Source organism: Ceratotherium simum, chromosome 17, assembly GCF_057802395.1.
Source record: "Ceratotherium simum simum isolate JZ-2026a chromosome 17, ASM5780239v1, whole genome shotgun sequence".
In the NCBI taxonomy this organism is placed as follows: Eukaryota; Metazoa; Chordata; class Mammalia; order Perissodactyla; family Rhinocerotidae; genus Ceratotherium; species Ceratotherium simum.
The window spans coordinates 20914312-21058490 of NC_141916.1; the positions used below are offsets into that span (position 1 = coordinate 20914312).

The following is a 144179-nucleotide window of genomic DNA, read 5'->3' on the forward strand; positions in this document are numbered from 1 at the left end:
TTACCTCTCCCAGAGTATCAGTCCAATTTGGAGGAAATTATGTCCAAGTATCTGGGCAGGGTATGGACTGTGGTATGTCTGCCACAGATTTCCCTTCCATTTAAAGAAGTGTTCCTCAATACTGACTTATGCAAACTTTCAGGCCCCTTCTCACCTGTCATATCTTGAGGAAGTCTGTGGTATTCTATTGTAAACAATTCATACAAAATTTTGTAGGTCTCACTCTTACTAATACCTCTAGTTATGCCCTCTTCATACCTCTCAAAGGCCCTAAAAATACTATCAAAAGTGGTTTCTACCACTTCTGTTTTGCTACAAGGTGGTATCCCAAGGGCCATCAAGGCTCTGTCAGCAGCAGTTTAGCAGCCACTGTGAGGGTGCACTATAGTTCTATTCAACACACACAAATGGGGACTACACTAGTATTCATGATGGTATCATGGACAGGGTCCCCAAAATGTAACCCACATCTTCAAAGTACCGCAACGGTGCTGGATCTTAGGCAAAAGTGAAGAGAAGGGCCCTTCCTCCAACTTTTTCACCCAGACCCTGAAGCCCCTGTTTTAAGAGGTCTTGTGTGAAAACAGCTCCATTTTCTATGGTCAACCACATATTTACAGTTTATAGTCACAATACCTGCTTGTTTGTTTTAAGGCACAAGGATCCCCTTCGCTCTGGAACTCTCTAGTCCCTTTACTTTGCTTTATTCTTATCCACAGCAGTTAATGTCTGTCATACTATATTTTTACTTGTTTGCTTATTTGTTTATTTGTTGTCTTTCACCTCCACCTAGGGTGTCAGATCCATTAGGGCAGAAGTTTGATTTTGCTCACTGTGATATCTCCAGCACCTAGACTAGTGCCTGGCACATAGTAGGTGCTTAATAGATATTTGTTGAGTAAATGAATCAAGCCTGAATCCACACCTAGAAAAAGAAACCTCTGCCTTAAAGACATGCAGCCTGCAGAGCTCCAACTCTGCCTCACCTTAGAGAGCAGGTTAGCTTCTTTGGTTTCAGCCACCTCCTTTGGTGATCTATGGCTTATGTTCACACAATTAAATGGCCCTTTTAGTGGCTTTTCTTGGACACAGGAATACTTACTATAAGACATATGGGAGTCTCCACTTCTTGCAAAACAGAAAAGTGCTTTCAGCTTTGAAATGAGTTATCACCTACCGCACCACATGAACCCCCAGCAGCGTATTCTACCACTATCCCCATCAAAGTTTCAAAGATATTGGGGCCAAGTTTTAGTCAGAACTCAAAGTCAGAGGACTGCATGCTCTCCCCTCCCCTCAATGTTGTTTGGGAATGGGATGATGCCACGCCTATATCCCCATTCTGTCTGTCAAGGAGGAGAACTCCTGATTTATACTCTGTTCTACTAGAGACAGGCTCAAAAAAGTCCCCTGCTACTGGTTATGAGATTGGTAGCTAACCGGGAAGGGATATTTTGAATAGAAAGGTTACTATGCTTTAATGCTAGTATTTCTCTTCCCTTTGGATTTCTGAACTGGTAGACTAGTAATTTAGGGTAATGTTAGCCCAGAGTACATTTTACTGTAATAAAATTGAGGCTTTTTTGTCCCTTGCTTGTGCCTTCCCTACTTCTGTTCTAAAACCAACCCAAACAAAAACTCTCCACATTGATCAAATATATAACAAAGGAAATATAAAGATCAGTCTTTCCAGGAGAGTAAAACCAAACATCAAACATGAATCAAAAAACAATACTCTAGGAATTGAGATTAGTCTTTAAATAATCTTAGTAGGACAATTTCAATAAGACCTGATTTCTCAATAATGTTGTCTGGGTCTCTAAGAAGCCCGACGGCAATTTCATGTGAAGTTCACTGATGATTGCCCAGATCAAATGCATTAAACTGGGACTCAGTTCCCCTCAGAGGGTGATCCTGACTCACATACCCAATCTCCTGTTCGTCTCAGCTCATCCATCACCATATCACACATCTGCTTCCAGTTGCTTCTTATATTATTAAAAATCAATTCCCTCTTATTAATGGCGTTAGTGGCTTTTGCCACTCAGCAAAACAATGAGTACCATCCAAGATACCTCCAGGTGTGACTGATATTAAACTGCCCACAACTTTACATTATTAAAACATTGAAATCTCCAGCGTTTAAATTGTAATAAGGTCTGTGGGACATAAGGCCTCTCTGCTTCATGCCTATGGACTTTTATTTGTGTTTCAGGGGATATTCTTTTCATAGAAAAGATTGATTATGGAGAAAGATTCTAAGGAGATGGAGATGACGCCAGGACTGTAGTTTGAGTCTAAGGTCTAATGGAAGACAGGAAATAATCAACAGAGATGTAAGAGAGAAGGAAAAGCTAGAAGCAAATAAGAACTTCTCAGTAGATTTTTAACTCTCGGACGAACTAGCACAGAGGACAGAGAGCAGCATTGTTCCCTGATTCCATTGTGAGGGCAAGAGGCAGAATGAGGCATTTAAGTAAGATTTCTTAAAGGACTTCTTGAGGGTGATGTATATGTGAGAAGAAGGAGCCTGATCTCCTTCCCAGGAGGACTTGAAAACTGGGAAAGCCTTACTTGTCTGAGATTAGCTTGGAAAGAAATAGATTTATTTACCCTTGAGACCAGCTCTGTGATCTTTTGGCAACTGACTGCCCACGTTTTAACCACCAACCCAAAATTGGAAAAGTCCTGAAGTGACTGTATGTTTTTTAAAACTGTCTCCTCCCTGTGTTCCATCTCCTCACAGCAGTTAGAAGAATCTACCTAAAATTCAGATTTGAGCCTTTTCATAATCCAGCTTCAAATGTTCCCAAGGCTTCCCATAGCTTCCCGGCTCATATTTTTCCACACTTTCTGCCTCACTGTTTACCTTTAGATGCACCAGTCTACTTGTTCCCATACACCCAGCACACTTTCATGCCTCTATGCCTTTATTCATGCTGTTCTCTTTGTTTAAAATGCCTTTATCACCTTTCTTTTTTTCTTTCCTTTTCTTTTGGACTTTTATTAATTGTGAAATATAACACAAATACATAGAAGCAAATAAACATACATGTACAATTTAATGAATAAAGGCAATGGATGTATAATCAGTGCCTAGAAACAGTGTTGCAGTCATCTTCCCTCCTCTCCCCAGAGTCCCCCACTGCTACACTGGAGTCAAAATTCTCTCCCTCCTATGAGTAACCACTATCTTGATCGTCATGATAATAATTTTCTTGCTTATTTTTATAGTTTATCACATATTTATACAACACTAACCAATATAGTGTAATTTTGCCTGTTTTTGAACATTATATGGAAGGAATCACAAAGAATTTATACTTTTGAACTTTAAATGAATGGAATCACACAATTTGTCATTTTGTGCTTGCTTCTTTTTCACATTATCTTTGTAAAAGTCATCAATGTGTTGGGGGTACCTCTGCTTTGTTCATTTTCATTCTTGTACTCTATTCCATTGTGTGAATATGCTGCAATGTATTTATCTATATTCTACCATTGCACTGTACTGTTGATGGACATTTCAGTTGTTTTCAAATTTAGGCTATTATTAACAATGCTGCCATGAATATTCTAGTACACGTCTCTTGGTGCACATAACAGAAGTTTTTCTAAAGTTTATACATACAATGGACTTGCTGAATCATAGGGTATGCTTATCTTCAGCTCTACTAGGAAATATCAAATTGTTTTCAAAAGCAGTTGTAATGATTTACACTCCACCAGCAGGGTAAAAGCTCTCATTGCTCTACATTCTCTCCAACAGGTGGTATTGTCAGACTTTTAATTATTAATCTCTATGATATAATCCCAAGTGCCTAGAACAGTACCTGGCTCATAGTAAGCAAGCATTAAATATTTGTTCAATAAATTAATATTTCTTACTTCCAAACATAAGAATTTTCTGGTTGTCTTTTTTTTATTGATTAATAGCTTAAATCCATTGTAGTTGAAGAACGCTTCCTGTTCCATATCAACCTTTCAAAATTTGTTGAAATTTGCCTAATAGACAAGGCTTTGTTTATAATTGTTATGTATGTGCATTGTGAAAGAATATGTGTTTTGCATTTTTTTAATGCAAGGTTTAAATATATCCAATAGTACAAATTTATAAACTGTTTATAAAAATTTTCTACATCCTAAGTGATTTTGTCTACTTATATTACAAATCACTAAGAAGGGGTTATTATAATCTTCCACTATGTTTGTGAATTTATCCTTCTGATAAATTTATTGTAGTTCTGATAAGTTTTGCTTTATATATTCTGGTGCTATGTTGTAAGTGTAATTTAAAATTTTAAATTGTCATATTTTCCTGGTGAATTGAACTGTTTCCATTATTTCATGTTCACTAATAATGCTTTTTGTCTTAAAGTCAGTTTTGACTTATATTTATATAGATGCCCCAGCTTTCTTTTGTATGGGGTGCATGATGTATCCTTTTTCATTCCTCTATTTTCAACTTCTGTTTCCTTAAGGTTTACGTATGTTTCTGGTAGATAGCATATAGTCAGATTTTGTTTTGTTTTGCCATTTATCCATTTTGGCAGCCTTTATCTTTTATCTAGAGCACTTAGTCCAATTATATTTGATATTAATAAAATTAGTATTTAGATTTAAACTATATTTGTGGATTTATCTATTCCTCATTTCTATTAGGTTTTGCTTCTTATTTTGTGAAGCTTTCTTATTAGATGTTTAACAATTTAGGATTGTTATGTCCTTTTGTTGAACTGACCACTTTATCATTATGAAATGGCCTTTCTTTATTCCTGGTAATAGTCATTGCTCTAATATTTACTTAGTCTAATATTAATGGAGTCATTTCAGCTTTTTTTACATTAATGTTTTCATGGTATATCTTTTCCATTTTTTCCTTTCGTCATATCTGTGCCTTTATATTTAAAGTGGATTTCCTATAGACAGAATATAGTTGGATCTTACTTTTATCCAACCTGACCATCTCTACTCTTTTATTGGGACGTTTAAACCATTTACATTTATTACAATTATTGATAAGATTGGGCTTCAGTCTATCATCTTACTGTTTGTTTTCTGGTCGTCCCATCTGTTCTTTGTTTCATTTTTCTTATTTCTGTTCCAATGTTTAGATTAATTGAATTTTAAAATGATTTCTTTTTACCTCCACTATTGGCTTGTTAGTTCTTCCTCTTCTTTTCTTTTTCTTTTCTGTCTTTTGTTTTGTTGTTATTACTGCTTTAAAACAGTTCTTTCCAATAGAATTTTCTGTGATGATGGAAGTGTTCTATATCGGCACTGTCCAGTATGGTAACCACTAGCCACATACGGATATTGAATACTTGAAGCATGGCTAGTATGACTAAGGAAATAAATTTTTAATTTTCTCTAATTTTAATTTTAGTAGCCACATGTGGCAAGTAGCTATTGTATTGGACAGTGCAGCTGAAGAATTTATATTATACATGTTCAACTTATCACAATCTACCTTCAAATAGTGTAAGAACCTTACAACAACATATTTTCATTTCCTCTCTTAGGTCCTTTGTGTTTTTATTGTCATACATATTACTTCTACATATGCTAAAATCCCAAGTGCATTTTTATTATTTTTACTCTGGTTATTTATCTTTTGAAGAGATTAAAGTGTGAGAAAAATTTTTTATATTTTTCCTGCATATTTATCATTGCTCATACTCTCTATTCCTTTCTGTTGATCTGAATTTTTATGTGTTATTTTATAAAGGAAGCCTGAAGAACTTCCTTTAATATTTCATCTTTTGTTTGTTTAAAATAGTTCTTATTTTACCTTTCTTTTTGAGAGATATTTTTGCTAGGTAAAAACTTCTGGGTTGACCTTGTCCTCTGCTTTCCATAGCTTTTATAAGAAATCTGCTGGCATTATTTTCTTTGTTCCTCTATAGCAGAATGGCAGTCTTTTCTGCAAAGGGCCAGATAGTAAATTTTTCAGGCTTTGCAAGCCATACAAGCCTTTTAGGCTGTTGCAACTACTCAACTCTGCCATTGTAGCACAGAAGCAGCCATGGCAAATACACAAATGAATGTGTGGAGCTGTGTTCCAACTAAATTTTATTTACAGAAATAAGAGATAAGCTAGATTTGATCCACGGGCTGTAGTGTGCCAATCCCTGCTCTATATATAATATGTCTTTTTTGTCTGCCTGCTTTTAGAATTTTTTCTCTAGCCTTGGTTTTTAGCAGTTTGATGATCATGTGCCTTGGCATGTTTTTCTTTAAGTTTATTCTGCCTGGATTTCATTGAGCTTTCAAATTTGGAAATTTTTCAGCCATCATTTATTTAAATAATTTTTTAGCCCCTGACTCTTCTGAAACTTCTGTTACATGTATGTTAAACATCTTGATATGTGTCCCAGATCATTTTTGCTCTGATCCTTTCTTTTTCAATCTTTTTTCTCTCTGTACTTCATTTTGAATAGTTTCTATTTCTATGTCTTCAAGTTCTCTAATCTTTTCTGCTGTAGTCTATATAATTTACTATATTTCCTCCTGTGAAAATTTTAAATTTTGATAATCCTGATTTTATTCAATATTAAACTTTAAAATTTGTGCCATATTATCAAGGCATTACTTTACACAATAATATTTTACATTTTTTAACTCAACACAATTACAAAATAAAACTAATTACTTAAACAATACAATTTTCCTCTAATAAAAATAGCTTTATATAGAGGCTGCACCAGTTTGCATTCTCACCAGCTGTGTATGAGGGTTCCTGTTTCTCCACATCCTCTCCAACACTTGTTGTTTTTTGTCTTGGTGATTATAGCCATTCTAACGGGCGTGAGGTGGTATCTTAGTGTTGTTTTGATTTGCATTTCCCTGATGATTAGTGATGTTGAACATCTTTTCAGGTGCCTATTGGCCATCTGTATGTCTTCTTTGGAGAAGTGTCTGTTCATTTCCTCTGCCCATTTTTTGATTGGGTTGTTTGTTTTTGTTGTTGTTTAGTTGTGTGAGTTCTTTATATATTAGAGATCAACCCCTTGTCAGATGTATGTTTTACAAATATTCTCTCCCAGCTGGTTTGTTGTCTGTTCATCTTGATTCTGGTTTCATTTGTCTTATAGAAGCTCTTTAATCTGATAAAGTCCCACTTGTTTATTTTTTCTTTAGTTTCCCTAGTCTGGGTAGGCATGTCATCCGAAAAGATTCCTTTATAACCAATGTCAAATAGTGTGTTGCCTATATTTTCTTCTATGAGTTTTATAGTTTCAGGTCTCACCTTCAGGTCTTTGATCCATTTTGAGGGAAACGGTATGGAGATTCCTCAAAGAATTAAAAATAGAAATACTCTATGATCCAGCTATCCCACTACTGGGAATCTATCCAACGAACCTGAAATCAACAATCCAAAGTGGCTTATGCACCCCTTTGTTCATTGCAGCATTATTCACCATAGCCAAGAAGTGGAAGCAACCTAAGTGTCCCTCGACTGACGATTGGATTAAGAAAATGTGGTATATATATACAATGGAATACTACTCAGCCATAAAAAAAGACAAAATCGTCCCATTTGCAACAACATGGATGGGCCTGGAGCGTATTATGTTAAGTGAAATAAGCCAGAAAGAGAAAGACAAACACTGTATGATCTCACTCATATGTGGAATATAACCAACACATGGACAGAGAAAACTGTACTGTGGTTACCAGGGGCAGTGGGGGTGGGGGGTGGGCACAAGGGGTGAAGGGAGTCATATATATGGTGATGGACAAACAAAAATGCACAACCCAAAATTTCACAATGTTAAAAACCATTAAAACATCAATAAAAAAAAAGTTAAAAAAAATAGCTTTATATAACAGGTTTGACTTCAAACTGTCATTACAGTTCCACTCTTTGGCCCCCATTGTCCGGAGACAGGCACATTTTAACTCATGTCTTTAATGAATATTTTGCAACAAGTTCCTGAAGTTTTCCATTTCTTTCACACTGTAGAAATTCTTCCAAATGCCTTCAACAATGATACTCTTTCTTGTCTGGTTAGATGGAATTCATAAGTGGGCCCACTTTCTGGCATGTTTGCTGTTAATTTCTCTGAAAACAAGACCTTCAAAGCAGTGCCCAAACCTGACTCTGAATATTTTCCCACAGTCGACATTTAAACCAACCAACACAATCTGTAATTTTTGAAACATTTCTATAGTACAGCCTAAAGTCCGCCTTTAGTTAGCTTGCTCCTTTTTCTATCCCAAGCAAGAAAAAAAAAAAAAAGAATTCCACAAAAATGCAAAAGAAATTATTTGACTTCATGAAATATTTCCAGAGTAACTTAGTCTTCTGAATCTTAAACTTCATTTCTAGTGAATAGTTGAAATTCTGGGTGCTCAGAGAATGGCAGCACTTTAGACAAAGGCTTTAACTCTTTTTAAGTAGAGAAAATACAAGTTCTTGAGCCTTCTGGGACCTTCCCCTTCAGTCAAAATTCCATCAAACCCACTGGGAAAATTCTGTAATGTGTTTCCCCATTTCTTTTCCAACAGATATAGTAAAGGCTGTCTTGCACTCAAATGCACATTAACGCTTGCATATAGTCCAGATATAAGTCTGTAGAATACCATCTGCCCCCCTTTTTTTTTGGCATGGAGACCTTCTAGCCATCCGTGAAAAATATTCTCTTCACATTTCCCTTGACCAGAAGCCAAAATATTTAAAGGTCTTTTCATTGTCTGTGACTTGAAACAGTTTTCTTCATAGATGATGATATTCCCTATCTTCCAAGCATCTGGTCCCTTATAACTATGTAATGCTCAGGATTAAGAACAATTTACATATGCGGTATCAGGGTACTATACATCATCAGCTTCACAGAAGTTCTCTGAGGACTCGTCATGCTTGGCCCACTGCAGAACAGTCTTCCGTGTTTCCTCAGAGATTCATCCACAGCTCCAAATTGTTCAGCTTGTTCATATTCTTCAGTGAAATTATTGCCTTCTTCAGAATACCTGTAGCTTGCAGATTTAATTTAAACACTCGAGTTTTAAGTTTATTGATTTTACATTATATTACTTCTTACACTGAACTTATTCACTTTATCCTATGATATACATAAAACAGTTTCATGATACCAATATTAGTACTAGCAACAAAACTACAAAATGAAATTTAAGCGTTCTTTGCAGTTTGCTCTGTTCTTAGCATATATCCCACTTAGGAAGGAGAAAGTCCTGTGTTCAAAAGTCATTTGAAATAAGTCCTTCTTCTTGGTTATGTTACCAATCTCATACACACTTAAATTTATTTCACTTGCTTCCAATTTTAAGCATTGCTTTTGTTTCCTTTTTTTGGTTTAACTTACTTTTTGAATATGTAAAATAATTACCTGATTCTAAAGTCAAAACTACATAAAAAGGTATACTCAGAGGAGTCTCCCTTCCATTCTATCACCTGATCCCAGTTTCCCCTTTCCACCTCCTATAAATAACCATTTTTATTAGTTTCTGGATTATCCTTCAATGTTTCATTTTGTACAAAAAGTAGCTATCATATACACTGTTCTGCACCTTGCCTCACATAATATATCATGACGGTCATTCTCTAGCAACACATAGAAATATTCCTCATTCTGTTTATAGCTTCTTAGTACTCCACCATGTACCATAGGTTATTTAACAATTCAGCTCTTCCATGTTAATGGTATTTGGGTTATTTCTAGTCTTTTGCTGTTAAAAATAATGCCACAGTGAATAACCTTGTGCATATATCATTTCAGATTTGTACAGATGCACTTTTAGTATAGATTCCTAAAAATGTGGTTGCTGAGTTGAAGAGTGAATGCATCTATTTGTAATTTTGTTAGAGAGTACCAAATTCCCTCCTTAGGGGCTGTATCATTCTACATTTCCACCAGTAGCATATCAGTGTGTCTCTTTCCAGAGCCTTGGCAACAAAATGTGCTCTCAGACTTTTGGATTTTTGCCAACACAGTAAGAAATGCTATTTCAATGTAATGTAATTTGCTTTTCTTTTTTGAGTGAGTTGAGTATACATTTTAGCATTTTAAGGGCCACTTGCATGAATTTTTTAAAACTATCTGTTCGTGTCTTGTGCTCATTTTTCCACTGGATTTATGTCTTTTTATTTCTAGGAACTCTTTATATATTAGGGAGATTAACTTTTTCCTGTGATATAAGTTGCAAATATTTTGTCCAGTGAATCATTTGTCTTTGGCCTTATTTATGGTATTTGGGCCATGAAATTTTTAAAAAATATCTTATGTAATAGGATTTATGTCTTTTATTGATTCTAGATTTTGAGTCATAGAAATGCTTTCTCCACTACACCCATGAGTGATTATATAGAAATCTACCCATGTTTTCTTCTATAATTATAGGATTTCCATTTCGTAATGTTTAGTTAGCTGACACATGTGGAGTTTATCTTGTTGTGCAGTATAAGCTATGGATCCAATCTTACCTTTTACCAAATAGTACCCGCTTGTCTCAACAGCAATTATTAAAAAGTCCATTTTTGCCATTGTTTTGCTATGTATTATCATATATTAAATTTCTTTATGTACTGGATTACTGCTCAAACTTTCTATTATGTTCCATTAGTGTGTCTGTCTATTCAGGCACCAATTCTACACCATTTTAATTGTGAAGGCTTTATGGTATTTTAAATGTCTGGTAAGATTGGCCACTCCTCATTGCTCTTCTTTTCAGAGTTTTCCTGGATATTCTTGCTTATTTTTTTCCATGTGAACTTAAGAATCAACTTGTCTAACTAAAAAAAATTAAAAATTAAATTAAAAACAGAATTTTTATTGGAATTATGTTAAATTTACAAGTTCTCTTAGGCTATGTCTTTCATTTGCTTGAGTCTACTTTTGTGTCTTTGGGGGGTATTATAAGGTTTTCCTCATAGAGTTTTGCGTATTTCTTGTTAACTTTATTCCTAGGCGTTTTGTAATTATGGTTGCTATTACAAATGGGATCTTGATGTTCTCTTCTATGTTGGCTTCTAACTGGTTCTTCCTTGTATTTTCAAGGCACATTGACTTCTGTAAATTGCTTTTATATCCTGCTAGCTTACTGAATCATCTTTTTGTTTGCAATAGTGTTTCCACTGATTTGCTTTCATATTCTAGACACATCATCATATTATCTACAATTCCCATACGTCTAATTGCTTTCCTTGTAACAATGCTGTGTCAAATGTCTCCAACCCCATATTAGATGTTGTAGTAATAGTGGGTATCCTTGTTTTGTTTCAGACATTAGCAGGAATGCCTCCAGTGTTTTCCCAAGAAACTAGGAAGTAAATAAGATGCTCGTAAGCAAGATGCTTTATAATGTTAATAAAATACTCTTTTATTCCTTTTTGGAAGTTACTTTTTCTTAGGAATACATCTTGAATTTTCTCAAATGTTTTTCCAGCATCTATGGAGATAATTGTAAGATTTTTCTCCTTATATGTAATAATATTATTAAATATATTAATGTATTTCCTAACATTGAATCATCTTTGCATTTCTGAAACAGTTTCCATTTGGTCATGACATAATGTACTGTTTGATTCCGTTTGCTAATATTCTGTTTAGGATTTTTGCATTGATATGCATTTATGCATATCATGCAATATGCAATATGCATTTATGCAATCTCATAAATGAGAGTGGTCTGTAGTTTTCTTTTTTGTACAATCTTTATCAGATTTTGGTTTCAATGCTAAATTATCTCATTAAAATTTTCTTTTTTTAAAGATTTTATTTATTTATTTTTTCCCCCAAAGCCCCAGCAGATAGTTGTATGTCACAGCTGCACATCCTTCCAGTTGCTGTATGTGGGACGCGGCCCCAGCATGGCCGGAGAAGTGGTGCGTCGGTGCACGCCCGGAATCCGAACCCGGGCCACCAGCAGCGGAGCGTGTGCACTTAACCGCTAAGCCACCGGGCCGGCCCATCATTAAAATTTTTTGAAGTTGTCCTTTTTCTGTGCTTTAGAATAGAATTTGGATTATACGTCTTTAAAGAATCCCATTTGAAACCATCTTGGATACTGTTAGGGAGAATTTTTTTTAATATTCTATCCAGTATTTTAATTGTTTTCAGCAGAATGGATAGTCTAAATAAACTATTCCTTCTTTTGTCCTGGGGGAAAATACTCCCACCTTTCTTTACCTTATTTACTCCTTCTAATCCTTCAAGACATTGTTCACTTATAATCTGCTCTAAAAGTCTTCTCTCAACCCACCAGGTTGTGCTAAGGTGCCTCTTTTCTGGGCTGCTACTGGACATTATTCATTCTTGCATAGCTGTATTATACTGAAATAATCCATTAATGGTATTATTATCCTCCATTAGCCAAAAGTTTCTTGGACCAGGATCCTGTATTGCCTCCACTTTTTAACTTCCAGAGTCTAGTGACAAACACAGTGCCTGACATATAGTAGGAGCCTCAATAAATATTTGATGAACTGTTCTTTGATCAGATCCATGCCCTCCTCCCTACACACACCTGTTTCTTCTCCAGTTCTTATCTTTGTAAATGGCTGTTCAATTCATCCAGGAGCACACAGCAAAAATCTAGGAGTCATTCTTGGCAAACTGTACCCCCTCATCTTCAGCTTGTAATCAATCACCAAGTCCTATCAATTCTGCACTTAAAATATTTCAAATTCACCCACTTCTCTCCCTTTATATGGCCACCACCCTAGTCCAAGCCCCCATCACTTTTTGCCTTGATCACTTAACTGCTGTTTTCCCTATTTTAATCCTTGCTCTGCCCCTTCTGTAATTCGTTTTTCATCAGAAGGCCAAAGTGATCCTTTAAAAACACAGATATGATTATGTCACTTGCATAAAACCTATCAATTGCTTCCTATTCTTTTGGGATAAAGTTTAGAATCCTTAACATATCCCCCAAGAGCCTGCCTGATGTGGAGCATCCCTACCTTTCCAGCCTCACCTTGTGCCCTTTACCTCCTTATCATTCTGGCCTCCTTCTCCTCTTCCAACTTCCTAAGCTGTTTCCCTCTAGGAATCTTTGAATACTCTTGTCCACTTACTGGAAGGCCCACTCCCTGCACCTCTTCCACACTTTTGATCTGGTTGTACCCATTCATCTCCCAGGTCTGTGCTCAAGGAAGTTTTCCTTGACCTCCCAGTCTTATTGTGGTCCTCTAACGATTAGTCATATTACCCTCTACACTTTTCCTTTATAAAACTTACCACTATTGTGATTATTTAGGCATTCAGATGATTCTTTAACTAATGTTTATTTCTCACACTAAACTATAATTTCCCTGGAGACAGGGACCCTGTTGATCAACAGCATCTATCAAAATGAACAGCACAGTGATAGGATTTAATAATTATTTGCTGAATGAATGGAAGAATGAATGAATGAACAAAAGAACTAATCATTGAACTCTGCGCAAGAAGCTTGAAGGAACAAATTCCCTATTTCCCCTCCGGGGGGAGACATACTCCTACTAGAAATGGCATAGGCCTCAAGAGAGACAAAATTCTGAGATCAACCATGACTTGCTGCTCAAGCCCCTGAAATTGATTCAGAGAATCCAATCATTTTCTCACTAGTGGGACCCTCCAGATCCGTCTGGACCACCCAATGGTACCACGCAAGTGGGCATTTCTTCTGTTAATTTCTAGTCCTTGAACAATCTTAAAATTTCTTCTGCCAGAGTTTATCCAGTCTAATCTTGGTTTGCTAGGTAATTTAGCTATTACTGCCCACATTCTTGGAAAAATAGTATCATGTATATGTAATTTAAATATGATTAACATTGTTATTTGTTATTATCATTATCATCGTTATTTGTATTTTACTATATTTTTTTTTTTCAAAATCCCTCAGGCAGTCTTTCTCTATGAAGTCTCAAAATGTTTTAAAATTTTTCTGATAGTGGAAAATATTGGTAACTCGTAGGGCCAAAAAAATAGTAAAACATTGATGAAAATCTAACTTAAAAAACGCAATGATTCATAAGTTTCCCTGAGACTTGGGAAAAGTTAAAAGGAAAAAGAAAAAGAGTAGAGTTTGAGTATTGAGGGCATGTCTGCCTCTGAGCAGTTTCTGAAAGGAGTCCTTGTTTAATCCTGATGCCACATCTTGCGAGATTACCCCTGCTGCACATTAATACTGTTCTTTTCTTCGCTGAATTACTTTCTCTAGGACAATTTTTAAGTGTATAAAAAGTTTCATGAGGCTTACATTATATTTCTCTGAACTTTTTTTTAAATTTTCCTTTGCTTTATTTCCAAAGCTTCCTTTCAATTTTCCTTTTAAACGTGCCTCTGACTTCTTTCTCAGGCATCCCACTATTCCTGTCTTTGGGAGGTCAGTTTGCTTCAGTTCAATCCAGTCTGCATTTATCTAATACCTACCGTGTGTTTGGGACTGTGGCTCTGGGGGGAGGTGAGTGCACGAAATCCGAGCCCTGCCTTAGGGGTGCTTAGCCATGTAACTGGGAGGACTAGACATTTGGTATTCTCCTGGAACAAATACAAAATACAAAGATGACATAGATAAGAACCTACATTTATGTAGTTTACAAAACAACTTTTCACAAATATGATCTAAGTTTTGTGAAATTTACCATTGTGTAGGTGTTGTTACTCTCATCCTGTTGCACAGATCAGTGGACTGAGACTTCAATAATATAACTTGCTTAGACAGGTAAAGTGACTAGAGCTACTATCAGAACTGGAACCTTGGTCCTTATGGTGTTTGCATGATTTTACATTGTTTCTAAAACAAGGAATACGCTGTAAGCCATAACCCTAAAAATTGAAGAAATTCAAAGTAAAGAGAAAATACACTATTATATTAATGAAGGAAAGCTATTTTTTTGCAACCAGCCTGACATGGATCTTATTTTCTCACCCTACTTTGTTAACTTTGACCTATCCCCTCTCTCTCCTTCACTCTTAGGGTACCTTAAACTTCCTTTTGGTTCTTTTCTTTTTCTTTGGTGATGGGAGAAGAGCTTATCTGGAAGGAATCACTTATTACTCTAGGAAGGGTGTCAGGAAAACTGCTATAAACATCAGCCATGTGGCCCCTGAAGACAGATGAGACCTTTTTAGATGGATTAGTAATTGATGAGTTCTAGCCAGAAGCCAGAAAACTATTGTGAAAGGCATCATGGTACCACTTGAGAGGTTGCAAGGCAGAATTCCTCTCCTCCAGCACACTGTCACTCTAGAGGATCACACTCAACATCAGGAAAGGGTTTGGAGCCAGCAGGTGAAGAAAAGAGTTTTCCACTCCAAAAAGGAATTGCACAAAAGCCTGTGACCATGAGGTAGCTAAAATGCTCAAAAGAGCAAGACACCCAGATCTGTAACTTAGGACAGCTCAATGGCATCTACCCACAGAGACTGGCTACTAATATGTGCTGAACAGTGATAGCAGCAATCATTACAAGCAAAACATCACTATCAAATTTCTAGTTCAAGTTCGTGCCAAGGTCTGAAAATAGGAACACTAGTTGTACTGTCAATCAACACCATCTAATGAACGCTTCTTGAGAGCAGAACTAGAATTAGCAGGGGAGAGAAGAAAAATAAAAGTCTTATGAGAGACACAACACATTTTAAAAACCAAAAACAACTCAGGGAATCACTTGTAATCAAAACATGAAGATCAGTAATAACACACTGAAATGTATAGAGATGGAGTTGGGATATTGAATGCAAGATTCATGGGATGTGCTCAAAATACCACTTTATTTTTTGGCTTTTTCCATCTTTTAAAAATATTTACTGGGAGGAGATAATCTTCCCCTTTCCCTGAACAGAAAATTGGGCAGATTCCCTAACTCTTTGGTTCATTCTTCAATAACTAACAATCTTTTAAGTAACAGTCACTTTAAGCCAAAAAAGAGAGTCTTGATTTTGTAGTTAGAATGTTTCCCGTTCAAGATGATAATCAAATACTTCAGTCTTCATTCTAAGGTATTAGTCTAAGACTTCTCCTTCTCCCCCTTTCCCACATAAGGCCTCCTGTGGCTGGTGGCTGCTTTCCTTCAGCTTTCCCCTCAAAGTACCAGGTAACTGCTATTTGATCTGCTGTGTAAAAGTGGGAGGAGGCAGGACGGCTAAGGGAATAGGGCACTTCTGTTTTGATACAATGAGTTTGTACTACCTGGGTCTAGCAGATGGTTAAAGTTGACTCTTTTTCTTGTAAGGTGCTTTTAAAGGTTCTTTGGAGATTCCCATCATTAGATACCTCTCACTTGAGTCCCTTTGGCCTAGACAGATGCAGGTGGTTGCCTGCAACAACTTTTGTGGGTTCTGGGATTCCTGTGTTCATCTCTAGCTTCTGGTCACTGGGTCCCTCCACACCTCTGGACAGCCCTTTTGAATAGAGCAAAGGTAACCCCATGCTGACTGTCATTTACATGGCCCATATCTGTCCAGGGAAACATTTACGCATTCATCATCCCTACCGAATCTAGGAGTGCTGGCGGATCCCAGCGCAGCCACCCCTGCCTTGTAGCTACCGCCCTCTTTAATTTACAGGCAAGAGTCAGTGCAGTTCTCTGTCTTTTACAACTATGGGAAACAGCGTCCAAGTTCTCTGGTCCCACAGAAGCCCCTCTTTAGGCTTGAGAAGAGGGATGCAGCACCAGCACTACCTCTCGCTCTGAGTGGAAAAAGGGTGGGAACTTAACAGCACAAACAAATTTCTCTGCAAGAAACCTCTTCACAGACTGTTTCTTTCTACACTCTCTTGATCTCACTGTAAAATACAACTGTTCTTCAACATTGACTTACTACATAAAAACTTTATTGAAATAATGATCATTAATTGAAATCAACTATTTACAAATCTGTCTCCTAACCCTTGACAATAAGGGAATGTGTCTCTCCATCTCTATCTTCCCTGTACTGCTAAGCACAGAGCCTGGAGCAAAGCAGGCCCAGTAAATGTTTGATGGATGTGTGAATGAAAGAATCTGAAACCTCCTTTGGTTGTGCAGTGGCTTCTCAGAGACACTATAAAAGAATCTTTATGGATGGCCTATTTTATCACTCACTGCAAGGCTAATCATTCTTATATTCATAAGATGCTGGGAGTTTCCCAGAATTTATACACCTTAGCATTTACCAACCAAGAAATTTTAAGAGATGAGACAACACAGGGAAAAAAATTCATCTTTTTTCAAGGAAGAAATGGATAAATAAACATGAGATAGTTCAGGTTTTTAGAAAACTTATGGGATGTCAAATCAAACTTTCTTGGAAAAAATTTCCCCAAAAGCTGCAAGAACTGTGAATATTGTCTGAGTAGTTTATTTCCAAACCCTAAAGCTGGACAAAACAGCAAAGAAACAAAAAATTAGATGTAAAATAATTGGCAAAATGCTAATGTGTTAAATATAGGTGATGGGTATAAGGAGTTCAACACACTATTCTGTCTAGTTTTTTGGTATACTTGAACATTTTTATAATACAAATAACATTAAAAAATTGAAGCTGGGAACAAGTGCTGTCTTTACCCTGCTTTAGAAAAGAAGTGCCAGAAGCAAAAAAGGAACAGAAACTATGTAGACTTTGCCATTTTATAATTAATTGAATTATAATGGGGCCTTCACAGGTCCCATTAACATAGCAGTATTATGATAGCCAAAAAGCTGTTTTTATTTGGATTAGGGAGTAAAAATTGTAGAAGCAGAAATTTTTGCTTAGGAATTAGGTAGATTCAGAATTTATAGAAATAGAAGGATATTTGGAGATTATTTCAGCCAATGCTCTTACTTTACAAGTGAGAAAACTGATGCCCAAAGAAATTGAATGAAATAACTATCAATCTCAGAGCCAGAACAAAAACCTAGGTCTTCGGTACTCTGGTTTCTCTTTCTACCACCCTGGTTGGCACATGACATTGAACAAGAGCTGCCAAGTTGTGGAACATCAGAGAAGGGATGGATACCACTCTTAATGTCTAGTACTTTCATTTGCTGGGTCCTTTGACTTTATCATTCCTGCTGATATGATCAGTGGTGGGGACTGCCTTCTTTTCTGCAGTGGATTCTCTGAGACACAGTGGTGGGCCCAGAGAGCTAGACTTAGTAAGATGAAAGCCAAAGAAGCAGTCGCCAACCCCTCAACAGGTCAGTTGTGTGAAGCTTATGCTCCACTTGGAGAAAGCCATGGGTGGTGCCAAGTGGAGCATCTCCTTCCTTGATCCAGAGAGAGGGAGGCTTAGCAGGCCCGGGCCCAGGGCATCATGGAATGGAATTTATTACATTTCTGCCTCTCCTCTCCTTAATTCCCCAGCCAAGTAGGATCCACAAGGGTCTGGGGAGAATATACCATTGGACTACTAATGTGAGTCACACAGTCCTAGACACAGGCATGGGAGTTTGAGAGGTACTGACTGAAATGAGGTTAGGTCTGGATGAGGCATGTGGGTGGCTTGACTTTTCCTATGATCTTCCCTGCTGGTGACCGGGAAGGACTTAGGTTCACAGAACGAACTCCCCCATTTTGGATCAGCACGAACACAAGTATCTCTTGCCTCTGTGTTTGGAGGTTTAATGTCCTTTAGAGCCCTGATACAGATTTTTGGTTTAGAAGCAATGGGCGCAGAATCAAACTGTTTCCATTCACTGAATTTGGTCAAATGCCTTAGAGTAGTTCGAGTAGTTGGGGATGGGGAACTCTAGCCTCCATACAATCTCATGCAGGTTCCTTCAAGCTTTCCCAAGTAAATCTATGAATTAAAAACAATGTAGTTAATATGTAGCTACAGCTTCAAGTCAACTCCCAGGACCCTCTCCCAGTTAGCCCGCTGCCGCTAAGCCCCTCTTCCACAGAGCTGCCAATGACCAAAGCAGCCTTTAATCCAGAGTCTGGAATTGATGGTTTGCAGTCTGAATGTTGCCTGCTTTTAAAAATGATTCTTAAAAAAAAAATGTTGCCAACATTTGCAATTTGGGAGAATTCACTTTTTTAAAATATCTGGTTTTTAGCTTCTTTTGAAAAATTGGACAACCTCCCCAACAGCAGAGTGGTGGGAGGTGGGAGGACATGTTCCTGCATGGCAAAAATCCTTTGCCCTTGGAGCTCAGAGGAGGCTCACTCCACAGACAGAGCATGAGCCATCTCCTCACTGATGTACGTGAACTACCTGGGCCCTGCTTTACTCTCAAACTGGTTAGATTTTGTTGCTTAGAGCAAGCCTTGGGGAGTGGTCGCTGGCGCACTCAGCGGTTAAACAGGCTGCCGGGTAAAGCACCACACTTACAGTCTGCCTTTGTGGGCTGCTTCACTCTTTGCATGCACCACTACGTGCTGCTGGCTTCGAAATGTTTTTGCTTGGAATGGAAAGCACATCTCTCAGAGGTGTCAGCATCTCTCTGGGTGGGAAGGGATATTGTTAGCATGTGCATCTTTTTCAGGCCTCAACATTTGTGTCTGTACACCTCTTGGGTGGTTATCTTTGGTATAGTTCCCTTTGAGGAAGGGCGGACAATATCCAGAAGTGTTCCAAGAAGCATAGATGCGTTCCAATATTATGAATAACGCTGGAAGTCTGCGTTATTTGCCAAAGGCACATCTAACAGTTTAGTCTCCTAAGCAACTGAACCTGTGTAGCGAATTTGGGAATAATCTGAGAATAAGGTGCCCAGGCCAGATCTCATATGCACACAGCGGGAAGCAGCGGAGGGCAGGGACGGCCCCACTGCAGGCCTGGTGCACGCAGGCGCAGCCCCACAGACTCGGTCCAACAGGCCGGCCGGTGAGCTTTTTGCCCATTGTAGCTCACTGTGGAGCTCCACAGCGGCCGAGAGCACCACATTGCGCCTGCGCTCAAAGCCTCCGGACGAGACGAGAAAGTACCCGGTTAATTGGTAGGACGGAGGCTGCTTCACGAGTCTGCGCAGGCGCGTCCCGCCTAGGGACACTGGTCAGTGCGCAGGCGCCCTTTCTAGTCGCGCTTCGCAGCCTGTAAACAGGAGGGGGCCAGCTGGAGACAACTTCTGCTTCCGGGTCACGAATTGACAGCGGCTTTCAAGAGCCAGCTCGGCCCCGCGCGTCGGTGAGTGCGGCCTCGCTGCGGGAATACCTGCAGCTAGGTTCCCTAACCCGGGGCACTACGCTCAGTAACGCATCCTCCACTCCTCTCTCGGGTCCGCGAGCCCTCGAGGCAGAGACATCGTTCCCGGCCTTGGGAGATCGGGGCGGGGGTTGGTCCGCCTCTGGGGCTCCCCCGGCGCAGACTGTGCGACCCCTTTTCAGTACCGGCCCCAAGAGACCTGCCGGGATTGCTGCGATCTTTGGGGAGCACTCGTGGAAAGTGACACCACACGTCCTCGCATTTCTTGCCCTTGCCCTCCGCCCCTTAGCCTCGGCGAGACAAAGCTGCTGCGAGCCCTCCCCCAGCAGGTGCGGTGGGGCTGGGGGCGCCTCTGGCTGCCCGAGAGTCTCCTCGCCCGGGCGGGAACCGGGGCCTCGCTAGCACCGGAGCGGTTGAATGTCGCCTCTTTCCCGTTTGCTTTTAGCTTCGCGATAAAAATCCCTTGGTGTTTTCTCTGGATCGAAGTGAAAGAAAACGGGGGAGAGAGGGCTTTCAGCTCCAGCAGACGAAAGGGGCCACTTGGGGTCAAACCGTGCACGGGCTACCGTCCAGAGATAGGTCGAGTTTAGATTTCCTTGACCCTTCCTGACAGTGTTGACCCTTCCAGAGTGTTGTCATTGTGCCTCGAAGTTTCACTCTTCACCAGGAGCTTCGAGGCAGCAGCAGAGGACCACTGGTCATATTCTGAGTTAGGAGTTCCTAGCCGGGAGTCCAAGAGTGCCCCGAACATGATTGCAGGGTTTCGTTTCTTCTGATTACCATGGCCCAGAAACGGTTTACAGCACCACTTTGGTCTAAGCCTTCCACTTGAGAGGCTCTGTCTGCTGCCCCCATTCTTGGAATCGCTGACTCAAATGCAGTTCTGCCTTTTTTCCCTTTTTCCTTGCAACAAAGAAGTATAAGATGCAGACCCTTGTCTCTGAGGAGTTTAGTGGCTGCTGGAGAGATTAAAACATATGCCAAGTCTAAACTATCTAGAAAATTTCAAAGAGACATATAAACAAATGTATAAGCTTATTCATTCATAATAATGTAGGGGCTGGGCCGGCCCCGTGGCTTGGTGGTTGAGTGAGCGCGCTCCACTGCTGGCGGCCCGGGTTCGGATCCCGGGCTCCCACCGACGCGCTGCTTCTCCGGCCATGCTGAGGCCGCGTCCCACATACAGCAACTAGAAGGATGTGCAGCTATGACACACAACTATCTACTGGGGCTGTGGGGGGAAAAATAAATAAATAAAATCTTTAAAAAAAAAATAAATAAATAAAGTAGGGGAAAAGGATACCCAATCTGAATCATTGATACCTATGAATTGAATATTTTTAACTTGCTTTCTATTAATTAGTACTGTATACATTTTAAACAGATAAATGTCTACTGATTAGCAAAATAGAAACTATTAGAGTTTATGGTATATTACATAATGTATAAGGAGACACTCCATCACAAAAAGCAAAAATTGCATAGTATGAAATGACCAAAATAATTTTAGGATTTTTCTCTTAGTAATCATCATATGCGTAACATGTTTAATTGCGACAAGTCTTGAATTTTTTAGGATCCAAAGTAATAAGCTTTACATTGGTTCAACAGATATTTATTGAGAACCTGCCATGTGCCAGGCACTATTGAAAATGACACTATATTTGCGCCCAAGGAGCTTATAGTTTAGTACGAACAGGAATTCCTAAACAGTTACACCTAGAGAGCTGATACTGCATGCTACATTTTCTCTAAAGTTTTTGATATATGATTTTTCATAGAAATGCTCTGCCTTGTTTGCTGTAATTTTAAATGTTCTCCAACTAGTATATTGCTCTTATACAGTCAAAAGTTTTATCATAGTTGAATTAAATATACTGCATTATTTTCTTCTTCCATCCTAGAACTCTCTTGTTGTAGTTTCAACATATATTTGCCGAAATCTATTTCTCAGTTGTCACAAACAGCCAGTTATTGAAATTTTTAATTCATTTTGCACTCTTAAATCTGCTTGTTTTCCTACAATTGCAAGCATATGTCATTGGCGTGAACTTTTAATTTTTTTTCTAATTTTATATAGATGGCTCCAGAGTAATTATACTTGTGCGTTCCTTCCTCATTTTAGAATATTACCTCAAATAGTTCCCATTCTTTCTTTGCTGAAGACATTTAAAACTATTTCACAGATGTCTTGTGATTATTAACATAGATGTATTTGTTCCATAGCCTTTTCCCTCTCTTCTCACAGGTAACAATCACTTCCATACCCTTTAGTCAATCAACCAATATTTATTAAATACCTACTTTTTGTGAGACTCTGTGGCTGTCCTTACATGGGCAAAAAAGTAGAAGACAAGGGCCTTGCCTTCCAAATGATTACAATTTAAACGGAGAAACAATATGAACATAACTATAGTGCAAGGCCAAATGTAACAAGTAACCTAAAGGTGGTGCTGATAATAAAGACCACAAAATTGAGAGGAGGAAAAGAGTGTTTCATGGCACCTTCAGCCTTAAAAACTCCCCTTCCTTGCCTAGTTTTGTTCTGAAACCACAGAGTTCCTTGGGGGGTCTTTGGGCCTCTTGGGGAAATCTTGTGCTAGACCAGGTCAGAGAGTAGAATTGAGGTTCCGAGGGTCAGAGCATTTGTGTCCAGGTTTACCCAGCTCCCTAAGCAACTATTATAATCTATTTCCTTATGATTAAGAAAAAATGATGTTCATTAATCACTGATCTCTTTGAAATCTGCTTTTAGTATTGGGAAGGCCTCAGAGAACTCCTAACTCTAAGGACATGTATGCCCAGTGATCTTGTGTATGCCTAAAACTTCTTCGTTTCAGGCAGTTTGGAGCATGTGAACATACTCTGAGCCTTGATGAGTTCCAGTATGTGGTATATTATGCAGAGCATTCAGAGCAAATACTCTCTCTCAGAGCGCTTAATCCGAACAATCGCTGCCATTCGGTCCTTCCCACATGATAATGTAGAGGACCTCATCAGAGGGGTGAGTGTGCTGTTATTGACACAAGAGTCCTTTGGGAGGTTAAGTGGGAAGGTTCCTGGGGAATCCTAATAGATTACAGATTTGCGGCTTTGACTCAGCACAAGATCACAAAGAGTTTTTACAGTCTTCTTAAATGTATTAACTTGACCATTACAATATATTTTCCCTGTGTTTTGCTTCTCTTCCCCTCTCCCTTTCGCTTTGTGCATCTGATATTTTCTTCAGGAAATATGTTCTAGATAACCCTGGTCTCATGTTCTTTGTAAAATCTCTGTTTGGATATGGTACATATGGGATCCAGCAAGCTCAAAGTCTTCTACATATGTGGTACAGAGGGAGGAGGGAGGCGAGCAAAGCAGAAGTGGTTTTCAAATCCTTGTGGTTTATGATAATTACCTAGAGAGCTATCACTTGCCTTCTGTCTTAACAACAGTTGCCACTTCTAGTTCTGGAGAGATTATCAACCCCTAAAATGCATGGTAACTTCTGACTTAAGAAAACACCTTAACTATCTGCTACCTAATCACTGCTATTCAGTAATTCTGTTACATGACTAGTATCCTAGAAGGTCTTTGATACCTTTTTCTGTATATTATTCCTGTTGAAGAGAAGTTACAGGGTAATTTTTTGATCACTGCAAAATGCATCCAGATGGTTACTTCTGTGCATTCTTTTTAACAACTTATAGAATCCTTATTTACAGCCTGGAGCTCTGTAGCTGCTTCAGAGTTGTATGGAACAGGTGTGAGAAGAAAGTCATACAGCATTAGCTTGTTCTCAGCAGAAGTGGTATCAGAAGACTCAGCAGTAGAAACTTTGTCACGTTCTAATTCTAGCTCTGCTGCTGAGTCATCCAGTGACTTTGGTCTGACTGTGGTATCTCCATCTCCTTTATCATATTAGAGACAGAAGTACCAGCAGGGGCTACGTGGCAGGGAATGCTGATACCATGAGGCTACTTTGAAGATGTTTGTAAACAAAAAGATAGTGTTAAGATGACCTTACTATTAGTGACAGTCATCTGTTGAATGGCAGAAAGAACATGCCAGTCTCCTGGCTTCAGTCTGACAGACTCACTTTCCTGACTTTTTCAGAGCATGGTGGCCATAGAAAGTGGCTTGCTTTTCCAGCTTTCCTGCCTGATGATAAGGTTCCCACTGCTTTTACACATAAGGTTATATCCCCAGTGATGTCCAAATGACAATCTTGAAGGCTACCTTGTGGAGAAACTTAATAACTTGATCTAAGGAATTGACAATTCCTTTCATTCATCTTCAGCGTATTCTCTTGATTTGGATATTAGCATTATAATATTATTTAATTACAGTCATGCATTGCTTAATGATGGGGATATGTTCTGAGAAACGTGTTGTTAGGCAATTTTGTCGTTGTGCAAACATCATAGGTGTACTTACACAAACCTATTGCTATACCCTGCTACACACCTAGACTATATGGTACTGATCTTATGGGACCACCATCGTGAATGCGGTCCATTGTTGACCAAAACGTCATTATGCAGCACATGACTGTAATAGGGATAGAAACTGGGACCAGTAGTATGTTTACAGTATGGTCAGAGTTAGACCCTCTTCCCCCCCGGACTCAGTTCTGAGTCTCATCCTGCTCGGTGAGCACACTGATTGAAGTTTCCTCTGCCCATAGGGAGCAGATGTGAACTGTACCCACGGCACACTGAAGCCCCTGCACTGTGCCTGCATGGTGTCGGATGCCGACTGTGTGGAGTTACTCCTGGAAAAAGGAGCTGAGGTAATGTTTTTAACACTGTCACATTAATGATTTACTAAAACTTGAGCTTCACATTTTCTTAAAATTTCTTGTCTCTTCTCCCATCTCTTCCCACTTTCTGGCTCATGGTAGCATTGGCATAGCCAATATTAAAGCAAAATGTAATCATAAATATATAAAATGATCCTAAGGATTTCATTCCTTTGCTTTCTTTCTTAAGCTGTCCATGGCTCCAGGAAGAGGGAATTTTATCTCCCCTTTCTCTCCCAGCCTTCCTTCTTGGGTTGTTTTTATTTCCATTTAATCCTCTCATTGCCTGTTGACTGTCCAGGAGCTGTAAGTGCAGAGGCTCCTCAACTCTGATTAAATCTAAACCATTTGAGACCTGCTGTGAGACGTGCACTTTTAATACCACTGTCACTGGGAGATAAATATCATTAGACAATCCCTTCCTCAGGAATCGGTTACTTGTGCTATTTCTGCCCACTAATTATTTTCTGTTTTAGAATATGTTGTTCCTGTCTTCTTTCTAATGTGAGTATCTTAACATAAAAAGCATAGATTAATTTATGTTGGCATTAGCAAGAAGCAGGAGAATATAATGAATCTTTAAAAGAATAGACTCTGGAGTCAGACTTCATGGATTTAAATTTCAGCTCTGTTACTTCCAGCTATGTGGCCTTGAACAAGTTACTTAACCTTTCTTTGCCTCAGTTTCCCCATCTGTAAAGTGGTGATGATAATAGTATCTTCTTCATCAGGTTGTAAAGTGTTTAGAACACTGGCATGTAATAATTGCTAAGTAAGTGCTTGTTAAATAAATTAGCAGTTTTGACTATTTGTGAGCAATCTTGAAGGTGCATATGCTGAGGTGCTATTTGAATCAGACATGCCATGAAGATGGCGTGCAGGTCCCAGACACACTGGTCAGTAAGCCTAAGGGGCCAGCCCCAGCATCCTCATCTCCGCAGAGCCATGTTATTCTCTACTTGTCATTATCTATTTCATAACTTTTGTGAGTGACCCTGAAATGAAAGCCAGTGATTAATGCCAGTGATGAAAGTGAAAATATCCTGGAAAAAAAAAAGTTTTTAGCTAAATAGAAGGTTAAACTCAGTTAAATCAGTTTTTCTTTATTGCATTTTATGGGGGAAGATAATGCTATTTATAAATTTGGGTTTGAAGTCTTTGTAGCCTTCAAAACCTATGGGTGATGCTGATTTTTAGCAAGCTGCTGCTTTTCCAGCACTGGCAGATTTGTGCTCTTTCCTCTACATGCTTTCATCCAGGTTCTCTTGTGACCCCATAGCATATTTTTGCAAGGGGCTGACTTGGATTAACAATTTGAGCTTCTCTACATGGATAAAGAACACAGCAAAGCTACATGGGCACAGTCTGGCCTGACTATTTTTCAGTCTGGTTGTCATTAGCCACAGGATAGAGTGAGTCGGAGTAAGTAACATATTCCAAAACCTTTACTCCAGCTAGTAAATTCAAGCTGCTTTCCAATAAATGTCTTTCAGACTAGTTACAAGGACTTAGTCTTCATCTTCTCTTTCTTTACCCCTTACTCCATGGTAGAGATTCTAGTGAATAGTAAATAAGAACATAGCAGCAAAAATCAAAATAAGGCAGGCCAGCTAATCAACGCACATAATAGAGTGTTCATTGTTTGGGGGACAATTCTTTTCCTATTTGCTAAGCTCCTGTCATGTCTCCCTCTTGACCACCAAGACTCCCTGGGAAGTGCATGTTGACCCTCTTGTTCAGAACATTACATAGCAAAGGTAGTAGATAAACACATGCAAGCTTCTTTGCCCACCTGTCTTCCTCCGAATACTCTGTCTACTATAATATAGTTCCTCTCTCTTTACAGGTGAATGCCCTGGATGGTTACAACCGAACGGCCCTCCACTATGCAGCTGAGAAAGATGAGGCTTGTGTGGAGGTCCTGTTGGAGTATGGTGCAAACCCCAATGCACTGGATGGCAACCGAGACACCCCACTTCACTGGGCAGCCTTTAAGAACAATGCTGAGTGTGTGCGGGCCCTCCTAGAAAGTGGGGCCTCTGTCAATGCCCTGGATTACAACAATGATACCCCACTCAGTTGGGCTGCCATGAAGGGAAATCTTGAGAGTGTGAGCATCCTTCTTGATTATGGTGCAGAGGTCAGAGTCATCAACCTAAAAGGCCAGACACCCATCTCCCGCCTGGTGGCTCTGCTAGTCAGGGGACTTGGAACTGAGAAAGAGGACTCTTGCTTTGAGCTTCTCCACAGAGCTGTTGGACACTTTGAATTAAGGAAAAATGGTACCATGCCACGAGAAGTGGCCAAAGACCAGCAGCTATGTGAAAAACTGACTGTTCTGTGCTCAGCCCCAGGAACTCTAAAAACTCTCTCTCGCTATGCTGTGCGCCGTAGCCTGGGACTCCAGTATCTGCCAGATGCAGTGAAGGGCCTTCCACTGCCAGCTTCTCTGAAGGAATACCTGTTACTTGTAGAATAGCCTGGAGGAGACATTTGCACCATCACGCAGAGAACTCTGGGTGAGATTTTTCCCTGCAACACTGTCTTTGTCTTAGAAAACAGGAAAAGCTGTTGTTCCTGTTGTGTGGTTTATATTTCGAGGCAATGTCTCACAACAGTAACTTCTACATCACCTCCCCTCCCCAAACCAAGCAACCAAACAAAAGAAAAATCCCTCACTTGTGTTTTCTGTTTATTGCTTTCATGGCTTTTTATATTGTACCCTGCAAAAGAAGAGGTCTCCCCCACCCTCCCCTTTAGGGAAAAAGTCAACAGTGCAACTAAATTTCTCTAGGAAGATGAAGAGTATTTAAAGAGTGTGTGTTTGGTTTTCCTTTGGGGACATGATTAATGTTTCAGAAGAATCCTTCTAGAAGCATTTTAGTTGATCTGTGAAGAAGTTTAAGAAAATTCCAGCTAACAATTGTGGCCCAAAGATGAAGATACTACAACATCAAATGGTGTGCAGATTCAGAATTGGGGCTGCAAGATAGCCCTAGAGGGCCACATCATGGGGTGTTCAGAAGGGACTGGCCCCCCTTTTCATCATCAAAGAAAACAGCAGCCTTTGCCTCTTTTCCATGGGTGTGCCCAAGGGTTACAGTAGTGCAGCAATGTCATTTCAGAAAGGTTGTCTTGCTGTTTTCCACACAGTAGACGAGATAGCAGGTTCTAAGCAGTCCTTAGAACTCTTCTTCTAGTGCAGTTCTCTCTCTTCCAGAAAGCCAGTTTGCTCTAATGGCTTCGCAGGCATTTCCGGAACCGTAGGCGGAGGTGTCTGCTCTAGGAGAGATGGGCTGGGCTGCCTTTTCCCGTGGGTCTTCTTCATTCCCTATAACAAGCTCACTCTGCTAAGAGTTTGGAGTTATTTTTCTTTCCATTGTTTTGGAACCTTTGCTTTTGACTGATCTATACAAGACATTGGTGGAGTTGGGGAGTAGGGAAAGAGCGTCGTAAGAGCTTTTTAGATGGCTCACCTACTCCAAAAGGATCTGTTTTAGTGAACAATAGTCAACAATACCCTTCCTTTTCATGTTCCTAAACTAGATCAAATTATTATTGATCTTAGATGACCTGTATGCAAATTTGAAAAACTTTTTTTTAAACTGATTGGGAACTACACATAAAAATGAACGGAATCTGCTGACACAGCTAATTTGAAAAAGTATGTCTGCTTTTGTCCTTTTGCTGTTGGTGTTTTTTGCTCACTTAAGAAAAAAAGAAATAAACAGTTCTAAAAGTAAGTCTGGCAGTTTCTACTGTTCCTACTTTCTCCACATTATTTAATCACCCTGAGCCCCAGTGTCCTCAACTCTGAAATGGGGTTTGCACCACCCCCATCATAGGTTGTGTTGAGGATTCAGTGATAACAGTGCTTGACATTATTATTATTAATTTCCCTTCCTCTTAAAGAACTGTACAAAGAGCATTTGGCTGCTTTAATTCCAGACTCTGACAAGCCTTCTCAGTCACTATTTAGAACTTGTCGGGGTACAGCAGGAATACTTTGGAGAGCCAGCACAAGTGCTGTACTAGAGATAATCCCCCCCCACACCTCGTAAACCTTGAACCTCTGCTGCTTCATCAAGCAAGTGGGGAAACTGGGTGGGAAGGAATACGTATGCCTGTGCTGGGAGCCAGGATCTGGTTATTGGAAGCTAATCTTAAACCTGGCATTCACAGGGCACCATCCTGTCAATTTGGGGTATAATCTGTAGTCCCAGTCCTGAAAACCAACTGCCTTACATGGGCACTTGGCTAATGAGGAGGAAGGAGCTATTGTTATGGAATAGAAAACAAATTGAGCTGAATAAGAACTAAGAACTTCCCAAAGCAGTAGTTCAACCAACCCACCAAACCAAGTCCAAGAGTGAGTGTCTCTATTTCCCAGGCTTTCAAAATGTACATGTCTCCCCACAAATGGAGTCTGGCTTTCATCCAGGAAGGAATACAGGGGGAAAGTTGAGAAGGAAGAACTCTGGGTTGTCAGAGGAGGAGTAGAGATCATGGGATGACTGGAAAAAAGCAACCCTGGGTAATGGGTATATGATCAAGAGGTAAAATACAACTTTATGCCAAAGGGAGAGTGGAGCGTCCTATTGGTGGCAGAGGATGAGGTGACAGAGGAGAGAGTCGTGTGAGAGGAGGGTAAAAGGACCAGCGTACTGTGTTCTAGGACCCTGTGTACGGGGTCAAGTGATGCTGCAGAAAAATAATCCATGAGGTAGAGGGAAGTACACGGGGTGGTCACATGGGCTGCATTTTCCCAGGTGTGTGTTGGGGCAGAGTCTGGTGCTTGGGTATTACATTCCACTTGTGAAGATGATAACAGGATGACCAAAGGCACAGTGACCAGTTGGCATTTATTAGTGTAGTTACTGTTTGTCACTGTAGTAAAAGTAGTGGAGGAACCAAGACTTTGTTATCACAAAGAAATAAATAAAGCTTATTTTTAGGAAAATTCTAACCGAGTAACTGAAATCTAGCAGTAGCACTAGAGGACCCCAGCCTTGTGTGAGGAAGCTGGGGTAGAAGTCATGATAAATTCTACCTAAAAGGAGCTTCCACTCACTACCCCCTGCCCCAGCTCCCTGGCCAGAGCTGATCGTGGCTGCAGTTACAGAATAAAAGGAAACCTAATGAAAAATGTGCTAAAACACTTGAGAGTACATGGACTCGGATCTATCAGGGGGTTAGCTGACCATGATCAGACAATCTGTTCCCCCCACTCCAAAGAGGTTTAAGCGGGAGCTTCTCCAGACCGCTTCCGACTAATGTGCTCCAGGTGTGCATGCTCTGACGTATCCAAGTCAATCTCATACTTGGCTAGGATCTTGAGGATGGGCCTCAGCTTCAGCCACCACTGTTCCTTGGGGATGCGGTGCCTACAGAGGAATGAGGCAGAAATGATTTAATCTTTCAGCATCCCAATCATAGGCTTATGGGAAGAAGTTGAGCAGAAGAGGCTAGATTTAGGGCATGGGCATCAGATCTGAAGTAGGTATGACTACAGGTGTTACTCCTAAGAGAAGACAGTGAACAGGATGGGAAGAGTAGGTCTTGAAATGACCAGGGAGGAAACCACTCCAGGAAGAAGATGTACTCACTCGAAATCTGTCTGTTCCTTCAGCTCAGTCACTGGCTGAAAGACCAGGGCCCTCTTACGCATCCCCAGAACACAGCCTGAGTCTGGGGAATTGGCAAAGATCCGCCCTGCAATAAGGAATGGTCAATCAGCTTCTATACTGGGGAACCGGCCTCTATGGAAGGGCTCACCCTCTTACCCCACCTACCATTACGGTAACTCTCTTTGATTTTCCCAGACATCCAGTTCATAGCCTTGGCGCCCATCTTAGTGGCAAAATTCCTGTCAAATGGAGTTGGGCTCCCACCCTGGGAAAAGAATCATAAAAATTACAGAGGGAAGGGGCTGGCCTAGTGGTGTAGTGGTTTAAGTTCGTGCACTCTGCTTTGACGGCCTGGGGTTTGGCTCCCAGATGCAGACCTATACACTGCTCATGAAGCCATGCTGTGGCAGCGTCCCACATACAAAATAGAGGAAGATTGGCACAGATGTTAGCTCAGGGTCAATCTTCCTCATCAAAAAAAAAAAAACATTACAGAGGGAAGGACTCTAATGAAGTAGCAGAGATATCTGAATACACAGAACAAAAGGAAAGAATGGGCCCCTGGTTTACAGCCAGAAACAGGAATCCAGAAGTCTAACTATTAAGGGAAATCCTGAAACAGGGCCAGGAACCATGGTGAGCTGGCCCAGCATATTTGGCCATTTATCAGGTACAAGAGTAACTAATTAGTTAAAGGGGATGATTGGTCTCACAAGTGCCTCTTCTAGCTCCATAGTTGCCAGATCCTGTTCATTTACTTCTAGTCTTACTGGCCACTCAGTCAGTGGCCCCTCTTCAGCCTAGCAGCTTTTGTCAGTCACCATCACTGATGACATGGAAATGTTCCTTGTGACCCAGTCTGGAAGCCCCTGGTAGCACCTCAGAATAATATAAAATGTCATGCAGATTTTCTCTGAACTAAGCGAAAGTAAGTGGGAAAGTGGGAAGTAAGGACAAACAGGAAATAGGTCTTCATACTTGATCCAGTAGTACCCCATTCCTGCAGGGGCTGATAAGCTCATTCAGACTGAGATATTGGAAATTCATTTGTGGGGAGAGAAAGGTCAAAGGCTGTCAATGCCTAAGAAGCATCAGCTGGAGACATCTGGAATACAAGAGGCCTCAGACCACTAGTACCATCTGTGAGTGAGGCCTAACTTGGGTGAGGATTGAATGCGGGTGGTAGAAAGGAATTCCTTTCCCCTGGAAACCCCAGTTAGTGGAGATGGAGCCCAACACGAGCAAGGAGGCTGTACTCATTCCACAGGTTCCTCATGAAAGGCAGCATGCATGGTGTGGTGGGAAGAGCATTGGACAAGCTCATTCTACCTGTCACCCAAGCTCGATGAGTGTCCCTGAAAAAATTATTTCTCTCTGGGCCTCATTTTCTCCATCTGAATCAGTAGTTCTCAACTAGTGACGATTTTGCCCCCCAGGGGATATTTGGCAATATCTGGAGATACTTTTTACTTGTATAATTCAGGAGGGAAGTGCTACTGGTATCTAGTGGGTAGAGTCCAGGGATGCTGCTAAACCATCCCACAGTGCACAGAACAGCCACCCACAACAACGAATTATCCAGCCGAAAATGGCAATAGTGCTGAGGTTGAGAAACCTTGCCCTAAATGAAGAGGATGGACCACATCAACTCTAAGGCCACTTCCAGGGTAAAGATGTGATTCTATGACTAGAAGATTGCAGGCCCATGCTCTGTGGCGGCACTGAGAGCCCCCAGCAGACTGGAGGCCAGTGGGAGCCTCAATGGCTGTTGGGGGTCACGGCCGCCTGGTGAAGGCCAGGACCGGGGTGTCATCCCTACCTGCTGCATGTGGCCAAGCACATTCTTCCTGCTGTCGAAGATGCCCTTGCCCTCCTCAGAGTACAGGTTGAAAATGAAGTCAGTGGTATAGTTGTCATTGCACTTCTCATTCCTGCCAGGTAGAGACCAAAAGCCTGTGACTTCGGCTGTCTGCCTATCCCTCCACCCCCTTTCTGCCTTTGTGGATTTTGTTCTTCCCTTTTCTGTCTCCTCCCGTGGTTCTGGTTCTCTCCCTCTGTATCCACAGATTCCTCAGGGTGTCCCAACCATGGGCCCATTCTGTGGCCTAGGGCCAACCCTGACTACTTTCTCTCTTTACTTAGGAACAAACCGTGCATGAGGTACCTTAACACCAAGCCCCTTTTCACAGTTGTTTTCATCTTTTGCACCAGATGTTCAACATTCACCTGAAAATGAAACAGTAAATCCTAAGCCTAGCTGGGAGCGGATAAGGTCGGGCAAGTGCATAGATCTCTTCTTGCCCCTAGGCCTCTCCAGGAGGGGAGAGCCACATGGAGGGGGGTTGTTTACAGTCAAGGGCCTGAACTGTGCCGAATCCCTTTATGAAGTTCAGAACAGACTGAAATTTAAATGAAGGCTCCAAATGAGGCAGGCAGAACTGGAAGAGGGAAAGTTCGAGACATCTGTGGTAACTGTCATTGTTCAGCCCCTTTCTACCTGCTCTCGATTTCCCTTTCCAGGGGTTTCTGGTTCCTCCTCCCTCAGAGGGCTGACTCTGTTTTCAGTGTCGATCTTTAAATGGGTGGCTTGTATGTAGAGCAGTGAATCACCTGGGAGGAACCAGCCCCTTCATTTGGGCTTTGAGCTGGGGATGAGGGAGGAAGACACCCACCCTCCACTCTTGGCAGGGGTTGGCCGGGTTCTTGGATTAGGGAGTCCCCTCAACCTGCCTCACTTTGTGGCTCTTTTTCCTCCAGTTAACTGGGATCTTAGAAAACAAGGATCAGATGGTCCCCCTGTGAAACAGGAGTCAGAGCCCCACCCGGAGGTGAAAGGGTATCCCCCTCAAAAATGGAATGAGAAGGGTCTGCTTTGCTAGCAGGGAAATCTGGAGGGCAGCGTGATACAGTAGAAAGATCACCAACCTTCTCAGTCAGTTAAACCACCTACGCACTTAGGAGTTTAGAAAAGTTTTTTAACCTCTCCAAACCTTTCTCATCTGTAATTTGGAAATAATATCTCCCCTGCATGTCTGTTGTGAAGATAAAATGCAAAAGCGCATGGAAAGGGCTTAGCAGCATGCTGTCCCTCTGAGTGAACACTCCAACAGAGGAGCTGCGGTCATGCATGCGAGGTCACGTGAGGGATGCCTGCTCCGTGCTCTGTCTAGTCTCCTCGCAGGACTCCACAGACCAACTGGCTCTGTCCTCATCTTGAGCTGAGGTCACTGTGGGGACAGTGGGGACAGACAAGGGCAGGGAAGAGCTACCTAGCAGGCTCTGGGTAGCCATCTACCTGCAGGTCTCGAATGGTGAAGGGCTCCTCAAAAATGTAGGCCGCATCAGCCCCAGCTGCCAGTCCTGCCATGGTGGCCAGGTAGCCACAGTAGCCACCCATAGTTTCAATGATAAACACTCGACGTTTGGTACCTGCTGCTGACTGCTTGATACGGTCACAGGTCTGCAAAGACAACAGGTCATAGTCAGAAAGACAGTCAGAGATCTGATTCTTGTCACTTCTCTGGCCCTTGCCACAACCCACCTCTGGAGCTACCTCCTCCCCAGGCCAGCAAGGCCCTGCACCTCATCAAGTTCTTGCCTTCAGGGACGGCAGGCAGATGTGCCAACCACACTGTGAACTCCTCTCCTGGGGAGGAAGCTGCACCTACCCTTTCTGTTGCTCAGAGTAGGGAAATTAGGTTGCATGACCTCAGAAAGAAAGAACATTTGGTATGGAGAGTACAGATGCATTTCTAGGTGAGAGGACACACAAGATGAGGAGAATGAACACCCCATGTGGTTAAATAACGTCTGTATAAATGCCTGGGCCCAAAGAAGTGCTTTTCAAACACTGCTACTTGGTTGAGACAAAACAAGTGGCTCACTTTCCAGGACCAGACTCAGTCCAGGGAGTATGCTCCTGGCAGAAGGCCCAGGAAGCAGAGGGGGCTCTCACCATGCAGATAGTATTGAGGGCGGTGTCAGCCCCCACACTGAAGTCTGAGCCAGGGACGTTGTTGGAGACCGTGGCAGGGATGACCACAAACGGGATGCAGAGCTCGTCATACTGCTTCCTGCCCTCCATCAGCTCCAGGCCCCCTGTGTAAGCCTGAGGAGAAGAGGGCAGTAAGGGGAGAGGGACAGGCGGGAGGGAGAGCAGGAGAAACGGGAGAGGCACTCACCTCGAAGCCCCCAATGATGACAAGGCCTTGAATGTTAAACTTAGTGATGTTGGCACTGATCTGCTCGAAGCTCTTCTTGGGTAGAGTCCTAGTTGATTAGGGGGTGGGAGCAGTGGGAGGTAACGGAATTTGGGGAAGAGACAGCAAAATTAGCAAAATTGAGGGAGAGAAAAGCTAGAAAGCTGGAAGGCGCTTTATTTATAATTTCCTGACTCGTGCCCACTCCCCTACCCCACCCCTCATCCCTGTCCAACAACACACACTGGGCTCTGAATCCCAGAGCTGCTATAAGACGTCTGGATGAGCGTGTGTGCCCTCATGGAAGCGACGGTGAACTTGTGGGCTGAGGACCCAGACAAGAGTGGTGGTCAAAGCAGACCATGACCTAATGAACTGACACCCACATTCCAAGGGACACCTTTAAGGGGTGGTTAGGAGGAGGCGCTCCTGTAATGCCACTTACCTTTTAGTCCCAAGTTTAGAACCCCCTTGGCCAGTCCAGCCCCCAACATAGCTCCAGCCAGCTTCCTCGATCTGCAGGGAAAGGTCACACAGGTCTGCATCGTGGCCTGACATCACTTCTTGAGTTCAGACCCCACCCGACACCCCCCTGGTTGGAAGAGGAAGACCAGGCATTGGCTTTTCCCCAGCTCACTGAACATCTTCCACCCTCGCTGCTCATTCACAGATATTAAGCACCCACTTATGCTGGGCACTGTGCTGAGCTTCAGATAGAGAATTAAATAAGACGTGTTTGTTTGGAAAGGGTTCGTGTCAGCGGCTCCTGCCTGTTCCTACTACCCTAAAATTAAAAATCTACTTCTGCTTGAACCCTGAGAAGAGAGAAAGGTGGTGAGGGACAGGGGAAGGAAAGAGAATGGACAGGTCACCGGCTACCCTTCTCCTCCCCGTGACTGCTCCTTGGCCCCCAAGTGTGCGCCTTCCTTTTTGTCCCTGTACCTGGCCCTTGGCCAGGCCCTCGAAGCCATCGTGCACAACCAGCACTCGGTTGCCCTGGATTAGGCCAATCCTCACAGTGGAGCGGACGGCAGCATTCATGCCTGCGGCCGGGGCCCCCACATTCATCACGGCCACTGTGTGCGAGCCACTCTGTGGAGAAGGAAGCAGAGAGGGAGCAGGGGAAAGAGGGAGACAGAAATCCCAGCCGGGGGAGGGGGGCCGGTCAGTAAGGGAGGCTGAACTCTGAGTCTCTTATGGTCCTAGGATCAGGACATCTGCCTGACAACTCACACCTCTCCCAGGGGCCGCCGGCCCAGCTTGCTCCTTCATACGACGGAAGCAAAATTCTATCACAAAACTATAAATAAAGCTGCTGTCTCTGAGCCCAGATACCATTATATAACGAATCAGAGGCCTTCCAGAGAAGCGTTTCCCAAAGTGTGATCCTTGGACCACCTGCATCAGAATCCACCTAGGAGCTTGTTAAACCCATATATGCCTGGCCCCTACCCAGATCTGAATGTCATCTGAGGGAGGGCCCCAGGAATCTACATGTTTACTAAGCAACCCAGAAAATTCCCATAAACACTAAATATTGAGAACTTCTACTCCAGTGAAGGAGGTGGCTTAAATACACTTAGAAGTGATTATTCAAGATTTGCCAGGGGAAATAATACATAAGCCCTCTTTCCCATTCCTTGCATGCTGTCTTGTCAGCCCTGAATTGGATGTGGGTCTTGGGTTAGAGACATCCAGGGTACCCTAAGAACATGGGGCTGGTATCTGGAATGGCTAAGAGAAAATTATTTTCATAGGGTCAGGGCCTTAGACTCAGCACTGAAGATTACAGTGGGGCAAAGAAGTTGGCAAGGCTGTAGGTTGTACGGATTAGGGGTAGCACTTCATAAAGGGAGACTGGGGGCAGGGGAGTGTTAAGAGGAGAGAGTATCTCGCCAGTACCTTAGAAACGGGGGGTCTGATGTGAGCCAGAAGCTTGTATACCTCCCAGTTGTTCATGAAGCTCCTGTGAAAAGTACAAAGAGAGAGAGGTGTCCTCAGGCCACTCCTCATGGCCAGCAGCCAAGGGATCTGGTCTGAGGTTTTGCTCCCAGCATGACGTTCTATACGGCAAACCTCTAAGGACACAACTGGGGCACAGCAGGGATTGGGCAGGGGCTGCCAAGGGGCCACTACTCATCAGACACTACCTGAGCACTCTGCTCCCAGGCACTGTGCTCAGCACAAGAGAGCACCCCTTGCCTGGAGAACTTAGCATCCAGCTGGGTCCACACATAGAAATAACAGGTTACAAAAGGCAGGGAGTCAGGAGAACACCCCTGGGATGAACTGAGCCTCCTGGTCACCCCACGACTAATTCTCTTGGGGAAGAAAATGTTGCAGAGACAACAGGGAGAGGAAGAGGCAGAAGCCCGTTTTGGGTCTGGAGCCATGTCGATTTTTGGCTTCATTCTGGCATCTGATCTCTAGCTAGCGAGCTTCCATTCATTTCCTCACCGGCCTCTCAGCTTCATGGCTTCATCAAATTTCCTCTCATCCATGGCCCTGGTCACATCTTTGGTCTGAGGGAGAAGCACAGCAACAGTCACGACTCCAGGGCAGCATCCTGCACAGCCAGATTTCCATCCCATAGTGAGACCCTGCCCGTCTCCGGGCTTGCGACTGGATCCTGCTCTCCCTACACCCCAGCTTTTCTATGCTCCCCAAACTTGCACAGAAGGAGAAATGTCTTTGTTTTTCCTTAATTTTCTGAGTAATGAGCAGCAAAAGGGCTGATTCAGTGCTTTATTTATTTGAATATGGGCAGAGTGGAGGAGCACTCACAGAGAAAATAGCATCTTCCCCCATTCCACACCCAGGGCCCCCGCCTCAAAGTAGCCACTGAAGTAATGAGTAAATGAGGAAGATCTTGCAAATACAGCAGTGAGGAAGAAAGGCTGGTCCTTGCACGTGCTTCCCAACTACTGATTTCTGCTCTGTGTGCCAGGGCTTCAGCTTTGGGGCTTTTAGAGACACAGTTGCAAGCAAGGTGGATCTTGTCTGGGCTGTAGGTCACTAGGCCTCCTAAGTCTCAGAGAGAAGCAGGCCAGGAGATGGGGAGCCAGCCCTGAGCATTCAGACCAATCCTGAGAATCAGGCCAGACACCTCAGCTCCCACCACACTGCTCACTCTGTGGGATCCAAGGGGTGAATCCTTTATAATAAGAGGCACCTTGTCCTGAGCACTCAGCATTTCCAGGCGCTGCATCAGACCCTCTACATATCTCCCTCCAACCCTTATAATATCCCGCAGTGTGAGTACTAGTAACCTCGTGTTAGTTCAGAGAAATATGTGCAAGTAGAAATCAGAGAGAGATACAAGCTAACCAGCCAGAACTTAATAATATTCCCATGCTTCTAATAAAGTTTGGAGAGAGATTGCATTTCTCTTCCAATAAAGACATGATGAAAGGGTTTGAGGTTGGATATTATGAGATACTGGGTCTCACTACTAGGTCAGATGTAGTCTCCCATCTTCTTTGGGCACAATTTACAGATGGCTATGGCTCCCATGCAAAGCCCACTGTGATCTTTCTCCATATGTCTCTTACTACACCATGCTGCCTGTCCATCTGCTCCTGTCCCAGAGGCCTTGGAAGTTGGTGTCTCTCCCCATAAGCTCCAGCTCAGACAGAGGCTTAGGGCTGTTAGGAACGGGGTTGGGGTCAGTACTCACCACCTGGACACACTCCATGAGGGGCAGGCGCACAGCCTGGTTACCAGAGAGGCTCACCACACAGGCTGGGGTGTCTGGGGTCGCCTCCAAAAGTGCCATCACTGCTTCCACACCCATCCTGCTGCCCTGCAGGAACCCAGGGAGCAAAGACAGTCTGGTTCAGGCCGCCACATCTTGGCTTGGCCTGGAGAACCAGGCACTCAAGGCCCTTTCCAAATCACAGGGTTGAGCTCCACATTTAAGGACTGCAGCCCAGAACTCCCTGGGCTTTCCCTCCCTACCCAGATTCCGTCTAAAGCTTGATGATTCGTTGTTCTCTTGCCATCAAAACCCCAAGGATTCTACCTGGTTGCAGAGAAACAGATCCACTATAGTGATCAAGGGCATCACTGGGGCTTAATAATATTCTCTTCTTATTGATAAAACAAGGAAGGTATTGCCTTTCTCTTCCAGTGAAAGTAGGATAAGAGAGTTCAAACTGAGTGTCTGAAGTCAGGTCTTAATAATTTCACTAATGCTCAAAGCTCTAAGATCTTAGATCTCACCATCAGGGGAGCACACAATTTCCCACCACTTTTTTGCAACAGAAAAGAGCTCTTGAGAGTATGGGAACAAGTCAAAGGCCATTACAGTCCAGAGGCTGGTGGCAGGGCAGCACGACCAATGGTTTAAGTCTCTAAGCTGGTGAAGTGCAGTCCTGCCTGGAAAGGGCAGCAAGTTGAAGGTTCTAACGTGTGAGAGCCACACCTTACCATGACTTACCAGGATTCGGTCAAAGGCCGACGGTGTCCCACCTCGCTGCACATGCCCCAAGACAGTGACCCGGGTGTCATATCCCAGACGCTTTACCACCAGCTGAAAGGATGGAGAGAGAGACAGAGAGGGAACAGAGTCAAGGAGAGAAAACAAGCAGAGACTTAGATAAACCACGGACGACTTAGCCTCTTATCTTGTAATGATTCCTGGGTGGGAGGAGACCAGGGAGCAGGAAACCTGGAACGATGTGCAGAAGGACTAAGAGAAGACTCAAAAATCCCCAGGGAACCAGGGGTCAGGGGTAGTAAGGAGCCAGAGGCCTCTCTGGCTTTATTCATACTAACGTCTTTGATGGATTCTGAGGTGATTGGTTTCCCATTCTTGTCAATTGCACCCTCAGCAACAATGATGATGTTGAGACGAGAACCACGGGTCCTTGTCTGGTCAGAAACAAGGAGAAAATTAGTCAGTGTTATGAAACTGATGAATAGGAAATGAATCGTCAGTGGAACAGGGTGAAGGATTTTTTTTTTAAGGGCAAAATAAAGTGCCAGTACCTCGCTGAGCCGGCGACAAAGGTGATCCTCCCAGTCATCATCTGGTGGACATTCAGGAATAAAAACCCAGTCAGCCCCACAGGAGAGAGAGGTGACAAGGGCCAGGTATCTGAGATGAGAGCCAGAAGCATCACGCTGGGAGCTACACTCCACAAATAGCCTCACCCATACCCAACAAGTTCACCTAGTCCCCATAGCTCGTGAACAGTCTGAGAGGCCTCCGCTTCACTCTCAGGGTGAGGGTAAGAGCACCACTGAGACAGCTTCTCAACGAGATTCTGTCCCTGAGAGCACCTGCTATTCACGCTCACCTGCCACAGTGTCTTCCAATGTCAGAGCACTGTCTGTCCTTTCACACTGCATGTGTGCCTGTGCATGTACACACATGTACACACACGCACATGCGGTTATGTAAGGGAGGTGGAATGGAGACAAGGAAAGCGGACCACATCAAGGGGAGTACAGCTCCTGATCTGCTACCACTGGGAGACCTCTCTGGACTCTCCCGGGAAGAGGAAAGGGCTATGACTGGTCCATGGGATAAATGAGTCAAGATAGGGGTCTTACCCACAGTGCCGGCCCATCACTTCTAACACGAATGTCCTCTGGTGGCTGCAAGAGACACACATGGGACTTACACAGTCCAAGTGTCCCTATGGCCAGGATCAAGCCACCACCCACATCTGGGCCAAGAAACCTCTCTGGGAGATGCATTTATACTGCTAGGCCTCCCAGCAGGTTTCCTAAGAGACCAGGAAGACCCAGGGGAACATTTTAGCCACAGGATGGCTAAAACACAGCAGTAAAAGGTGTCAGTACTGAGGCTCTGTTCCAGGGAGGGATGGGGTCCAGGAACGGAAGGAGAGAAGGGGAAAAGAAGTGAAGAAGAGAGGACACGACTAACCTGGAATCCTCTAGGATTACCCTGGGGTGCACTGTGACCCTCCACCCTCCCATTCTCCTACATTGGCTCCCCCACGTCCCCTAACCTCTGAGCACGGTGATGATGGCCTCCACAATCTCGATGACATGGTTGGAAAGGGTGGCTCAGGTTTTGGGCATCCTGGATTTGCCTCAGTCTGGACACTAATTATTTAGGAGACCCCATAGGTATTACAGACCTCAGAGCTCCATGTCTGAACAGTGGACTAGAAGTGGCAAGAGGCAAATCTCACAACACTTAGAGAGCAGTGCAATTTCAGTGCTCTATGGATAATTCTTAGTTAAAAATATTGTTCTGCCCAGGAAAAATGGTCATTAGAGTCACCATGGTTCAAACACTTCAATCTTCTCTAGCCCTAGCCCTTTAGCCTGTCCCAGCTGCCATCCTCCTACACTGCCCACCCCTACCACCCCCCGCAAGCCCCCTTACCTCTGAGCCGTAGTAGTGATGGCATCTACAATCTCCATGATCCGGTGGAGGGCAGAGTCAGTACCAATGGTCATATCAGTGCCGCAAAAGTCATTGTCAATTGAGCCAACCAGGCCCACGATGTTCAGGTAGTTGGACTTCGTAGCCTCCTCAGCTGTGATCTTACCTGACAACGGGAAGCAAACCAGGAGCCACCAGGTGAGGTACCTGGCATGCCTAAAGAGCAGATGACTGCAGAAAGAACTGTAGCCAATGTAGCCAAGAATTGTAAGCAATGGCAGAAAAAGGAGGGCAAAGACTACCTATTTGTGTCAGGGTAACGGTTCTCTCCAATGGAACGGGGGGTGTGCATGCACATGCACAAACAATACTGATGAGAACAATGTCTCACCCGCTTTCTGGAGGTCACTCAACAAGTCACTCCACTCAGAGCGGAAGGTGTCAGCCCCAGTGAGGCTACCATCACCCCCAATGACACAAAGGTTGGTAATCCCACGCTTCACCAGGTTGTGGGCAGCTCGGAGTCGTCCCTCTCGTGTCCGAAAGTCCTTGCACCGGGCACTCCCAATCACTGTGCCTCCCTTTGGGAAAGAGGTAGAAGTCAGCTCCCCAGATGACTTCTGGGGCTCAACATGCTAAGATATTCCCTATTCCAACACTATGATGGGCTTTCATAACCGTGGGGCTCTCTAGGAAGTTCCCTGACATCCTTAAGAGTCATTTGTCCTTCCAAAGGAAGGGGAAATGATGCTGGCTGAGATTTCACAGGGTCATTCCTATAGTCTGCTACACCTCTTAGAAGACTGCTGACATCAGCCCCTTTCATTGAAGCCTTTATAAGCAAAGTGTTTACCCTCAAAGAGAACAAGAGAATACATACATGCCTGTTGGCTTTTGGAATAGTCTCCATGTTTCACATCTTCTTAATGGTGTAAGAAGAAGTAGCAGTGACTTCAGTCTCTGGAAATTCTCCCTAGTGGCCTGACATTATCGGATTGTGTTCATCCCAATGTGCTTGGTAGTATTTTTTCCCTCTCTAACACACCGTGATTTCTAATTGCAACCGGGCACTGCCAATCTTTTCCCCTTTGCTCTTTGCCATCTATGGTGCTAGTGGAAGGAGCCACAATACCCAGGTATTCACAGGAAATATAGCTCTGGGTATAGAAAGGCTTAAATCCCCAGGGGCTTATGGAAATCCCAAGAGAAGTAAGTATACTTACAGTTTTCACAACTCATGTAAGCTCCTGGCATCCATGACTTTGGGGGTATTAATGGAAAATTCTGGCTCATTCTCAGACTACTTTATGGCAGGCACCATTGCCTGTATAGAACATTCACTAAGCACTGCACATTAAATTTCTTCCCATGGATTTTAGGGGATTGAAGTAAAGAATGGGGATATAAATGTAATTTGTAGATTTTTCAATAAATCAGAAAATGGATATACAGCAACTTAGAGAAAGGAACGAAAAGGTAGATACAATTGGGATAATCTTGGGGTTTTTTTTGAAACTCTAAAAGGCTCTCTTGGTTCCCTCTTCCCTTAAATGGTCTGGTCTCAGGTCACCTCATCACCATCACATGAGGACTGGCAGATTTCACCTCTACCTCTGGCTCTGACCCCAGGCTGCTGGTAAGGTTATTTTCAGGGCCAGACCTTCCCCGTGACCCCAGAGCAGGACTTGCTTATGTGCCAGTGCCTCAAGTCTTGCCTATGACCTTTTGATAAAGAGCAAACCGTCCTGTGATCACATCCCCACCCCTCATCCCGCCCCAGGAAAACAGGCTGCTGTTTTCAAATGTAAAGAGTAAAGGGCACACATAGCCCCTCTCTTGCCACAGAATCTCTTCACATTAAACCACATGGCAGGGAACTTGGGAAACCATGCGCCCAAACCCCCAAAGACTGGGGTGAGACAAGGGCAGACAAATACAGGACAGCAGTCCTCTGGAACATACCAGCTGGAGCATCATCGAAACGCTCTCCCAGGTAGCCTCCCTGATGTAGTCTCCACCATCCACCAGGCCTTGATAACCCTGTGAGACACATTATACCCATTCAGCCTCTGCTAGGCTTCCCCCTAAACTCCCAGGATTAAGACAGGATCCCTGGGAAGAAGTTCTCTGAGAATCAAATCACCTCCTGCCATTACTGAGTCCTGGATGCTCGTGAGACTTATCATATTTAACACAGTCCAAAGAAGGAGATGTTACCTTTTTCAATACTCTCTTCTAGGTTCTCTCATTCTTGAAACATGAGGATGTCCTTCCTAATATTTAATCTTAATTCCTCTGGTTTTTGGCTCATCCTATTTCCTTTAATCTGCTTCTCAGGAGAACTAGATAACAGATGGTTTTGATAATAATAGAGAAAAGGAGAGGTGATGTTGGAAGGAAGTGGGGAGGGAGAGAAATGTGACTTGAAAAGATAAAAGACTATAAAATTTGAGAGAAGGCAGATAAACCTCACAGAAAGAGGAGTGGATGAAGAATGAGAGGTGACCGAGAGAAGGGAACCAAAGAGGAGTTAGGACCTCAGAAAGTTAGGCAAACTACAGAAATCCAGTGAGACGCTTCCCTGCTAAGGGTCTGTCTCAGGATATACTAAATTTTCTGTTAAATACTAACTCATTTCAGCTTATTTCTCTGTTTTGAGGGAGGTGAAGGGAAGAGACAGAGTTACTTCTTCCTTTAAATTGAACAGGCAACATGAGGCCCCCGCCTGCTGATCCCTGGGTCCCACCATCATTACTGGAGACAAGAGTGGGGAGGAGTGACTCATGGAGATAGGGAGCCAAGACAAATCAGACGTAGCAATGTACCTGGGAGGTAAGGAAAGAGAAAGTGGGGAGGGGGAGCAGAAAGCAGAGAAAAAATGATGGAGAACAAAGTGGAGAACCAACCTCATGGACAAAGAAGACACGGGCACCAGTGAAGATGCCAACTCGAACCACAGCCCTGACAGCAGCATTCATACCTGCAAGGAGGGAAGAAAGAAGTCAGGGAGAGCTTACTCCTAAGAAAAGCAGCCCTGGACTCCATGACATGAGACAATCCTTTTCTTAGGCTTTTCTCTGAATCTTGAACACTCCTTTTATCCAAGTCTTCTGGCCTCCCCACTAACACTAAATTACTGCATTCAGTAATGTCGCTCCGGATACCCTCATTGATCTCCCCCCAGCAAAAAATAAATCCTGTCTTCCCTAAGACTTTTCCTTGCCAGGGCAATCTGGGGAATAATAATCCTGAATGCTTATTGTGGGGTTAGACACTGCTAAATGCTTGTCAAACATCATCTGATTTAATCCTATCCACAACCCTGGAGTTGCCTCCATTTTACAGATTTGGAAACTAAAGTTCAAAGGGATCAAGGGCACAGAGCTAGTACTCTTAGAAAGCTCAGATTTGAATCCAAGTTCTGAAATGCTTCAACCAACACTACTGACCTTCACGCCCTGCCCTCCTAATCCCAATGGCTGTACTAGGTTTTCCCTTCCCTTCTACACCAAATCTAGACATCCAGCTTTGGTAGGCTTTTCGGGACAAAGATATGACTCTCCGAGGCTCAGTGACCTGACCAGTCACAATCTGCTCACGAGTGCGTCCATTGCTGGCTGGCGGGTTCTCCCATCTCCACACATACACAGCTTTTTAGTGTGATTTGAGTTGGTGTACGTTCCAATGTGTACCACATAGCTGAGATTCTCTGGCTCTCATACTACCAGAAGAGGCTGTGACCAAGTGTGCAGGCAGAATTAGTGGAGACTATGCTCTCACTGCCTCCTCCCGTGACCCTGTCTATAAGGTGTGTATGAGGAACTTTAAAAGAATGCTGTAAATTACTCTGTTTCCACTGGGAGAAGCAACTAAGCCTAAAACCGAGAGGACAGCCTTTCCCCTTTTTCCCATATGAGTATTATCCCTCTCCTGGTGGCTACTCAATGACAAGAACTGTCTCTCCAAGAGTACTGTGGAGGAGCTAACCTGCCACAATACACAACACGTGGTGGGGGTTGTGGGCACTCCACATTAGAAACAATGCTGGGCCGGCCCCATGGCTTAGTGGTTAAGTGCGCACGCTCCGCTACTGGCGGCCGGGGTTCGGATCCCGGGCGTGCACCGACGCACCGCTTCTCTGGCCATGCTGAGGCCACGTCCCGTATACAGCAGCTAGAAGGATGTGCATCTATGACATACAACTATCTACTGGGGCTTTGGGGAAAAAAAATAAATAAATAAAATTAAAAAAAAAAAAAAAAGAAAGAAACAATGCTACTGATACAGTGCTAAGCAGAGCTTCACTGGTGAGATGGAAAACATTCCTGGGTCTTGATCCTGGGAACCCTATCCCACCTTGTAATGTGAGGAGGGGCTCATGGTGATGCTCAAGGAATCTTAGCGCCATGATGGATTAACTTGTTGTGAACCATTTTAGCCACCCTCCCTCAGGTACCTCAGTATATATTTTTGTTTCAATCCAAAATGTATTCATATGGTTAGGTTAAGGTTAGCTTAAAATTAGTCTATCCTTAACCCTGCCTGGAGAAATATCAGATACCAGTGAGAACTTGAGAAGCCAGTAATTGGAAAAATATGCAGCAGCAGAGTAAAATCCGTCATGAACTACTGCATAATGCAAAGCTATCTGGAATGGAATACAATCAAAGAGACCAAAATGTTTGTTTTTGGGGGGGTTTCTTGCAGGTTGAAAAAGGTTGGTATTACACAGCTATAAGCTCCAAATCAAATTGAAGGTCCATTCACTCACTGAACACATACTTAGTGAATAGCTACCATGTTCCTGGCACTATGCAGGCACTGGGGATAGAGCAGTGAACAACATTGAGTCTGAGGGTATAAAGATTAAGGACTTGGTAATGGTCCTCAAGACTTGTGAAGAATTATAACATGGATCCTTATGAAGGAGATTGGTACAAAATGCAGTAGAAACAAGGAGAAGGAGCATCTAAGCTGCCAGGAGGAAGTCAGGGAAGGTTATATAGAAAAGATAGCATTTGTCCTCAGACCTAAAGGCAATTTCCTTTTAAATCTGTTTGTCAGGTGGATAATTTTGGGGGAGAGTGTTCTAGGCAGGGGGAATAGCACAAATAAAGGTAAGGGTCAAGAAGAAATAACCTTAGGTAATTCACTATTACAAAGAACAAAATGTAAGATAGGAAATGGTGAGAGAAGAAGCTACAGAGGTGGGCAGGCCCCCATGTGCCGCATGAGGAAGTCTGGCTTTTATTCTGTAGGCCAGGGTTTGATTGGGAATCCATGGCTGATGGTTTCAGGAAATCCATGAACTCCATAAAACTGTAGGAAAAGTTTTGTGGGCATAGGCATTTCTTTTGGGAGAAGGTCTACAGCTTTCATTTGACTCTTAAAGGGGTCTGTCACCACCCCCCCGCAAAAAAAAACAGTTGTAGACAATGGAGAATCTTTGAAGAATTTTGAGAGTGGAGAGACATTATGCAATCTACGTAGCAGAAAGATCCCTCTGGCAGCAATGTGAAGGACAGACTGAAAGAAGTGACACTAGGATTAGATGGCTATCTGGCAGCTTAGACAAAAAATGATGAGGACCTAGACTGGGAGAGTGGCATTTGGGACAAAGTAGAGATACTGGCCGGACAGGAGACATCTAGGAAACAGAAGCAACAGAACTTACACCTAATTGGCAATGTGATTAGATTTTCAAGGTGCTGGAGTGGAAGAAGGAAATGCCCCATGATGGACTTAGGCAAAGGGCAAAACTATGGTGCAATTAACTGAGCAGAGGCAGGTTTTGATTCAGGAAGGTAGGGGTGGGGATGATACATTCATATGTGGATATGTTGAGTTTGAAGTTCTTGTTGGACATTCATTTGGACTTGGAAGAAACTCTCAAGAGAATATGTAGAATTAGAAGGGAAAAGGGCAAGGAGTGGAACCCTGAGGAAAACCAACATTGAAGGAATGGGAAGAGGGGTTCCATGAAGAAAACTAATAAGGAGCAGCAAGAAAGACAAAAAGAGAACCAGGACTTAGCAATGTCTTGGAAGCTAAAGAGGACAGTTTCAAGAAGTGGGAACAGTGCCACATGCTTCTGATAACTGATTTAAGATAAGGACTGGAAGGTTGGACTTGCCAACAAGGGGGCATTGGTGAGCACTAATGTCAACACTCACTTATGTTATCACTGAGGCGAAGCCTCCTGAAGTCTAAAAGTCGAGGTTCACATGTCAAGTTGAGGGAATCAAAACTGAAAAATCTGTGAAGGGAGGGAGCTTCTCAGAAGCTTTAGGAAAAGCCTGTGTGTATGAAAAGAACAAGGTCAGAGTCAATGCAAAGTCATTAATGCTTCAAATTAAAGTCAACTCAATAAGTTCAGAACAGATATGAAACTACTGTTTATTTATTTTCTAGACTTTCACAAGGCCTATGGGATTCTCTATCAGATACCTGGAGTTCTGGAGCATGAATTTGTAATCTTAAGAAGTACGTAAAAAAAATTCTTCTGAAACGTATAGGTTGGAACGCTGTTTCCTGCTCCCGAGCTGAGTAAGGGTAGGGGAGAAAAGATTTAAGAAAAACAAATGACTTAAAAGGTTTTAAGTGTAAAGCAAACAATAGATGGTAGGCAGGAAACATCCAAATCCATTGGACAAAAGAAAACCCCACAAGAAAAGGAGATTCTTTCTCTTCTCTCCTCCCTCTGCCTTCTTCTTACCTCAACCCTACCAACCTCCAGAAGTCATCCTTCTTGCCTCTAAATTGGATATCTGAGTGTTTTCCTAGAAATCACGTTTTAGGACTCCCTCTGTGTCCCTGTACCTGTGTCTCAAAACCCTGGTTCTCTAGAAATTACAGCCTGGGATGCACAGATAGCTTATACTAGAGAGTCCCAGTAATTCTCCTATCTAACATAACTGGCCTGTTCTGGCCCCAGGCCGGTCCTGGCTGGGCTCTCCTTGGCTGTTCCACGTTGCCCTAAATAACCTTCTATGAGCAGCTGTCTCACTTATTAGAAGCAAGACGATGGATAAGATTACAGGCACCATCCAGGGGGTATTCTGGGTACAGTCAGGAGGGGCTTTGGAGAACATCAGAAGCACGTACTTTGGAGTCTCCAGTTACAGCTTGTAGGGAAGAGGCTTTGGGGAGAAGAAATATGGGTGATGGGTTTCTATGAGATGAGACAGAAAAAACTAATAAATGATTTGGTCACTACCTTTTTGAAAGCAGATGCTTTCTACCTTAACTGAACTTTGAATAAGAAAAAAAATTAATTCCAACGTGAGGAATAAATGTTTGTTAGATGTGAATTATACTTTCTGATGGATATGTAATTAAGAATTATAAATCCTAGAACAGCAATCCAGACAGGTAATAGAATCCCTGTTCCTGTAAACCTTTAAAAATAGGATAAACATGCATTTGGAATGGACTGCCTATCTGAAGACAGAGACCTAGAGCAGATGGCTGAGGTCCTTTCCAGCAGAATATGCTGATGTCATGAGGCCAAATGTGGTATGGTTTAGGGGAGCTGGGGCCTTTCCTGGGCTGCAAAGGGACTTAGGATTTGATATCTAATCAGCCCAGCTTCTGAGCTCAGGATTTCTGTTCCTGGCCACTCTTCTACTTTCAGAGGTTATTAGCTTTGTGAAACTCAGGGAATGACAGAGCCCAATTTCACTTTCCCATGTGACCCATGGGAACGCTTTAGGGAAAAACATTCCTGTGCCCTCTCCCTGGGAGAACTAGGGACCATTAAACTTATCTCCGGGCAGGCCACTTCTGTATTTGAGCTGCTCCTTCACTTGGGACCTCTCGGCTCTACGTTGAGTTTTCTGTTTTGCTTCCTTGCCTCCCTAGAATTTCATCCTCTATCACCCTCAGTTCCTACTGACATGTACCTGTGATGCTATGTGGACTCGCAGGTGGATATTTCCCTGGGTACACTGAGCCGGTCACAGAATCCCAAGGCCTTGGTCCAGCTGGGCCCTCCAGAAATCAGCTTATCAGTAGCCCCTGCCTCCACAGAAGCAGGTGATGGTCATGCCTAGAATAAGAGGGTCTCTCCGCTCAGGCTAAGCTGGGAGGGCTCTGCTGCTCTTAGACCCAAGTTAAATCCTAGGCCTCTCTTTTTGTTTTACCTCTTTCTCTCGAGAGAGAGCTCTGCTTTTTCATAATATCATAACTCTGTGTGCCTCACTTGGATTTTTTAGCATGCTCTCACTTGCCCTAATCTGACAATACAATTCCACAGGCCATCCTACCAAGGTTCTAGGATCAACACTCAGAGTTTACATTGAAGAACTCACTACTGGCATGGGATTCTTTCCAGGAGAGAAGAAAGAAGCGACATAAGCCAGGTCAGCAGTCTCTACAGCCTCAAGTAGGGTCTGCATTCCTAATCCAGCCACTATTCCTAAACTCAGGACTCTGTGTCCCCCTTCCTCATGTCCTCATTCTAGCATTCTCCTGTTCATAATATATATCACAATTATAATTAAACATTGGTTTAAAAATATACTTAAGGTCCAGCTTTACTGATATACTAATAAGAAGGATCATAAGAGCAAAAACGATGTGTGACTTTTCTATTGATGTATCCCCAGTGCCTACCATCCTGGTTGGCACACAGCAGATGCTCAATAATTCACTTTTTATTTAACTGGTAATACATTTATTGAGTCCTTACTATGTACAAGGCATTGTTCTAAGCACTTTGCTTGAATGAAGAGTTCAGTTTCTATCATTTCATTATATAAGTGGATTCTATTTGGGTAAGGCACACTTGACTATTGTTATTTATGTGCCTTACATAAGAATTTTAGTAATGTATGCTATCTCTTCTCATTAAACTGTAAGTTCCCAAAGGAAATCAACTTCCTTACAACATATGAGACAAGGCTCTATACAAAGTAGGTGCTAAACACAAAGTCTAGGAGAGCCTAGGGACAGGGGTGCAGAGGAAAGGGGAGACAAGCTGAAATCTCTTTCTTTCTCTGTCTCATCACTGTCTCCGTGTCCTAGTATCCCTTCCAAAGGGATTCTGCCTCTCTTCAACGTGTTATAAATTAGAATATACAAGATCATCAAAGGAGAAAAAAAGTCTTAAAAAATCACACATTCCCTATCTCCCACGTCATTTTTCCATACATTTGATTTTTCTGACTCACGAGTTTCTTGGACTCAACCCAGAGATGGGTTCTCTCTGGCTTTGCTTTCTGCCTACCCACCATGGGTTGTCCTGATTAACTGCTGCTGTTGCTGTTTGTTCAGAGCTAAAGGGATGGAAGGGGAGGAAAGGCCAGAGAAAGCAGAGCATGAAGCAGAACCATGCCTACTTGAAGGAAATGTGCTGTCAGAGGAGGTGCCTGACCCAGCTCAGTGCAGGAACTCTGCAGACCTCAGAGTTGATACCTGCAGATCTAGCTGGAGCCCACCAAATACCAACACTGGGTCTCTCCCTTTTCCCATCATTTCCAATGTACTTGAAGTTACTCCACCTACCACCTTCTCAATTATTTTATCTCTTTAGTCTTTTTCTTGCCAATGTTGCTTGAGAAAACACCAGTCTTTTAGGTATCAGAGGACCAAAATGGCACCAAATCTTCAGAGAAACTTGGAAAGAAGTTTTATGAAGATTTGAGTAAATAAAAATAAATCAAATAAAATCCAAAAGCACTTGGGGACTTAGACCTGATAGAGATTTTTAGGAAAGCTCAGGATTCCAGTGTGAACCTACAGTAGGAGGACATTAAGCCTATCTAAGCCTGTTCTACAGGCTGAGAGAGTCACGAAACTCAAGGGGGCCTACCAGCCACATTTTTTGTCCCTCCCCAAGCAGGGCCCTCCTCCTTACCTTGGGCATCTCCACCAGAGGTTAACACGGCGATGGCTTTGCCGATCCCCAGGGTTTTGGCTGCATGGTGCTCTTCATGGGTCATGATCCACTCTAGAATTCAAGAGAATGATCAGTTAAGACACAGCTGGACTAAGGTGCTACAAGCTCAGGAAATGGCTCTGTTAGACTGGCTAGAGCCAAGCTCTCCCACTATTCTAAGTCTGGACTTCACAGGCTGGGAGCTTTGGACTTCTTCCAGAAGAGAGCCACACCTCCGCAGAGTGACAAGCTGAAATGTCACAGTAATCAAGCCCAAGACTGCAAAAGTCCTGGTTAATCCCTCCCACCCCAATTGGAGCCTATTTGGAGAATAAGCTAAGGTCAAGGAGAAGGGCAGTTGACTGAACAGAAATGCAAAAGGAAGGAGGAAAGTTAAGGTAGCCTCAAGGATTCGTCCCTTTTAGTGAAGGGAAGGGCTGCTGCAGAGGATAGGTAGGAATCAGACAAGGTTTAGGGCATCGACTGAGAACCAGCAAAGTGGAGGGAGAAAAGCAAGGGTAGTGAGGTTATGCTTAATATTAGGGTTGAGTGTTATGAAATTGGGCTAAGTCTGAACTGGAGTTTGAGGTTACAAAAGGCTCAGGCTCAGGAATGGTTAGGGACTTTCTACGGCTTTTCCCATCCTTCTCAGGCTCTCTGCCTCCTGAGCATCTCTCGATCCTTTAACTTCAGGCCTTGCCCCTCACACTACATACTATCAAATGGGAAAAGTAACACAAAGTCACTGTCACATATACACAGATATGTACACATGGCATGGGAACACCTTCATATTTTTGTCTTTAGGGCTTTCTCTCTCTCAAAGGAACACACAAGACATACTTATGTATCCATAAAATGCCAGTGGAATCACTACTCTCCCAGTTATCCAGGCTAAAATCTATTATTTTTAAATTTATCTCCTCCTTTACTCTCAGAATCAAAACAGTTACCAAATCCTATTATCCTCCCCTCTTACTATCTCCCCTTATCCTTCTCAACTTTTCTATCCTCACTGCCTCCTTCCACCTGAATTGCCTACTACAATAGCCGGTCTCTCTCTGCTTGTGTTTCCCTTCTCCACTCTATTAGAGACACAAAATAAACCCCCAGGGGAAGGTCACAGGCCCCTGAGGCCTCAGTGGAGAGGGAATTCATTCACATAAACAGGGACTGCTGACCTTTAAGCACAGCTCATGTTTCTGCTGTTAATCTGAGGAAATCAGGGTAGCTGCTGATAAAGACATAGGTCACAAAAACGCACCAATCCACACACATGCCAATAAAATACACGCAACGAGACGCTCATGAAGACATACACACACAAACACACACAATGTTATGGGGAGATACAGATTCACAGACATACTACATATAATCAGAGCTTGCAGATAAAGTCCAAACTACTTGGGTTGGCATTCCATGATCTAGCCCTTTCCTAGAGCTGCAACCTCGGCTCCCATGAATTCTCTGCTTCGTCATCACCTGAACATTACTAGCTCCCTCCCCCACTTTGGTGCCTGGACACACTGCATCCCTTGTCCAGGAGGCCACCCTGGCCCTCCCCACAGATCAATATCCCACTCTATTATTTAAGACCGGTCCTAGTCGTACTCCTATTAAACCTATTAAGCCTTCACTGATTACCACAGGTCAAGGAGGGGTTCTTTTTGGATCTCTTCTAATCACATATTGTCTGGAACTGGATCATTCATTTAGCACTTAATTACTACTTTATGTGGTATTTTAATGGCTTCTTGTGCACTGAAAAGAAGGTTGGACTAGATCAGGGGTCAGCCAACTACAGCCCACGGGCCAAATCCAGCCCTTCTCATGTTTTTGTATGGCAGCAAACCAGGAAAGGTGTTTACATTTTTAAAGCATTGAAAAAACAATTTCATGACATATGAAAATTATATGAAATTCCAATTTCAGTGTCCATATCATTTTCATTCATTCACGTATTATCTATGGCTGCTTTTGTGCTACAACAGCAGAGTCTGCAACAGAGACCGGATAGCCTGCAAAGCCTAAAATATTTACTACCTGGCCTTTTGCAGAAGAAGTTTGCAGACTCCTGGACTCGATTGTTAAAGTCATTTTCCCTAACTACACTGAAATCTGCTCCAGGGAGAGATCACGTTCATTTTTTAAAACTCTCCCATAGCCTGGCAAAGCCTAGTGGAGTCTGTGCACGTAACAGGAGTTCAGTAAATCCTTGTTGGAACATTGGTGAACTGACAACCAACACAAATACACACAAATATCTAGAAAATGTAAAATATGCTTGGATACAGACATAGCTCCATATTCTCTCTACTTCTAACACACACAGATACAAACAGGGCTTAAGAAAGCATATGGTGACAAACAGTGAGAGGAATATAAACACACACGGATAGAGACACTCTCCTACTTAACTAGAGTGTTCACGTCCAAATTTCTGCTGTTCTCAAAAAAAGAAAGACTGGTGCCAATAGGAAGGCAAAATTTTGGAAAAGAAAGGACAAAACATATGAATGAGTATACAGATCCCTTTCTTCTGAGTTTTTCTTTTCATTCATTCTGGGGGCTCATCACTGATAGGAACCCATACAAGGATCTTCCACTCCTGGAGGCTTCAGTGGAAGGTTAGGAGTGCTGACTTACAAAAAACAGCTCAGATTCTTCTCCTGCATCTCTAAGACAGTTATAGAGGCACAGGACAGAAATGCGTGCAGACTCATATACAAGCATCCTTTACAGACCCACAGTGACACATGCGTAGAAATACACAGACATATTAAAACCGATCACATGTGTGCAGGTAAGCACGCGGGAGGGAGAAACACAGAGAGGCAGCATCATCGGTGCACTGATTTGAATTGGATGAATGCCAGGAAAGGAATCGGGCAGCCAAGGGCAACGAGGTCCGAGTACCACCCACCCATCCCTGATTCCCAGGGAATGGGGCTGTGCGTGCAAGCCAAGAGACGTGATTCAAAGGGTTAGGATTCTTCACGACTGCCCTACCCATCCCCCCCTCAGCTCCTGCTTCTGATGTCACACCACCTCTTCTTTTCCCTTCTGCTCCCTTCAGTTCTCCCCGCCGCCTCGTCATAGCACGTTCAATCCCACCTCGCTCTCAGCTTTCCCCCTCGCTCTTTACCCAAGAGCCCCTCTTGCCTTTTAGTCCTAGCTCTCCTCCGCCACGGCTTCCTTGCAGACTGTCCTTGGGGAAGGGGGAGGGGAGCTTGGCGAACACGGGGAGGAGCCAGGTGGCGGCAACACGGAGGGGAAAGAAGAGAGGCTTCCCAACCTCCACTCGCTGATGCAGGCCAGGAGGCTCCACCTCCTCCCGCTCGCCTTTCTCCTCCCCTTCCTCCGCCCCCTAGGAACACAGTTCAGCTATGGCATTGGCTTAGTTTCTTCACTCCCCAGAGGGTTCTGGGGTCCCCGTATCTATCTTGGGACCCATCAGCTCCTATATACAGTGGGAATCAGAAATATTTGGTTACTTTCCTTGTTGTCAGCCAAGACAACTTTTTCCTAGCTGGGACTGCCTGAGACTGCTTGCATTCAAACATCTTCAGCAACTAATAATAAACCTCTCCCTCTGGCCCTATCCATTGTCTCCCATCTCTGTCACTCTTTGAACAAACATTTACTGGAAGTCTGTGTGCCGGGTTTTGTCTTGAGTGCTGAGAGATGAAAAGATAAATGAAACAAAGTCTCTGCCCTTGAGGAACATTGAATACTGGTATTTTTCTATAGAGGGACCTCAAAAACTCCTTTTACCTATGTAAATGTAAGATACAGAAAATACAGAGAAACTAGCTAGGAATGGGAGTACCAAGAGGCAAGACCTCTGCGGTGATAGCCCCTTCTCAAGCCTGCAGTTGGAGGAGGTGCAGGATTCTGACAGTGAAGCAAGCCTATCTGTTGGGCAACAAAGCAAACAGGATCCACTCTGGGAACATGGGTCACATACTCCCAGAGCAAGAGGTGCATCCTTTACTCAGATCCTTTCTACTCCTTCCTCTGCTCCACCCATGTCTTTGTTTCAGTGCCTCTCCACAGTCATCTCTCTTCTCCTTGCTGTTTCTACTGCCCCTCCTCTTGCTTACTTTTGTCTCTGCCCCTGTCTCTGGCTGCAAACAGTAAGAATGCAAGTGACTAGGAGATAAAACTATTTGACTACACAAAATTAACTTTTGTGCTGCAAATGTTACCATCAAAAAAGTGAAAAGACAATCCATAGAATTGGATAAAATATTTGCAAATCATATATCTGAAAAGGGACCTGTATCCAGAATATATAAATAACTCTTGCAACTCAATAATAAAAAGATAATAACTCAATTAAAAAATGGGCAAAAGGCCTGAGCAGCTGCCTCACCAAAGAAGATATACAAATGGCAAATAAGCATATGAAACAATACTCAACATCATGTGTCATTAGGGAACTGCAAATTAAAACAGTGAGATAACACTATTACCTACTAGAATGGCTAAAATTAAAAAAAAAAAAACTGACAATACCAAATGCTAACAAGAATGTGGAGCAACAGGAAGTCTCATTCTTTGTTTGTGGAAATGCAAAATGGTACAGTCACTTTAAAGACGGTTTGTCAGTTTCTCACAAAGCTAAATTTAGTCTTACTATATGATCCAGCCATCACACTCTTAAGTATTTATCCAATGAGTTGAAAACTACATCCACACAAAAACCTGCACACAAATGTTTATAGCAGCTTTATTCATAATTTCCAAAAACTGGAAGCAACCAAAATGTCCTGCAAAAGGTGAATGGATAAACAAACTGTGGTGCATCTATACAATGGAATATCACCCAGCAATAAAAAGAAATGACCTATCAAGCCAAGAAAAGACATGGAAAAACCTTAAATACATATTTCTTAGTGAAAGAAGCCAGTCTGAAAAGGCTATATACTGATTCCAATTGTATGACATTCCGGAAAAGGTGAAATTATAGAAATAGTAAAAGGATCAGTGGTTGCCAAGGGCTTGGAGTAGAGAGAGAGAGATAAACAGGTGGAGCACAGTGGATTTTTAGGGCAGAAACTATTCTGTATGATGCTGTAATGCTAGATATATGACATTATGTTTTTGTCAAAACTCATAGAACTGTATAACACAAAGAGTGAACCCTAATGTAAACTAGGGACTTTAGTCAATAATAATGTATCAATATTGGTTCATCAATTGTAACAAATGTACCATACCAATGCAAGATGTTAATAATACTGGAAACTGAGCAGAGGAGAAAGAGGCTATATGGAAACTTTACGTACAATCTGCTCAATTTTCTGTAAGCCTAAAACTTCTCTAGCAAATAAGGTCTATTATTTTAAAATATATATTCTGCTCAATGAAATATCAAATAAAATTGTTATATTAAAAAACAAAAAACATTGGCAAGAGTTTGAAAAGACATTTCTGTAAACCAAATATACAAATAACCGATAAGCACATGAAAAATGATCAACATCACTAATCATTAAGGAAATGCAAATCAAAACCAAAATGAGATTCTGTTTCACACCTATAAGAATGGCTATTATCAAAAAAAAAAAAAGGAAACTAACAAGAGTTGGAGAGGATGTAGAGAAATTGGAACCCTTGTGTATTGCTGGTGGGAATGTAAAATGGTGTAGTCACTATGGAAAACAGTTTGGCAGTTCCTCAAAATGTTAAACATAGAGTTACCACATGACCCAGCAATTCCACTCCTAGGTATATACCCAAGGAAAATGAAAACATATGTACAAACACAAAAAATGTGTACACCAATATTCACAGCAGCATTATTCATAATAGGCAAAAAGTGGAAACAGCTCAAATATTCAACAACTGATGAATGGATAAATAAAATGTGGCATGTCCATACAATATAATATTACTTGGCAGTAAAAAGAATGAAGTACTAATACATTCTGCAACGTGGATGCACGTTCAAAACATTATGCTAAGTGGAAGAAGCCATTCACAAAAGACCACAAATCATATGATTTCATTTCTAAGAAACGTTCAGAATAGGCAAATCTATACAGACAGAAAGTAGACTAGCAGTTGCCTAGGGCTGCAGGGAAATGAGGAGTGACTGCTAAAATGTACAGGATTTCTTCTGTGGGTGATGGAAATGTCCTAATCTTAGAGTGACTGCACGACTCCATGAATATACTAAAAACCATTGAGTTATACACTTTAATTTTAATGAAGTCGAGTTTATCAATTATTTCTTTCATGGATCATGTCTTTGGTATCATATCTAAAAAGGCATTACAGTACCCAAGGTCATTTAAGTTTTTTCCTATGTTATCTTCTAGTTTTATAGTTTCACATTTTACATTTAAGTCTATCATCCATTTAGAGTTAGTTTTTGTGAAGGGCATAAGGTCTGTGTCAAGATTCTTAGATGTCCCGTTGTTCCATCACCATTTGTTAAGAGACTATCTCTGCTCCATTGTATTGCCTTGGCTCTTCTGTCATAGATCAGTTGACTATATTTATGGGGGTCTATTTCTGGGATCTCTATTTTGTTCTGTTGATCTATTTGTCTATTCTTTTGCCAATACCACACTTGCTTGATTACTGTAGTTTTATAGTAGGTCTTAAAGTTGGGTGTCAGTCCTCCAACTTGGTTCTGCTCCTTCGATATCATGTTGGCTATTCTGGGTCTTTTGTCTTTTCACATTAACTTTAGAATCAGTTTGTTGATCTCTACAAAATTATTGATATCCATAAAATTACTTGCTGGGATTTTGATTAGGATTGCATTGAGTCTATAGATCAAGTTGGGAAAAACTGACATCTTGACAATATTGAGTCTTCCACTCTATGAACATGGAATATATCTCCATTTATTCAGTTCTTTGATTTCATTCACCAGTGTTTTTTAGTTTTCCTCATAAAGATCTTGTATACATTTTGTTAGATTTATTCCTAAGTATTTCCTTTTGGGGGGTGCTAATGTAAATGGTATTGGATTTTTAATTTCAAATTCCACTTGTTCATTGTTGGTATAAAGGAAAGCAATTGACTTGCACATATTAACCTTCTATCCTGCAACCTTGCTATAATCGCTTATTAGTTCTAGGTTTTGTCAATTCTTTCATATTTTCTACGTAGATGGTCATTTCATCTATGAACAAAGACAGTTTTATGTCTTCCTTCTCAATCTGTATATTTTTTATTTCCTTTTCTTGCCTTATTGCATTAGCAAGGACTTCAAGCACAATGCTGAAAAGGAGTGGTGACAGGGAACATCCTTGCCTTCTACCTGATCTTAGTGGGAAAACTTCAAGTTTCTCACCATTAAGTATGATGTTAGCTGTAGGTTTTTTGTAAATAGTCTTTATCAAGTTGAGGCAGTTCCCCTATATCCCTAGTTTACTGAGAATTTTTATCATGAAGGATGGTGGACTTTGTCAAATGCTTTTTATGTATCTATTGATATGATCATGTGATTTTTCTATTTTGGTCTGTTTATGTGGTGGATTATATTAATTGATTTTTGAATGTTGAGCCAGTCTTGCATACCTGGGATAAATCCCACTTGGTTGTGGTGTATAATTCTTTTTATACTTTTTTGGATTCAATTTGCTAACATTTAGTTGAGGATTTTTGCACCTATGTTCATAAGAGTTACTGATCTGTAGTTGTCTTTTTGTGTAATGTTTTTGTCTAGTTTTGGCATTATGGTAATGCCATCCTCATAAAATGAGTTAAGAAGTATTTCCTTTGCTTCTATCTTCTGAAAGAGATTGTAGAGAATTGGTAAAATTTCTTCCTTAAATGTTCAGAAGAATTTACCAGTGAACCTATCTGGGCCTGGTGCTTTCTTTTTTGGAAGGTTATTATTAATTCAATTTCTTTAATAGATATAGGCCTATTCAAATAATCTATTTCTCCTTGTGTAAGTTTTGGCAGATTGTATCTTTCAAGGAATTGGTCCATTTCATCTATCAAATTTGTGGGCATAGAGTTACTCATATTATTTCTTTATTACCCTTTTGATTTCCATAGGATCTGTAGTGATGTCCGCTCTTTTATTTCTGATATTAGTAATTTGTATCCTCTCGCTTTTTTTCTTAGCCTGGCTAGAGGTGTATAGATTTTATTGATCTTGTCAAAGAACGAGCTTTCAGATTTCAGATTTTCTCTATTGATTTCCTGTTTTCAATTTTATTAATTTCTGCTCTAATTCTTACTATTTCTTTTTTTCTGCTTACTTTGGAGTTAATTTGCTCCTCTTTTCTAGTTTCCTAAGGTGAAAACTTAGATTATTGATTTTAGGTCTTCTTCTTTTCTAATATATGCATTCAATGCTATGAATTTCCCTCTAAGCACTGCTTCCACTGCATCCCACAAATTTTGATAAGTTGTGTTTTCATTTTCATTTAGTTCAAAATACTTTTAAATTTCTCTTGAGATTTCTTCTTTGATCCATGTGTTATTTACAAGTGTATTGCTTAATCTCCACATATTTGGGGATTTTCCAGCTATCTTTCTGTTACTGATTTCTAGTTTAATCCCATTGTGGTCTAAAAGCATACACTGTAGAATTTTTGTTCTTTTAAATTAGTTCAGGTGTGTTTTATGGCCCAGAATGTGATCTATCTTGGTGAATGTTCCACATGAGCTTGAGAAAAATACGTATTTTGCTGTTGTTGATGAAATGTTGATGTCAATTATATCCAGTTGATTGATGATGTTGATTGATGGTGTTGTTGAGTTCAACTATGTCCTTACTTATTTTCTGTCTGCTGGATCTGTCCATTTCTGAGGGAAGGGTGTTGAAGTCTCCAATTCTGATAGTGGATTCATCTACTATTCCTTGCAGTTCTATCAGTTCTTGCCTCACATAGTTTTACACTGTGTTATTAGGCACATACACATTAAGAATTATGTCTTCTTGAAGAACTGACCTCTTTCTCACTATGTAATGCCCTTCTTTACCCAGATAACTTTCCTTAATTTGTAGTCTGTTCTGTCTGTAATTAATATAGCTTCCCCTGCTTTCTTTTGATTTGTGTTAGCATGGTATATTTTTCTCTATTCATTTACTTTTAGTCTATATATGTCTTTACATTTAAAGTGGGTTTCTTATAGACAATATATAATAGGTCATGTTTTTTATCTACTCTGGCAATCTGTCTTTTAATTGGCACATTTAGATCACTGACATTCAAAGTGATTATTGATATAGTTGGCTTAATATCTACCATATTCATTACTGTTTTCTATTTGTTGCCTTTGTTCTTTGTTCCTATTTTTGTATTCCACTCTTTTTCTGCCTTTTGTGGTTTTAGTTGAGCATTTTATATGATTCCATTTTCTCTCCTTTCTTAGCATATCAGCAATATTTTTTACTTTTTTCAGTGATTGCCCTAGGGTTTGCTATATATACTTATAACTAATCCAAGTCCACTTTCAAATAACACTACAACACTTCATGGGTGGTGTGAGCACCTATAATAGCAAAATAATCCTAATTTCTTCTTTCCATCCCTTTTATCATTGCTGTCATTCATTTCACTTATATATAAAAATACATAAGCATATATATATGATAGATACATGAGAATACATAATCAAATACATTGTTGCTATTATAATTTTGAATAGACTGTTGTCTGTGAGATCAATTAAAAATAAGAAAAAGTTTTCATTTTATCTTCACTGATTCCTTCTTTGATGTTCTTCCTTTCTTTGCATAGATCTGAGTTTCTGACCTATATTATTTTCTTTCTCTCTAAGGAACTTCTTTTAACATTTCTTGCAAGACAGGTCTACTGGCAACAGATTTCCTCAATTTGTGTTTGTCTGAGAAAGTCTTTATTTCTCTTTCACTTTTGAAGGATAATTTCACAGGGTACAGAATTCTAGGTTGGTGGGTTTTTTCTCTCAACATTTTAAATATTTCACTACACTCTCCTCTTACTTGTATGGTTTCTGAGAACAATTCAGATGTAATTCTTATCTTTGTTCCTCCATAGGTAAGGCTTTTTTTCCCTCTGGCTTCTTTTAGGACTTTATCTTTGATTTTCTGTAATTTGAAAATGATATGCCTAGGTGCAGTTTTTTGGGTTTTGTTTTGTTTTGTTTTGTTTGGCATTTATCTTGTTTGGTGTTCTCTGAGCTTCCTAGATCTGTGGTTTGATGTCTGACATTAATTCAGGGAAATTATCAGTCACTATTGTTTCAAATATTTCTTCTGTTCCTTTCTCTCTTTCTTCTCCTTCTGGTATCCCCATTTCATGTATGTTACAGCTGTTGTAGTTATCTCACAGTCCTTGGATATTCTGTTCTGTTTTTTGAGTCTTTGTTCTCTCTGCTTCCCAGTTTTTGAGTATTGTATTGATATATCCTCTAACTGAGAGATTCTTTCCTCAGCCATGTCTAGTCTACTAATAGGCCCATCAAACATATTTTTCATTTCTGTCAGTGTGTTTTTTATCTATAGCATTTATTTTTAGTTCTTTCTTAGGTTTTTACATCTCTCTGCTTATATTTCCCATCTGTTCTTTCATACTGCCTATTTTACCCATTAGAGCCCTTAGCACATTAATCATAGGTGTTTTAAATTCTCAGTCTGATAATTCCAACATCCCTGTCATGTCTGGTTCTGATGCTTGCTCTGTCTCTTCAAATTGTGTTTTTTGGCTTTTTATATGCCTTATAATTTTTTCTTTCTAGCCAGACATGAGGTACCAGGTAAAAGGAAGTGCTGTAAATAGGCCTTTAGTAATGTGGTGGTGAGACGCTGGAGGACAGGAAACACTGTACAGTCATATGATTAGGTTTCAGTCTTTTACTGAGCCTATGCCTCTAGACTGTGAACTTTACAAGAATTTCTCAGGTTTTTTCTCCTCACTTAGCAGGGACAGGATGGAAGAGTGGACTGGAGTTGGGCATTTCCCTTCCTCAGGTCAGTTAGCCTCTGATAATAGCCCAGCAGGTTAGGCTCTAGTTAACTAGTTTCCCCTGAATGCAGAACTTATTAAGAAGAACAGAATGCTCTGTCCAGGGATCAGTCACCCCCAGGAGTTCCTAGAAAACTAAATGAGCACAAATCAAGGAAAAATCATCTCAAAAGGCACCTAGTGAACCTTCAGGTCAGGTGGGTGTGGGAGTCCCAGAAGAGAAGAATCTTCTCAGAAGTACTTAGGCTATGCCTATGGTCATCTTAGGGCAGTCCCCAAACTTGAAGATGTTACTTTCTGCGAGTTAAACTAGTAAAAACCAACACAAAAGAGAGAGTAGCTAACAGAAGAAACACGCCATACTAAGAAATGGCTGTAAATGTCTTCCTGATAAGAATCTTTAAAAAACCCTATTATATTATTAATTCATTTATACATTCAACAAATATTTATTGAGGACTCATTATGTGCCAGCCACTGTGCCAGGTACTGAGGTACAATAAGCACTCATGGAGTTTATAATCTAGAGGGACTATCCAAGGTTCATAGGAAATTTACATTTCACTGGACCTGGCATATAACTGAAGAAACCAATAACCCAAGTAACAATTTTAATGTATCAAATTCTTATGACACAATTACGTTAGTTGAGGGTAAATGAAGAAAAACAAATGGGGCCTGGATAGTAAGAATTTGGCAGTGTTTATTTAGTACTGTTTGAGAGAAAGACACCAGTGGAGAAAGACACGAAATATTCCAGCATTAGAGAGATGGATGATATGATGAAACAGTGACAGCTCTTTAAAAACGCATTTTCCTTAATTTTAATCCTAAACTCCAAGACTATACATTTCACTTTTTCTTAATTTTCTGTTTTCAAACAACTTTTAAATTTCAAATATAGTTTCCCAGGAAGCTTAACGACTTAGAAAGGGCACTTTAACTAGCTATGGTTGACTTATATGAACCAAAATTTGGATACATAATTTGATGGTGTACTAATGATAGGAAAGAATGTTTGAGATCTGGGCAGTTCCAGAAAATACAGTATCTGTACAATCCTCACCCCTGTAATGGCGGAGGCTGAGAAGCATCTCTCAGGGCAGGGTATTGGTGCATGAAGCCTACAGGTAAACACAGTATGGTGACTATACAAAAGTCTATGGAAGAGTCTTCCTGGTTGAGGAAGGGGTCTAAACATTGCCATGCAAGCTAGGATGCCTAAGGAAAGCGTCAGGAGTAAAGTGTACAGCCTAGTAGCGCTAGACGACCAGAAATCACAAGATCAAAGCAGCAAGTTAGATAGTCAAACAAGAGATAGTGCCAAGGAATTCTCAAGGCAACCAAACTAAGGCAGTATCTGAATTTGTACTTATTCTAAGATCATTTTCATTGCTGGTATGGTTTAATGGGGCTGGAAAGGACACTCTGGACCCTTCCTCCAGAGGAGAAAGCTGAAATGTCCTGGGTTTGCACTGGAAAAGAAACTGGGGCCCTCTGATAGGCTGCTCAAGAGGCCTTTTGTCCATTATAATGACTCAAGTATAGGAATTGGCTAGGGTACTGCTGGAAATCTAGAACTTTGTCTGCAATATAATCAGCTGTCTGCAGTTGTTGAGGTTGGTAGAATTCAGAGTGTGAACAGATTTTGGGGACCCCTCTCCCTGGTCTAACAGGCAAATCTAGCAAGCAAACTGCATAAGCTTTAAGTCAGTACAATAAAAATCCATGCTGTACTGTGAAGCAGCCAGGCAGGCCATCTTCAGCCTGTGTCAAAATGACCTGGCAACCCCACACCTCATGACTGAAGACATCAGCTGGACAGATCCACAACAAGAAAAGATAAATATGTAACTTGCCCTCACATTTCCCAGCTGCATTTCTTAGAGATTGAGGGAATAATTTATCACCCTGGTCCTTGCCTCCCTCCACACATAGATAATGTCAGCATCTCTGAACTTGTCCAATGTATAACCAAGGAATTCTTGTTTATGTTGCCTTCAATGTATAATCTAGAGAAAAGCCCAGATGTACTCTATCCCTTTTTTTTGACATATATGAAATCTAGTTGTAAGTTTTTTTCTTTTCCTTTTCCCTGCACATACACTGTTTTGTGAAAGAGAGATAAGCTGCACTTAAACTCACACACCTCAGAGCAGTTCCAAACTCACACACCTCAGAGCAGTTCCACCAGAGTGCTCTGTTTAACTCTTTTCCCAGGGTTCAAACTCCTCGCACTGATTACTGAATAAACTCCTTCACTAATATCACCTAGACTCTTTATTTCAGTCCACAAGGGTTTAGGGGACTTGGGAGAAAGGGAGGGGAAAAAAAAAGGATTGAATCCATAAGAAGAAGGTCATTTGGACCCAGGAAGCCATGTGATTGAAGTCCACTATTCTTTCTACCTGGTACTAGTTGGTGGTGGTCTTCCCTGTTTTCAGTATGTCGGGCAAAGCTAATGTGAACAGAGAGAGCCAAATGATACCTCACCCTATATGTCATACCCCAGTACCAAGCAATGAAAGGCATATTCTTTATATTGATCCTCAGTATACAGAAAGGCATTTAGAAGGTCCTCTTAGGCTTCCCAGAAGTTTCCAGGTATCAGTCAGCTATTGGGATGTTGGCATGAAGTCCATGAAAACAGCAGGGGCAAAAATTATAAATATTATTAAAGAAAGAATTCTGGGTGAGAGAAGTGTAAGAAGATATTTAAAGAGAATTCTGCAGTAGCTAGATAGGAAGAGCACTTGAGTAAACTAGCGGAGGTATTCTAAAGCACCTGGTTCATACGCTCTGACCATTAACCTTGTTAAGCAGTGGATAGGTAAATGAAGTTGTAGAGAGATTTGGACAGCACACTCCAAAGCAGGATAAAACTAGACATTACTGCCAGGAAGTAGTTCATGAAGACAGATCTCTTTGACAATAATTACCAAAGGCTGGCATAGATGGGGGTAATAAAGAGGATGTTGTATGCCATACTCACAAGTCCATTTGCTACCACTAGGATGGTGTCATGACTATGGAATGGGTACAGATCTATATTTAGACAACCATGATAAGAAGATGATATTGATAATGCTAGCGATGGTGTATGAGGACATTTAGGAAAGAGAAGTAGGTATGGCAGTCATCCAGGTGTGACTCTAACCCAGGAGAGCAGGAAATAGCATACTATAGATTTCACGTATTCAGTCAACAAATATTGAGCACCTGTTACATGTTAGGCACTGTTCTAGACTCAAGGGGATCCAGGATGAGGAAAAAAACCTGCCTGTCCTCATGTGGCTTACATTCTAGTGATGAAAGCAGATAATAACTTAGACAAGTAGTGATAAGGCTTTGAAGAAAAACAAAGCATGGCAAAGAAGCAGAGTGATAATGGTCCTATCTTAAGTAGGGTGGACTGGAAAAACCTTGCTGAGATGACATTCTCAGAAGAGATCTGAGCAAAAGAGAGAGAAAACCATGCTATCATCTGGAGGGACAGCTTTCAGACAGGGAGAATAGCAAATGCAAAAGTTCTGAGGCAGGAACAAGTAGGAGTGTCACACCAGAGGATCACCAAGATTCCTTTGGACTAGAATCTGAACTGCAAATGGGCTACAATGACTTCGTGGGTTGATGTTGTGAAACATATGCATCAATTAGGAATGGGCCTCTCTCTGGGTGAAACAAACATCTCTCTGGTCCTCTCACTTCTATACAACCTCTGGATCTCATCTAGTCACTACCTGACTAATATACTATTATCTGTTTTTCTCCACTAAAATGTGAGCTCCATGAGGACAGACCTTGGGTATAGGCATGAAACCACTGTCTGCACTGGAGAGTCATCTTTAGCTCTAGCTGGGACAGGATGACCCCTGGAGACAGAGCAGCCTCCCCTAGCTAGTAATACTAAAGTTTCTGATACAGGGCACTGGCTCAAGAGAACATTCCTCAGTTCCAGTCCAGCAGATTCAGCATCACCTGGATACCTGTCAGAAATGCAAATTCTTGGGCCCTACTGAATCAGAAACTCTGGGGGTGGGGCACAGCAATGTGGTTTAACAAGTCCTCCAGGTTATTCTGATGCACGATAGTTTGAGAACCATTGCTCTAAGTTGTGGAGGTCCAAAAACACCATCACTTGAAGAATAAATCTGCATGCCTTAAAGGCCTGGATGGCTCCTATGGTGTCATTTCTGCCTATTAGGATCAACTTCTTAAGAAAGCTAATGCAGGGAAGAAGTCACAGCTAAGAGGATGACCCCCTACTGCAGGTTGAAGGTACCAGTTTCAAGTCTTCAGGGCAGAGGTAAACAAACTCTTCAGCTGAGTTATGTAGCCTCAAGCTTGGACCAGATAAACTTTTTAAAGAAGTAATCTTTGGGGGATATCAAAGCAGAGAAGACAAATAATCATTATATAAGACAATGCTGGGAGTCTTCTGCTTCAGATCTGCTAATACCTCATCAAGCATAATGTGGAAGGCTTAGCTGCTTAGTAAGTACATGGTCCAAAGAATACACCTTTAGGCTCCTAAATACATTTCCTTGGGTTAACTGAGAGGTAGTTTAATAGGGTGTTTAATAGGTAGTTTAATAGGACCCAGAGTAGGTCCAAGAGGATATATGAGGTCAACTCTATTAATCAGTGGAAGATGAAAAAAGTGTTCCACAAGTCTACTGGTATCCTTGCATATTTGACTGGAAGAAGAGCACCTGTAAGGCTATTTTCCCACTCAACGATCTTCCCGATTCAGTTGACATTATGAGAGTCCTGAGAGTTTTAGCTTCATGAAAACTCAAGTTCTCTGGAGCTGGTCCTGGAAGGTTGGGATCAGGAGGTCAATGCTGAATGGTGACTAGGTTGAGATTAAGGCAATCTTAATAGAGGAAGAACTCCCAGTGATTTTCCCTCAGCAAGAGTACAGGTTCTTGGATCACTATAACATGGTATCTATATATGGAGAATATTGTCTCTGATGCAGAAAACAAACATACCTGCTTGGAAGGAACTTGGGCTGTGGGGAGCAATCATCTCTACATATCAGTTGCATTCACAATGTTGGGGTAACTTTGCAACCTGGTCTGCGCAAACCACCTAGGTGTGAGTGTGCTGTCAAAGGAACAGAAAGGATGGTGGGGGCATGGACAATGCTGATGATAGCCTAGATGAAGTAAGGAATACGAGAGTAAGGTCTTATGCTTCCAAGGAGAAACTGTGACACAGGGGGCAGATGGGTGTAACACTACTATCTTGGCATGATCCCCCACTGCAGCCCAATAAGAAGTAGTCTCAGGAGTCACAGGTTACCCAAGGCAGGCTGCCCATCAGTGAACATAAGAGGTTTACACACAGGAGAGGCTTTAGGTCTAGTGGGCAGTTAGATCTGCTGGACCAGAGCCTGGCCCACAAAGTTGCCTGCTGCCCCTGAGCCTTTGTTCTGGAGGTAGCTGTCTCATACTCTTGGCTATCTGGGAATGCTAACCACCTTTTTTCACAAAGGTTAGGGGCCTAGGTGACTCACTCCCTTGTTGTGCCCCAAGGCAGGACCAAATGGCCTCCTTATGTTGGGAATTGATCCTGTATAGGCCAGACACAGACACACACACACACACACACGCAGAGCTGCCTATACTGATGGGCAGGGAGTTGGAGAAAACAGCAGCTGCAGCTGCTTCCCTGCCAGGTGTGAGACTAGAAACAAAATGTATTCCATTTTTCTTGAGGACTAGAGCTCAGCATCTCTATATATAGCTTCACTTAGAGCAAAGAGCAGAACATCCTGGAGGGAGTGCCTATAAATTTTTCAAGCTGGCAGCAACAGCAGAGGGACATCAGGCCAGGGTTTTTGGGTGTTTTGGCTCCGGGCTCACCTCTGCTAATCACGCTATTTGATGGCATGACTTCCTCACTCACTCAGCCCCTATAGGGCTGCACTGCCCAGATGTGAGGAGTGGCACTATCCATCTCACCAGAGCAGGTAACCACTCTTGCCTACCCCACAATCCATCCTCAACCCAGGAGCTAAAATGATCTTTTCAAAACACAAATATGATCCTTCACTCTTCAGTGATTTCCCACAGCTCTGGAGTAGTAAGACCTAGAAGGCATAGCACGATGTGGCTCTTATATCATCCTTACAGTTCACACGCCCGCTCCTCTTCCTATCACTCAAGTCATACTGCCCTTCTCTATTCCTCCAATGAACCCAACTCCTTCTTGTTTTAGAGCCTACTGTTCTTTTTCCAGAAAGCTCTTCTTCCCCCTTTGCCTGGCTAATGACTACTCACCTCTCAGGTCTTCCCGAGAAAGAGTTTTTCTGCCTTCTCAGGCCAGATGAGGTCCCCTGTTTTACACTCTGATTACATGGTATTATTTTCCTTCATTGCACTAGCACCATTCTAATTATCTAACCATGTGTGTGATTATGTGATTACTGTCTGACTCCCACGAGACTATAAACTTCTTGAGGGCAGGCAGCGTACCTGTTTTGCTTACTGCTTTATTCCCAGTGTCAAGAACAGTGCCTGACATAGCATGTGCTCAACAAATTTTCTTGGGAGGAACGAAAAGAAGGAGGGAGAGAAGGAGGGAGGTAAGGAGGAAGGAAGAAAAGGAAGGAGGGAAGCGGGTAGAGACGAATGCAGAAAAGGAGGAATAGAGGTCCCAGTGAGGCTAATTGGGATGATATTTGATTCTCCATCCCTAGCGGGAAAGCTGGAAAGGTTAAATGTAGCTCTTACCTGCGGCCTCAATGCTTAAAGGCAGAAGTTGAACATCAGAATTTTGTCCATGAGGTAATGCTGAGTTCAAACCACAGACGCAGGTCCAAATGGGTCATCAGAGCAAAGGGGGTCTGAGATGAGTATTAGGTATAGAGCAAAATGAAAAAGGGAAAAGAAGAGAAAATAAGAAATAATCGATACGAATTCAGGAAACTGTAGGATAAGGCCACCAGGTAGGCTTCTTTCTTGAACCTAGAAGCTTTTTATGCATGGGCAAAGCAAGTCTTATTAAAGAGACAGAGACCACACACAGTTGCCATATATAGATATATATTGCTCCAATAACTTAATAAATTGGTATTCTTGTATATAAACCATTTTCTTGTGAGTCTGGTTAACTCTGGGTACACTAAGGAGACTGAATTAAGTTAGAGTTTATGTCATTTCAAAGTTTAGGACTGGATCTTGGACCATGGTGCCCTGCCTACATGCCGGAGCTCAGTAAAGCTCCCTTTCCTACATCTCTATGGTGTCCTCTTTTGAAATTCAACATTTTGGAAGGCAGCTATGCTCACCACTATACCATCAATGCTGAAATTCAACATTTTGAACCAAAATTATCAAGCGCTTAACTTACACACTGTCTCATATTATCTCCCTTCTTGATCATCAACTCCTGGGGGACAGGGAAAGTGTATTCTCATCTCCTACTGAGCCTAGTACAATGACTTCAAATAGTAAGTGCTCAAAAATTATTGAATAAATACTGCTATATATTTCATAGGTGTGGGAGTGATTACTCCAATGGATTTGTTAACTTCTTGAAGAAAACCCTTTTAGACCTGAATTTATTCTGCAAATATAAGGAGTTGGAAGAACTAATCTCTAAGACATTTCCAAACTGTAAACTATTGGGACAATGACAAGGTTTTGTCTTATATTTACATTTTTTACAATCTCTCTATCATTTCTAACATATTATTGGGCACATAGTGGGAACTCAATAAATATTTGCAGTGAGCTGACTCCAATATAGATGTATTTAAGTTACGAAACACAGAGATGTGTTTCTGAAGTTTCACATAAACTGCTTATGAGTTGAACGCTACTTGAAATATACAAGAGAAATTTGTTATTAAATGGATTCCTAAGGTGAACATTTTTTACAATACTTGGAATCACTTTATAATAAAATAACTCCTTAATTTAATCCTCACATTTTTACATATCAAGGTTGCTGATAACAAGATAAACCAGATTAGTAGCTTACAGTTATGAGGGAGCCAACTGACTTACTATTGACTAAATCAAGCTATTCTTCATAGAGAGAACTGTACCTCCTTCTAGTTTCCTAGACGATCTTCTTCTCCCTCTCTCTCTCTCATACACACACACATACATTTTCTCTCCCTTGTGTCTTAACTCATATTTTAAATTTTGTAGGTCCATTCTAATTTATAATGCTATGAATAAACTTTTCGTTTCCCAATACTTCTTTCCACATTCGTCCCCCCGTTTAACCACATGCCTCACCATTTTTCAAGACATGTATGCCTTCCATGGTGTCTGGATCATCCATAGCATCTAGACTCTTCAAGGCGTCTGTCTCAGGTGGTGGCTTTTGTATGAGCACGCTGGAAGTTGAAGCTTCCCCAGCTGAGAAGCAATATCTCTAGGTCACCCTCAAGGAGGGATTCAGGGAAGGGACTGCTTCTTATTCTCTTTAATTTTCTCTATGACCCTCATCTGTCCAGTGCCTTTTTTCCATAAATCCAATGAAAAATTAGAGAAGTGATGACTCTTCTCAACAACTCTCTTACCTCAAAAGGTTCCACTCCTTTGACATAAACGGGGGAAAAGCAGAACACATAACCAGATACTTTGAGACTGGGGTGGAAGCGAAGGCCATTTTTCTTTGGGACTCTATTTGTCTTACAGGTTTTGGGGAGTCAATTACAAGGGCCACAAGCACTCCCACAGATGAGCTAGGAAAGGTTGAAATAATTCACAGAGGACAGAGAAATCAACTGTCAGCTCATGGGCTATACATCTTGTTCTCCCTCAACTCCCAAGTCCTCCTTATCTGCCTGGGGTCTACCCCCACAAACCAGGCGAAAAGCTCACCAAAATCTACTGGTACAAGGAAAAGATGTGACTCAGTGGCAAATATTCTATCATAGTGGGGATGGAATCAACAAGGTCAGTTGACCCCTAAAGCCTATATTTACACTAGTAAGTCTCACATCCTGTATTGAGACTTCCTGCAAGAGAACCCAATCTGTCACTGGAGTATGATCAGGAGGCAATGGTACCTGTTCTCTGAGGAGTCCTGACTAACTGGCGAGATTGAATCACACACATGAAAAATTTCAGATGAAATTCCTCTTTACGCATGGCTGTCTCCTAGAAATAGAGACAGAGTTTAATCCAAATGAACAGATCTGTGGAATGATTAAGATGGACAAAACTGACATGAACCAGGTATGCTCAATACTAATAGGCCTTGGGACCTGATGGTATAAGATATCAGCATATAAAGTGATACAAATAATCTAATTTTATACATTTGACAGGGCAAGATCCCCTGAACTCAGTAAGCATCTCCTTTTCCCAGCTGCTGAAAGTATCTAAAAGGCTGAGAGCTTCCAGAGGCTTCCGTTCTTCAGTCTGAGCTCAGACTCTGGCTGTCAGCTGGCTCTAGAGTGCCCACTCAGAAGCATTTCCCATGACTTCTACACAGAATCACACCAAGTTGAAGGTCTTGCTAAACAGTCTGAATGAACAAACATATTATTTCCCATTATTTTCTCTTAAAAAGTACCGCACAGATTACAGGTTAATCAATTCGGTTGTAGGAACAACACCAGGGCCATTTAGTTCTTCAGAGGTCAGACTCCTGGGTCCTTTCCTATTTCTACTCAGAAAAGTAGATCTCTGGTGGACCCCCAATAGCTTTTCTCACACCTGTGCCAGTGTTTCAAACTCCTCCAGAGTTCTGGAAGGTTACATGTTTCCAGAGTCTAACCTAATCCCAAGCCGCTTTTTTTTCCCCCTGAACAGTCAATCAAGGATAATGTGGTGTAAAGAGTACTGGATTACAGGTGAAGAAATTTGTTTCCTAGTCCCAGATCTGCCATGCACTTTTTACAAGTCTGGGAAAAGTCTTGACTTCTCTGAAGCTGTCAGACTAAAATATATCCAATAACCTCTACAAGCACTAAGATCTGTGATTCTCAATAAGACACGATATAGCCTGAGCTCGATTTAGCTTTCAGGTCTACATCTGTCAAAGTGGCCACAGGTTCCCAAAGATCAAAGGCCACAATGAAAAGCTGCCATGGCAACCAGAACATAAGCAAAAATCGCCGGGCGGAACCAGAAAGGCGGCGGTTGAGGGGGTCGAGGGAACAGAGAAAAGCGAAGGACGAAGGGCACACTAACGGTATTTCAGGAACGAGAAAAAGCCCAAACTGAAAGGGGAAGAGGGAAATTGTGACTACAGCCTTAGACGCTCCCCTGGCTTCTCGGGCCTCGCCACACTGCGCAAGCGTTCCGCGGGTCCTCAACTCTGCTCTTTGACCCCCCCCGCCCCACCCCCCTCCTCCGCGGCCACCGAGCGCTTCTTCCGGTGTTGTGGAGGCGGTTCCGGTTCGCGGCGGTTCCCGGGTTTTGCGTTCCGCGCCCGGCCGGAAACCCCTTCGCATAGTAGCCGGTTCCGGTTCGGTGAGTGGCGGCGGGAAGCTGGGGGAGGGGTGAGGATGGAGGGAGCCCGGGCCGGGAGGCGGTGCGGGCCGGGCCCGGCAGCCTGGGCTGCGCTGGGCGGAAGCGGGGATGCCTGTGGGGACGGCGCTTTTCCCTCTGCCCCGCCCCCTGGGACCACCTCCCCTCCCCCCTGCTGTCGGCCGGCCGCGGTGGGGCCGGCGGCCGTTAGTTCGGCTTCCCGAGGCCGCTCCTTCAGGCCTCCTTCTCCGGGGCGGCGGAGAGGCCGTGTCCCCGCCGCTCCCGCAGGCCCCATCTCCCCTGCTTGCCGGGAAGAGACCGGCTGGGATTTCGGAGCTTTCCCGCCAAAGCAGGCTCTTCTTTCAGGGGCAGGCTGTTTTCCCCGGGAAGCTCGGCTTTCCGTCACACCTGCCTCACCCCCCGCCTTCCTTGAGACCCGAACGCCCTTTCTCAGCTACTTCTGCGTCTCCCGTAAACATTTCTCCAACTCATTCACTCTGTGGTGTCTCCCCGAGCTGTGATATTGTAGTGCCACCACCAGCAAGAAACGTCCGGACCCTCCTGCCGGGTTATGAAAATCCCCTTACCGGCCACAGTTTGCTTACCTGGCTCATCGCCGCCTGGTAATTCCCCTGACCGTCTCTTTCCTGCTCAACCCTGACGTGATCTCTGTGGGTCTAAGCCCAGTTTCTCCTGAGCTTGGTGATTTCTGTTTATCGGCGCCTCTGCAGTATTTCCACTATCTTGTGGGCAATAACTTGCTCCTTTATCACTTTCAAGTCAGCCTTGTTAAAGTCATTTCTCCACGTTTGGTACACTTACGTTTGGGGTGGTGGTGATTCTTGTAAAATTGGTATAAAGCCTTTTCATAGGCTACCTGCTATTTGATTTAGGGTCATTGTTCTAATCGGATATTCTGGATGGAGTAGATGGCACCATCTCCTAAATCTTTATAATTTGTGTTGAGGACTCGTGTTGAAATACAGATTACACTAAATTTGAAATTACAGTTAAAGTGAAACCTTAAGCATCTTTTTAAGCATGATCCCTTAACTGTCTAATAATTTAGAGATTCCCTTCTTTTTTTCCACTCTAGTCCCATTTTGGAAGCCTCATTCATTTTTACCTGATTTTAATTAATTATCCCTGACTGCAAAGCTGGTCTTCATATCACCCATCTGATGAGTTAAATCTAGAGGGATCAAATGGATTCAAAAACAGGTTCTGCTACTTCAGGCTGAGGTGATGTAACTCTTGACTACTGCTTTGGAAGTCTTGCCTTTTCTTCCCATGGCTCCCACACCTCCTGCCAATTGCACCAGCTTTATTGCTTTGCTGTAAGCATCTCTTTATGGATCTGGCTTCCCCCAGGAGACAGTGAACTTCTCTACAGCAGGGACCAGTTCTTATTCATCTTTGTATCCCCAGTACGCTGTATATAGTTGATGCATGGTAAATGTTTGTGTATGAAAGAAGTTGAGTACTTAGTATTTAAGATGTTAGAGTGTTCAGGTGTTTAAAGTGTTAGAGTGTAATTCGGAGAGGTTACATGTAAAAATGTGAAAAACAAAAACAAATGCATGATATAGTACAAACTGTATCACAAACAATTGTTTTCGGGCGTTCAGAGGAAGGTGATTCTCATGATCACTTCCAGACCCTTCTCGTATCACAAATTGTTCTAACCACATCTTGGTCCTGGATTAAGCTAACTGTACAATGCCTCTCCTCGATGTATGTTTTCTAGTAACTTCATCATAGCACTAAACATTCTCTTTGATAATCACCTCTTTGCATATAGGTAAACTTATGTTTTACTGTACTTGTTACATTCTGTTACTGTCAGGACTTTGCTGTCTTTTTTTTCCTTTCACATTTCCTATTATCTTGTGTGCAGCTACTAACCTGACTTCCCCTAAATACCTGTAACTGCTTATGTTCGTTCAGTGAGTTAACTGACCCATGTGAACTAGGAAGTGAATTATTAGAATAATTTTCTTAAAAGCAAAAAAATCTTATGCTTGCAAGAATTTTGTGGTGTCAACGGTTCCAGATCCAGCATTTCATGTGGAATCTTAGGGTAAAATAGCCCTTCTCCCAATGTAATTGCAAAGTGGCAAAAAGAAAGTACCGTAAGCATGCTGAAGAAGCTGGATATATTTGTATTAAAATGTAAATGTGGGGCTTTAATTATTAAAGTTATAAATCAGTGTGGATTCCCCAGAGGGGAATCCCTCTGCAGTGCAAAGGAAGGTAACCTGGGCTTGTTCGACTGGGCACCAGGCTTTTAAATTGGCGTTGTTCTTAATACAACAGAAGAAGCTAGTGATGACGATTATGAAATGGCCTGAAAGAGTGAAATAGGAAAAAGCCACTGCTGTTTTATTAGCTAGGAATTAGCTAGGAATTACTTTTATCTTGCCAAAGTGTATGAATCCTTAAATGAGGATATGTTAAAGGATGTGAAGTTTTGTAGTGTTTATTGAAAGCACATTTGCTTGGGAATTAGGATACCTGGATTTTTCTCTTCCTTTTGCCCCATCTGTGTGATTTCAAGCAAGTCACTTAACCCCGCTGGACATAATTTCTAAAATTCTTTGATTTTTACTTGCTTCCCTCTTCACATCTATCTCAGCAGTGCAAAGGAAGGTAACCTGGGCTTGTTCGACTGGGCACCAGGCTTTTAAATTGGCGTTGTTCTTAATACAACAGAAGAAGCTAGTGATGACGATTATGAAATGGCCTGAAAGAGTGAAATAGGAAAAAGCCACTGCTGTTTTATTGGTTGATAGGATTTTTTCGTTAATCTGAGACCCAGGAAATTCTGCTTTATTTATTAAAAAAGAAAGAAGGAGAAAGAATAACCTGGAGAATTTCCATGTAGAAGACTTGTTAAGTTAAGCCTTTGGAAACATTTGAAACCTAAATCTAAGGCTTAAATTCTTTGGGACTCCTCCCTGGCAAGACTGGGTAATCAGATGATTACTCTGCTTGGTCGGTAGCTATGCCAAGAAAAGCTCAAGCAGCCGTCCTTGGTGTGTGCACTTCGTTATTGGGACTGTAAAGAATACCTGTCATCATCCAGTCTCCTTAGCAGATTGAAGCCCTGATATTGCTATGTACTTGATGAAGTGCTCAATCTTTTAAAAATATGGTGGTAAATCAGATTATGAAAATATATAACCATGACTATTACCATCCCTAGTCTCCTCCTCATGGAAATCTGCCAAGAAGCATGTGTGCCAAGGATATGTTTATTAACGTAGTTCCAAGCAACTAGGCTTTTAACTTCTTTTTTCTGGGAAAATTAGATACATCAGAGGAGAAGTAATTTCATATAGGCAAAGAGGCCTTGATTTGTAGCAGTTTGATTAATGATGAGGGAGAAAGTACTTAGTACTAACTGAGAAGTGTTCCTCCATTGTCTGCAGAATATTTGGCCACGGAATAAAATGTATGAAAGAGAAGTCTCAATGGGACCACCACAAGATCTATCACTTGTTTGTAAAATGGTTTAGCATGAAGTAATAGAGCAGTGGATTTGGAAGAATTTCTAGGTTGTAATTTCAGTGCAGTCACTAACTAACTTTATGACTGTATGCAAATTAATCTCCAAAAGGTTGGCTCTTCCAACTTGCTTCTTGCTATAATATTCTATGATTCTGTGGATAGTCTGTAATTTCTGTGTAGTATAGCATGGGTTGCAGAAATGTTTGGAACTATCTCAGGCTAGTTTTAGTTTCCATTCTCTTCCCATGAAATCAGCTTTCCTTTCCTCCCTATATTTTTCTCCACTAAGAACACAAATGTCACTTCTGAGTGGCTTCCTATTCTGTAATTATTTGAAGTAGATGTTTCAGTATGTAACCTTTCTGTTTTCTGTCTTCTTTTACAGGACTTTGTATCTTTGTTAAAGTCAGTGATGTGAAAAGACCTGACATGGGTAAGACTGACTATGAAGCAGTCCTTCTATCCTTTTAGTTACTCTTATTGGTTAAGCTGCAGAGAAAGAATGGGTTTTCCTAACATTTTCAGTTTTTGCGTCTTTGTGCTTAGTAATAATTTTAAGGGAGATCTCATCCTAATAATGTATACCAAACACTTTTCTTTTAGTTGGGACATTGTTCATACTGTCGTTTGGAAGCATTTTCTCATTTATTGTATTGAGAAAGCTAAATACACACTAGCAAACGTTTACTATGTGCAAGGCTCTGTTCTAAATGCTTAAAATATATTAATTCATTTAATTTTTACAGCTGCCTTGCAAGGATACCTAATGGTACCTACAAGATAGGTACTATTATTATCCCCATTATATCAACAAGAAACTGAGACACAGAGGTTAAGAAACTTGGTTAGGGTCACACAACTATAAGTGGCAGCACTAGGATTTAAACTCAGGCAGCCTGGTTCCAGAGTCTTTGTTCTTTAGCACTATGTTATACTGCCTTCTATATGATAAATAATTTGATTAAGGTAAATTTTTAATTTCATTTAGCTAGTGGCATTGAGAATTAATTGTGAGTGGAACATTTTCCACTATTCATAGTACTTTATGTCTGTAAAGGGGATCGATATTAGGTCAGGACTAGTAGCCAATTTAGGAATAGGTTGAAAAATTTATACAGTTAGATTTTATGACATTCCATATACTCCTTTTAAATTCACATTAGTCTTCTCTCTACTTTCTGTTTTTTCCTTTTGCTTAGTCCACCTTCTCTCTCCCCTGGTTGGTTGTTTCCCTTTTCTCTTATTGCTGATGCCAGTGTAAGTCACTGAGTCCCCTTACTCTCATTCGTTCTTATTATAGTTCTTTTATAGTAACAAAGGTCTCAAAAATGGTTATAAAGTAAGGTTCTGCCACAGTATTATAGTAATTGAGCTGATATCTATTAAGAGCCGTAGGAATAAAATATGCTTTTTGCTGAAAAAAAAATTGCAGTTGGATTAATTTTTATAGCACCTTTTTGAGTTAAAACAGAAAATAAATCACTGCTAACAGTGTTTATGTCTGAATGGTGAAATTTTTTCCCCATTTTTTTGATATTTAAGATTTTTTCTGTAGTTAAAACATTCAAAAATTTCTTTTGGGAAAATTGCATTATTTTTATAACTTTGAATTAAGCTCTTTTTATACTTGTACAAGTTTTGAACTCTTTGGTAGATGATCTCAGTGAATGCCAAATGAGCCATTTTCTGCACATGGGTACCTTTTTTTTTTGACAATGACATTTTGAGATTTCTTGCCAGTGGTTAGTTATGAAGGAGAGGTTTTATTTGACTGTAGGGCTGTTCTTTGGGAATCATTTTTATTAGGTGAAAATATCAGTTCATAGGAAAGTAGTTATTGAAGAATTATGTGACTTGAACTAATCTAGACTCTTTCCCCAGATGATATTGCTGATAGGATGAGGATGGATGCTGGAGAAGTAACTTTAGTGAACCACAACTCCATATTCAAAACCCATCTCCTGTCACAAACAGATTTCCCAGAGGACCAGCTTTCACTGTCTGACCATCAGGTTAGGAATAATTTTCCTTCCCTTAATTAATAAATTATTTGGCTTAAATTTTTATCTGATGGAGTTTAAATGCCACACTCAAAAGTACAAGCATATATATAACCTTTCTAGAATCAATAATTTTTATGTTTGGAATTCTATTTGATATATTAAAGTTAGGACAAGAACCAGGCTGTGTATGTATTCTTTGAGAACTGTACCTTTTAGAAAACTCTTTACTATTCCTCTGAATATTACAATTACCTATACATGGATTAGTGTTCTTTTAAACTAGTGCATTAAATGGGGGGTGCAGGGGGAATATGTAAATATACAGTAGCTCTGAGATTTCTCTGTGCTATAAAGCTTAGTTTCTCAAAGGACCAGCTGCAGCAGCTTCATCTGCAAGCTTGTTAGAAATGCAAAATCTCAGGCTTTATCCCAGACCTACTGAATCAGAATCTAGTTTTTAAAAAATCTCCAGCTGATTTATATGCACCTTAAGGTTTGAGGAGCACTGTTAATAAAGCAGTCTTTCTCAGGAGGAAAGCCATTACTAATTTGGAGGAGACAGTTCTCTGCTGGTGAATCTGTCGCAACTATAGCAGAATGTTTAGCATCCTTGGCCCCTCGGCACTAAATGCCTGTAGCATCTGCTCCAAGTAATCGTTCTGATAACTGAATATATATCTACACATTTCCAAATTTGTACTGAGATGCAGCACTAACCCTGATTAAGAACTTAGTCTCTGTAAAGTTAGCAAAAGAATCAAAACCAGGTTGATTTTGTCAGCCTCTGATATATGATATAACTAGCTTTCAGAACAGGATATACTAAATGCATATTTGCCTTCAAATGAGCCTTCTTCGAATCAAGTTGTATAACAGATATTTTGCCCATTTTTCCCCTTGAAGCCTCGGTCTTTTCATCAGATTGTCTATGTGTTTTCCTTTCTTATTAGTATGTAGTTTTATTTATTTATAATATATATAAATATAAATATACCGAGTTCTGAAATATGTCATAATCTTGTTTAATGATACATTTTTCCTAGTATAAATTTTTATTCCATTTTATTGTCAAAAATATGATTTAAGAAAAGTCTTCTGCTTTGTTTAGATTTTACCTGACAGGCAAGGAAATTTGGACCGATCTTATACATGTTCTACAAGAAGTGCAGCTTATAATCCAAATTATTATTCAGGTATGACATACTACTTGGAGTCAAGGCAATTATACCTTCCAGATTTCTTCCTAGCAAATTGTTTGTTTACCATCTCTAAAAGTAAAAACATTATCAAAAGCAAAATGGTATTTACTCCACTAAAATATCATTTTAATAAGTTCTGTGTGTGTGTGTGTGTGTGTGTGTGTGGTTGCTATAATACTTTACTGATCTAGTCTCAACCAAATATTTTCTAATGGAAAGGTTTTTTTGAAATCCATTCTCCTACTTGTTCGTTATGTCATTGTAAAAAGCAATTTGTTTTTGGCTTTTTATTTGGATATGTGTATGTGATGTAAAGGATATTTGTTTTGTGTTGATTTAAAGCATAGAGCTAGCCTATTTCTATTCTGCTTGAAACTGAATCCTGAAAATTTATTTCTACCCAAGCTTGTCCCTCCATCAGGGCAGGAAATATTAACATGTTTGTATCTAGCACCTGCCACAGCCATGCTTGCATACTCAAGGGCTTGCCTATTCCACTTGTGATCCATGACAGGAGTCAGCATTCTCTAGGCTATTCCTAGCCCCGGCCTGCCTGACTTTTCATCTGCCCCCTTCCTAAGATTTAGATTTCCAGTGATCTTCTGCCTCTGTCTTGGGGAAAGGAAACAGAGTTTTTTGTTGGTTAGCCTCCTGGCAGTATGACCCAGGAAGATTATAGAGGTCTTCTCATGTCTTTTCACTCCTCATGCTTTAATCTCCTCCCCACAAATATGGGAATACTAGTAATACCATTGAATTTGCCCTAATGGGATTTTTTTTTTTTTTTGTGAGGAAGATCAGCCCTGAGCTAACATCCATGCTAATCCTCCTCTTTTTGCTGAGGAAGACTGGCTATGAGCTAACATCTATTGCCAATCCTCCTCCTTTTTTTTTCCCCCAAAGCCCCATGAGATAGTTGTATGTCATAGTTGCACATCCTTCTAGTTGCTGTATGTGGGGTGCAGCCTCAGCATGGCCGGAGAAGCGGTGCGTCGTTGCGGGCCCGGGATCCAAACCCACGCCACCAGTAGCGGAGCACGTGCACTTAACTGCTAAGCCACCGGGCCGGCCCCTAATGGGATTTTTATAAGGATAAATTGAGATAATAAATATGAAATGCAAATAATAATCATTGTTGTTATTTGGCTTCCTCAGGATTCTTTGTCAGCAAGATGAGATCTCCTCCCCTAAAAAGACGTTAGTATGATGTTCTTTTAGATTTATATTATATTTAAATGTCATTTAGGTGGGTGGTACTTTACTCTGGGCACTGGATTTCCTCTCATGGGATGGGAAATGGTCTCCACCTCATATGTGCATAATTTGTATAGAAAAATCAATTAATTAGCTCAGAAAGTAACTCTGCCATCATTGTTATTGAAAAAGCCTTTCTGATGAGCAGAGAGCCTGAAATCTCGTTTGATAGCTCATTATTAATCTTAGGAGAAGGACAGTTGAGTGGATAATGAAATCAGATCATTAATTTTTTCATTTGAACTCAGACTCTGTTTGCTTATAATTTCATATGCTGATTTAGCATTGGACAGAGTATTTGCTTTTAGTTTAAAATAATTACTTAATGATAAACAATTATATATATAACATTTTACTCAAAATCTCCTGACCATAACTCTACTCTTGCTTAACTCTGTGACCTTTTCTGATTTTTATCTTTGTGTGCATGCATGGTATACATTGTATGATTCGATACGTATAATCTTTTTTCAGCCCAGTATTTTTATTTTTATTTCTCCATCTGTTTACATGTTATTCTTCATATTTACCTTTTTCTATTGATTTCTAATAATCCGTGGAATTGATATGTATATTTACAATCCTTTATGTGCAATTCAAAATCCAAAAATTTCTGAAAACCAAAAATTTTTTCACAATTAGTTTGGTATCAAAACCTGACCTGACCCAAATTCATTTCTTGGCAAAACCTACATGAACTGACATGAAGCCATTTATATTTTGTCTTTTATTTATCTCTGTAGATATGAGTATTTGTACATTTCACTGTAGCTATATCAGTATATTTGATTATAGGGTGCTGCTTCAGATTATACTTGGAAGCATTAATAGTATATACCGGGTTATCTTTCTAAAATTCCAAAAATTTTTAAATCAGAAACACAAGTGGACCGAAGGGGCTATGATTTAGGATAATGGGCATGTGCCTTCATTTGCTTCCTTATTTTCCCTATGGTTTAGGTCCCCTTCACTCTCGCCATTTTCAGCTATTATAAATAACATGACTTAAAGACATTTGCATATGTATAGTTTTTTTCTCTTAAATTTCTGTAGATCCCTGATATTCACAAAGGATGTATCTGAGATCGTCTCAAATCCTCATGTTCTTGACTATGGTGATATTTAACCAGATTCTTGGCTTTCTACTCAGTTACATGATTCTTGAGTTATGTTTTTCCTGTGTTTGTCCTCATACCACAAGTTGATGCCCATATCAAAATCTTATACCAAAGGTTTCTCTCTCACCTGAAGGCCATTTTGTTAGGAAAAGAAGAAAAAATTAGTTCATAATAGTTACTGTATGCATGATGATGAATAGAGAATAACAGCAGTGAATAATAAAGCCATATTGAAATGAGGCTGCTGAGCTATTAGGTACATTCTCTAAATTACAGCCTGAAGCAGAAGATTCAGATTCGTGCCTTTACCAAATTTCATCTAGTCCCTGACCAGACAAACTTATGGTATGTCGCAGACCTCCAAGGTGGCTCCTTAACAATCAGAATTGTAAATCTGAATGCCGAGGGTCTGTATACATTTTTCTTGTAATAGAATCTTTAATTCAAATCTACTTTTTACTGTGTACTTTTTTTAACTTCGTTCCTTTGCCACACCCATTCCAATTCGTTGCAACTCTTGTGTAATTTCATCTCTGCTATCTCCTTTGGATCTCTTCTTTTTTGGTAATCCCCACATTGATTTCTGTGGTCAGTCACCCCGAGCCTTTCCTTTTGATTGGGCTAGATGGGGGTCCCCAGTTTACCTGCCTTAGTCTTCTCCTTCTGACTATATTGGCATTTGTCTCCTCTCTCACCTTGCTGTACTCTCCTCCACCAAGATGAAAACAAACATAGGAAAGCCCCAAACTTTAGAATCTAGGGTCTGGAGCTTCCCATTTACTGTTTTACTGAATCTGCCTCTCCATAGCAAGCTTTTTAAAAATCTGCTTCTTAATCCACTCAAGATTAGACTATTAAAAACATTGATTTTTTTAAAAAAAAATTTTAGAAAGCAGAGAAAATGCAACACTTTCACTTTAATAACAGTGCTGGTCAGACTTCAGGACCTCTTGATATTGTTAAGAGCACAAGTGGAAAGAAAATTAAAACTTTATACCCTAAACAAGGAAAAATAGATTAAGATGAAAAGAAATGATTTTGCTCATGCTTAGAATCATTATCAATGTCTTATCCTTAGGAAATATGTTAAATTAGGTTGCCAAACTGGCATTCAGAAGGTAAGATGATTTAAAGCATTCTGCTATTTACAATAACTAAATAAATCCAAAAGTTAACAGGAGCAACTGATGGTTACTTTCATAGTAAGTGATTGCCTGACACACTTTTTTTTAAATCTAAAGTTTATTTCATTATGTCCATTTTAAAAGTGTTGCCTGTCCTTGTAGAAAATTTGTGGAGTAAAGTAGAAAAATACCCATCAATCTGTCATTGGAACACAACCAAAATTAAATTTTTGGTATTTCCATATAGTTTTGTGTGTGTGTCTGTACACATAATAAGTAATCTTATTTGTGGCATTTGTAATCTGATTTCTTAATGATGACAGAATACCAGGTTAAACTGTCACTAAAAAAAGTGTCTGCAGCCCCCCGTTGGTCCCTGTCTGGCTTTGCTTGATCACATCAGCAATAGAGGACTATCAGTGATTCATTGAGTGGGGATGGAACCACCTTATTCTGGTTAAACACCGCCTGATTCTGTGCTTTTCCATTGCATTTTAAAGCTGAAGCCTCTGTCAAATGCCATTGAGGATGCTACTCTGGCTTATCTTTAGTCTCAGATTTCACACCTGTCAGGGTAATTTGCATTTTTGGTAGCCTTACTCCTCAAGTATAAGTAGACATCTCTAGTTATATCATTCCCTAATCAAATTTTAACAAAAAAGTGTGAGAGACAAAGATTTCTACTGTTATTACTTTGCACTTAAAGATAATTTTCTGGTCCTTTAATGACACTCATTTTCCTTAGGCTCATGTCTCTATCCTTAAAGTAATAGTAATAGATGCTAAGCATAGATGTTGATTGCAAAGGAAAAAGGTTATAATTCATTTTGAAAGTAAATTTTAATTTAATTATTATATTAGATTCATACACTGGTGAATCAACTGGTACTAATACCCCCCTGACTGGTGATTTTTTTCTATGTTATTTACCTTAAATCCTGATAAACCTGATCAACTAAAAAAAACACAATACATAACTTGTATTTTTGTTGGCTGCTTTACTTTTTGGATAGAGTATCAAAAGCTACATTAAATATTTTAACTAACATAAATATATGATATTTTGCAAAGTTCTATAGTAGTATGCTTTGAAAGATGATCTTCAAAATGATGTTGGCATTAGACAAAAATTCAGGAAGTAGAGAATTATCGTTCTCATTTTTCCACTGGTGCTCTTCAGAGTTCCGTAGCCTAACAACTGAAGTTGTTTTGAAGGTGCTGTTTTAAATTATTCAATCCTGCTGAAGGGAGATTGGGGATATAGAAATTATTCTACTTCTAGCTGAAACTTCAAGAGATTTTTATCATCCCAGCTTATAAGCCACAAGTCAAAAAATTCAAATAATAAACAAATAATCCTCACTTAGTCTGATTGCAATAGCAAGCATCAGAGTATTGATATGTCTGATGATTATGGCATTAAGTGGCTGAAGGTTATCATACCAGAACCAGATGCATATGATGGGTCATTCCTGCCGTAAGCCGGCCAGAATAAGCAGCAGTTAGGTTATCTCTGCTCTTAGAAGAGCCTCTGAGTTGTGAACATGGTAATTAAAAACAAGAAAGTGACACCAGCTGCTTATTAAGCAATAACTGTTGTTCATTTGAATTACAATTCTCCTTGGCCCTCCACCTGCTTTCTTACTGGTCTGGCCTACCTTCTTTCAGGCCCAGGCCTGGGAGTGCTTGCAAGATATAGTTGGGGTAAAATGTTGACTTTTGGTGGACACCACGGAGTCACATTGATGCAGATAAGGCACATGGCTGTGGCAGGATTCAGCTCCTTCATCAATTTTCAGGTTAGTATGGCTGAATCAATTATAGTTTATAGAAGTTCCCTTACTGCAGACTTTACTGGCAGTTGAGACTGGGATCTTTCTTCCATGAGAGACATGGTGATATGCCACATTACTTTGGAATACAATGTTGGACATGGTTACAGTCATATGGAGAACCACTGTAGATATTTGTTTAATTTATTCAAACTTTTATTCTTTTAGACAACCCTTCCTCAGACAGTTTTCTTGGCTCAGGAGACTTAAGAACCTTTGGCCAGAGTGCAAATGGCCAATGGAGAAATTCCACCCCAGCATCAGGTTCAACTTTACAAAAATCAAGAAACAGCCGAAGTCTTTACCTCGAAACCCGAAAGACCTCAAGGTAGGTATTCTGGCTGCTTAGTTCACAAGCCCTTCCTCTGATGTAAGAGAAAATGACTATAAGATAGTTGTTACTTTGGCATTTTAAAAGAGGAACAACATTTTTGAACTTTAAACCATAGAAGTATGGACAAATCCATTTTAAACTTTCAACTTTTAATTTACTTAGTGCTGAATTTTGGTGACAGCTAAATCTTATCGTTAGAAGAGTGAGTTTTGAAGGAAATCTTGGTGGATATGAGTATATTGGGAGCCTTCGGGATCAGTATGGCTATTATGAGTCTTAAAGTGAGAATTGGTCAATTTCTGCAACTTCAGTAGCAAAGAAACCAGCACATTTTATAGGCTCTCATATGAGCAGAGACCTGACTTAAACCAAAGCAGCTGTGCACCTTATGGCCTTAGTCAACTAGACCTAAAGTCACAAAGAACTTTATCCTATTTAGCCCAAATTCATAAGCCCTGCATTTTCCCTCACCAAGCTTATACTGATTATTAAAGTCAGAGGAAGTTTGGCTTAGAAACTTTTCCCTCGGGTACTATATTATATTAGTAAAATATTTCTTTTTTAAAATAGTATTTATGACTACTTAAATTTTACTCTGGTGATGGATTTTAGAAATATAGGATGATTTAATTTCCTGCTTAGTCAAGTTGAAGCTTTCTAGTGTTGATTGAAACCAACAAGGTGGCTTTTATTTTATGATTATCAGCATGTGGAGTCTGGAATCATGTGTCAGTACTCCCGAGGATGGTCTTCCTCACTTCTTAATATTTTTTAAAATTATACAAGAAGTCATTAATACATTCACATTGTAAAAATTAGAACATTGCCGATAAAGCTAAAGATCTCTTCATTACTACCTCCAATCTTATTCCCTGCCCCTGGTGTGTTTCCTTCCAAACCTTTTCCTCTGCTTGTTTCTCTTTCACTCTCTCTTACTCATATAGCATGATATAAATGCTCTGTATACTATAAAATGTATAATATTATTTTGTCTTCATTAAAGATATTCTATATGCATCATTTGGCAGGTTGCTTTTTTTATTTGATGTCATACTGTTATTTTTTAAAATAACATTATTACAGAAACAGTACATGTGCCGTGTAAAAAATTAGAAAATACAGATAAGCAAAAATAAAAACATCATATTCCCATCAGCCAGAGAGATCACCTCTGTAATATCTTAGTACACATCCTTCCAGATGTTTCTGTCTGCATTTACACATTTTTTTTTAAAAAAAGCATTCATATTGTGCATACTCTTAAGTCAATCATTTCCTCATTTACAGTCAGTAAATTTTATCACGTACACTAACTGAATTACATTTAAATGTTCCTAGTTGACCCAAAAGCGTCCTTTGCAGCTAATTTGTCCAAATCAGTATCCAATCTAGGACTGCATCTTAGGACTGCATCTGGTAGCTATCACTCTTAAGTTTCCTTCAATCTAGAACAGCCCCTTTTTTTAATGACATGACTTTTTTCTGCATAACGTTGCACCTTTTGGATTTGACAGGTTTCTTCCTTATAGTATCATTGTTTTGTTCTCTATCCTCTGTATTTTTTGTAAACTAGATTTTTGACTTGAATAAAAGCTGATGCTGTGTTCCATCACATCAGAAAACCTACAATATCTTGGTTTCCTATCATTAGTGATGCTGGGTTGGCTTCTGGATTAGGGAGATAACAGTCTCGTCCTTAATTGTACAGTTAGGTTTTTTCGCCCTTGTGACTAGAATGTAATCTAAATGATATTACTTTGTCATTGTATGAATGAACAGTTTCAGATCAGCCTAACAGTTATTCATATCAATTGATAATCCTTACTTCATAATAATAAAACAATTATTGACATATAACCTTATATTAGTTTCAGGTGTACAACATAATGATTCGACATTCGTATATGTTGTGAAATGATCACTACAGTAAGTCTAGGTTAGCATCCATCACCATAAATAGATACAAAATTTGTTTTCTTGTGATAAGAACTTTTAACATCTACTTTCTTTTAGCAGCTTTTAAATATCCCAGTACAGTATCATTAACTATAGTCACCATGCTGTACATTACATCCCCCTGACTTATTTATTTTATAACTGGAAGTTTGTACCTTTTGACTCCCTTTGACCTGATAATAATTTTATTAAAGTTAATGAAATAATATTTTTCTAATTTTATCATTTCTTCTATGCTTTTTAATTGGCACTCTGCTATAAAGAAGAGCTTTTTTCCCTTCATTAGCTGGGGCTATTTGATTACCCTGAAATACATTTCCTACTGGGAAGGCAGGACATTTGATTAGATCTTGCTTTTTCATTACCAATTTTCAGGGTAAGTTTTTTTCTTTTAATAGCCACTTCATGTGGTTCAAATGAATTTTTCTGTTCTTTTTTTGGTGTCATTATGGATTCAGTGTGTTTCAATCCACTACAATCATTATTCTTTTAATGCTCACATTCTCACAACTTTGGCCAATGGGAGCTCTGTCAAGCTTATGTCTGTGTCTGACCCTATCTTGGTAATTGTTGGTAGCGCCCATGCTTTCTGGCATCGCGAAATGCCCTCAGACAGTTCTTTAGACAAAAGCATCTTTTGCGTTAAAAACACACACACACACACCATACGAAGCATAAATACAAGACATTGTGGGGAATTTATCATAAATATTTTCATCAAAGAAATTATACTGCCCTTGCTATCTTTTCCTAGCTGCATTCACCCATCCTAAGAAAATAAACCTGTTCTTGAAATTGAGTCCTTGCTCCTTTCCCCACTCTAACACAGATAGAAACCATTAGATTTTGAAGACAGTTAGAGAGAGTGAGTATATGTACTTTTTGATTTTCTTTAGACCTAGTCTGATTCATTTGGATCCAGATCACATATACTGATTTGAAGAGTTGATTTCATTGAATTCAGCTTAGTCAGCTTTATATCTCTATTCTGCATCCTCAGAAAAAAAATGAGAGAAAATTCATTATGCTGAGAGCAGGTACCTCAAACTTGCTGGGTAATGATAGATGAAAAAGAGCTCATAGAAAAAACTTTAAATTATTAACCTGGCCTTAGAGATAAGACTGGATTTTGAGTTCACAAAAATATTTTTCCTGCCAATTTTTCTCATTATTTGAGGTACAAATAGTATGAAGAAACAAAAACAAAGTTCTTCAGAGGAGGTCAGTAGTGAGGCTGGAAGGAGAATTCATAGCGAGTGACGCAGCCTAATAAAAAGCTTTGTGGTTGTTTTAATGAGGGGTGGGAGCCCTCTGTTGGTCTTTTAGAAAATTTTTAAATTAAGTTTAAGTTTAGTTGAGAGGCTTCAACTTTATTCATTTTTGCATATTTAATCTTAAAATACTTCCCTCCAAAGGGCTTGGCAGAGGTGGCTATGAGGAGTAAATAGAAAGTGTATGTGTGTCAGCCTACCTGGAACCCAGGATGTCTGAAGCAGTCTAATCTGAGATGCTTTCTGTCATACCTCACAGGTCTGTGGTTCCTGACCAAAGGAACTTATAGATTGTGAAGCTAGGAAATACAATTTTAGGTGTTTGATAATTATATAGTTTGGCGATCTAAGACCTCTTAAGTGGCAGAACCTGATTCAGCAGCCCATGTGTCATTTCTTATATATTTCCCCCAAATGGTACATCTGTCACTCTACCTTTTAATTTTTTGTTTTTGTTATTTCTTAAAATAATCACTAGGTTAGATTTTCTTACTGTTCTTATCTTTTCTTATAAACTCTTTTTTTTTTTTTAGTGTATTATCAAACACTTTTATGGGAAAGTCAAACCATCACTGCCATGTGTCTGCATATGAAAAATCTTTTCCTATTAAGCCTGTTCCAAGTCCATCTTGGAGTGGTTCATGTCGTCGAAACCTTTTGAGCCCCAAGAAAACTCAGAGGCGACATGTTAGTACAGTGGAAGAGGTAAGGAGAACTTTTAACAAAAGCTACTAAAGGTTAGAATCTTTCCCTACATTCAGCCATTTGTTCCCTCTGATTTAGATGTTTATTGACTGTACCATTTACTTAATCCTTTCTGTGCTTTTTCTTTCTTAATTACTTGTTTTGAGTGCTATCTTCTGTTCTAAAGAAATTAGAGAGATATTTTAGCAGGACTTCATTGTTTTTCTTAACCATCTTCTATTCCTGTTGGACAGCAGACAATCTTCATTATTGTCTGAATGGCTTCTCATACATCTATCTCTCTTTGCTCTTTTTTGGATCCTTCCTAAACTCTTGTTTCATGTGGGAAAACTATTAACCTTGCTGGATTTAATAAAATACCTGCGCTTCCTAGGACGATTTTTCCTTAATATAGAAGAAAAATTAAGAAGCCAGCTAGATAATTTACCTCCTTTCATTATGAATAAGATCTTTGAGGTCAGACTTTCCCCAAAAGAAAGGTGTTCTGTTGACAATTGGGTTGTTATATTCATTCAGTAAACCTAAAGGAAAAAATCAATCTGTAAATATAATGTAGCATATAATTTATCCAATAGGAAGTGTACTTATACCTGTTCAATTAAATATTTATTATGTATCTGGTCGGCTTTGGACTTGTTGCTGTAGAGATACAAATGAATAATAATGACCTTACATTTATACAGCATTGGAGTTTCCAGTGTGCTTTCCACATGTATTATTGTTTTGAATCCTTTTAATCCTGTGGAATAGGTAGAGATGAGGTAATATCCACATGTTACAGATTTGGAAAGTAAAGGTCAGAGGTCACACAACTGGTAAATGGCCAGCCTGCAACCCAGGTTTTCGGAAGGAATCTATTCTGGTATACTTTCTGTTATACGACACGGTGATGGGATTCTTGCCCATTGGAGCTTACAGATCGTGAAGTTAAGAATACAGTCATGCATCGCTTAATGACAGGGATACATTCTGAGCAATGCATTGTTAGGCGATTTCGTCGTTGTGTGAACATCATGGAGTGTACGTACACAAACATAGATGGTATAGCCTTCTACGCACCTAGGCTATATGGTATAGCCTATTGCTCCTAGGCTACAAACCTGTACAGCATGTTACTGTATTGAATACTGTAGGCATTTGTAACACAATGGTAAGTATTTATGTATCTAAATATAGAAAAGGTACAGTAATAGTGGTATAAAAGATAAAAAATGGTACACCTGTATACCATTACCTTGGTATTATACACTTACCATGAATGGAGCTTGCAGGACTGAAAGTTGCTCTGGGTGAGTCATGAGTGAATGTGAAGGCCTAGGACATTACTGTACACCACTGTAGACTTTATAATCACTGTTCACTGAGGCTACATTAAATTTATTAAAAAAATTTTTTCTTTCTTCAATAATAAATTATCCTTAGCTTATTGTAACTTTTTAACTTTATAAACTTAATTTTTTTTAACTTTTTGTCTCTTGTAATAACCTTAGCTTAAAACACAAACACATTGTACAGCTGTACAAAAATATTTTCTTCCTTTATATCCTTATTCTATAAGCTTTTTTCTATTTTTAAAATTTTTTATTATTTTTTTATTTTAAACCTTTTTATTAAAAACTAAGACACGAACACACACATTAGCCTAGGCCTACACGGGCTCAGGATCATCAATAGCACTGTCTTCCACCTCCACATCTTGTCCCACTGGACAGTCTTCAGGGGCAACAACGTGCCTGGAGCTGCCATCTCCTATGATAACAATGCCTTCTTCTGGAATACCTCCTGAAGGACCTGCCTGAGGCTCTTCTTAAGGAGGTGTCACTCTTTTCAGAAATATGTCTTTGGTGGTTTGCCTGGTTTGTTTCCTTTTTTTCATCATAGGTTTGATTGTAAGCAGATAGCACACCATGAACATTCCTCTCTATTAATGAAAACCTTTCAGTTTTCAGATTTTTTAAGGAGCTTGTTGAGGTCTGTAAAACCTTCTGCTAAATGCTTCACTGTGAATTTGGGAGTTCTTTTTCTTTTCCTATAGTTTCCTTTTCTCTTGCCTGTTCTTCAGCTATGTGTTCCTGTTCCAGTTCTAACAACTCATGAGTTCCTCAGGAGTCACCTCTAAGAGCTCCTCAATATCATCCTCATCCACACCCAGGTTAAAGTTGTTTGCCTTCTCAACCACAGCCTTGTTGATTTTTTTTTTTTTTTTTTTGGTGAGGAAGATTAGCCCTGAGCTAACATCTGATGCCAATCCTCCTCTTTTTGCGGAGGAAGATTGGCCCTGGGCTAACATCCGTGCCCATCTTCCTCTACTTTATATAGGACACAGCCACAGCATGGCTTGACAAGTGGTGCGTCAGTGCACGCCTGGGATCCGAACCTGCTAACCCTCGGGCCACTGAAGTGGAGCGTGTGCACTTAACCGCTGTGCCACTGGGCCAGCTCCCCAGCCTTGTTGATTTTTGCAGCCTCCTCATCCTTGGCAAATCCTTTGAAGTCATGGATGAACCTCTTGAATATCTTCTTCCAGATGCCCTTCATACACTCCTTCGTGCTATTGCCCCAAGCCCAAGCCAGGTTCTTGGTGCAGTCATAGATGTTGGAATCCTCCTACAATTGGATCAGTGTCTTTCTCAGTTGCAGCAATAGGCTGGGCAAAGGTCCTCCTCAGGTAATAGACCTTAAAAATCTGCTGTAACTCCTTGATCCATTGGTTGGATCCAGGAGGTGGGGTTTGGAGGGAGAAACACCACTTTGATATTGGGATGAAGATTGCCAATAAAAGGAAGATGTCCAGGAGCATTATCGACAATAAGCAAAATCTTGAAAGGTATGTTATCCTACAAACAGTACTTCTTCATTTCGCTGGCATAGCAATTCAGGAGGGCATCTTGGAAGAGGAGCTGGGTCATCCATGACTTGTTACTCCTGGAGTACCACATCACTAGGCAATGGGAATTTTTCAGCTCCATTGTAATCTTATGGGATCACCATTGTATATGGGCCCATTGTTGACTGAAATATTATGTGGCACATGAGCGTATGGCAGTATGTGCTAAATGTATAATTTGGTAATGAAGATCTCTTAGGAGGCAAAACTTGATTATTTGTGAAATGGTTAGTAAAAATGCTGTACATTTTTTTATTTTAAGTTTGTATTGAATCTAAAATACTCAAGCAGAGAGTGGCAGAACCAATAAATCATATTTAGCAAGGGAAAGGATAGACAAGAAACTGTCAACAGTTGTCTTTGGTGATGAGAGCTGAGCAAGTTATGGAAGGGAGATTTATTTTTCACTGTACCTTTTGTGCTATTGAACTTAGTACCGTGTATGTATTAGTTATTACATACATAAATAATTCTTTTTTTAATTACTGAAATTGTGAGGGTTGTGCTTCTGCTGGAGCGTAGGCAGCCTACGGGGTACAGAGAGACTTGTGGGGAAGGAGAAGGCGACAGCATGGCAGCTGGATACAGGCCTTTCAAACCCCCACTGCTCTGTGTGGTGCCGCTGGGATTGCCAGGGTCCTTTAGACTGTCTATTCATTATAAGCCCACTATTTCACTCACTAGCCAACCAGTCCTTTGGACTACTCAGCCCCTCCTCCTTTTGCCTCCACTTCCAGCCTGAGGACTTGGGCTGGCGCGATAATTTTATCCTTCCCACCAGTCTTCCAGGCCACAGGCTGGGTCAGTGGAGGACATGAAGCTGGAGTTCCCCTTCCTTCTACAGTGTGAAGAAGAGGTGAAGGATTGAACCTGTCCTTTGAAACAAGATGCAGGAAATTTTGCCTCAGTTGTTTTTAGGTCTATATTCTGCTATGCAAAGCAAGTCATCTGTGGTACAGAAACATGGAATAACCCATATACTATGAATAAGACAAAATATTGGACCAAACTTGATTAAATCAAACTTTCCACAGATTATTTAGGTATTTAGTCTTGGATATTACAGATAATCCAGATTAAAATAATTTTTTTCCCTGGGACAAAAGAATTTATTGATGGGAGCTTACAAACTAGAGGAAAAGTTATTTTCCATGGAAGTGTTGGGATCTCCAAGGGAGATGCAGTTGCTTATGTTAAAGAAGGCAAATTATGTATTAATCTTACTGCTGGATTTGTCCATCACCTTCAGGAATATGAAGCCATCTACAAAATTAACGTGATGATGTCACCACTGCACTATTTAGTCTTACAACAGGGGTTTGAAGAGAATTCATGAAGAAGAAGAATTTGGAAATACACAAGTGGTAGCTGTACCACCACTTGGCTGATGGCTGATTCAAAGGCAATGTAAAAGGACCGTACTATCCAATAAGGATGTGTACTTTTTATACTTGAGGTTTATTTATGTAGTATAAAGCTATTACTTTAAACAAAATCAGACTTGGGGTATTTATGAAGTTATTTGGGTAATTTATAACAGGTGGATTTACTGGTATGCTAAAATTTGCATTCTCTGTTAAATTTTCATAATTTTACAGTTCAGTTTTATGATGGAGCCTCTTACAGACGCATCTAAATACAAGAATCTGTCACATTTTTTTCTTAGTAGAAATCAGCACCTTAATAACCCTTATACTGTTTTAAAACTTTCCTTCGTCCTTTATTAGGTTTAAAACATAACATTAGCCAACTTCCTTTACTTTAACATATTATCCAATTATTGCTTCCTTTCCTCTTAATTTCCTAATTTGCTTACTCAATAGAAAACAGTTTAATAAATAATGTACAGAGAAAGATGTTTTCTTTTACTTTATAGGACCAGATACTCCAAAAGAGGATTGTGTTTGAAGTTTTAAGTAACTTACATCTTTGCATTTTCTTTTGGTAAAGCCAAGTGTTAATGTATGTTCTTTTGAGAGTTGCCTAGATTATCTTTTTTTTTGTCTGCGATGGTTCCAAATAAAGTGTAACATACCCAGTGTTTTTTGTTTTAATGAAACCCAAAAAAGAAAAGTACCTTGCATCATTGTCTTTTTTAAAAAAAAGATAAATTGTTGTGATCTCCAAATTAACATGTAGAACAGTGAAAAGTTTTTAATCTTTTTTCTGTAATTTCTTTTTTAAACCATAAGTTAGTTTAAACTGAAAGTATGAGGCTTGAAGAGACCTCAGATAATTATCTGGAATATGGAACATCTATTTCTGTTCACTTTATGTTGTATAATGACTGTGAGATTGTCCAGGCTCAGATGGAACCTTTCTTTGAAGATATATTTATTAGGGAAAATGATTTGTGGGTGACTTTTTGTGTAAGTTGATTTTAAAACATCAGTTCTTTGCGTTGAATTAATCTAGATTTCTCGTAATTTGAATTAGCTGAGTCACTTAATGGCATCTTGGTTCTTCATGTTTTACGTATAAGTATAAAAATTTATTCTAAGAAAACGTTTGGCTATGTGGTGTGAGGGAGGAGGGAAGTGTTTTTAACTTTTTATGGTTGAAGTATTTAGTGTACCATAAAGATCCTTTCTCTTTTCTTTCTGTTTGTTCTCAGTGTTCTTTTGAGGTTTTTATGTGATGGGGATACTTTTTCACATTTCCTTGGTATGCACATTAACCTCTTACACCAGTTTGTGTGCTTTACTTTCCTCCCTATGATGTGATAATTCAGTCAAAGCTTTTTAAAATGTAGTGTGGTGGAACAGTGGAAATGAACTAAAATGATTGGTTGATTAAGAGGTAACTGCCTTGACCCAGGTAGTATTCCTCTTCTGATTTCATTTCCCTCTCTTTGTTTTACCACCCCTGAAAACAACATACTGTTAACCCCATGGTATTATGGATTAGGTTATTTGGTGTAGTGGGAAAGTGGAGTCAAGATTTACATTGGAGGATGTTCAAAAATTCCACTCACTAAAGTGCCACAGAACACAGCTTTCCTATATATAGATCACTATGGAGTTGGTTGGCAAAGATCTTTCTTACAATCCAATAATCTGTAATGATGCTTTATTCTTTAGACTTATCCACTTAAAGAATTTTCATAATAGCAAATTTAGGTTTTAATAAAGAAGCATTTATTTTAATTATGGTTTTTAAATTTGTTTCTCAAATACTCATATCCCTTTTAGTAGAATAGCCAAAAACAACGGATTTGGTCATTGATATTAATTTATACCTGATAATCTCTTTCTATCCATTGTAATTTTTGTGCTGTCACTGAAGTACACCCAATATTGTAAACAGTGTCTTCACAAACACTAGAAAAGAGGACCGCCAACATCTTGAATACAATATGAATGTCTAAGGGATAAAATAATGGGGTTTATTTTCTTCATATAGCACATTGCAAATTTGTTTTTTCTCTTGGGTCTATTTTTCCACCAAATACTAAACTAGTTCTACCTTTTCTTATCACTCAGCTATTCAAATTTAAGGGTAGCTCTTTCTCATAAGGAGTTGTCATACCTCACAGTCCAAGGTATATCTTATTAGATCAGTAACATTATACTCATGACAGTGCAATTGAAATTTACTTTGTAACAAAAAATGATTCAAGAAGAAAAAAACGTAGTGCCTGTTTACCTTTGCATAGATAATTGCTTAATTCATTTTTCTTTTAACATACATTTGTAATTGAATAAAATGCTTATGCACACATTGAAATGTCACAGTGCAAGATGCTGCATCCCTGGCACAAAGTATTAAAATTATTTTGTGAAGATCAGTGGTTGTATTAAACTGTATATACGATTAAAAGAAATAAGTACTGGGGCATGTTATTTAGTGAATGCAGCCCATTGCTTCAGGGGTCTGTATAGAGCAGATACTTTACCGTGGTTACAAGTCCTTATGTAATTGGGTTCTCTGCTAAGTGCTATCATCTCTTACTACTCTTCTGATTCCCACTGACCTTACTATTCCTTGAACACATCAAGCACATTGCTGTCTTAAGGCCTTTGCATTTGCTGTTCCTCTGCCTGGAATACTCTGATATATTTCTCTTAACTTTTTTCCTCCCTTGGTTTAGGTTTCTGTTCAAATACCACTTTTTTAGAGAGGCCTTACCTGTTCCTGCTGTTCTCTCTCCATCTCTTTCTATTCCCTTATCTTTAATTTTCTTCGTACTACCTCACTAGTTTTTTGCTTGTCAGGCCGTTTAACTGTAACATAATCTCCACAAGGGTAGGGACTTTATTTTATTCAGTGCAGTGTCACTAGTGACTGGAGCACAGTAGGTGTTTAAGTCAATAAATGAATGAATGAATAGTATGGAGTATGTGCTTTTCCCTAAATTCAGTGTTGAGACTTAAAAATAAATAAATAAATAAATAAATGTTGGAGATGAAAATCATCTCTGGAAAATACGCTCTTAAAAATTGGATAGACTAGAAAACTGTTAGCAAAATATCCTACTATGATCTTGACTATTCTGGTTACTTCCTTGTGATTTTTCTAACAGATATCAGGAATCAAGGGGTTAGTTGCAATCCTAATTTAGAAGTCCTCAAATGTTTTATTTCTGGGACTCTGTCAGTTGACTCAAAAGTGATTACCTGTTAGCTTTCTGATTTCATATCCTATAACTTCTTTGCACTATTATTTACATATATGCCCTATAATTTTCCAAAATATACTATCTGGTATTTACTTCACTCAACTACTCTTATATGCACTTTATAATTTTCTAGAATATCCTTAATAAACTGTAATTCTTAATTATCTTGAGGACTCTGCCTGAGCTTTGGCAGAGCTTCTGGGAGACTGGATGCTACTTTGAGAAACACTTGCCTTATTGGATGTGTTGAAGATTTTTTTTTTTTCTTTTATAGACAGTTCAAGAAGAAGAAAGAGAGATTTACAGACAGCTGCTACAGATGGTCACAGGGAAACAGTTTTCTGTAGCCAAACCCACCACCCATTTTCCTTTACATCTGTGAGTCGCAGAAACAAACATATTTCAAATGAATTTAATTAAACATTTTGTTATTTGATATTGAGACTGTATTCTTCTCTTGCCTAGGTCTCGATGTCTTAGTTCCAGTAAGAATACTTTGAAAGACTCACTGTTTAAAAATGGAAACTCTTGTGCAGCTCAGATCATTGGCTCAGATACTTCATCATCTGGATCTGCCAGCATTTTAACAACCCAGGAACCACTGTCCCACAGTGTGTATTCCTTATCATCTTATACCCCAGATGTTGTTGCATTTGGACCCAAAGATTCTGATTCTCTCCATCAACCCCAACATCACCACTCTCTTCCACATCAGCCGGATAATTTACCAGCTTCAAATACACAATCCGAAGGTAAAAATGGTATTGTATACCTATATTTTCAATCCTAATTGCCGATTAACTGTTGATGGGAGCTATGTGAATTATAGGCAAAGTAGTAATATACATGTAACATATAATTGTTGTTGTTGGTACTGTTAAGTTGATTCCAACTCCTAGCAACTCTTTGTAGAGCAGAGCAGAATCCTGCCCACTCTTTCTGCACCTCCTCTCACCTTCTGCCACTACATCGGACTGAAACCTGTCTACCATGGGTGACCCTGCTAGTATTTGAAATACTGGTGGCATCGCTTTCAGCATCACAGCAACATGCAGCTGCCACAGTATGACCACCAACAGATGGGTAATGTTGTTCCCTGTCTGGAAATAAACCTGGGTCACCGTGGTGAGAGCCGGCAATCACCACTAGACGACCAAGGCTGGCTCATTAACACGTAAGATACCTTAAATACATATAATTCAGTTAGCCATGCCACGAGTAAACTAAACCTACAAGTAACTTACTTTTTTCTTACATGGAGATGCAAATGATTTCATATAATATTTTATTTAAAAGATTAGCTTCCTGGCAGAGTCTAGAGTTAGGTTACATTCAGCCCAGTTACTTCAGTACTTTCTCTGTTTTTAATACTTTATAAAGAAAATTAAGTACTCTGAAGTTCTAGGAGTTTTGGAACATCAGTTAAGTTTTGAAGTAAAATTTCTTAACTAGGTAATACTTACAAAACCTGTATAGGTTTTTGCATTTTAGAACGATCAGCAGCAAGTTTTGGAAACAAAAAGAGTTTTCTGCCTAACTTTCAGCCAAGCAAAATATTCAGTCTCTTAGCATTCTAGTTAATTAAAATTTTGCTATAATAATTTTCTTTGCTTAGTTTTCCCCATCTCTAGGGGTTATGTGTGTATTTATGGTATGTATTTAGGTATGTAGCTTAAAACAAATTTTAGGTTAAGTGGTTAGACGTTAGGGATCTTTTGACAGATCAGTTTCTAAGACTCTCTCCTCCTTCCTCAGGTTGTTTGATTTTTTTTTTTTTTTTAAATCTGTTCGTTACTTTCTTAAAGTTCTCACTTGGGGATTAAAATTGTTGGTAGCATCATTATATAGCTACATATATTCATTAAAACTTGTATTAAATTTTGTGAGGTGATTTACTGAGAACTATCATTAAAAAAAGCCTTTAACCTCAGAAACATATATTGTATGGCAGATACTTAGATACAGCTAAACTAGGACAAATATACTACGTTGAACTGTTTGATTACTTTCTTGTACCATTTAATAAATATTCTAAATGAGATTCTAATCATAGCACTTTAAAAGGACGTGATTCCTGCCTTTATCAATGTAGAAAATAAATGATACAGTGATACAATTGGTACTTCTTGGACTCTGCTACTTCTCCTATGGCTGTTTCTCTCTCTCTCTGCCTTCCCTCCCCGTCCCCTATAGCTCCCCTTTCCTTCCTCCTTCCCCTTCCCTCTTTCACCTCATTCAATCTCATGGTGGTTCATGAACTAAAGACTTGAGAAATCTTGGCATGCTCTTGTTCTCCAGGAACAGGAAGAGGAAGCACAGGGAGCAAGCACAGCCTAGGAGTGGATGCTGAAGGGCATGCAGACTTGTATTTTCATTTGTGAGGCAGGCTCTTCACTAAGCCATATTTCTGCCTCAGTGAAAATGGACCTGCTTCTCTTTCTCTTCTGTCTTACCTTTATTGTTATTCTATGGTATTTTTATGGAAATAGAATATAACAAAGTATGGGAAATTAAACTTCAGACATGTAGAATGTGTAACTGTGTGGAATTTTATTAATAATGATATGCTCTTGTGTTTTTTTGTTCAGGATCAGACTCTGTGATTTTACTCAAAGTGAAAGATTCCCAGACTCCAACTCCCAGGTAAACTATGGAAAAAGGGCGTTCTTAACATATTCTTTCCCCTCTCTTGAATCAGTTTCTTCACTAAGAGTTACATAATATAAAAGTAAAACTGCCTCAATTCAGAGTTCTCTTATGTGTTCTTTGAATGATTTCAATGACATTCTAATTGGTCTTCCTTCTGGCCTTCATTTTGTTCTTCGTTTCTTCTTCCACCGTGTTCTCTAATCCATTCTTTGCCTTATTCTTTAGTCCATCTTCCATTCTACAAACAGAGTGATCATTCTAAAACGCGTATCTGATCATTCATTAAACTCCCTCAAGGGTGGCTTATCAGACATAGAATCAAGCCCAAACTCCTTAGTATGGTACAAAGCACTTCCTCCACAAGCCTCACTTCCTATCACACATTCTTTCCTTTAGTAAGTATTTATTGATAGCCTTCTGTGTGCCAGGTACTAGTACAGACATTGAGGATAACAGCAGTGAACAAAATGAAGTCTCTGCTCTCAAGAATCTTACATTCTAGGTGTACAGAGTATAAGGGGAGGGTGGGGGACAAATAGTGTACAAATAAACATATAGGCCTGGTCATGATAAGTGCTATGAAGAAAAATAAAACAGGTAATGTATAGACTGAGGTTGGGGGGACGCTATTTATCTAGTATGGTCATGGCAAGTCTCTGATAAGGTGACATTTAAGGGCAGACATGATGGAGGTGATAGAAGGAGCCATGTGGAAATATAGGACTCTTTCATGTGTTTATTATATGGTGAACTGTAATATGATATGTACTTTCTTACCTTCACATTCCATGTTCCTTCTGCCTGGTATGTCCCCCCTACCTCACCTTGTCTATCTGGCAGTAGTCTCTTATCTTTTAAGTCTCGGTTCAAGTGTGATCTTCTGTATGAAACCTCTCCCCTCTGGGAGGTATTAAGTGCTTCCTCTGTAATCGAATAGGTTACTACTTAGATTGCTGTGTCTTTGCCAGATACGGCCTTAGCAATTCGATTGCTCAAATGATAATAGTATCAGTTTTCCATTGAGAAGATTAGGGATAATAAAATGTTCTTTCTCATCTCAGTTCCCCTACTTATTTGCAGCTCCCCTATATGTTCTAAACTTTAGATGTTTCAAAAAATGCTCTGTTTGTTATATTTCCTCAAGGAGATTTTATAGTTTGGATGCTTTATTCTTTATACATTTTTTTTTTTTTTGAGTCAGACCTGGGTTCTGATCTTGCCTTTTCCATGCTTCATGTAACTTTGAGCAAGTTACTCTTCTGAACCTCGGTTTCCTTATCAATAAAATGCCAGTATTAATGCCTTACTGTTGAATTATGAAGATTAACTTACAGATAAAGCACTTATAAAGGTGTTTCACATGTAGTGCACAAAAGTAGGCATTTTTTCTTGGGAAAAAGTTGATTTCATGTAAAGAGTGCTTTCAGTTCTTCAATCGCTCTTTACTAAGATTTTCCTTTATGGAGTGTTTCTCCTGGTGATGACTGAAGAATGAGACGGAAGGAGAAATGGTCTGTTGGGGTAAGGCTGATTGAATAATGCTGTTCCCAAGGCTTGGTTGATTGGCTCTTTATTCTTAATCTCCCATCACTCCCTCTCAGTTGCAGCAAGGAAGATCTGCCCTTATTTCCCAGAATGTGCCACGCCATTTCATGCCTCTGTGCCATTGTACATTCTGATTCTTCTGCCTGGAATTCTCTTTCTCTCCTTGTCCATTTGTTAAACTCTTATCTTGCTTTTCAAAATCTGACTCAGGTATTATTTTTTCTCAGACATTTCTCTGACTATTCCAGATAACATTAGTCTTTCCCTCTAGTACTCCTATTCCTGTACCTCATTTGTTACTATCACCTGGTGCCAGTCATAGTACCTGGCACATGATGGGTACTTAGTAAATAAATCTTTGTTAGATTTCCTAGAAAACCTGAAATACTCTCTTGAGTAGCCCAAGTACTCATCATCTCCATTTTGGTTCAGTGCTTTGGTTTATTAAAAGGCACTTTACAGTAGTAGAAAGAACACACTTTTTGGAATTGGACAGACATAGTTTCTAATCCAGGCTCTTCCAAGACAAATTATCCTTCTGAAACTCAATTCCCTTTTCTGTACAGTGTGAGTAATAATCCTTTATTATATATATATAGAGAGAGATTTAATTAATAGGATTATTGTGAGGCTTAACTAATATGTAAAACACCTAGAGCAGAGTTTTACATATGGAGTGCTAAGTAGGTGCTCAGTAAAGAGTTGTAGTTATTGGTATTACTATATGCTTCAATTATATGATAAATAATGAATAATCTCTTTGAAAAGCAAAGAGATTTTGCTTTTTCCCCTGCATTTTGCTTTTCTAAGCCATCAGATACCTCGATCCTCTCAGAGAAGTGCTGTCCCTTCCATTATTCATTTCTTCTATAAATACTGAGTGCCTGCTATATGCCAGGCACTATTCTGGTGCAGAAGATACAGTAGTAAATACAAAAAACAAAAATTTCTATCCTCATGAAGTTTATATTTTAATAAGGGAAGCAGACAAATTTGAATAGCATGATCCAATATCATGAAATTCGGGATTATTCTTGTCACTTCCTTATATTGTGCAATAAATGTGTTCTCATGTTCATTTGTTTTTAGTAGCACACACTAAGGAACTCCTCACAATGCTAGCATTAATCTCTGTGGCTTTCTGTCTTGGTTGTTACATCAGTTATTCACTGCACCAAGGGAATAGGCCATCTCCTCATATGTTCTCCCCTTATTAACCTCAGTGACAGTGGGGAGATAATGGAACAGCATTTTCATTGCCAGACCCCAGCCTAAGAATGATTGGGAATACTAATTCTCAAAAGTTAAGCTGAGAAGCAAGGGATACTGTCTGAGCCCTTGTTCTTGCCTTTAGTAAGATAGATTGTAGAACTGAAAGGGACTCTATTCTTCATATTTTACAAATCCAGAAACTAAAGCCCAGGAAATGATGAGTTGCTCAAGTCAAAAGCTAATTAGGGACAGCTTCAGGAGATCCAGCTCTCTTAATTCCCAATTTGACGCTCTGTTTACTGTTCTATGTATCTAAAAGTTTCCTTTGGAAAAGTGTTCACTCTTCCATTTGTTTCTGTGAGGAAATAGAATTGGTGTCTCATCTTTTTAATGGAGTTGTATTGCTGATTCTCCACTTTGGTTTGTTGACTCATTAGCCGTTTGATGTGAACTATTCTGTGGGTGGGGGTTTTCAGTATCTACTATGGTTTGGTTGACTATATATATATATATTTTGTGTGTGTGTGTGTGTGTGTGTGTGTGTGAGGAAGATCAGCCCTGAGCTAACATCCATGCTAATCCTCCTCTTCTTGCTGAGGAAGACCGGCTCCGAGCCAACATCTATTGCCAATCCTCCTCCCTTTTTTGTTTTTCCCCCAAAGCCCCAGTAGATAGTTGCATGTCACAGTTGCACATCCTTCCAGTCACTGTATGTGGGACGCGGCCCCAACATGGGCGGAGAAGCGGTGCGTCGGTGCCTGCCCGGGATCCGAACCCGGGCCACCAGTAGCGGAGCGCGCACACCCAACCACCAAGCCACGGGGCCAGCCCTGGTTGAATATATTTTGATTCAAGTAGACTGCCAAGAATCCCAAGAACCCATAAAATTTGATTAGATCATTAATGAACCTGTCATTTTGAACCATTTGGGAAAAGTAATGTTCTAGCTTAATATATTATCTTGACAAGTAATGTACTTTTTCACGTTACGTTGGTCTCTTGTGCAAGTAAGGAGCTATGCTGAGCTTAATTTCTCTGCTGAACTTTGGAACATCTTTTTAACTTATGTATATGCAGATGACACATATTTGTATTCCTTTAGTTCCCAGTTACAATTATTTTATGTAATTTAGTCTCTTTTATTTATCCCATATTTGTAAAGCATTCTTATAAACTATTTAGACTATTTAAATGATTGATTTTCTTGGTGAAAATATTTGAATTTTCTTATAAGCCTCCTGCTCATTTGTCACATTTTTCTTTTCCCATCCATAGTCCTACTTTTTTCCAGGCAGAACTGTGGATCAAAGAATTGTAAGTTGTTATTTTTGATATCATTTTTCCTTCTCCATCACTTCCTAGAAGGAATCAAACAATTAGCCAATCACCCTGTTTTTAGTCAGTAAAAATTCTCTATTTATATTTATTTATAAAACAACTTTTAAGTTGTTGGGTTTTTAAAATTCTATTGGGTTTGGGACATTTCTATGCTCAGGTTTATTAAATCTATAACAATTGTTGAAGCTAAATTAAATTGGAAAAATATTTCAAAGTTAACTTTTATATAGAAAGGAAAATAAATGCTCTTGTTTTCACTTTGATAAAACTAGTTTATTGAATAATTCATATTTCTGGAGTTTGCAAAATCACTAAAAGCTTTTAGTCTCCAGTATCAAGAACTCACTCTGACTTATCCAAACTCCCTGGTCTTGTTGATTTTTTAAAGAAAAAAATAAACCCATTATTTCTTCTTTTGGAACATAAATACAATATTTGAATTAAAATGATATCAATGATATCTTGTATTATTTTCTCCTTTGGAATTCAATCTCATTTTTAGATTTCCAGAATGAAGCTTTACTTTCTCTATAATCTCGGAAGGATGTTAAATAAAGACTACACATTTGCAAATATCCACAAAAATCACCTGTTCACACTTAGCAACAAACTAATGATTTTCATCATTTCAGTAAAAATAGGATAATTTCAATAAGACCGTGTGGTTTCACCCTGTCTTAAAGTATAAGTGTAGTGATAAGTTAGTGTAAGGATTTTAGACTTTCTTTATAAGGGTTTTATATTTAATGCTCATTGTGCATCAGCAATGTGCTTGGTGCTAAGAGAGTGGTCTACTTTTGTGTCACCTTCCTTTTCATTTCCTAGAACTAGTGTTTATGATTCTCGAGCACGGGAAAGATGGCGCCAGATTGAAGAGCAGAAAGCACTGGCATTACAGCTTCAAAACCAGGTAAAAACAATTGGGATAAGATTATAAATAGCACATCCAAGTTGAAACTAATTTAAAAGGTTACCTGGATTTGGGATCAAGGCTGTTGTAATTGGCAAGATTGTATGGTAGCATAGCATGGTATGATAAGTGGTATATGTTCTTGGTCTCTCCAGCTAGTGCCACTCAGTGTGCAGAGACAAATAGATTTCTTCATCCCACTTATTCTGAAGTTCTGTCTTTCAGAGATTGCAGGAACAGGAGCATTCAGTACATGATTCAGTAGAACTGCATCTTCGTGTACCTCTTGAAAAGGAGATTCCTGTCACAATCGCTCAAGAAACAGAAAAAAAAGGTCGTAAATTAACGGATAGTGAAGATGAGTTTCCTGAAATCACAGAGGTAAATTACATACTATGAATTCCTACACTAGCAGTGTTGTGTTCAGAAAGAATGCTTTGGATGAATTTCAAGCATAAAAGTAACAAAATACCTGGCATTTAAATTGTATTGAATCTCCTGCTTTCGATTGTATTATACAACAATCTCGGCTTTATTTTTAAAGGATTGTTCAAAATTGAGGGAAGAATTATGGGTGGCTTTCAGCGAATTCAGTGAAAAAGCATTTAATAAATTTGTGTCTCCTTTCATGTGCATTTTTACTTAATGTACATATATAGTAGTTTGACATCAAATAGTAAGCTGAGGCTTACTATTTTTTTTAATAAAAATTCAGAAAGTACATAAAAGTATGTACATTTTTAAATAATCTGTTATTCTGGGAAAGAGTCTATTCTTAGGAAATTGTTTGGACCAAAGATATAAAATATAATTAAGTCATCTCATGGACTTAGAAAATTTGAAAGCAGAACATTATTTCAGACTTCAGGAATAATATAAAACAAGGATCTGAAATGTTGTGCTGAAAAAGGGAAGGGGGAGGACAAGAGGGGATGGCAGGAAGTAATCAGGGAGATTACTGGAAGGAATAGAAACCAAGCTGTTAGAAGTGAACAGTTGATTAGTGATAAATATAGTCTGGGGGATTATATGGAGCCTGATGAGAAATCTGGTGTGTCTGAAGCCACATACACTTGATCTCTGACACCTCTTGGTTTCTTAGGAAATGGAGAAAGAAATAAAGAATGTATTTCGTAATGGGAACCAGGATGAAGTTCTGAGTGAAGCATTCCGCTTGACCATTACACGCAAAGATATTCAAACTCTAAACCATCTGAACTGGCTCAATGATGAGGTAATCTTGCATCCATTTTTATATTGAAATAGTAAGTGAATATTAAGTGAAAACTAAATCAAGGCATTAACTCACTGTTTCTCAAAGTGTGGTCCTCAGATGACCTACATCAGAATGAGCTCTCCATTCTCCTGAATAAGTATGAGGCAGTGTGGTGAAGATATGCATTTTAAACATTTCAGGTGATTTTTATATACCTTAAAGTCTGAGAACTGCTGATTTATCTTTTTATGTATTGAAGATTTGAACACTGAGGGAGGGGACGTTCAGTCATTGGTATTCTCACTCCCTGAGGCACCTGCTCTGCAGTGCACATCTTCTAAGCAAATATTTAGTAGCTGACGGTGTTGTAGTATGAAGGAATACTTTGGGATTTCCATATGGGAATCCATTTCTGCTACCCTTTCTATCTCTTCTAATTCTAGGTCACTTAGGTTATTATGAGTGATAAGCTTTCTAAAATAGTGTATGTTTATACATGATATTTTTAAACCAAAATTGAAAAAATTATATTATTAAATATTTGATGTTTTGGGTTAAAAAAAGTTATAGGCCTCAGCTCCCTAGAGTTCTAATTATTTTAAATAGATTAATTACACTATACTCTTTAAACCGATATGTCCTATTCCTAAACCTGTAGAAGCCTTTTTTATTTCAGAAGGATATTTTCACAGCAAAAGAAGAGAACTGGGTTGCGTTTTTTTCCTAAGTACCTGTGTTCTTTCTCAGGCCCTCTAGGAGAATCCCTGCCTGTTTTTAGGTATACTCAAGCTTCACAGCTATGGAGGATTTTTAGATACTTAGTATAATAAGCACTAGATATTCTAAATACCTATATCCTGGTCTTTTACACTTAGGACCGTCCAAATAATAATATTGACTAATATCTGGTGAGCATTTACCTCATGTTAGGCACTATTCTAAATGTTTTATGTGTTCTACTCAAGTAATAGTCATCACAACCCTTGGAGGTAGATACTATAGTTTTATCATCTCCATTTTATAGATGAAGAAACAAGGCATAGAAAGATTAAGAAGCTTGCAAGATCACATGGCTTGTAAGTAGCAGAGCCCAGGATTCAGACCCAAGCATTGAGTGTTATATGTTATGTTGTACTGCCTCAGAATCTTAAATTGGATTGTTTTAGGATTAGATATTTTAGAATTTGAGAGCCATATATCTTGCCCAGCATATTGATTTTTCTCTGGGGCCAGCTGGACTAACCCCATTCTCTTTGCCACTGGTGAGTTTATAAGATATAAATTTCAGAAGTTCATCGCTCCCTGAATAATATCTTTGACCAAGAGTAGTGAGGAAGATAGGTTTGATACTGTCTTGCTTTAAGGAGAAACCACCCTTGCTTCTTTCGGCTCAGAATAGTGACATTAGAACATTGGATCAAATAACAGAAAAAAAAAGAGCTCACCAAATCAAAAGGCAAAATGAAAATCAAGGACAGTCAGACGGTCCTTGAATCAAACACCAAACGCTTATCCACCAATTAAGTGTTTTTGATTTGTAGACATTAATCTCTGGTCTCTTTCCAGTTTTTGCCTGCCACTGCTAAATGGGAAGGGGTCAGTTATTCTACAGAGATTATAGCCCATTTGTTGTAAATTATGTGAAACCTTCTAGGGGGCAGCAGTGAGTAGGATATGAGCTGAGTTCTTGCTATTTTCTGTGGCATTTGCCTCAGTGAGATCCTTACAGAGACAGTGTTCATCAGGACATATTTTCCATTCCCTGGGCCCATCAGAGACTGGGTTTTTAGCAAGCAAAGTTAATGGAAATTACATTATTTAGAAGAGCTGAGGGGAAGGGAAGATTCCATGTCTACTTTATCACGTCGACCCATAACATTTGTAGGGAGTGCTTGTCTTCCTAATTCAGAATAATGTTAACCTTGAAAGCAGGTGCCATTTCCCGTCATTCCATGATGATGGTGAGAACTATTTTAAAAAGCACCCTTTTCAAGGTACTACACTTCTCAGGCTTTCAAAGTTCTTACCCTTGAGAAGCTAACATTCTGATGGGGAATTAATAGATATTCTTAAGTATTCATACTGATTTAAAAATACTTAATTCTGTTTATCAATTGTGAACTCTCAATCTTCTTTTGCAAGTAATTTGTTCTCTCTTTAATCTTATTCTTCTCTCAAATAGATATTTTCAGTAATAACTATTTCTCTTCTTTTTATGTCTCCTGTCAGTGTTATAGGATACATTAAAACTTTCTCCAAAATAAGGTTACTGACACATTATTCTTACCATTTTATAGACAACAAATATAAGATCTTGGAAGTGAAAGGGATCAGATTTAGTCTATAAGGAAAATAAAATCCAGAAGTCCTATGTTTGAGATATGCATAGACAGTCATTAGACTACCCTTTCTCCATTCTCTTTCCTAAAAGAAGAATAGGCCACAATGCCTGTTCATGCAATACGCTTTCAAACATGTCTTCATAAATGGATTTATATATAGGTGAATAGTTAAATTCTGTATAGCTTCAAAGGACTAATGATTGATAGAATTAACATTTTACCTCAATATAAAAAAATGAAACTTCTTGAAAATGGAATGTGGGAACTGACTGCCTTGTAAAGAATACAGAAGGAGGCTGGAAGACTGATAACATCAAGGACATTATAGATGGGGATTTCTATACTGGATCTGGTGATTAATTATTAATAGAAATATATAATTAAGGGAAGGAGGTTAAAGTTAAAGAGAGGGTAAATTAGTTGCAAAAGTAGATTGAAAGCCACAATCAAAAAACAAAAGGCATTTATTTATTTATTTATTTATTTTTTGCTGAGGAAGATTCACCTTGAGCTAACATCCACTGTCAATCTTGTCTTTTTTTGTGGTATGTGAGCCACCACCACAGTGTGGCCACTGAGAGATGAGCGGTGTAGGTCCATGCCCAGGAACCGAACCCACGCCGCCGAAGCGGAGCACACCAAACTTAACCACTAGGCCACCGGGGCTGGCCCAGGAAATATTTTCAAGTGGATGTCAATACTAGAAATTATTTATTAATTCTTGGAGATTGAATTGGATGACTTCTGGAATCCAACTGTCAGATTCTAGGTTAATGATCCTGAGGAGAGGACTGCTTTGGTGGCCTTTATAGTTCTGCTTCTTCGAGGGCCTTAAAGTTGTTTTATAAGGCATCAGGTAAATTTAAAAATACATGGAAATTATTTAGACATACAAGTAAATGGATATGACTTCTGCTTCTGGTCATGATAGAGTAAAATGGATCAGATTTACCCTTTCAACTTAACTAGAAAACTAGACAAAACATGGAACAACAATTTTCAGACATTGGATAACAGCAGTATGGGACAGTAATCCCTAAGAGAAGAGAAATGAAAGAGATGAGCCTATGATTTCCCCAGCTTACGAGGGTGATGCGTTGAGGGCAGAGAGCTGGTAGAACTTAGCAGTGCCTGACAGTCTTGCTGAGTGGAGAAGACAGAGGTCAGAGTTTGGGGAAACCAAACTGGCTAAGATTTATGGGGTAAAATACTGCAGGGGAAGTTGCACAAAGAGAAGGCTCCAGAAGTGTGCAGAGGGGCTCTCGTCAAATCTTTGGCTGAATACTAATTTGTGCATGTATGGGAAGAAACTACCAGAGGCTGGGGAAAGAACCACCAGAAAGAGGGAATCAGAACAAGCCTCAGAGCTAACACAGGTTGCCAAGAATAATTCATGTTTGGACCAGTTATAGAGGAAAAATCACAGGGCAATTGAATAGAGTCCTTAAAAGGGTATTGCCTCACAGGTGGGACCAAACTGGCCCTAGAATAAAGGCTGCTCTGGACCCATGGTAACAAAGCTTAAAAACCAGGCTTGAAAGCTTGAAGCTGATCTGAGTAACTCAACTATATCACAGAACCAAGTCCAACAATATTTAAAGGAATACAACAAATTCTAGTAACAACAAAACCCAATAGTGTGAAATTCACAATGTCCAGCATCCAGTCAGAAATTACCAGGCATGCAAAGTGAAAAGAAAAGGCAACTTATAATAAGGTAAAAAACCAATCATTAGAAATACCCAGAAATGACAAAAATGATAGAATTAGCAGACAAGGATATTAAAACAGATATTGTAAACATATTCCATATGTTCAGGAAGGTGGGAGAAAATGGACATTATGAGGAGAGAAATGGAAGATATAGAAAAAAAAGACCCAAATTGAACTTCAGAATGCAGAGATGCAGAATACAGTAGCTGACATAAAAAAATACATGGGATGGGATTAACAATAGATTAGACTCCACAGAAGAAAAATTAGCAAACTTGAAGATATAGCAATAGAAACCACCCTAATGAAACACAGAAAAAAGGCTGAAGAAAGATGACTAGAGCATCAATGAGCTGTGGGATAATATCAAGTGGTCTAGGCGTGTAATTTGGGGTCCCAGAAGGATAGATGGGGTGGAAGTAGTGTCAGAAAAAATTAAATAATGGTGGAAGATTTCAAAATTTGAAAACTTACACTGCCAGATCCAAGAAATTTAGCATACCCCAAGTAGAAGAAATAAACTACACTAAAATGCATAATAATCAAATTGCTGAAAACCAGTGATAAAAAGAAAAATAATAGGGGCCGGCCCGGTGGCGCAAGCGGTTAAGTGCGCATGCTCTGCTGCGGCAGCCCAGGGTCCGCTGGTTCAGATCCCGGGCGTGCACCGACGCACTGCTTGGCAGGCCATACTGTGGCAGCGCTCCATATAAAGTGGAGGAACGTGGGCACAATGTTAGCCCAGGACCAGTCTTCCTCAGCAAAAACAGAGGAGGATTGGCAGATGTTAGCACAGGGCTGATCTCCTCACCAAAAAATATAATAATAATAATAAAAGCAACCAGAGGAAAAGAGACACATTATATACAGACGAATAAAGAGAAGAATAGCTCTGTCAGAAACCATGTAGATCAGAAGACAGTACTACATCTTTAAAGAACTGAAGGAAAAAAAAATTTGTCAACCTAGATTCTATACCCAGCAAATATATCTTTCAAAAAATAAGGCTATACTTTTTAGACAAACAAGTGCTGAGAGAATTCATCACCAGCAGACCTGTTCTATAAGAAATATTAAAGGACGTTCGTCAGGCAGAAGAAAAATATGAGGTGGAAATTTCAGTCTACACAAAGCAATGAAAATGCTCTCATTTTTTAATATCTCTGAAAGATAATTGGCTATTGAAAGCAGAAATAAAACAACGTACTGTGGGGTTTATAATATGTAGAAGTAAAATTTATGACAATCATAATACAAAGGAAGGGGAGGGAAATGGAAGTACATACTAGTCTAAGAATCTTATGTAATATATGAAGTAGTGTGATGTTATATGGAGATAGACCGTGATAAGTTAAAGACATATATTATAAATCCTAGAGCAACCACTAAATAACAGAAAACAAACAGGTTTAGTTAATAAGCCAATAATGGGGATAAAATGGAATAAAAAAATACTCAATCCAAAGGAAGGCAGAAAAAGAAGAAAAAACATGCCGAGAGCGGATGGGACAAATAGAAGAAAAGAGCAAGATACTAGATTTAAACCCAACTATATCATTAATCATATTAAATGTAAGTGATCTAAGCCAGCACTGTCCTATAGAAATAACATTAGCCACATATGTAATTTAAAATTTTCTAGTCGTCACATTAAAAAAAGTAAAAATAAACAGGTAGAATTAATTTTAATAATCTATTTAACCCAGTATATCCAAAATATATCATTTGGGCTTGTAATAAATATGAAAATTATTAATGAGATATTTTACTTCCTCTTTAAAATGTGGTATGCATTTTACACTTACAGCGCATTTACATTTTCAGCACATTTTGGATTAGGCATATTTCAAGTGCTCAGTAGCCACATTTGGCTAATGGCTACCATACTGGACAGTAGAGATTAAACATCCAGTTAAAAGGCAAGGATTGTCAGATTGAGTGAAAAAGCCATCTACAAGAAGTCCATTTTAAATGTAAAGACACAAATAGGTTAAAAGTAATAGGATGGAAAAAGTATACCGTGCAGACACTAGTCAAAAGAAAGATGAAGTAACTATACTAACATCATACCAAGTAGATTTCAGAGCAAGGAATATTACCAGTGATAAAGAGAGACATTTCATAATGATAGAGGAGTAAGTTCGTCAAGAGGATTTAACAGCCTAGATACATATGCATCTAATAGCAGAAGCTCAAAATATGTGAAGCAAAAACTGATAGAACTGAAATGAGAAATAGACAAATCTATAATTACTGTTGGAAGTTTCAACACTTCTCTCAGTAACCAATAAAGTAGACAAAAAGTCATTAAGGATATAGAAGACTGGAACAGGTAAAGGATCCCATGTGCCCGAATGTTTGTGGGCAAAAAATACTTCCTCTTCTAGACAGCACTACATGCCCTATCCCACATGGAGAAACAGGATGATGAGCATTTCCTGTCTCTTTATTTTCCCTCCAGGACCCTATCTTCCCTGTCATCTCTTACTACTAATTTACGTGGAAGAATCTTAAAAATAGCAAGCAAACATGTCTTTAGTTTTTCTAGTTCTGTTTCACAAATCCGGTTGTTTCCAAAATGGAAAAGCATTGAAGTCCTCGAATACTGTATTTCTAACTTTACTGGCTAGGGAAAGGCCATGCGGAATAGACTCATAGCAAATATGGGGAGTGAGAGAGTGTAAGAGAAATTAAGGTAGAATCTACATGGCAGACTATCACTACACTGAAGACACAGCTAACCAGGCTGACTGATTACCTATTTTGTAAGTTTCATCTTGGAAAGGAATATCATTCAACTATTCAGCATCATAGTAGCCTTGTTTATAACAGAAAGTATTCTTACTTGATTGATAGTGGCAAAGTAAAGCTTTATAAGGGATATACCAAGGTTACCTGATTTTTAGTGCAGAATCAGGATCTGGAATCAGAGCACATAACTCTTTGTCCAGCATTCTCTTTCAGAACACAAATCTTTGATGGAAATGGGGAATTGGTTGTGGTCATAGTTTTCTGATTGTTTCCAAGGAGCAGTTAAATCTAAGTGATGCTCAGTAAACAGAGGCAACAGCTTGCGAGACATTAAGCCCAACTTGATAAACCTAGCACAGGGAATAGGTTTTCCTTAGGGAGTAAAAACTGGTTACGTAAGAAGAGTAAAACTAGACAAAGTGAGATAAATTAGTTAAGTGAATATGATGGGTCTACGATATGCTATGCACTCTTACATGTGGAATAAAATGATCAGAATGGAAGTTTTAGTGTTTCTAACATGACTCATTGGTAAATTCTACATCATTATAGTTTACCTCTTTCAAGTTTCTTAATAGAACTAGTCCTTTTGATAAACCAGGGATTTATGCAGGGTCACAGGGAGGGTAGTAATTATAGTTGTCATAACTCCATAAAAATAAGTGTTGCCTGCCTGTCTTTTCTAAAACTTTAACAGTAATTCCAATAGTTTGTTACTTGAATTTGCATGTGAGAAAAATCCTGAGTCTGTGTTCACAGTGAGGGATGCAATACACAGAGCTTACCTGAAGTCTGCCTTCTTGGCTTCTATAATATTATTAGGTTAGATCTTAGGAGTGAATGACCTTCTCACTCATAGTATTCTATTGCTGCTGCTTGGTTAGTCTTTGGGGCTTTGTGATTAACAAGGATAGATTTAATTTAAAAATCAGAATGGGGAGATCAAGGTGAAAATCTAAAGAGGTAAAATAGGAAAAATGGCTTTTTTTCCCCTTCAAAGTTGTCTTGGTCTCTGCTCAGGGGCACTGTCACACCCAGGACTTTTAGAACATTTTTTTCCTAAATCAATTAGAACAGTTCAGAATGTCAAACTGGGAAGGGTTAAATAAAGTCAAGACTTTACTGTTAGTGAAATCTTACTTCTAAATGCATGAGAAAACAATGGTTTGGCTGGTTTACTGAGGGAGAAGGAAGATACAAATAGCAATGGTCATATATGTCGTTGTGGTAACATACAGGAAAAGGATTGAGTCCTTAGTTTGAAAACTTTGTAGGCTTTTCTTTTCAAGAAAAGTATTTTTTTAGCTTTAGCCTGGCACCTCTTCAAATTAAATCACACAGGAACAAGACGTGATAAACAGCTGTCCCACCCCCAAACAGGACTGCATAGACAATCAGGCGCTCATGGGCAAGGCTGTGAAGGCAGCTCCTTAGGCGTCAGGAGCCACAGCAAGCAGAGGCAAGGATGGGCCCAAAAAGTGGACTGACGCTGGCAGTCGTCCTCAGATGCTGGTATATTGGCAAGACAGACAGTAGGCACAGGGCTGCTTTGCTACTCTTAGCCCCCTATTTCAAAGGAAATTCAAGATCTCCTGGAGCTAAGGGAGTCTTCTGTGCAGAAAGGCTCTCACCATGGGAGGGGAGGGACCCTTGTCTTCACAAAATACAAGCAAATGCCCTGACCATCACTGTTTCTCTTTCATCTTAAGCACTATGATCCCTTCTCTCATTTCTTTTTCCTTCATCTTCAGCCCTTCTCTGAAAGATGACATGTAGGATTCTTTTTGTTTTCTAACTCCTAGCTTGTTTCTTTGGTATGATTGCGTCTTGGCTGAACTATGGCAATTTTCCTCATTTGGACAGAGTAATCGCTGAAAAACTGAGAAGAGAAACTTGTATCTAAATTCTGCTTTAGAGGTCAGATTACATACCCTCAGCTAATGGGAGGGAGCATTGAGGCCACCAAGCTCCCTCCTACTGGGATACAGGGAAATGAAGAAGAAGCCAGATCACTCCTTAGAGCTCATTAACAAGCTGACTTTGGAGGAGGCCGTTTCCCTCTCAGTGGAAAAACCTTGGTTGGAGGCAGAACTAAAGCAATGGAAGAGGGATTCTCAAAACAGATGATGTGGTATCCTGATTGCTAGTTCTCTGTTCCTGTTCAGCTGGGTTTGTCTTTAGCCTTATTGGCCACTCTCTCAAAATAAAAATAAAATAAAATAAAAAAACCAAAGGATTCAGGCTAAGTCCGGCTAAACTTCATTGGTTTCTGGAACTGTTTCCTCCTGAAAAATAGGATAGTCATGTGTAGCATGACACTCAGGGTAATGGTCCTAAAGGTGATACCCTCTGGTGGGCAGCTAGGGGAGATATGTCTCCATGGCTTTCATGTGACTCGCTGTCCTTATTTCTCTGCCTGAGTCCTCCCACCTCTCCCTTGAGTCCTTATTGCCTGTTACAATCTATAACTTGTCTGCCCCATGGAATGTTTGGCTCACAGGTCATCTGCCTGCTCACTTCATCCCTTGGATTGAAGAGTTTAGCCTCATAACATGGCCAATATTGTGGGATGGGTAGAATACCAGAGGAATCTATCCCTTCTTGCTGATTTTCTCTCACTAGAATATAGTGAGAGAATATAGTTTATATCCTATAAATTTGTGCTTCCTGGGCAGATCTTCCTGCATTCTTGGCTGCTACCTTCACAAGCCTAGAAGCATCCTTTAGCACTGTTATCCTCGAGGGCAGAGTTAGATTGAAAATGGAGATTTGAGAAATCTATGATCCTAATTGTGTCTGATCCATTATCATTATTTAAAATAACTAAGCTCCAGTTATCTATTGGGCATCACACTAGGCAGAGAATGAGCCACAACCCAAGTCCTCTGGGCCTGCTAGGCCTGTTGCTCAGTCTTCAGAGATGCAGGCAGAACAGTGTCTTTCTTCAGTCCTAGCTTTGCTCACCCCCCACCCTCCCAGAGCTCTGCCTCATGGCGAGTGTGGTTTCCCTGCAGCTGCCTAGGCATCCTCATCTATAGGCCCTTTCTTTAGTCGAGACCATGCTCCGGTGTGTTCCTGGCAGTGTTCCCTGCTGCCTACCCAGTATGTAGTTGCCTACTGTTGGGCAGTAGCTCACTGCTCTGGCATGCTAGTGTGTAAATATTTGTCAAAGGACGGGGGCGTTTTCCCATTCCCCAAAAAGCATTCTGAAAAATGTGCCTGTTTTCTTAGTCATATTTCCAAGCTCTGGATCAGTTAGCCCATTCATTCCTTGCAGTTGACAGACACTGGCCTGGCCTCATAAAGCTGGCGACATAAAGTAAGTATGCAGTAACTTCCGGCACAGTAACTTTCAAGCTTTAGTACCAAGGAGTCCTGGACCTAAAGGAACCCTAGAGGACATAGTCACTATTAGAGAATATATTGTTTCATTAACAGAAATAATCACATTGCTCCCATATCCAGCATTTTAATTTCTTTCACTCATACTTGATATTGAAGGTGTACATGGAATCAGCAAAAATGGGAAAGGTAACCATATAGATTATGGGGGAGAACTTTGTTCTTCATGTTTGTGACTTTACTTCCAGGTCTCATGTAATGTTGGTTTTTATACTACATCCATGTCTGCCTCTGTAAAGGTGACATTGCTGAGCTACTGTCAGTTTAGAGGTATTTCCCAGTACAATTGATTATCCTGTCACTCAGTTCTACTTGAGACCAAAACAATTCCCCTCTGCAAGATGATTATTAGGCTGAAAAGGCAGTCTATAGTCATGGAGCAGAACTTTCCTTTTTTTTTTTTTTTTGTAAGGAAGATCAGCCCTCAGCTAACATCCGTGCCAGTCCTCCTCTTTTTGCCGAGGAAGACTGGCCCTGGGCTAACATCCGTGCCCATCTTCCTCCACTTTATATGGGACGTGGCCACAGCATGGCTTGACAAGTGGTGCGTCGGTGCGCGCCCGGCATCCGAACCTGCGATCCCCGGGCCGCTGCAGCGGAGAGCGCGCACTTAACTGCTTGTGCCACCGGGCCAGCCCAGAGCTTTCTATCTTTGTGCAAAACCCAGTGACCCACTTAAAAGGATTGAACTGTTGATCTTAGCTCTATTAACACTAGGCTCTAACTGAGCTCAGGATTTATTTAAATTGCACACACAGTCCCAATAGGTAAAGTAACTGCTAATGTGCCTTATTAAACCGCTTGCCTCCTTCCTTTCCTTTTCTCTAAGTCTCACCTTCTAGCACCCCTTTCTCCTCATTCTCCAGTTTTTTGAACTGATCCTCAGTCTTCTACAAGTATGGCCTGCATCTGCCTGTTTTCACTGTTTATATCCACCTCAGCCTTCCTCCCTTCTAGTCAGAATTTGATATAGGGACATGAGACTGTTGGGTGTTGAAGTCTTAATTGAATTGATTAGGAAACAATAACATATGCTGAGTAATACAGCAACTGCTTTTCCTCCACACAACACAACTCTCTTTTGAAAGGCTGAGTATCTATTTTAATACATATAATTTCTTCCCACAGATCATCAATTTCTACATGAATATGCTGATGGAGCGTAGTAAAGAGAAGGGATTGCCAAGTGTGCATGCATTTAATACCTTTTTTTTCACTAAGTTAAAAACGGCTGGTTATCAGGCAGTGAAACGTTGGACAAAGAAAGTGGATGTATTTTCTGTTGACATTCTTTTGGTGCCCATTCACCTGGGAGTGCACTGGTGTCTTGCAGTGAGTACCTCTTATTTTTGATAAAATTGAAAAGAAATCTATATAATTATAAAATACAGAGAGAGTAGTGAGTAGTAGTTCTACATTTTCATTGGATGATTAAGAGAAAAAGTAGTGTTTAGTTGGCTAAAAATTGGGAGATCAATGAACTTCCTGTCAAGAGTGGGAGATACTTAGACTTTGAAGAAAGTAGTGGAATTTCCTTTCCTGGAAATATTTAAAAGGGAATTATAAGTCTAAGCAACCTCAAGGCAATGCATGGGGAAGAAAAGTGATTTCTTAATGATGCTGCCAGCTCAGATTCTGTGATTATTATTTTCTTCCTAATCATGACTTGCCTTGCATACTTAGTAATTTAATATTTTTTATGACTCTGAGAACATGGATATGTTAGCTTAATGTATTAATAAAAGTTATTTCACAGTCTGTCTTGAATTACATTTGAAAAGCATAAAGCCAAAAGGAAATTCTCCAGGTAAAGAAACAAAACCCAGAATCCTTTACCATCATTTTGAAACTGTGTGGAAATGATCTCACTCAACTTACATTCTCTGAAGAGTATGTTGTGTCTTCCCTGTTGCCCACGTTACAGATGGAGAACCTGAATACTAGAAAAAGGTTTCAGGGCAATTAATGGGGCCACCAGTTGATCAGCCCCCACCATAGTTCTATGTGAATAATCCCCTTGTTCTTCTTTCTTCTGCAGATTTTGCCCGGTATAACGCAAAGTATCAATCAGACTTGTAATGATTTCACAGGAAATCTAGCAAAGGCTTCCAAGTTCCAGGAAAGGGAAAAGCTGAGAAACCAGTTTTCTTCACTTTGTAAACACACAGATTTTTTTATTTCTAGGTTGTGGACTTTAGAAAGAAGAATATTACCTATTACGACTCTATGGGTGGGATAAACAATGAAGCCTGCAGGATCCTCTTGTAAGTAGGGAGTTGACAACAGCAGAGTTTTTTTATTGGGTAGATATTGTGTTTTTCCAGCTGTTGAACTCAGTTCTTTGATACCTTCAATGGGGTGATTAATAAAGGAAATCTTCATATTAAGTAAGAATGGATATTCTACAGCTAAGTAAGTGAAGTTTAATAATAATATAAAAATACCAAAAATATACCCTCGTGGGGATGGTTACTGTCCCAGTGCACTAAAATATAGAGTGGATATATACATTCAGATATAGAAACTACTTAGAAATCATCTAATCCAACATCCTGATTTTTTCAGATGAACAAACCAAGACCCATAGAGGTGACTTGGATTTGCTCAGGTCCTTCTAGTTAGCGGCTCAACTGGGAACCAGAATGCAAATCTCTTTATACCCTATCTGTTTCTCTTTCCAAAATGCCTGTTCCTCACTGTACCACTCTGGTGGCCAGGAGGCAGGTTACAGAATGGTGAGCAGTTTGCACTTAAGAAGAGTGCTCTATTTGAGGTATGCACTCAACAAATTGTTGGTTTAGATTGAATTTTCACACAGGAGAAGCAAGACTAAAAATAGTCAGTACCTTGATATTGCTAAAGAAACATTATTCTTCCATTAGATTGAGTTTGAAAGTACCACATGTATAACCAAGGAAAAGAATCAAAACTCGTTCCTCAGGAGGAACCATAGGTAGATGGAACCTGGGTATCAGAGGCAGAGATCATGTTTCTCTTGGGTTGACAGTGGGGCATGAACTGTTGGAGCTCCAGAGCAAGCTTATCAGTCTAAAGATTCCCTGCCCTGCGTTATATGCTGTTTTCCTCAGAAGTGCAGATGAAGACTCTTCCTAAGGATCCTCAGCCCCATTCTTATGGTGACAGCTGTCATCAGTGTTCCCCACAGCTCAGTTCTTTCTCTCCCAATACCTTTAGGCAATACTTAAAGCAAGAAAGCATTGACAAGAAAAGGAAAGAGTTTGACACCAATGGCTGGCAGCTCTTCAGCAAGAAAAGCCAGGTACATTTCATCTTAATGAGGTGGAAATCCTGAGATTAGGGTATTTGAGAAGGAAAGAATTTTACTGCTTGATTCCCAGGGACCTTGTTTAGGGTCTAGCCTGACTTCAGCTTGGTTGTTTGCTTCCTCGGGGAAGATAGAGTAAGCTCTCTGTGGGAAAACTAGTAATGTGTTTCTTATGTAGAACTAGGTTTTCTAAATGCCCAGCTATTTTGCTCAGCTTTTCACTCATGTGGGAAATGTTTGCTGATTGATTAGCTCTTGTGGGAGGGACCACTTTTTACATCCTTAGGTGCCACAGAAGTCTAAGATAGTCTCCTGTGTGGTTAACACAAAGTATACAGGCCTAACTGAGATGCCATATTTTTTTCTCTGAATCTCTGTTGCTCTGAGTGGGGGACCAGGGTCATCTCTTCAAAATTCAGGGAAACCTATAAAATTTATATGCTTTGGTTCTTATTTATAATCTAATAAAAAGAAAGGAAGCTTGCAAGCATGTTACCTTTTTGCTGTTTTTGGTCTTTCAGGAAATTCCACAGCAGATGAATGGGAGTGACTGTGGCATGTTTGCCTGCAAATATGCTGACTGTATTACCAAAGACAGACCAATCAACTTCACACAGGTGAGCTGAGCCTTCTGGAGGGAGCTCCCTGACCACCCTGTCATCAAGCTACCTGATAGACGGTTTTGTCTCCACTTGCTCTGCTTAGGGGCCTCTGCTTCAGCCTGTAGCCCATAACAGTGGTGGTTACTGCCCATGGCACATCACAAAAAAATGGATAGTGGTAGGCCATATGGTTACCTGGGTTACCATATATCTCATACTATAGTCAAGGAATCCTAATCAATAGCAGGGCCTTTTCTGCCTCTCCCCCACCTACCTCAAATCCTATTAGAAACAAAGAACTGGGACCAGAGCAGGTTTTCTTCAGTTTCCCTTTATTTGGTTAACAAATAGTCAGGTTTTGGAACAGGCCACACCTTGATCTCTTGGTGTAATTTGTTGTGTTGCCCTCCTCCCCTGCCCCTCACTTGATACAGCTAATCCGTCTTCTCTTAGTTTGTGATTGTTCATTTCTGACCATGTGGTCCTTCAGAGACTGAAGTGGATTGAGACTAGAGATTATGGTTTATTCCATGTCTTCCATTTAACTCTTGACTTCTGTTTAAATTAATGACTTTATCAGATTTTTCCTCCATAGCCATTGGGTGGAGCTGATTCTTGCAATTCCCATAACTCTTCCCCTAAAAAGTGACTTTTTGATTTTCATGTCTCACATCTCATATTCTCTTAAAAGTTCAACATACAGAACTTGGTAGACCCCACTCTCAAATTCTTAGAAACTTTTTGGGTATAGCCTGGGGACTCCTGGTAATACCCAATAAAACTTCAAAGCCTACAACAATGGAAAATAGCAATAGAGATAGCAATAGAAAAAAGCAATAGAAAGAAAAAAAATCACATGTAATCAAGAATGAGCACTTTGAGGGGGCCGGCCCCGTGGCTTTGGCGGTTAAGTGCGCACACTCCGCTACTGGCGGCCTGGGATCAGATCCCGGGAGCGCACCGACACACCGCTTGTCCAGCCATGCTGAGGCGGCGTCCCACATACAGCAGCTGGCAGGATGTGCAACTGCGACGTACAACTATCTACTGGGGCTTTGGGGAGGAAAAGGGGGAAAAAGAGGAGGATTGGCAATAGATGTTAGCTTAGGGCTGGTCTTCCTAGCAAAAAGAGGAGGATTGGCGTGGGTATTAGCTCAGGGCTGATCTTCCTTAAAAAAACAAACAAAGAATGAGAACTTTGAAAGACCAGAAATGCAACTGAGACTATTTTAGTTGAAAACCTCGAGAAGGTAAGGAGTATTGGGTCTGGCTAAAAGAAATGAAAATTAAGGGTGTCTCTCTGTCCCTACAGCAACACATGCCATACTTCCGGAAGCGGATGGTCTGGGAGATCCTCCACCGAAAGCTCTTGTGAAGACTGTCTCCGTTAGCAGACATTGACCTTGTGGGGGACCAGCTCTTTGTTGTCTACAGCCAGAGACCTTGGAAACAGCTGCTCCCAACCCTCTGTTCTTGTAAAGCCCTTGATTCTGGACCAGGCCCTGGCGAGATGCATTCACAAGCACATCTGCCTTTCCTTTTGTATCTCAGATACTATTTTTGCAAAGAAACTTTGGTGCTGTGAAAGGGGTGAGGGACATCCCTAAGCTGAAGAGAAAGACTGCTTTTCACTTCTTCAGTTCTGCCATCTTGTTTTCAAAGGGCTCCAGCCTCACTCAGTCCTTAACTAAGGGGCTGAGAGAAGCTTGGAAAGACTCTTGGTTTCATATAAACTCTTGTTGATAGGCCTTACTAAGAGGTAGGAAAGGGCATGGGCAAAAAGGTAGGGATGAAAACCACCAGCATATACACGCACACATACATGCACACAGAATTTCCAAGGCATGCTGTCAGGAAAGTGACTGTAAACTGGACTTTGGGGTACATGCATTAAGTCCCTCCTCCAGGACTGTTCTTATTTATATGCCCCTTTGTGAAATCCGTCTGCTCTGTATAAGGCTGTTTTATGATCTGTAGCTTCCTCCCATCCTGAGACACAACACATGAGCCCTGGGTGGACCCCAAAGTCCCAGGCAGTCCTTTCCTTAAAAGCAGGAGTTTGCATGTGCTCACAACACATGATATGGGAAGACCCACCCGGAGCGGTTTAGTGGAGCAACAAGGCACCACTTTGACTGCCGCCTACTTCTGACCAAGACGAAGAAGGACCTCAGTCTTTAGCATAAAATTCCAGCATTGGATGAGTGCAGGTCTAGTTTGGTCTGTGGCTAGTTAGTTTAAATATGTTTCTAACCACAGAGAATTTAATATATATATATTTCACAGGGATATGATTTTTTTTAAAAGGCTGAATGTGTTCAGCATTTTAGCCTGTAGATTTATTTCCATTTTCCAAATTTAGCTCTAGCACGCACAGATCCCAGCCTCTATGTGTAGGGTGTTTGTGGACTTCCTAACAGAATATTTTGAGGCCTGGATGAACTTTGGCTTAGGGGGTAGAGGTTACAGAGGAAGATGAGATTTTCAACTGGAAAACAGGTGGAATTTGGACTGAGCAACTTGAGATTAAAAAACTCCTATTCCTTTTGTTCTTTCTAGCATCTTCCCCACCCTCTGAGTGCTCCTCAGGCTAAATAGTGACATGATCCAATGCCAGTGTCCTTTTGTACTTAAGTTCCAAAATAGGAACGTTTTATACTTTTTTCTGTATTGTAATAGGTAGTTTTGTATGAATCTTTTCTCCTCTTCCCATGTACCCCATCCTTTACAGCATTGTGCTTTCTCCCTGGGCTTATTTGAAAATTTTACTCTGTTTTATACCAAGCTTGTTTAGTACATTTTTCTATGTTTTACCACAGGTTACAATTTGAAAAGAAAACTATTTTTTTTAAATATTCCATTGTTAACTGAATGTTACTGTCTCCACTCCAGCAACTAGAGGTCCTACCTTTTCATAACTGCCTGCCTTCTGGGGGAAGACCACCTTTTGTTTGTTTTCTTTTTTTCTTTTTTTCTTTCTTTCTTTTTTTTTTTTTTTTTTTTTTATGTTTTCTATAGGAAATAAATAGCTTTCTATATATGAGTTGCTGGGACCTTTCACATTCTCTTTAGAAAGCTATGGCATGCAGGCTCATTGTAGGACTCCTGAACATTGATTCTTGGTACTTAATGTATTTAAGTGACAACTTGAAAGGTGGCAGTATGGTATAGATTTGGACTATGAATCAAAAGACCTGAGTTTTTCAGGCCCTCTTGCTGTTGTCTGGGGGACTCAGAACAAGATAGTTCTCTGTATTTATTGTTTGTCCATTTAGGTAACATCTGTCTTACCTTCCTCACAGACTTTTTGTACAGACCAAAGCAACAAATATTTATTGCCATGTATAGCAGAAAATGAAACATGCAACAAAAGCACTTTGAAAAATACATAAGGAATTGTTGAGCCTGTCTGAATTTGACCCCCCTTTCTGACCAATGCAGTTTTGTACAAGGTGGAGTTAGTGATCCTGAGACCACCCTACATGGGTGGCCCAAGCTGAGACATAGGTTGTGGCCCAGGGTGGCTCAATGGGAACCAAATATAGACTTATATAGTGGGCCATTCTTTCCAGAGGGCTAGCCAACAAGATGAGGACTAGCATCTGGAAAATTACTTTCTCCTTCATTTAAGGGTAGGCTTTGATGATGGGGTGGGGGGAGATGTTCCTACATTCCAGGGCCAAGGGCATGTTGCCAGTATCTTGTTTAACCTGCTTTAAACTAAAGCCTGTTGGTTTCCTTTTCTTCTGTCTTCCCTTCTCTCCTGTGCTCAGTGCTCATAATCACCTACCTCTCCGAAAAAAGGAACTCTCGAGGGATGATAAGCTGTAGATGCCAGATATAGAGCCTTCAACAGAAACCACGGTCCCAGAAATCACTCCTGGACCCTGTACAGAGGAAGTCAAATAGGACATTCCTGCCCATTTGAGAATACGTGTTCTGAAGCACAGAAGCTAGTTCCATCCCATTTGTCACCTGGCACCCACTGTTGCTCCCAGGAGTCCTCCTCTCCCTCAGAATGCTCTGCAGCTGTGGAGAGTGCTTCTTTTTCAGGAGATTCAGAGAAGCAGGGAGTCGAAGGGAAGACCCACTGTTGCTCCTGGGAGTCCGTTTAGGGTTGACTCTAAGAGTACTTTTCCCTAGCTGGCCTGGAGACTTTGTGTAAATTGACTCCTCTCTATATGAGGTGCTTCATACTTCTGTGTGATATCAACTTCTCTCTTCTTTAGCCCCTGTAACTGGGGTAGCGTCTTCTACTCACTGCCCCTAGCAAAGTTAGCCCCAAGTTTTAGTGTCCTGGGGTAGAAACAGGTAAGCTGGAGAAGCACTGCCAGCAACCCCATCCCATGATCTGTCCATCACCACCTGGTTTTACATGGCCCGTAAGTAGCTCTAGTGGGTAGAGAGGAAGAGGGTTCATGTAAGAGCCCCAATGTTTTTCATATTTCAGCCTCTGGTCCTTCTGTGCCATCCCTCCAGCTCTCAAACGTCTTGCCAAAGTAAGACAGATGACTGACACTCGGGTTCTGTCTTCTCCCTTGCTTCACCTGAAGGGGCCCAGCTGAGGTGGAATGGTGCTTTCACCCTGGGAGTTCACATACCCAAGAGAGTCAGAAAAGGAGGCATAAAGCTATCAGCCCTGTTGTTGACTCAAACAGGCTACGTGCTGAGCTCCTGGGAAAGTTGCCATATTTCCCTGCCCAGGGGCACTGTATCCACAGCGTCAAATTCATCCTAAAATGTTGGAAGGGACAAGTAAGGCTTGGACCAGCATCCTTCCTTATACTCCAGGCCTTATTTCACCTGTGCCGAATCCTAACATCTGTCTGTTAAGAGCCCGTAACCACCATTCCCAGCTTTGGTGGTGGGGAGGGACATAAGGGTATGTGGGGTCCTGCTGGTTACCCACTAAGATAAGGGAGAACTTACACATGCATCCCCTGTGGGAGAGAAAAGAGAAACTAGGAGACTGAACTAGAAGATAAGCCTTGAGGAAATACTAGTGCAGGCTGCCTCTCCAGCCTGTCAGGGACAGGTTGGGGATAATTCCAATTGTGAGTAGTTGGGCCGACCAGATGTCCAGGGTCTTATCAAAGTCTGAGATTCTGAAATGTTATTTAGGGTCATAATGCTGCTTAGAGTAGAAATCAGTCAAGGTAGAGATTCAAAGTTAAAGTTTAAAGGCCTGTGTTAACTTGCTGGAGTTAAGGCCCAGGTCAGAGTCTTATCCTAATGGGACAGATCGTAGCTATAGACTTCTCCATTCTAAGCTGAGGAGTAGCCGTCAACTGCTTGATGCAGAACACAAGTCCCGGGAAGGGAAAGCGTATGGGAGAGACGCACAAGGAGCCCAGAGTCTTCAGTTGGCCGGCCGTGCAACCCCCATTCAATTTTCTCTTTTATTCCTTTCACAAATACCTACAGAGCACACACACCTAAATCCTGCCTCCATGAAGCCTTCCCTGATCACATATAACATCTCATATCTGGACATCGGCAGCCTTTGTAATCAGAAAATATTATAACTCCACGTGGTATTTGTATTGTAATCTGTCTTATATCAGCAATGGACTGAGACATGTCACCACTTAGGGCAAGTGAATGATTTGGTGCTTTTTTTTCAAACCAGGAGTGCAAGCTGCTTCTCTCCGGCCTGCCAGTGGAGAAAGGGTACCTCTATAAACGTTTATTTAGAAAGACAGCATGTGGGAGTTGGGAAAAGAGGGGCTACTCATGACTAGTGAGGCTGCACCTCCTTTGTGGTCCCAAACTTTCGTCTCTGGTCCCAAACCTCATGCCCCACTCTGCCCTTAACAAAAACACCTTCCTCAGCAGTTGAGCATGCCCTTCAGGGGGCTCAGTCTATCCCAGGGAACTAATCAAAGTATATTTTTTCCTAACCACACATCTTTCTATTAAATACAGTTTTCTCCATCCTTTTTATTTCCGGTGATATTGTACATCCCTTATAGACTGAAGCTGTGGGTCCCTTTCTGCCTGCCTTGTCCTTTAGATGGACTGTTATACATGCTGCCTGTGTCTTGTCTGTTAGCCCAGAGCTAAGTTCCTGGAGGGCACTTGCCTCATCTGATACTTCTGGGGAGCCCCTTATGCTAAGTGTTTAATAAACATGTGTTTAAGCCCTGGGCTTGAGGGCCCTGAAGGGTGGAGTGAAGAGATGGTTTGACCAAGGAAATAAAAGCCACCTGTTCACCAGGACCTTAGAGTCTAATTTGGGAGGCCGGGCAGACACCAAGCAATGGACCTTATCAAGAAAGCCAGCTCGTGGGCGCATGGTCCAGTTTGAAGCTGGATATGGATGATGGAGGGGAAGAGGTAGAGATAGGTCAAGGATGATGTTGCCTTTATCTGTCTACCTATGTGTGACTCTACTTTTTAAGTTGATTTATTTAAAATAAATTCTGTGGATTTTGCTTTCTTGTTTTGACTGGAAACTCCCTGGTAAAAAGCACTCGATGGTGTTTGTCTCTCTAAGACTGTCTCTCTGTCTCTCTGACTGTTTGTTCTGTCTCTGTCTGTGTCTATGTCTCCTGATCCAAACTGGACCAGTGATTGGATTCTCAGTGTGGTCTGGATTCCTGAGTCCACCCCTTAACCAGGAGTCTGAATAATGTTCATTCATTTATTTCATTCCACATACCTGGAATTGAAGCCTGGAACTCAAACAACATGTAAATCCGTGGCTCCCTGGCACTTTTTAAAACCAGACCTGTCTGTAGAGCCGGCCAGAGAGCGCTCCTGAGCCAAACACACCAGTCAGGACTTCCAACCCACCCTACTAACAGCACCCCTTGTCTCCTCACCCATCACTGTCTAAGAAGTGCTCCCACACTTACCTGTAAAGCTCACACTCCAAAGAATAAAACATAAGAAAACACCAACTTCTCAAAAATCTCCCACTGTGTTGATGAAACGGTTTTATCTGTGTTGAGTTAGAAGAGCCCCTTGTAGCCTCCAGGACATTCTTGAGTTCTAACGTTTTCCTAGACATGGTTAAGATTTTTCAGCCATTTGAAAATGGTTGGAATGAGGAGGGAAGCCTTCGAGCCACTCTTATTTTCTGGTTCCTGAATGTGGTTAAAGATAGCTGACGATTGCCTGGGGCTATCACTGAATGGGGAGAAGATTCCCTCAAAGTGGAGACCTGGACTTGATCATGAGTCAGAGTCAACCTCTATCTCCCCCTGGGGATAACTACTTCCTGGGTGCCTCCTTTGGTCTTGGGTATTGCAGAAAGTTACAAAGGGAAGGGGGATAGGGCTCGTGTTCCTTAAGGAATTCGTGTTCCAGACACTTCTTGAACCCCAGAAAAAATGTTTTGCTCTCTTGTATACCTGTGCTCCATCTCCCATCAGCCCATCACCAGCCTACAGTGGCCTACGAGGCCCTCCGCAAGCCACCCTCCACCTCTCCAACAGCATTGCCCACCACTCTGCCCTGGCTCACTAGCCTCAGCTGCACAGGCCTCCTCCGTGTTGGTCTAACAAAGCAAGCTTGCTTCCACCTCACAGTTCTATAGTCATGCATCACTTAACGACGGGGATACGTTCTGAGAAATGTATCAGTAGGCAATTTTGTCATTGTATGAACATCATAGGTGTACTTCACAAACCTACATGGTGTCGCCTACTACACACCTAGGCTATATATACTAATCTTATGGGACCACCATTTTATATGTGGTCTGCTGTTGACCAAAATGTTGTTAAGCAGTGCATGACTGTACTTGCTGCTTTCTATGTCTGGAGGGCTTTTCCCCAGATATCCTCCTGGCTCACTCCCTCACTTCCTCCAGCTGTGGTGCAGTGTCATCTTCACACCCCAATTCTTATACTTCCTAGCTCCCTGACTTTCATTTGTTCTCCATAGCACTTAACATGTGACTATCTTATTTAATCATTTGTATTCTCTGCCTCTCATTGAAATGTCTGTTCTGTTCGTTCTGCATCCCAAGTGCCTAGAACAGTCGAAGGAAAGAACTGTTGAAGGAGCGAATGAATTACTCTTATTCAGTATCTCTGACGGTGCTTCCCTTCCATTTTGATAACCTCCACCCTATTCAAGTCCTCACCTCCTCTCTGGTCTCTGGCCTCAAATGCATCATCCACTTAGCAGTTAGAGCTATCTTCTTCCAAGAATATTCACAATAAGAGTAAGCATTTATTGAGGCCCTGGCCCCAGCCTTATGTACCAAACACTTTATACACATTACCTCATTTAATCCTCACAAGTATGGTGTAGTTACTATTATTGTCCCCATTTCTCAGATGAGAACACGAGGAGCGTAGAGATTGAATAACTTGCGTAAAGCCTCACAGATTGTCAGTGATAGAAACAGGGACTCCAAGCCAAGAGCATGTGTCTCCAAACCCTGAATAGCCTTGTGATCTATGGCTTCACCCAGACAGCACTGTTTCATCTCAGCAGGCGAGCGCCTGACCCAGACGTCATGGGGGCTCCACCACTGGGAAACCAAAGACGAGAACCTCCGATGAGGTCTGCAAAGTCCAGTCCTCCCTGTTTTCTCTAGGGCAGGGTCAAGTTTCTTATTTGTCTCCTCACCTTAGTTTGGAGGGTCAAGGGGAATGGCAGGGTCCCTCTGCCTTTGGGTTCATTACCTCTTGGCTTCTCCAGAAAGGGGTACCACGGCATTCCCTTCACCCCTTCCATGACAACCCTTCCCCAGCTGTCCCTTTTCTTTTTGCCTCCCACTCTCATCCCCAACTCTAGGCTGCCCACATTAGCAAAACTTCCTCTGAGGCCTCTGGTTCTAACCCAGAAAGGGGAGGCTAAGGCTTGGGAGTGGTAAGCAGGGAGACACCAAACAGATCCAGCTCATCCCCACAGGGTCTCAGGAATCAAGAGTGTGTGTGTGTCGGGGGTGGGGACATCTGGAGACATTTCTGGTGCCCCACAGTGTTCCATTTTATCTTTTCACTTCTGTGTCTCGTGCTCTGTCCCCTCAGTATGGAGTTTCCTCTGCCATTCCTACTGGTTTGGGAATCTCAGGAATGCACAGCCCTGTGCCCTCCTGCTCTCCCCTCCCACCTCCTCACACAGAGTCCCTGTAGAGGTGGAACTCAGTTCAAGCTAGAGGCCAAGGGGGGAGGGGCCGCTCTCTTCCTGGAGAAGAAAGGCAACACACACTCTCAGCCTTTCCTCCCACCCGCGCTCTCCGATTTCTTGCCCAAAATCAGCCTGCCACTTTCAGCTTCCTCTTCAACAGATGGCCTTTCCCACCCTCACCCCTCACTGGGGGCCTCTCTTGATGGTAATTACTCCTAATTGTTTTCCCTTGGCTCATGAAGCCTTTCCTTGCCTGCCCTGAGCCAACAGTTCTCCTGTGTCTGCTCAGAAAATGGACTAAACTCAGACCAGAGGCAAGCCCCTTTGGGCCTCAAAACCCAGGCTTTCTAGATTTAGTTCCGAGGACAGCTTTGACCAGGGATAAGCTTTAAGGGAAGGCTCCCACTTGGACTCTCACAAGGTGAATTGTAGCAGGGAATAGTGACGAAACTTCAGGAGCCACCCAGCAGCAAGGCGCCTGAGGAACCTGAGCATTTCCTTCCCTGAAGATCTCAGCACCAGAGAAGAGCTATTGGGTCTGGCCTGGGGAACAGGACTCCTGAATGGGGTCTCCGAGCCCCACGGCTCTGGCCTTGGTCATGTGGAGCTGTCTATCTCATCAGCCAAGCCCTCTCCCCACCAGAGGACCAGCCCCCACCCCCAAACCTCCAGCCCCATGATCTTTCTTCTGCTCTGGCCGGTGGGGTGAGGTGGCCTTTTGTCAGAGCTTGAGACCATCACAACCACACACACACACACACATGCACACACGTACACAGCGGCTTTGTGTTGCTCCCTCCTTGTGCCCCCAGCTTCTGGATCAACAATATGGTAACTAGTGTTGGGGCTGGAGAAGGGGGATGGGGGGGGGGACCATGGTAGTGAGGGGGGTGAGAAGAGCTTGGATGGGAGTGGAGGTGCACCCACTGTTCCTTTTTCCCTCAGAAGGGCTGCTGACCCTGATTCATTCTAACCCCAGAGGAAGGTCCTTAGTGGTCTAGAGCTCTTGAGAATCCTATATACCCCTTGGAAAAGGATTTTGGGGTGTTAGAGAGAAGACATAGAAATGTTTTATTCATTTATTCATTCATTCAGCGAATACTTACTAAGTGCTTCCTATACGCCAGGCCTCTGTGTTAGGTGCTGGAAATGTCCTCTATCTCCCGGTCCAAGCACATAACGCTTTGCTTCAGCTTCAGCCTGAAACGTTTGTCCCCAGGGCCCTGTTCCATGGCATCCCCATCAGCCTGCGCCTCATCCCTTCCCACCCATCTCTTCAGATGCTACCTTGCACAGCTGCAGAGCACCTTTTCTAGTGAGCAAAGAAAACCTTGCAAGAAAGGGCTTAAGGGATAGACATGAGGATGGAGAAAAGGCCAGTTTCACCCAACCCCAGACCTCCAGGGAGTCTCGAAGACATGCTCTAAATGGTCTGGGCTAAGAGATTTCCTTTAGATTCAGGGATAACATGGCTACACCTTCTAAACCTGGTTCTCTCCTTCCCTCTTTCCCATGTTTGGACCAAGGAGTCGGATCAGGTTTTTATCAGAATGTCTACTGGGATCTAAGAGTCTTTATTTGTTTATTCATTCCCTCCTTTACCCATCTTTCCATTTACCTCCTTTCCATCTTTCCTCCTTTACCATCCATCCATTCAACCATTCACTCTCATTCTTTTAGGACCTACTCTATGCCAGACACTGGGGAGAGAAGGATGAATATGACATGGTCGTTGGTCTCTGTGGGCCTATTCTTTGGTTCTCAGGGTATCTCTGTCAACCTCAGCTGCTTGCTCAGAACTCAGACTTCAACAGAGGAGGTTCCCCAGTGGGTATCTCAAAGTCCTGAACCAGAGGCCACTGATAATCAGGGACAGCCAGGGGAATGGAGGCCAGGCTAGTGGTTGGAGGGATGAAGAAGGCACGCAGCCAGGCCACTGAGCCCATCACTGTGGTTTGGCTCCTTTGGTGAAAAAATAGCAAGTTTGGACAAGTGTCTCCCTGTGTCCTGAGCTCTGGGTTGCTCCCAGACAGGAGTCGCTCCATTAAACAAACCACAGCCAAGGGCAACAGGGGCCCAGAGAGGACTAGAAGGGCGGGTGGGAACAGGGGGCTCAGGACAGGACTTGAGCCAAGCCTGTCCATCAAGGCACAATGGCGCAAGTGAGGCCTGCTGGCTGGGTTGGAGGTATGAGCGTGCATCGCGGGAGCTGCAGGTGAGGCAGGGGAAAGAGAAGCCACGCTCAGACTCACAGACGAGGAGAAAACAGACATGCATAGTACAAAACTCAGACAGCCACACAGGCAAATAGTGTCAGCTCTCTAGAATCTGTTTTAGGACATTAACCGAATATTCTTCCCCCAAAGTACCCAGATGGGGAACAGGAGGTTGACAACAGGGTTGAGAAAAGAAGATTACAACAGAGCACCGGAGGGTGTGTGTATGTGTGTGTGTGTGTGTGTGTGTGTGTGCAACTATTCATATATGAATGTGGATCTGTGTAATTTCTTTTCTTCTGTGTCTTCTACTTCATTCTAAAATCAGAAGGACTCTGAGTGGTTTGGGCTTCTCTGGGCCTCTCCTCCTCTTTCCACATGTGGCTGAGGGCGAGTTAATGGGACCTGCACACACAGAGGCTCACACAGCCTTGGAGACAGAGGCCCATTCATACCAGGACACTGTGGCACCTCTCTCCCAGGCTGGCCTGCCGTCCTGGTCCTGTAGCACCAACACGCGCAAGTGAGAGACGTGCACCTTTGCACATGCAACCTTGCTCTCCAGCACACACACACAAAGCCACACTCAGGCTCTGTTAACCCTTCACCACCATGTGCAGGGGGCTCTGGTCTCTGGCTTTGCCCTTCTCAACCCCTTTTATCCAACCCTGGACTCACCTGAGCTAACCTTTGAACAACCTCCTTGGAACCCCAGGGAGCCCACCACTGGCTCGCAAAGCCTCCCAGTACCTGAGAGAGGAAGGGAACACTATCTCAGCCAAAGAACAGGGTGGAGGCATTTCCTTCCACTAGAGGAAGAGAGAAGACTGTTGAAGTCTGGGTTCAAGTCACAGCTATGTCATCTGAAAGCTGTGAGTCCTCAGACAGATTACTTACCCCCTCCGGGCTTCAGTCTCTGAACTGTGAGATGAGTAGAGGTAAACATGAGGTCCATAGACAAACCTATGAAATTGTATGCAAAATATGTAGAATTCTACATTTTGCTGGAAACTTCTTCATAGGTCCCTTGAACCCCTCAAAACTTAAGAACCAGTGAAATTCCTGAACATTCCAGGACTCTATACAAGTCAGGTGCTTTGTAAGTGATGCAAACATGGCCATGGTAAGTCCACTCTGTCATCTAAGGTCAGTGTCAACCTCCCCCTGCACCTAGTGCCTGAGGTTCTCCCATATGCCCCGACTCCTGTACCCCTGGGTTCGGGAACCGCACACCCCATCACCTCCAGAAAGAGCCTAACTCAGGCTCAGATTGAGGAGCTCTCATCTGATGGACCTATTTGCTGGGATGGAGTCTTCTGGAGTTGGGCTGGAGGGTCAAGCCCAGCAGCGGTCAAGGGGCGAGAGAGAATGGAGGATGGGGTAGATATCAGGAATAATAACCATGATACTCATGTCTGTTGAGTACTTACTATGTGCCAGGCATTGTGTAACCAATGAAGTGATTAATATCATAATTCCCATTTTACAGACAACAAAACTGAGGCTCAGGGAGATTGTCAGTTGCTCAGGATCACTCGACCAGTAAGTCGTAGAAACACTGACAGCAGGTCTCTCTGACTCCAAAGTCTTCGCTCTTAGAGGGAATGAGAGGACATTGAAGGGATGTCCCCGTCCCTGGTGACATTTCAGATGAATTGGGCACCGCACTGCAGCATTTAGGGCACAAAGCTGCATAAGAAATCCTCTCTGTGGAGAAGGGGCCAGAGCCAGCAGTCTGCCCGAGCCAGTCCTTGGGGGTCTGAGGGCAGCAAGGAGGCTGGGCCAAAGGCTCTGGCTCTTCAGAGCTTTCACCAGGGCCTGGCTCAAAGGCCTCTTTGTTCACTGCACAGACTTCTACAAGGAACCCTCCATCCCCAAGGTCCTCAGGGACCTCGGTCTGCTCCATCAGCGTATGGGGGGCTCCAGTACCCTCAGCCAGAGAACAGCCAGCCTCCATCATGCCACGGCATCCCTAAAAGGGTCAGTGGCTCTGGGACCAGGGGGATGTGGTGGGCAGGAGGGGCTGCGTCACGGAGAATCAGAGTGGAGAGGTTGCACGCGGCTGCTCCCAAAACAAACGTTTTATTTCTTTTGTGGGAGAATCAAAGACTTATTAACTGTTTATTTTTACGTTACTTAAAAGAGTTTTGCAAATTCTTATCAATTTGCTGTTAAAGGGCTCATAATTCCCCCAACCACTTGTCAATACTGCCCCTCTATCTTCTTCTTCCCATAATGCTTCTCATTGCCCCCTTCAGCTTCTGCAGCATCAAAAAGAGCAGGGAAGATGGGAAAATATGCCAGTTGGATTCTTGATTGATGGATACCCCTGAACTGAATTCCAGACCCCTCATCCCCAGGCTGGAGTCTTGAAGGAAGCAGAGAATGCCGGAAGGAGCCCTAGCCCTAAGGAGTTCTGGATGATGGGATCGACTCCACTAGGGAGTGGGGAATCGGGGACTCTCCAACTCCTTTCCCAGTCCCCTTGCTGGATACTCCTAAGACTTCATTCTTCTCACATTTTTGCCTTGGCCCTTCTGGATTTGGGCTCCACCTGCTTTCTGAAGACAGGGAAGGTAGTCATTGCTGCATTACCCAGGCCCAGGAAGAATATGACTTCCAGCTCTGCAGAAGCCTCCATTTCGGTGGTCTCATTTCCTCGTCCTCCTTTGCAAGGGAGAGCATGAGTCTGTCCCTCCTGCTGACCTGAGCCCCACTCATGGAGCATCTCCTTCAGGTGCTCCTTCAGGTGTCTCCACTTAGCAGTCACCTCCTGCTCCAGCACAGACATCTTCCTGCCCTGACAGCCTGGCCCAATTTCACAGACAATTCTAGAGATTTCCTTTCAGTGCAGAACACTGTGGCCTAGGAGCCCAGGGGCCTGTGATGGTGGGAAGTTCTCAGGGCTGGGTGGTCCAAAGGTGGGCTAGAAACTACTTAGGATGCCAGTAGGACAGGGACACTAAATAAAAAATGAATCAATCAATTTCCAATATTTGATTTTTTTAAAGCATAAAAGTAATCATCCTGGTAAAAGTCTAAACTTTGTTGGACTTTTTAACACTGACTTACCATTAGAATTCCTTCTATTTTGAATCCCAATCTTTTCAAAGCTGGCACTTGTAAAGGTTTTAATCCAGCTCCAAGGGCTCTACATTGTCCCTAAGCAAGAGGAACAGTAGTCTTGAAAATTTAGCCCTCTATGGCCCCAAAAATGGGGGTGGAGGGATGGCAGTGGGCCAGAGAAAAGGGGCATGGGATTGGGGGCCAAGGCAAGTAGGTTCAGGCCCCAGAGCCATCATTTGCCACTTGAGGGACGTTACGCTTACCGTCTTGAGCCTCCATTTTCTCCTCTCTAGATGGGCATAACACTGTCCAACTGTCTACTTCAGTGGGTTGTAATGAAGGTCAGATGGCGCTGCAGATGTCCGAGCACCTTGAAAAACAGTCGCTGGACCAGCATTAGTCATCATTAGAGCAAAAGGTGGAAGGAGTGTCTCGGAAACACCACCAGAAGCTTCATGATGGCGTCTTGTCCAGCTCTTGGCCTCTAGGCCAGCCCAAGGATAACCAGGGAAGGAGACCCCGGGCCTCCTCAGTCCAGTTCTGGCCTCACAGCTTGGTGAGGGCGGTCTCTATATCACTGAATAAGAACGTTTGGGTTCCATCAACAGTGGTTTAGGTTTAATTAAAGGCAAATTTCCAAAAGGACTCCCTTTGCTAGTTACAAACACAACCCTCCCAGGCCTCCAGGGGAGTGGAACCCACTTTAGGAAGCCACAACCAGGCAGAGCTCCTTGGTCCCTGCGGTGTCGATGGGGTCTGTCATCTCCAAGCTTACTGTCTTCCTTGTGGCCAGGACAGAACGCGGCCCAGTGTGCTGTTTCTATCCTCTAGGCACACCGTCACAGCCTACCAGTTGAAAATTGGCTCTCCTTGGATGGCCCTCAAGCACTACATTTTTTTCAGCTACTCTCACCAGCCCCACAGATGAATTTACCTTCTCTCTGTGCGCCATTGGGCTGTTTCTGTTTCAGGGAACCACGAGCTCAATGAGCCCCAGTGTTCTACCAAGCGGGCCAAACAGCTGTGTCTCTGTTCTCTCAGCCAGACCTTCCCCGGGGCCTGGAGTCCTGCCTCCGGGAATTCCAGAACTCGAGAATGTTAGAACTGGAAGAGACCTCAGCCCTCACCTAGTCCTGCCTCAACTGCTGTACAGATGGGGAAACTGAGGCCCAGCCAGGGGAAGGCTTTAAGGACTATAGACTGTTGGCCTTTCCTTTAAGCCCAGCACCTGCCTCGTGCAGGTGCGAGTTGCCTCTGCAAGCCCTAGCCCGCTGGCCTCTCAGCCATGGAGAGCTCGGACTCTCCCAGGCAGCCCACTCCATCGTCCACAACAGGAACCTTCTTCCTAATATTGGGCTAACATTGGCCTCCCGCCTCCCTTTAATGCTCACCTATTTGTGCAGTCTCCATGGTGAGATAGGACCGACCTGGATAGAACAACTGGAAATCAACTCATCCTCAAAGGGAGTGGAGCAGACCATCCTGGGTCATTCTGGGGCAGCCTCTGCCCACTAGATTGCAGAGGAGGCCCAGCATCCTGATCACAGAGACCTGGATTCAAATCACACTCTATTGCTTAAGAGCTGTGTGATGGTAAGCATGTTACTTAAACTGTTTAAGCCTCAGGTCCCTCTTCTGTAAAAATAGGGATCATGTAGTTTCTACCTCCAAAGGCTGTTGTGGGGACACAATGAGACAACAGGAAGAGTGATTTAGCATAGAGCTGGTGTATGGTCAGTATGCAGCCAATGTTGGTTTTGTTGATGCTATTGTAAGAGCACAGACTCTGGATTCATATTGCCTTCATTTGAATCCCAGCTCCTTCACTTGTTATGTATCTTACTTGACTTTGGACAAGTTACTTAATCTCCCAGGGCCTCATCTTCTGCATCAGTTTGGCTACTTTCAGTTGCAAGTTACCAAAAAAAAAAAAAAAAAAAAATCCAACTCAACTATCTTAAACAGTAATGGACTTTATTAATTTACATAAATGAAAATCCTAAGGTCATAAGGGTTTCAGGAATACTTTGATCAGGGCCTCAGCTTATTCTCTGTGATTCTCTTGGCTTTGCCTTCCTGATATGTTGGTTCATCCTCAGTGTGGTTCACCTATGATCCTAAGATGGCTACCAGTAGTTCCAGGCCTCACACCTGTACATATCACAGTCTAACATAAAAAAGGGAAGAGAGGTCTTCTCTTCCCTCATCATTAAATCAAGGTCTGCCCTACATTTCATTTGGGCCTAAAGAAGTTCCTCTGACATGGGTGATAGGATTATCCTGACTGGCCCAGATTAACCAGGGCCTATCCTTGGAACTGGGACTGAGGTCTACCCTACCCAAACTGCAAGTGTGCTACAGTAGGGGTGGGGTGTGGCGGATGCAGGAGGAGACAACTGCCATGTCCTCTGCAGAGGACATTTGTAAGGGCTAAATGCAATAATGCATGCAAAGTGATTAGAGCAGTGTCTGACACACAGTAAATGTTAACCATTTTTTATTAACTATTGTTACTAGTAGTATCCTGAGCACATGCTATGAATCACTTCTCAAATGCGTTGCTGAGGGCTGGTTTGGGGTACAGGCCCAGTCGCACCTCCAAGCCTACTCCTTTCTATTTCACAGCAGCCATGTTGCTGCAGCCCCCCCCCCGCCCCCCCCGCCCCGCCACTTCTTTCTCTCTTGGGCCTCTGTTCAGCCTCAGGCCACTGGGAAGACTTTAGGCCCTGCAGTGCCAACAGCCTACTTTTGATCACGGCTTCTGCAGCTCCCTAGCCCTCTCCCAGCTTCAGTGGACAGCTGTACTGCCTGGTTCTTTGTCGCCAAAGTAGAGCTTCCTTTATAGTCTCTCCACATTTTGATTTCTGCCTCTAAAAGTTGCTGTAAGGCATCCTGGTCCCCAGCTTCATTCTCCCCTTTGATCTGTGTCACTCAAACAACCCCAGCTCCAGGCCCCAGGGGAGATATTATGTCACCCTCTGCTGGCCCCATAAGTTATCCCAGGAGAGATAAATCTTCCCTCCTAGACAAAAGTTTCACAAGTGTCTTCAATGGCATGTGTCCTACCAACCTCTGATTCTATGTGTATCTATCCCAAGTCTTGATGATAAAAAATGATGGAAGATTTTTTACAGCAAAGACTTCACTTAACATGGTTAATATTGGAAACTTCTCTTCTCCAAATGGCTGGTGCTGAGGGCTTCTCTTTGACCTTCTTATTACAGCAGAGAGCCTCTCCTACAGCTTTCAGGTGGCATGAGTAGTGCTCGTTGCTAAGACTCTCATGACTTCTAGGTCAACACCAGCTCACTGCCAGCGCCTGGAGAAACATACCTGAACAGGTCATCTCCTCTTGTCTCCTCAGTGGCACCATACAACTTAGAAAGCCCATGTGGATACCCTTCCATGAATCTGCCCACTGGCCCTGGTGGTGGTGGGGGGTGCTTATTATTTACAGTTTATGGGTAAGAGAACCAGGCTGGAAGACTTTAAATGGTTTGTACAAGACCACCCAGCTAAAAAGTGGGAGGAGTGGGACTTGAATCCAGGCCTCGTGAATCCATTGCCAGTGTTCTTTCACTCCTGCAGTTTCACGTCTTGCCTTTGGACCTGGCTCTTGGGGAGGAACACCATGAGAAACCCGAATCAGGCCTGTGTCTTCACGCCTAGCCCAGCCTGAGCCAGAGTAGAAGCCGGGCCATGCAGCTGAGCAGGCATGGGCCCTAGAGCCCAGCTCTGACCCCGCCGGCCTTCTCCCTCGGTGGTGCGGACACAGCGGGGATCCCAGGAACTGGACCAAATCCTTAGCTACCTCTGTAAACATAGCCGCAGTCTCTTTCTGACCCTTGAGCTCCATATCTCTCCGGGTGAACAGCCTCTCTGTGTGTTTTCTCCTTTGACTTCAGTCTTATGCCCACCTCTCCTCTCTGCTGGACTTGATTCTCCTGTGTCTCCTGGCGTCTTTCTCTCTTGATATCCAGTGTATCTCGCTTGGTTTATCTCTGGTTGATTTCTTCTTTCTCTCTTTCTCTCATTTGGTTCTTCCTTCTGAATTTCCCGGGTCAAGCAGCCTTGAGCAGGCTCAGGCAGAAGGTTTGCGGAGCTGCCTCCCCCTCTCCCTCCTTTCCTGTCCCCCTCCCCTCCCCCTCCTCCTTGCCTCCTCCCCTTCCTCCCTCTTCCCCTCCTCCTGTCCCCTCCCCTCCTCACCCTCCCCCCACTGCCCTCCATCGGAGGGTGCCGCCCTGCACCCCTCTCCCTTGGGCCCTGGCCCCTGATCACCTTCGCCAGCTCCTCCTTGATGCATGGGGCGGAGGCGAAGGTACAGGGAGGCCTTAGAGCCTAGAGCCACTTCTCTGGACACAAAAGCCTCTTTCTCCCCCTTGGAGATGAGGTTTCCAGGCAGGTTATTTTTATAGCAGGGCTCAGGCAGGATCCTTCAGAGAAAATAAACAAAGTCACACACACCAGTCCTTCACACCCCTCAGCCCCTTCTCTGGAGAGGGGCCCAGCCTGGCTGTGCCGACACAGGGACGCCCACCGCCCCAGAGGGGCCGCGGGGGCTGCTGCCGGGATGGGAAGAGGCTGGGAGGTCCGGGTTGGGGGAGGGGAGGGGCGCCCGGGAGGGAGACAGACAAAGGTCCTCCGCGGCGCCCCAAGCGTGTGCAGGAGGAGAGAGTTGGAACCCTGGGGCTCCATCTCACTGTCTGGGCCGAGGTCTCAGGTCCTGCATCTGCAGGGGAGAGGCATCAAATTGAGATTCATCCCAAATTTTCTAAATGCCTACGAAGGGCCGGCCGTGCACTGGGCTTGGAGCTTTCAAACACGCTTCACTTATTCCTGCTCACTGAATCCCGTAGAATTCAGTTCAACAAATTGCCGTATTGTGTGCACTGTTATGTGCCTTGTGCTAGCTGCTAGAGAGACAAGAATAAACAAGACACACGGAGGCCTGTCCTCGGAGAGCTTTCCCGCGGGTGGGGTTTCATACGTTACTACGTTACTAGGAGAACTTGATGTAGGTGTTGTTACGCTGATTTTGCAGATGAGAAAACGGGAGCCTCAGTGAGGTGAGGTGACTTATCCAAGGGAAGCTGGGGCCTTGGAAGTCCAGGGCATCAGGGATCAGGGACTCAGAGGGCTCTGGGGATAGGTTTCTGCTAAGAGGGTGTAGAAGGCAGGGAGCCTGAGCAGGGATGGGGGGCCAAGGCACAAATCCACATCCCGTTTTCCTGGGGTCCCCGATCCCCACCATTCCAGACCTAGGGTCGGGCACACATGGTTCCTGGTCCTTGACAGCAGGCAGGCAGCCATGCCCTGTCCAGTAGATCCTCAGAAAGGAGGCCTTTCATAACTGGGCTCCCCGTGGTCCCCTCAAAGCTCCTTTATGAGAAGCCTCAGGTTAAAAGACTTCATAAATCATGCGCATTCCCTGTTGAGCCGGACAAAAATACACGCCCCCGCTCGGCCCTGCCCAGCGAAGGCCAGCAGAACTCAGTGAAGCAGCACGGAGTCCATCAGGCCTGCCGCTGTCCCCAGCTCCCTTTGGCAGAGCCTGTCCCCACCCCAGGGCAGTCCCTTCTCCCCCTGAGGAGAGGGAATTCCAGATACCAGCCATTCTCTCGCTAATTCCCCATCAGGGGGAGTAATTTCAATGTGCTGCCTCAGCCCCCAATACTCATTCCACCTTTTTATGACTAATTGTGGGACGAAGGAACGTGTCCCTGGTTCAGAAGTTCCAAGTATCAGTAGGTGGAGTTCTAGAGAGTTCTTCAAGAGCCAGAGGAACCCCAAATAACACATTCTGGTATCTATACTTATCTTTAAAATGGAGCTAATAATACTTCGTGGTGGCGTTACTAAGAGCTCATAGATAGGCCGTGTTCCGCATGGCGCATGACGCATAGTGAGCGCTCAGAAGTCTGAGCTACTGCTGGCCGTCCGCCTGGGAATAGGCTAAATATTTATTCATTTATCAAACATTTGTTGAGTGCCTGCATGTGCTAAGCACGTGCCGGGCCCTGGAACTTTAGAGTCTCCTGAGGCCCAGCCTCCATCCTCCAGGAGTTCACATAATGGAGGCTGGTCAGGCCTCGCCTCTGGGACTCCCAGGATCAGGCAGGAGAAGCTGGTGGCCCTTCCCAGCTTGAGCCCAGGGCATCCCTTTTACCTCCCCACTTCACTTCCCGCCCCTTTCCCGGGTCGCAGTTTATTGTTTTCATTCTGCTAGAGGCTGACCACAGTCTGGTTTAATGGCCTCTTCCTCCCCCGGCCCCTCTCAACTGACACCTGGAATGCCGCTCTGAGCCGCCTCGTGCCCTTCTGTCTCTGCTAATGAGGTTTCTAACAAAGCCTTGCATCGCTGGAGTCCGCTCTCAGAGAGACCGCTGGACGGCAGCCTGGGGACCCGGGCTCTGTGGGAGGAAGGGCATGTGGCAAGAGGGGAGGGCGGAGGGAACACAGCATTTCTTTCAGAGAATACGGAGGGCTGGGCGGGGGAGGGACTCATGCTGGTAGCTCCAGGCTGCTCGGTGGCCCCGGGCTGGTCACTGGAGAATTTGTCCTAACCCCCAGGCTCTGGAGCTATCTCTGTAACCAGCCTGAGCAAGGGCGGAAGGGGCTGGGGAAAAGGAGCAGGGCCTGGATCTTGTAGGGTACCCCTAGCACGGTGCCTGACACAAGGAGACCCTGGGTCAGGTGTGCTGGTGGCTTCTCTCCAGGCCATCCATGCAGGCGGGCTTCGGAGAAGATGGCCTCGTGTCCACCAGGCCCCGTCCTCTCCGTCTCTACCCACCTGCTCTGCGGAAGCTTCATGGGCCACCTCCATCAGCCTCACCGGCTCCCGGGAAGACTCTAGCTGTCAGGCCAAACTTGAGGGAAGAAGAGATAGCTCCACAAAAAGACTGGAGACCAAAGATAGCTTGCCCCAGAGAAGAGAAGGCCATGAGACAGCCCAGGAATAGATGCTCTTTGGGGCTGCAAAGGGCCCTTAGACGCAGGAAGGGGAAGGCTGCTCTCAGGCTCCACGGAGCCTCTGATCAAGAGAAATGGGGAGGAAACACATCACAGGGCATCCACAATTAATCGACAAATACCTATCAAACACCTACTCCCTGGAAAACGAGTGCCCAAAGGCTGCTCTTGGCACGAACTAAACTCCAAGTTCAAGGAAGTCGCAGCCACCATGGTTTACTCACTGTTACTGTGTATCTGGTGCTATGCCAGGAGCATCATCTCATTCAGTTCTCCCAACAAGCCAGGGAGGAGGTAGATGTTGCAGTCATTACTCCCTCCTTACAGATCAGGCAGTTGGGTAACAGAGGTGGTAAGGAATTGGCTCAAGGACACGCAGCTGGTAAGCAGTGGTGCTAGAATCAGACCTCAAAGCCTGGCCTTGAGCTCTAGCTGCACTAACTGTCCCACCTGCAGGCAGGAGGAGGTTGAGGAGGAGCAGGACAGGTGGGAGGTGGGTGGGCGATTCATGTCGGCAGAGCAGTGAGAGTGAAGGCGAGACCAAAGGGAAGAGACTAGATGTCCAGGCATTGAGCACATTGGGCCTGGGGCAGAGACTGGAAAGATGGATTGAGAAGGGCCTTGAGTGCGTGGCTGAGGAGCTGGCCTCTATCCTGCAGGCAGTGGGGAATTACAGAGGGCTTCAGAGCAGTTTGAGGTGTGAGAGTAGAGTTCAAGTTGGGCCAGGTGCAGACCGGCAGGAGACAGACAGAACCACCATCAAGGGAGCTGTGACATGTCACTGGAGCTCTTCGGCCATGGAGCCGCCCCTCTCTCTGGCCAGCCCAGGGCAAGACCACCCCATTTAGATCTAAACCGCGTCTGTCAGGCGGGCATGTCCAGGAAGCTCTAGGTGAGGGTTGAGATCAAGGGTACAGTGCTCCCAGACCTGTTTGTCAGATCTGAGAACCACCTAGACTGTTATTGATTTAACAGTTTCCTTAAATCAGCTCTCATTCTCCTTTGCTTTACTTAAGTTTACCTGAACTGAAAACTCTATGGATTGATATTCTATCTTTTCCTCCAATGCACATTAAAATAAATACATTTAAAAAATAAATATATCACTGTTAAAATGAAAAATGTTTACCCACGTTCCACCTAAAATCCCCCCAGGGACCTCTGCCCTTAGGAAATATCCCCTTGGTGACCCTCCCTCCCCATGTGAAGTAACCTTATTCAAAGATTTCACATTTGGAAAAAGCAAGTCAGAAATCACTCAGAACCAGGGGAGGGGAGGAGGCCGGCACTGAGGGGGCCTCTGCACACCAGGTCCAGCGGGGGACATCGGGGGGCGTGAGACTGAGGGGCTGGAGGGAGCCGGGGGAGCCGCCTGGGGAAGTGAATAAGACCTTGTTGAGAGCCATGGCAGCAGGACAGTGTGCAGAGACCGTGCTGCAAACCTAAAGTTTCCAATAAATTTTATGGATGGTTTCTTAATAAACATTTGAGCAGTCCGTCTGACTGGGAGATGTTGTCCCAGGCACCCGGAGATGGGGCTGGTGAGGGACTGCTGGGTGAGTGTCAGGCCTCTGCACCCCCTCCCACGGTGTCCCTCTGCCCACCCTGACTTGTCCCCTTGTTCTTGCTTTTTACCACAATTAGAATAGCTTCCATTTGCTGAGCGCTGACTGTGAGTCCAGCACTGTACTAAGCTCTGTCTACATTTCGTCTTGTTTAATCCTCACCATCACTTTATAAGGCAGGTGCTAGAACTGTGCCACTTTTATATGTCAAGAAACATGTGAGCACATCAGGTTGTACAGCTGTTAAGTGGCAGAGCCTAGCTGGCCTTTTGGACCCAGATCTGTGTGACCCCAGAGCCCATGCTCTGAGCCACCTGCACCCTGATAACTTCTACTACGTTACCCTTCCTTGCCCTTGTCAGCACATTGCCTTCCCTTTCCTCCTCCGCATCTCTTCTCCGAGCCAGCCTCACCTAGTGCCTCTCGTCTCAGAAACATCACTAGCGAAATAACCTCTTCCCCAGGTCACCTCTGTCAGAGCTGGCACCACTCCTGAGTCCAGAAGACCCGTCTGCAGGTCTCCTGACCTTTCTGAGATGGGACTGATTAATCTAATGCTGAGAAACCTTCTTAGCCATTGAAAGCCATTTGGATTTTTGGCTCTGGCTTCAGATAAACAGGAAAAATAAACCTCAGCCAAAAAGGAAATGATTTCTGTGGTCTTTCTCTGAATTTGGTACATCAAAGCCAAGTTCTAGTTGGAATCATGAACTTCTCACAAGCACCTTCCAATAATGTCCTTGCTTTGTTTAGTTGACCTATCACCGTCTATATGAATTGATGCTACTTTTTTTTTAATTGTAGATGCTCAGTGGCGTTGTTGGGTCTATCCAAAGACAGAGCATTATAGGAGAAGAAAACATCTCAAGAAGGAAGTTTCTCAGATGTTAAAAGACAAACGATGGCCTTGAAGCATTCCACCTATGAGCATTCCGTCGCTCATAATGAATCCATCAGCATGTCGCATTAGCCCCACTAGAACTAGCCAAACTGGCTTCATCCCTATATTTCTTGGGTCTGAAGCCTTTTGTAAAGCCCAGTTGATGAGGAAACATGTAATTTTCAAAAATTCCCAACATGGAAGCAGTCAGCTGGTAGTTCTAACCCATGGGGAAGAGGTATTCTGGTCCTCACTGCAGAAAAAATTCCATGAGGATTATTCAAAACCCGGGATGAACCAATGCATATATGTGTTGTCAAAAGTTAAGAAATAGCAGAAGTAAAACCAATGAATCCCATAAGTATTGATTAGTAAAAGTTTATTGTGCACACACCAAAAAGACAGTTCTTAAACCGAGAGTACCCAAACCAAACCATGGAAGGAGGCTCTGGGGTCTATTATTATAAAGCAGCTTATGTAGTGTGAAGGCAGTGACTGTTTATTCTTCGCAGTGATGGGTTGTAATATTAGAATTTTCTTAAGTGATAGGGAATTGGTCGGTGGTTACCTCATATCAACCTTGGGAAACAGTTCAAGTTTTGCCTATGATTTCCAGAGGCATAAGCAAGAAATGACCCAAGTCAAGTTAGTCCTGCAAAAGAAGCTAAATTAAGCTTTGTTTGTATGACTTAACTGGTTTTGTCTTCTCCCGGAATTCTCAAGGTTGGTGTCCAATTGTTTTTGATGGTAACAGTGTGCCCTCAAATGCTTCCTTATGACCTCTCTCATTTTGTGTCTGCATCCAGATTATAAGCTCCCTGAGGACAGAGACCACAGACCAGGGGTGTTCTTCTCCTTCCAAGATGGAGACGAGGGCAGAGAGGGCCGGTTGACTGGGGCCTCAGGCTCCACAGGACGCCATGTCCACACATCATGCTCTGATTTAGTGTCTGGCTCACAGTGGTGCTGGGCCTCTGGGCTTGGAGCACCCAAGTTTGTTCTACTCGAAGACAGTCAAGAAAGAGAAGAGATAGAAAGATGAAACGTTAGCTAGGGTGTCTCAACAGCCGATGAGCCCAAGCGCCCGCCATCCACTAGATGGGACGAAGACCTGGCTGGGAGTCGGGCCTGAGAACTCGTCAAGTTCTTATTCTTTGCCTCATCTGCGAAGGCTGCTCAGAGGAAAGAAATGTGGAGCCAGGCTCTCACAGCTTCGCTGGAGGACAGAGAGCGCCTGTTACGGCAGTTCCTTCAGGGGTGAAATTCCACTTCAGGTCTCAGCACCTCCAGTCATCTTTCTTCCTTGTTTATGTTTCCTGTGGAAAGTCTGAAGAGAAACCCGTG

At 41.7% G+C, this 144179-nt stretch overlaps 3 protein-coding genes and 2 pseudogenes across 10 annotated transcripts; 3 read left to right on the plus strand and 2 right to left on the minus strand.

Annotated features, from left to right (window-relative positions):
* Positions 1 to 7911: 7911 nt before the first annotated feature.
* On the minus strand, positions 7912 to 8990 carry LOC101401143 (ERO1-like protein alpha; annotated as a pseudogene).
* Positions 8991 to 19954: 10964 nt separating this feature from the next.
* On the plus strand, positions 19955 to 28602 carry ASB8 (ankyrin repeat and SOCS box containing 8). Of its 3 annotated transcripts, none has more exons than XM_004428944.3 (4): positions 19955 to 20040; positions 22899 to 23062; positions 24728 to 24832; positions 26688 to 28602. In XM_004428944.3, the coding sequence occupies exons 2-4, from the start codon at positions 22934 to 22936 to the stop codon at positions 27318 to 27320; spliced, it is 867 nt and encodes a 288-aa protein (XP_004429001.1). In that variant the 5' UTR covers positions 19955 to 20040; positions 22899 to 22933; the 3' UTR covers positions 27321 to 28602. The 3 variants fall into 3 exon arrangements, with proteins under 3 accessions (XP_004429001.1, XP_087298613.1, XP_014641889.1); XM_014786403.2 differs by having other exon boundaries at positions 19982 to 20040; positions 22903 to 23062; XM_087442487.1 differs by lacking the exon at positions 22899 to 23062 and having other exon boundaries at positions 19973 to 20040.
* A 1082-nt stretch (positions 28603 to 29684) lies between these two features.
* PFKM (phosphofructokinase, muscle) lies at positions 29685 to 68649 on the minus strand. Of its 3 annotated transcripts, XM_087442483.1 has the most exons (25): positions 68574 to 68649; positions 50885 to 50977; positions 47476 to 47570; positions 47202 to 47324; positions 43935 to 44008; positions 42991 to 43068; positions 41420 to 41609; positions 41029 to 41194; positions 40224 to 40268; positions 39657 to 39765; positions 39444 to 39539; positions 39106 to 39198; positions 38344 to 38469; positions 37125 to 37189; positions 36570 to 36633; positions 35610 to 35759; positions 35113 to 35183; positions 34650 to 34737; positions 34424 to 34576; positions 33764 to 33928; positions 32633 to 32694; positions 32288 to 32399; positions 30634 to 30733; positions 30448 to 30553; positions 29685 to 30225 (listed from the first exon to the last, which is right to left on the minus strand). In XM_087442483.1, the coding sequence occupies exons 5-25, from the start codon at positions 44004 to 44006 to the stop codon at positions 30081 to 30083; spliced, it is 2256 nt and encodes a 751-aa protein (XP_087298609.1). In that variant the 5' UTR covers positions 44007 to 44008; positions 47202 to 47324; positions 47476 to 47570; positions 50885 to 50977; positions 68574 to 68649; the 3' UTR covers positions 29685 to 30080. The 3 variants fall into 3 exon arrangements, with proteins under 3 accessions (XP_087298609.1, XP_087298608.1, XP_004428998.1); XM_087442482.1 differs by lacking the exon at positions 47476 to 47570; XM_004428941.3 differs by lacking the exons at positions 47202 to 47324; positions 47476 to 47570; positions 68574 to 68649 and adding an exon at positions 54071 to 54190.
* A 3405-nt stretch (positions 68650 to 72054) lies between these two features.
* Positions 72055 to 125541, plus strand: SENP1 (SUMO specific peptidase 1). 4 transcript variants are annotated; one of them, XM_087442485.1, is made up of 19 exons: positions 72055 to 72278; positions 76171 to 76218; positions 77667 to 77797; positions 78897 to 78981; positions 80143 to 80184; positions 84484 to 84643; positions 88410 to 88581; positions 96361 to 96464; positions 96552 to 96838; positions 98675 to 98729; positions 102768 to 102806; positions 103656 to 103740; positions 103966 to 104121; positions 104843 to 104974; positions 116293 to 116496; positions 117349 to 117428; positions 118360 to 118444; positions 118972 to 119067; positions 120365 to 125540. In XM_087442485.1, exons 2-19 carry the CDS (start codon positions 76215 to 76217, stop codon positions 120425 to 120427), a joined length of 1980 nt encoding a protein of 659 aa, XP_087298611.1. In that variant the 5' UTR covers positions 72055 to 72278; positions 76171 to 76214; the 3' UTR covers positions 120428 to 125540. The 4 variants fall into 4 exon arrangements, with proteins under 4 accessions (XP_087298611.1, XP_087298612.1, XP_014641887.1 ...); XM_087442486.1 differs by lacking the exon at positions 72055 to 72278 and adding an exon at positions 72351 to 72931 and having other exon boundaries at positions 76159 to 76218; positions 120365 to 125541; XM_014786401.2 differs by lacking the exon at positions 72055 to 72278 and adding an exon at positions 72352 to 72898.
* Positions 92280 to 93004, plus strand: LOC147914748 (serine/threonine/tyrosine-interacting protein pseudogene; annotated as a pseudogene).
* Positions 125542 to 144179: the final 18638 nt, after the last annotated feature.

Coding starts and splice junctions, on each gene's coding strand:
- ASB8 (XM_004428944.3), top strand. CDS start 22,934: ATGAGTTCCAGTATGTGGTATATTATGCAGAGCATTCAGAGCAAATAC. Junction 23,063..24,727: donor TAGAGGACCTCATCAGAGGG/GTGAGTGTGCTG, acceptor CTCTGCCCATAG/GGAGCAGATGTGAACTGTAC. Junction 24,833..26,687: donor TCCTGGAAAAAGGAGCTGAG/GTAATGTTTTTA, acceptor CTCTCTTTACAG/GTGAATGCCCTGGATGGTTA.
- PFKM (XM_004428941.3), bottom strand. CDS start 50,969: ATGACCCATGAAGAGCACCATGCAGCCAAAACCCTGGGGATCGGCAAA. Junction 39,766..40,223: donor GTGATGGGCCGGCACTGTGG/GTAAGACCCCTA, acceptor CTCTCATCTCAG/ATACCTGGCCCTTGTCACCT. Junction 34,738..35,112: donor TCTAAACTTGGGACTAAAAG/GTAAGTGGCATT, acceptor CTAATCAACTAG/GACTCTACCCAAGAAGAGCT.
- SENP1 (XM_087442486.1), top strand. CDS start 72,847: ATGAAAATCCCCTTACCGGCCACAGTTTGCTTACCTGGCTCATCGCCG. Junction 78,982..80,142: donor TAATCCAAATTATTATTCAG/GTATGACATACT, acceptor TGGCTTCCTCAG/GATTCTTTGTCAGCAAGATG. Junction 96,839..98,674: donor TTCAAATACACAATCCGAAG/GTAAAAATGGTA, acceptor TTTTTTGTTCAG/GATCAGACTCTGTGATTTTA.